This window comes from Peromyscus eremicus, chromosome 16_21 (genome assembly GCF_949786415.1).
Source record: "Peromyscus eremicus chromosome 16_21, PerEre_H2_v1, whole genome shotgun sequence".
Lineage (NCBI taxonomy): Eukaryota > Metazoa > Chordata > Mammalia > Rodentia > Cricetidae > Peromyscus > Peromyscus eremicus.
This window is the reverse complement of record NC_081432.1, coordinates 48,346,395-48,490,573: the sequence shown is the minus strand read 5'-3', so window position 1 is coordinate 48,490,573 and position 144,179 is coordinate 48,346,395. Positions and strand designations below refer to the sequence as shown.

The 144,179-nt window shown below is 40.5% G+C and overlaps 1 protein-coding gene and 1 pseudogene across 1 annotated transcript; one reads left to right on the top strand and one right to left on the bottom strand.

Moving 5' to 3' along the window:
- Nucleotides 1–602: 602 nt before the first annotated feature.
- LOC131926136 (V-type proton ATPase subunit F-like) lies at nt 603–3,830 on the bottom strand (annotated as a pseudogene).
- A 43,713-nt stretch (nt 3,831–47,543) lies between these two features.
- On the top strand, nt 47,544–133,220 carry Col9a1 (collagen type IX alpha 1 chain). Its single transcript, XM_059282248.1, has 38 exons — nt 47,544–47,590; nt 48,039–48,112; nt 48,879–48,950; nt 49,063–49,195; nt 56,063–56,459; nt 66,269–66,352; nt 67,155–67,175; nt 68,678–68,752; nt 69,082–69,117; nt 69,231–69,293; nt 75,808–75,861; nt 76,070–76,105; nt 78,076–78,099; nt 78,457–78,510; nt 79,670–79,723; nt 80,513–80,545; nt 81,315–81,371; nt 82,787–82,840; nt 87,514–87,567; nt 90,103–90,156; nt 93,059–93,112; nt 95,130–95,183; nt 95,319–95,372; nt 95,498–95,551; nt 95,971–96,024; nt 96,985–97,029; nt 98,015–98,068; nt 98,161–98,214; nt 107,366–107,419; nt 108,018–108,089; nt 108,578–108,613; nt 109,283–109,327; nt 110,665–110,697; nt 114,449–114,595; nt 114,776–114,830; nt 116,553–116,741; nt 123,241–123,318; nt 132,566–133,220. Exons 1-38 carry the CDS (start codon nt 47,577–47,579, stop codon nt 132,748–132,750), a joined length of 2,760 nt encoding a protein of 919 aa, XP_059138231.1. The 5' UTR covers nt 47,544–47,576; the 3' UTR covers nt 132,751–133,220.
- Nucleotides 133,221–144,179: the final 10,959 nt, after the last annotated feature.

Sequence of the window (144,179 nt, the reverse complement as noted above, 5' to 3'; positions counted from 1 at the left end):
AAAATGACACGTGGTCACGGTCTTACAACCTGCTCTATGTATGAAATCTTTGAATTGTGCAGTTTCAGTAGTTGAATAGTACATGTGAGTTTTTTTCCTCGATAAAACTGTTACTAAAATGGCAGTGAAAATTAGTATGGTGATTTATAATTAATTAACTAAATTTAGAGACATTTTAATTGTTTAATAGTTGCTCTTCTTTTTTTTTTTTTATTGGTATTTTGAGACAGGGTTTCTCTTTGTAGTTTTGGTACCTGTCCTGGATCTGGCTCTGTAGACCAGGCTGGCCTCGAACTCACAGAGGTCAGCCTGGCTCTGCCTCCCGAGTGCTGGGATTAAAGGCGTGTACCACCACTGCCCTCATATATTTTCTTTCTATCTTTTTTCTTTTTTTTTCTGGAGAGAAGACTATTCCTTTAATATCAAATAATGACACTGCCCAACAGCCCAGGGAAGAGTGGTGAGGGAAGATGGTTGAGCTTTCTTTCCCCAACCAGTCACAACCTGAACAGCAGATCCCCAACAGCTTCAGAGTCTTTCAGTGAAGAGGAAGGGGAGGGGCCAGAAACCAAGGCTTGGAACTTAAAGAGAGGATGGCAAACTCAGAGAGGCCTCATAGTGAGAGAGGTGTTGAGGGCAGAAGAGCCATAGCGGAGTTCTTCGGCAGTGAACATGCCCTTGGTACTGGGTAGAATGGAGTCTTTTTCTGAGTTATAGAGATGCTCCTTGGAGAGGATCTACAGATCCGCTGGAACGGAGTGCTGGTGGGTACCAAGGGCATGTAGAAACCCTCTCTGCGATGTACAGGTTGATGAGAATGATGCCAGTGTCATCCCGGTTTAGAAACTGCCTGAAAATGTTCTCAATCTCATTGATGGTGGTATCTTTCTCCACCAACAGGAAATTAGGGTGGCGGTTCTTAGGTTCTCGTTAAACTCCCTTATGACGCCTAGCAGGCAGCCAGTCACTGGGTCCCTTCCATTGTCTCTAATCACTGAGATTAGCTTACCCCTGCCTGCCACTCTGTAGGCCACGCAGGGTGCTCCCTAAGCACCTCATCCACATGTTTTCAATTTATATCTAACTAACTCGTAACTGTGTGCTCCCAAGAGTTGCCTGTGTATGTAATTTATACATACGTATATAGAATTTGAAAGGGTACCACGGGTTAGTTTTTATAGTTCTTCCCATTGCTATTCTGTTGTAATATTTATTACAGTGAAAATAGATAAATTTAACAGAAAACATTGTATTTTTACCACTACTTTTCTTCCTTATCCCCATACGTGCTAATTTATAAAATTCTACTATCCTAAATTTTCATGTGGGAAAGCTAAATCTGATATAAGGAAAATGCCTTATTAATTCTTCTTTTTTTCTTTGACTCAAGGTATTATAAAGTTTTTGATGTCCCCTACACCCACAGGATTTTGTGTCTTATTTAACATTACTTTTTACATTTTTTCTTTTTTGTTTTAATTACAATAAAATTGCATTTTATTTCTCCCTCTCTTTCCTCCCCTAAAACCCTCCTATATACCTCTCCTTGCTCATTTTCAAATTCATGGTCTCTTTATTCATTAATTGTTACATACATACATGTCTATTTATATTCATATATATTCCTACATACATAAACACAACTTGCTCACTCTATATAATGTTACTTGCACATATGTGTTTCAGGGCTGACTATTTGGTATTGGATAACCAGTCAGTGTGCCCTTCCCTGGGAATGCTTATTTCTCTCACTCTCAGCCTTCCTTAGTTGCCTGTAGTTCTTTGTGTGTGATGAAGGAGGCCTCCTGAGCTTTAAGATTGAACATACTTTTAGGTGGCTGAGTATCCAAGTCTATGCCATCTAGTGGTAACACTGGAGAATTCCTGATTCCCTGCGGAGAGTTAGTGCACAGATGACTAAGAAATGTTAAGAATCATCAATAAGTTAATGATTAAACTTTGTGTTTATTCTTGAATTCAAAGCACAGAACTATGTGCTTAAATAAAATTTTTATGAATTTCTCAGTCATTTGTTTTTTTATGTTGGCTGCCCGAAACACAGGGAAAAAAATGGGGGAATGCAAGACACATTGATTTATTACTAGTTCCAAACAGCTTACAATTGTGACAGTTGATTTTTAAAAAAATATTCATGTTTCTAATATTGACAGAAGACAACTCAAGAATCTGGTAATTTTTTTAGTAATAATAACAATAGTCAATTTTAAGTTGGTACATATACATAAAAAATGGTGGTTATAGTCACTGTTTTTTGTTTGTTTGTTTTTTTGTTTGTTTGTTTGTTCGAGTATAGCTTTGGAGCCTGTTCTAGAACTCCCTCTGTAGACCAGGCTGGCCTCAAACTCACAGAGATCCAACTGACTCTGCCTCCCAAGTGCTGGATTTAAAGGCGTGCACAAGCACCATCACCACCCAGCTATAGTCACTGTTTTAAATTAAACTTTAACAAATTGGAGACAGTTTTGAGTAGTGATGGGTCTCTGTACCATGTTCTTGTTTATATGATTGATGAAATTCTGCCTGTCACATTCAAAGTCAAGAATAGCCCATCTCCTTTCTTAGGATATGTAAAGCCCAATGTTATTAATGTCTTCATCTCCTGGCAACATTCTAATGACGCTATTTTAAAATTGTGTTATAAGTAAGAATGTTATATTTCATAACACGCTACACGGACTTCAGAATAATCTACTTCGATAAAACTGGCAACATAAAATTTGATCCAATCAGCTGGTTTAATTCAGTGACAGAAAAAAATGCTTTATTAAAATTAGAAAACTAATATAATTTACAGTTTCTCCTTTTCCTCCTTCAGGTAACACCGACATAGATGATAACGGAAGGAACAGATCACTGTGTGGTGTGAAAGCTTGTGTTCTCTGGACGCATCAGCTCCTGGGACATCTGGGTTCTTGTCTTTGGGCTTCCCTCTATGTTTTCTATGACAAGCATGATGGGAAATTCCCTGATCCTTTTGACCCCAGCTTCAGACCTTCACTTACATCCTCCCATGTACTTTCTGTTGGCATATTAATAGACTAAAAGGATATTAAGAAAAGTCATGAAGGTCCATTTTTATTCTAACATTAAAGCCAAACTGAAGGCTAATGGATCTATAAAAAAGTGATGAGCACCATTTAATACTGAGGAACGACGAACTTTAAAATAAAAGTGAAATATCGCTTCCAAAAAAAAGTGGAAAATGTCCAAGGTCAATTTAAAGTGTAAAATAAGATACAGTTGTTTAAAAGAGAGAGATGAGGGGATTTTTTTTTATTGTGGACTCATTTTAGCTCACTTCTCAGTAAAAGTACATTTACGTTTAGAAAAGTCATGTTAGAGATGTAGGTAACCTCTTCAGTGATAACTCAGGTAAGGATTTTAATAAACCAACCCCCAGATATACTCAGTTGCTGAATTTATATTCAAATGCACCAAAATGTTATTACTATGGATGAGTTTAGAACACGTAAGCTTAAATATTAACCCTGAATAGATCATGTGGTTGGTAAGGGACAATGAAGCTTTCTGTCCCTGTAGAAAATAGATGGCCGTGTGTGTTTATAAGCCGTTTGGTTGTTTATTGTTAAGTAGGGCTGTATGGTGGTGATGATGGAGGGTGAACACAGGATGAAATTCTACCATGTTTACCAAAGAGAGTCAACAAGTTTGTTGTTGGGGCAATGGCATTCTGAAGGGAAAGATCTGGGTTTTCTGTTGTTGTTGTTTTGTTTTCTTAGCAAATTTCAACTCACCATCATATGATCTAGGGTGGAGGCTACTATAGAAAACTCCTTGCCAATGTCCATACCTGTATATACATATATGTCTACTTTCACTAGTATCTCAGTTTGTGTGCATAGTTTCCTGTTCTTTAGATGTGATTAAATACAATTTTTCCAGTTTTGATGAATCTCCATCAATGTATTTCTGGACATGTACATGGAAAATAATAGTTTGCCCTTCTTAAGACAGCGTACATGATTTACCCCATAGAAGTTTGAGTCGCATGATCTAGTCAGTTGAATACCAGGGTCAGATAAGGCAGGAGGTTAACTTTAGCCCAGAGATGTACATACACAGGTCTTGGAAAGAAAAACAGAACAAATTAGGACTTCCATGGAAGTGAAATGCTATAACTTGCAATGGGAATAGACAGCTTCCATCGAGACTTGAGAGTTTGTAAGGGTATGGTTCTCTCATAAAAATTCATCAGATCAGAAAAGGAGGCAGATTTCTCGAGTTGTCTCTTTGAATCTGTTCATTGTTTGTGAGATAAAGAAGAGATTCATGCTGGGCGGTGGTGCCGCACGTCTTTAATCCCAGCACTTGGGAGGCAGAGGCAGGAGGATCTTTGTGAGTTCGAGGCCAGCCTGGTCTACAGAGTGAGATCCAGGAAAGGCACCAAAGCTACACAGAGAAACCCTGTCTCGAAAAACAAACAAACAAACAAAAAAGAAGAGATTCATAACAATTCTCAAGTGTTGAGTCAGAAGTTATGAAGAAAATTTAGGGGAGCACGTTATTTCTGGAGCCAAACCAAAGTGCTCAGCATGAAGTATCCACATTTCAAAGAAACTCTCAGGCTAGAAGAGAAAGACCCAAGTCATGGGTTTTGATCAAGACTTATGACCAGGCTGCTATGGTAGTTATAGACTGATAACAGAAGGGGGCAGCAGAGAGCTGCCAGTGTGGATGGTTGAGAAAGGTCAAATTAGAACATAAAAATGCAGAGGAGAGGCTGGCAGGCAAGTCAGAAAGTCTCCCAGTGAGGGTTGTGAAGGCTCAGAGAGGCTAATTAAGTGGCTATGACCTTCAGGAGGCATGACTAGAGTTTCTAGTCCTAGGATGCTTGTCCTAAAAGATCATCCAAGTGAATGGCAGTGAATGGCCCAGGTCCTGAGAGAGACACCAGGCTTTCCTTTTTCTCCCCCTAACTTTTATACATATTCAACTAAATGAAGGGTACAATATTCTTAGCTGCACGCGTATTGATGAGCAAGCCTTTGTCTTTCCACTGGTTGTATGTGAACAGGGTTTCTACATAGTCTTCCAGGATTGTCTATTTGTAAAAGTCACACCTGTCGTTGATTTCTATGTGACCGCTTGTGGACTTCCATTTGATATTATATAGATTCAGAAGAACTGGATGATTTAAATCCTCTGAATGAAAGTTTCCTGTTGCTTCTGGCCAACGCTTTTGTCACACTTGTTCCTAGAAGTGTGGTGGGCAATAGCATAGACAGGTCCACACTAGTTGGCCAGTCTGTGAGCACCTGGGATCTGCTTGCCTGCTGGGGTCACAGGTGCTCATCAATACCTTCTCATTTGCACAGGTTCTGGATGTCCAAACCCAGGTCGTCCTGTTTGCACAGCAAACATTTGACTTTATCCATTGAGATGTCTCTCTGGTTCCAGCCCACATATTTTTTGTTTTGTTTTGTTTTCTTCCTCTTTTTTTTTTTTTTTTTTTTTTTGAGACAGTTCACCATGTTGGGACTGGAACTCACTAGGACAGCCATGAATTCACAGAGACGTACCTGCTTTTGCCTTCTAAGTGTTGGAATTAAAAGTGTACACCACCATGCCTGGCTTTGACTTCATCTCTTGAACGCTGGTCATTGAATCTTGATTTTACCTGGTAGATATATGTTTATAATTCTTTTTAGGGCTTCAAGAAGGATTTTGAAAACTGGATCTTGTTGCCAACAAAAAATGTGCATCATTTGAAAGATTGCACAGAATTTTAGTGCCTTTTAAAATGGTCTTGCAGCCTCTTATGAATACATATCCATAACCTATGTACATGATGGGGAGGCACCAAAGGTTTTAAAGACTTTAAACTTGGAGCTAACTTTATATAACAATGCAACACATGTTATATATAATGTTATAACTATATATATATATATATATATATATATATAGTTATAATGAAGCTAATATCTGAAAACATTATAATGAAGATAATACCTGAAAGGGACTTTATCATAGCCTATGATGGGAAGTCTGGAGAACTACCAGATCTAACAGTAGGGTAATGAGAAATTTAAATAGAATGTGATACTGTATGAATAAAGAAGTGGACAGATATAAACAAACTTTAAAGAAAGAACAGACGGGATTAAGTAGTTATCAAATGCATGGGGAACCAACTGACTGTTATTCAGTGTTCTTAAAGCAACACTTGAAGATGCTAAAGTCTAGCCAGTTGATGGGTCCACTGACACCAGAGCACTGCCTCTTTCTAAAGACCGATACTGTTGTATATAAAGTAAATTGGTATTTATAAGTCTCTATATTGATTAAAAATTTAAAAACAGTAAACTTGCATGTCTACACATCTTCTAATTTGGTAATTACAGTTTAAAAATTTAGTGAGAGAGTAAAAAGAGACAGGAGGGAAGAGATATTACAACTTTCCAAAATTTAGGAGCTGGTACATTTCTGCGTATTCTCTCCATCCATTTTCTATTTCTTTAATGCAAAGCAGAGAGAGAACACAGTTTTCTGTAAGTTATATCTTGCCAACGATTTCTCAGATTCTTTAGATTTTTTTTTTCCCTTCCATTTGATGGCTCGGCTCAAACAAATCACCTTTCTGTAAAACCTGTGACTAATGCTGTTGGATTTCTATTCAGTTCAGGTTGGGAAACTCTCGCAAACTTGTGCAGCTCCCAATCTGAGTTTGCAGTATTGCTAGTGTGCATGGAGCATGAATAACTGTGCCTAGAGTTGCATTAAAAGCATGTAAGATTTAGAAGATGTCAGGCTTACCATAAATTAAGAATAGGTATTATGTGTGGTCTGTGGAGGATAAAGCTGAATAAATTTAAGCGTGCAAGAAGATTAATAGAAACCCAGTCACTTGGAAATTCCTTTGATTACACCTCTGTCAGGAAATAAGCAAAATGGTCCATGTTTCTTAATTAAATAGGTTTTCTGCAATCCTTTTCATAATTTTTCTAACTAGTCTCTCAGGTTATTTCATTTGCTCTTGTCTCTGAGCAAGGATTCCTTCAAAAACATGTCTTTTCATTTCTATAATTAATCTCAACCTTTCATCTCCACATGAAACAGATCCACTTTCTCCTGTTCTTTCCGTCGCCCTTCCTCTTTCCTGGCTCCTTCTCACCTCTGTGTATGAAAGTTCGTATGAGTTCATTATACTTTCCCACAATCGGTCTATCCTCCTGTCCTCTGGCCAGAGGTTTCCAGTGTAGCCTGATTTCTGTCTGCTCTGTGTCAAGTCTCCCAAGCTTGTTGTGCAAACCAGGTTGGAATAGATTAAACTGTCCTAGCAAATAAATACTGGTCTCTTAGTAGCTTAGCAGAGGCTGCCACACTTTCATGTCGTTCATTTTATGCCCAGCAGTTGGCTGGCAGCTTTCTTGCACTGTTCCTTTTTAATGGCAACCCAGGGGGCCAATCTCCAGGACTGAATGTTCAGTGCTCCCATGCAGGAGATAAGCATTCTGTCTTTGGTCTGATAGCCATAGAGAGTGTGTAATGTGGAAGGTACACTTGATTTCATCTGCCCAGAACAGATCAGACAGAATAGACCAGACTAGACCTGTATTCTGCTCATACTCATTTGCTCAGGACTAATCTCTCTCCTCGATGGATACCTGAGGCCTTGAGAATGCATACAAGGACATGGATATTTGATGAGTACTTACCGTCTTGGTCTCCGTGTTAGCTACCACCTCGTATTTTCAATATAATACATTCACATAGCTTTGAAGGAGTGAAGGAGCAGCCACTTTGTCATGGGCACACTCCATGTCCTTCAGACTATGACTAGCTAGTGCTTTGCAAGATGAGGATGTGCATACAAAGTGGAACACAGGATCTGAAGTAGTAAACTGTCCTAGACTGGCCTGGCCTGTTTACATATTCAAAGTGACCAGAAAGCTATGAGAACTGCCTGGGATAGCTGGAAAGGAAAATTTAACAGTGTTTGAAAGGTATTGGAGAAAAAAAAATAATAAAATGATTTCTTTTTTCTTCTTTATTGTGTTCAGAAGTATTCAAATGAAATTCATTATTTTTGTATCTTTGGATATAAATAAAAGTACGTAACATTTTATAGTTTTTGAAATTTAAGCTACACAGAGGAAGAAGGATGGCCATTTTTGAATAAGCTTAAAATGTCTTTATTTCAGTTTATAAAATAGGAAAGGGAAACAAATGGACAAACAAGAAATCAATAAGACAAAAAATTCCAAAACAAAACAAAGTGGGAGACATTGGGGAGGACAATACGATCAAAATATGCTGTATAAAAATTTTTAATACAAATTAAAAAATGGGAAAGGGAATTTTATCACACTTGAAATTCAATTTGAAAGCAGAACTTCTGAAAAATAATTGAGGCTTGCCGATGTCTGCTAGGAGTTCTGTGAACATCATAATTAGATTAATATGTTTAGTCCCTTTGGAGTATTGCAGTGAGCAAGAATCAGCCTTCATAATAAAGTACATCACATACAAAGAAAGCAGCCTTTCATGCACCCTCAACTACCTCCCAAGCAGAGTGTTCAAATTCTTATAAGTTCTCCTCTGTACTTTCAAATCCTAGGGACTTGAGCATGAATTATGGTTCAAAGATAGAGTCTGCTGAATAATACATGCCCATGGATAATTAAAAAGTACTCTTCCTTATGGAAGAGATGCTTTAGATATGAAGAAAATGCTTCAGATACAGTTCAGAGGCTGGAGTGTGTCTGAGACTTCACCTCCACCCTCACCTCCTTTGATTCAATCCTCTGCTCATGAGAATCTGTTTTAATACAACCACTGGAGAAAACTCCAACATTTCACGGTTCAACCATCCTTCTGACCACAGTTAAGTCTGGGCAGCATTAATCATGCTGGACATCCTCATTTTACATTTCTCTGTTTTCTTGCCCCCCTTCTTATACATAAAACATCAATATGGCGAACATTATTTTGGTACCATGTAATTCTTTAACCTATGTCGACATAACAGAGTGTTTGAACTGGGTTAAACCTATTTATTGCTCATAATTTCTTTATGATACAAACACTCAAACCCCTTTCCAGCTGTGTCTGTTTTCATGCTAATATCATGCTATATTATTATTATTATTATTATTATTATTATTACATGTTATGGTTTGAGTGTAAAATTTTCTCCACGGCTTCATGTGTTTGGACACTTTGTCCCCAGATGGTGACACTGTTTTGGGAGGTTGTGGAACCTCTTGGACATGGGGCCTAGCTGGTGGACACAGGGCTATTGGTGTGGGCCTTGAGAATTTCAGTTGGCTTGTCTCTGGCCTAGCTCTTCGCTTCCTGGTCAGCACCGTGTAACGAACAGCTGGCTCACAATTCTGCCATCATTGGCCAAACATCTCTAGCAGCCATTCCTTCACCACCACTCAGAACTGTGAAGCAGAATGAACTCCGATTTGTTGCTGTCAAGTATCTGGTCACAGTGAAGAGGCAGGTGATTAATACAGAAAATTGGTGTCAAGAAATTGGATTGTTTTTTGTGAAGAAATCTGACTGTGTGGTTTGTAGCAGCTGGTTTGTGGAAGGAACGTGGAAAAGTCTGGACTGCAAAGTGGATGCTGTTAGAAGAGTTTCACAAGCCCCTCTGGTGGGAACGAAGACATTCAGAAATCCCCGAGAATGAAAGCCAGCCTCGCCAAATTTCATAGAGAGAGAACCAACACTGTCAGGGATTTGACTAGGGCCTGTTCATGTTACTACTCTGTAGACGAAATTCTAAATGGTCTTATTAAATAAGAAACACAGAGCCAAATACAGAGTTAAAAGCCCAAGAGATCAGAGCACTAGCCAATAGTCTTTAGCTTACCACTCGCTGCCATCCTTCCCCTGAGAAAGACCTTCTTCTGTGTGACCTGTGTTTTTATTGCCTTTCTGTTCTACCTTCTCATTGGCTCTAAACCCAACCACATGATTTCCTCATCACTGCCTGTCTATACAGACCTCCAGGTCTCTAAGGTTGGTACTGGGATTAAAGGTTCGGGTTGCTGCTTGGCTGTGTCCTTGACCACACAGAGACTCTGCTTACCATGTGATCGGATTAAGGGCGTGTGCCACCACCGCTGGACTTCTGCTAAATGGTTTGCTTTTAGCTCTGATCCCCAGGCAACTTTATTTACTAACATACAAATAAAATCACATTTCAGCACAAATAAAATATCACCGTACTATTCCTATTCTGGGAAACAATGTGTCTATGTCCTACCATATCCTGAAAATTTAAGTGAGGCTGAATTTTAAAATAATAGTGTAAGAAATTTCAAGACAATATAGCATTTAGACTGTGGCATGGCTATTATTCACTGATTACAACCAAGCTTATAGTGAGAATTCTGATCAAAAGGTGGAGCATAAAGATGTGAAAAATGTGCAGTTTGGTGAGAAAAAAACAAGGATGAGTTTAATGTTGTGGACAAGGTATGTGTGGGTAAAGTTGCTAAAATTGTCAAACAGATTAGCACCATTAAAGAGAAACTGGGGATTTTGTGTTAGATAATATAGAAGGTACCTTGAGGACAATACAATGCAAGCCTCTTTCGAGAATTTTTCATTGAAAAGGAGAGTGCCTGGCAAAAGAGTCCTTAAATAAACAATGGCCCTCTAGGGTACCCTGCCCCAGAAAGTTGCCTAAAGAAGGGTTTTCCATGGTTCAGCCATGCAGGCTCTTGGATGTTGCTACAATTGTAATCAAAGGGGGCAGGCTACATCTTGAGCTGACAGATGTGTTGATCATTGTCCATGCGGTAATAGATGTACAGATAGGCAGAGTGCAAGTATTAGGGGGGCATAATGGCTTGCACCTAGGTTCTGAAGAAAAGCTTAAAGTCCAGGAAATGTGTATCAGGTAAAATTCTACTGAGAGGCTGTGAGAATCTTATGTGGGAAACTGCGAAGATGGAACCTAAGTCACAAAGGTGATAGCAGGTTATGGGTGATGGCAGGTGTCTTTGTTAGGGTTTCTATTGCTGTGAAGAGATCCCATGATGGGGGAATGTCTTTCTGTACACTGTGAATATGTGTTGCTCTGATTGGTTGATAAATAAAATGCTGATTGGCCAGTAGCCAGGCAGGAAGTATAGAGGGGGGCAAGCAAAGAAGAGAATTTTGGAAAGTGGAAGGCTGAGTCAGGAGATGACAGCCCACCGTCCAGGGAGCAGCATGCAACGGCACACAGGTAAAGCCATGGAACACGTGGCAACATATAGATTAACAGAAATGGGCTGAGTTTAAATGTAAGAGCTAGTCAGTGGTAGGCCTGAGCTAATGGCCAAGCAGTTATAATTAATATAAGCCTCTGTGTGTTTACTTGGGGGACAGTGGGAGAGATTTGTTCCAACCGCAGGCAGGCCAGGACACAGGAGAGCTCCAACTACCATCCCATGACCATGGCAACTCTTATAAAGGAATACCTTTAATTGTGGTGGCTCACCTATAGTTCAGAGGTTTAGTCCATTATCGTCACGGCAGGAAGCAAATTAGTATGCAGGCAGACATGGTGCTAGAGAAGGAGCTGAGAGTTCTTACATTTTTGACTCACAGGCAACAGGAAGTAGTCTAAGACACTGGGCCTGGCTTGAGCACATATGAGACCTCAGAGCCTGCCTCCACAGTGACGCACTTCCTCCAACAAGGCCATACCTACTCCAACAAAGCCACACCTCCTAATAGTGCCACTCAAACCACCCTAACAGGGATGGAGAAAAATCTGCTGTGAAAAGTGTCAGGCAATGAGTGGAATCTGCCTAGCAGAGCCAACATGTGTTTCAGCTGGCAGAGGTGCAGGGGAAGGGCTACCCAAGCCCACTGGAGCCTAGATAATACCATCATGAGTTCCAGATGTTGGATGTGGAGCTGCTAGGTTTGGTGCTTGTCCTGACAAGTTTTGATCTATTTTCAGTTCAGTCTTCCCTTGCCGTTCTCCAATCCCTCACGTTTACAACAGGAATGTTTATTCTTCCATTTTACATTACAGCTTGTTTTTTTATTTTGCTGGGGTCCACAGCTAAGAGTTTGAGTGTTAGAAGAGACTTTGCATTTTTGAACAATTAAAACTTTGGGGATTTTAACAATTGGACTGAATGGATTTTACATTACAAGATTGCCATGAAGTCTTGGTGGCTGGTGGTAGACTATTATGATTTGAATATGAAATGCCTCCATGGAGTCATTTGTTTGAACACTGCGTCCTCAGCTAGTGTTACCATTTTGGGTGGTTACAGATCATTTTGACATGGAATCCAGCTGTCAGATATAGAGCATTAAGGGTGGACCTTGAAGGTTGTAGACTGGGCTGCTTCTGGTATAGTGTCTAGCTCCCTGCTTCCTGGTTGGTACCATGTAAGAAGGAGCTGTAAGATATTATTGTCTTCTTGTATTTATCAAGCTGGTGTATTAGTCACACCTTTCTTGCCATGATGGACTACTTCCTGTGAACTGTGAGCCAAAGCAAATCCTTCCTCCTTTACATTGCTTCAGTCATACATTTTGTCCCAATGTGTTGTTTAGTATCTGTCAACTTGACACAAATTAGAGTTACCTGGGAAGAGGGAGTCTCAACTGGGGAATTGCCTCCATCAGATCGGCCTGTAAGCGTGTCTGTGGGGGCGTTTTCTAGATTGTTAATTGGTTTAAAAGGACCTAGCCAATGGTGAGTGGTACTGTTCTTAGGCAGGTGGGCCTGGGCTGTTCAAGAAAGGAAGCTGAGCAAGGTAAAAGAAGGAAGTCAGTAAGCCGCCCCCTCCTGGGTCTCTGCTTTGCTCCTTGCCAATAAGCTTCTGCCCTGAGCTTTCTCTGGCTTCCCTTGAAGGTGGACTGTAACCTGTGAGCCAAATACACCCTTCAGCCAGGTGTGGTGTCACATGCCTTTAATCCCATAACCCAGGAGGCAGAAGCAGGCAGATCTCTGTTAGTTCAAGGCCAACCTGGTCTACATAGTGACTTCCAGGCCATATAGAGTCATAGAGTGAGGCCCTACCTCCAAAGAAATTCTTTTTTCCTTAAGTTGGTTTTGGTCTGCATTTCATCTGGAGACAGAAAACTAGCTAGAACACAGTGGTGACAAACGTAATTCATACCCTACTGCTTTTTAGTACATTTTGAAGCCAAGCCTTCTGCTTTGTTATTTTGCTCTAGACCTTTATGATCTGGAATTATTTTCATGGTTCTATATATAAACTTTAAATATTTTTCTAGCTAAATACAGATGATCTTTTAAAAATATGTATTCCGTGAAAATTTTAAACCACTGTGGGTTGTATCGATATTTTAATAAGATTTGTTCTTCTAATTCATTAATATGTGATGGCTGTCCACTTTTTGAATCCTCCTTGATTTTTCATCAGTATTTTATAATTTTCATTATAGAAAATTTTCATCTTTGATTAAATTAATTTCTTAATATTACTATTTTTCTATTTTTGAAATTATTACAACCATGGTTGCACTCTTGTTTTTTTTATTTCAGATAATTTGCTCTTAAAATATAGCTATGCTACTGAAGTTTTAAGGTTGATTTTGTGTCCTGAAAGTTTGTTGAAGTAATTCATCAGTTTAACTAATTTTGAGAATGAATTTTTCAGGTTTTCAATCTATGGAAATTCATGTCCTCTATAAATGATGGCAATTTGACATCTTCTCTTCCAACTTGGAAGCCCTTCTTTCTATTTTCTGCTCACCTTCACTAGGACTTAACTATGTTGAGTAAAACCGAGCATGATTCTCATCATGAACCTCCTATTTCTATGTCCTTGTTTAAATGTCCTACCTCCTAAAGGCATCTGCAAATTTCTTCTAAGCTACCTTGTACTGGTGATTTTGTTAGGGTAACTTGACTAGACTAACACACAGGCTGGCAAAACTATATGTACTGCCTAGTTTTATGCCAACGTGACATAAACTAGAGTCATCAGAGAGGAGGGATCCTCAACTGAGAAAATGTCTCCACAAGATTGGGCTGTAGGCAAGCCTACAGGGCATTTTCTTAATTAGTGATTGATGGAGGAGGGCCCAGCCCATTGTGGGTGGGGCCATCCCTGGGCTGGTGGTCCTGGGTTCTGTAAGAAAGCAGGTGAGCAAGCCATGGGAAGCTAGCCAGTAAGCAGCACTCCTTCATGGCCTCGGCATCAGTTCCTTCCTCCATGTTGCAGGCCTGCCTGAGTTCCTGTCCTGACCTCCTTCAGTGATGGACTGTTATCTGGAAGTGTAAGACTGATAAACCCTTTCCTTCCCAGCTTGCTTTTGATCATTATGTTTCATCATAGCAATCATACCAATAGTAAACCTGACTAAGACATTGTAGAACTACAAGGACCTGCTGCCTTTCACAAATAAAGAATTATGACTTACATGAGCCATCAAAGAGCACAGTGAAAAAGGCCATCATAGATTTTTGGACTTTGTCTGGCTGGCTTTCAAATTTTCTTGGGATCAACAGTTCTTTGTATAGTGCCATTGTTTGGAACTACGAAATCTGGAAGTATTATCCCATGCCTATCATTCCACTGTGTGCTTGGAGCCGATTACAAGTGCCATTACTTTCGCAAATCTGAACGTGGAGAGAATTTGGGCTCAGAAAGGATTGTACTCAGAGCCCCATCTATACCCAATTCAGATCTTTAAAACAGTTGTCTTCAGGACTTTGGAGTTTATAAAATACAGGTGATATTTTTTAATTTTAATTAAAGCTGAAATGGGATAAAACTTTGGGGGATTCTGGATGCTGTATATGCATTTTGTATAGTCTGGCCCTCGACTTAAGTCAACCATAGTTTGACTTTTTTATTTATTTATTTATTTATTTATTTATTTATTTATTTATTTATCTATTTATTTATTTATTTATTTTTGATGTTACAGTGGTCTGTAAGTAATACATGCTGAGTAGAAGCTGCACTTTGAATTTGATCTTCCCTAGTGATGTGCGGTGTGGTACCCTACTGGAATGCAGATATTGAACTGCAGCTCCCAATTAGGCATTCAACCATGATGGTAGAGACTAAGCAACCGATACTCTAACATACCATAGTACTGAGTTGCCATATTTGGTTAGAGGTATTAAATAAATGCCAACGTACTGTACATTATTTTCAACTTAAGACTTTTTTTTTGGCTTTTGCTGTATTAGCGATTGAATGTAGGCCTTGTGTATGCTGTGCAAGCACGCTGACATGGATATCTCCAGTCCTCCTTTAACTTTTGTATTTTGAGACCACATCTCACTATGTTGCCCAGGCTTCCCTCAAACTTGATTAATAGTCCAGGTAGTCCATAAACTGTGACACTCCTGCCTCAGTCTCCCAGCTGGCCTGCACTACTTGGCTTGGCTCAACATCAAATTCTGTGAAGCTATTTACTTAAAGAATTTCTTTTAGAGGATTAGACAAACTTTACCTGATTAGAGTAGAGCCATAAAAGCTACTGTCACTTATCACAGAAATATATAGTAATTTGAATAGAAATTTTCTTATAATAGAACCTTAGATCTGGATTAGATGAGTCACCCTCACTAACTAGGCAACTTGATTGCAGCAGCAGATGCATAAATGTAAATCATATTAAAATTAGTTATGATACTTAAATAAGAGCATTCTGGATCCCACAAGGGTATGTTGGAATCTTTATGAAGATACTATCATTTCCATCTGTAGTAATTTTAATCATACTGCCAGTGTGATATTTTAACTGCTTGTACTAGAAAATTAATCAAAGAACCCTGTTCGTTTCAGTTTGCTTTTCTGTGGTGTTGGCTCCTGAGCAGAGCAATGAGATGAGACACCATATTTAGCTTTGCACTTAATTCAAGGTTACAAGGCTCTTTTAAGTGTATATACTGACTGCCCTGTCTTAATGCTTTTTTCTTTGCCCTCGTGGCTTACTTCCTAAATGGGATCATTGCTAATTCTCCTCCATGAGGGGAACTGGAAGTATTTTGAGAATTCAAAACAAACCAGTGTTTAGAATTTAATGAGGAGGCTGCATTACATTTAAAAGTTGTATTTCAATTATGAAGAGATTGGCCTCAGGCCACAGTCATGTTTCTTTTCCCTTCCCTCCCCCTCTCCTCTTTCTTCCCTCTCTTTCCTCCCATCCATTTTTTACTTTGGGAATTGAAATATAGGTTGTGTTCAGCAGTTTTTCTGATTAATTTCTCCATAGGCTTTTCTTTATAAAGGCACATGTGTGTATCTGTGTTGGCCTCCTTTTTCTTACTACGTCTTCTCTACTCTCAGAATACTTAAGTGTGTATTCTGGGGCTTCTTGGAACATTGTATTTGACCTCTCCCCTAGAACATCATTCTGTCTTTCCTGGAGCTGACTTTCCTTCATCATGCCGTGGAACACGCCAGAGGAGTAGAAGAGTTACCTCTAGTTTTACCTAAATTTGTGGCCATTTAATTTTATTTGTTATCATTTCTAATGGCTGGTTGGTGTGCATATGTTACTATTTTTAATTTTTTATATTAAAATTTTAAATTTATATGTATACATGTGTGCCTGCTTGTCTGAATGTGCACCACATGCATGCAGTGGGAGGCCGGAAGAGTAGATTTCCTGCAGCCAGAGTTACAGGCTGTTGTGAATTTCTAATCTGGGTACTGGAAACTAAACTCTGGCCTTCTGCAAGAGCATCAAGTGTTCTTAACTGCCAAGTTATCTCTCTAGGCTCCCATTTCAATCATTAATTTTATTTTATTTTTAACATTCCTGTTTTATGCCACAACAGTCTGGGCCTATTCCAAGATGAAGATTTTAGGGCACAACTTCACAGGTTGAAGGTTCATGACTACTGTTTAGAACTCAGTGTGTGTCAAATGCTCTCACCTGGGTACACTCATTATCTGCCTCTTAGTCCATGGCAGGGGTCTTCCCTGTGGGTGTCCCCTAGTTACCTCAACCCCATAGGACCACCTCACCTTGTAGCAGGAACCAAAGACATTTATTTGGTTCATGATAGATTTTTGAAGATGTGGACTGATGTGACCTTTTCTCTAGTTATCCATTACCAATGAGACCTGTCAGTTCTACTTATTCCCTGTGAGTAGACATCATGTTTACACAGTGGAATAAAGATATGTTCCTAGATGCAGGGCACAAAAGCAGCAAGGGTGTTGAGATGATTAACTGAAAATCGACATAGCCCTAGGGTGGGTTTTGGACTTTCACGGATCAGGACAATTTTATCTAGTACTGATGGAGTGGGGTCCTTCCAGTTGCCATCTGGGTTATGCATAATAAAGTATGGTATAGACATGGTGAAAACGTTTACTATCAGACACTGGCGTGTCTTTAGGTGAAAGTTCAGATCAACAGCACAGCAGTATCATCTCTTACAAAAGGACTAAGCACAAATGCAGTCGGTCACTTTTGACAGACAGTTCTCCATACAGCCTAGCTGTGGTAGTTTGGGAAAATCTTCTTCCAGGTCCTCTTCCTGTTGTCTCTATATCAAATTCTAACCTTAGACCATTCCTTGCCTTCCTTCTTTTCCAAATGCTAAACTCTTCATGCATGTATTTGAAAAACACAAAGCCAAATCACATTCTCTGCTAGAGGTAGATTATTAAGTACAACTATCTGACTATTAAAGGAAGCTTTTGAAGCACACTGGGAGTTTAGTATAAAATATTTCAAAGAATTTTCACTGGACTCGTTGGGGAAAGAAAAACTAAAAGAAGAAATCTCAAAGTTGGATGGGAAGAGATGTAAGGGTTGAGGGTGGAGAGGGAGGCGTGAATATAATAAAAACACACTGTATGAAATTTTCAAGGAATTAATAAAAATATTGTTTACTTTTTTAAAGAAGGAATTTGCGCTGCAGACACCGGAGGTTTGTTGTTCCTTAGGATCTGTAAGCATTCAGCCCAGAGCAAGGCGCTTGCTAGCTTGTTTGCTTTTAGGCAACTGTCCAGTGGAACTGTTTTGAAGTATAAATGAGGTTCTGACTTCCAAAACGTTCATTGAAAGAAGAGCTTTTGCTGACCTATTTAGACTTTACCAAGCAGACACCACTGGAAAAATATGTCCTTGTCTGCTGTTAGGATGCCAGAAAAATGATGAGAAGAACACACCGGGTCCATTTATAAAATAAAAAACGTTTTAAGCCGGTACTGACAGCATTCCACCTAAGATGCTTCAGGTTTTATGGATTTCTGTAAATTTACAGAAATATTTTCTTCTCTGTTCAAAAGTTTCTTCTGATTTTTTTTTTCTGTTTTTGTTTTTGTTTTTGTTTTTGAAGACAGGGTTTCTCGGTGTAGCTTTGTGCCTTTCTTGGAACTCACTCTGTAGCCCAGGCTGGCCTGGAACTCATAGAGATCTGCCTGCCTCTGCCTCCCAAGTGCTGGGATTAAAGGCAAGTGCCACCACCATCTGGCTCTTCTGACTCTTGGAGTATAAAGTTTTACTGTTTGATATTGAATTTAAGAGGTAATAGATATGTAGGACTACTAGTTTATTTGAACATCATGTTAATCTTTTGAGGTGTATAAAATTATGGCTGTAAATGCATTGATTTTAGAGCTATGTATGTCACTGATGAACTGCACATCTTGAATTAATTGGAAATAGGATTTCCTGCACAGACATATTTGTTCTACGTAACTTTTTGTGCTACTATGTTTCCAAGACAAGGTCAATGCATATTCATGAAGATTACTTTTTGCTAATGAGATTGAAATTGAGAAAAAAGTTGATAGATTATGTTATAGTGAATACCATGTGTCTTATGAATGTTGGTGAAATCACTCTGAGTTTAAAATCTTAAACTTGTTTGTATGTGTATGTGTGCATGGCTGTGTGTGTGTGTGTGTGTGTGTGTGTGTGTGTGTGTGTGCATGTGTTTGCATGTGGAGAAGGATATGGAGTGTCTTCCTCTGTTGCCTTCTGCCTTATTGCCATAAGATAAGGTCTCTCACCGAACTGAAAGGTCATAATTTTGGCTAGGCTGTCTGTCTAGCCAGGTCTGGGAACCACCTGTGTTTGCCCTCTGGTACTGGGGTTACAGGCATGTACAGCTATGGCTTTTTACATGACTATTGGAGATTGGAAATCAGCTTTTTATGTTTGCAAATGAAGTGGTCTTGCTCAGCGTGCCTACTCCTCCACTCCTTAACTGGTGAACAATTTGGATTTGACTTGGTATCGTTGGCTCATGAAGTGTAAATTGTTACAAATTGGCTATATTTTCTACAAGCAACAATAATTTTTTATTAAAATATTTCTGTAATAATAATTAGTAACACCTAGCATTCACTGAGTACTTCCCTATGACGGGCACATGCTAAGCAATCAACACATTATATGTATCATTTGCTACCACCATCCAACACAGTGGTATCACTAGTAGATAAAATTCATCCTGTGAGGTTAGGTGACTTGATCACATAGCTGATGATCTGTGTAGCTGGGCTATACCAACAACTCTAAGATTTATATAGCAAATAATGTAACACACGGAGTCTTCCCATCAACCCAACAACATATAAGGATAATAGAATAAATAGTGAAATGCCCAAGAACTTCTTCTCAGTGGGACTCCAACTGCATAATTATTAACCTGTGAAATTTGTGGTCAAATATGGAAACCACTAACTACATGTCACAAGCTAATTAACATTTTTAAAAGTACAACTGTTCATTCATAAGCTACATTCAAGAACTCAATGGTCCTTTGTGGCTGGCGGGTACTATATTGGACAGCACAGATTACAGAACACTTCTGTCACCACAGAACACTAGTGTGAGCAAGGTTTCTCTCTCAGTCTCGTTCTTACCTTTCTCTGATAACATTTCTGTGAAACATATGAACTCCAGGGAGAGATTTGGGAGACATGTTTTATGGGCAAAACCTTAACAAATGATCGTTTGAGATGGATCTACTTTGCTGATGACTCACTTCATTTATTTTTAAAATTCTCTTTGTTATAAATTCTGAGAAGAAAAGCATTTCCAATATTGTCCTCAAATTATATGATCCTCATATCTTGGGGTCTGTGACTGACTTTGCATGGATTCCATAGCTGTTAATATCTTTATATTTGGGAATGTTAGGTGCTTAAAATACTTCCCAAGACAAGAGGTGTGAGAGTATTTAAAGGTTCTCCCAAATTTGGAATTCTTCCAATAAAGAGATTTTTCAGGTTTCTCCACTAAGGAGAATCGTGCTGTTTAAATGATCTGTTTCCTTCACACTGGATTCCCATCATTGTCTAGTCATTTGAAAAATGGCCTTGTCCTTTGGAGGTGGTGCATATTGTTCTATTTTAATGTTACTTCATGAATAAAACAAACAAGGGGGAGTGGCCTTTCCTTGAATATCTTCTTATTCTTACAGATTTGTAAGTAGGAGTCATCATTTTTCACTTCTTGACTTTAAAATGATTGAATAAAAGGAGAAAATGCAGCTTATCATCTGTATGCTGACATTATGGGTACCTGCTGGATTTATTCTAATTTGTGAAGGTGTGTAGAATGATAATTTCAGAATTGATGGGATGTATTCCAGATGGAAACCTGTTTCTATGGTAACATTGGGTGCAGCGTTAACTAAAATTGCATATGAACAAGATGATTCCCCTTCTCCAGAAAACTCATTAAAAAAAATAAAGTGAAAAGGGGGCAAACCCAATTCCACTTCCCCATAACGCTTATCTGTGTGGGTTGTGTTAAATATCCCTAGAAACAATCAGTTTCATAACCAATATGTGCTCTCCAAGGATCACCTTTCTAGGTCAGTGCCAGAGGACCTTGATAAAATAGGTGTCTTAGCATTTCTATTGCTGTGATAAAACACCAGGACCAAAAGCAACTTGGGGAGGAAAGGATTTATGTCAGCTTACAGCTTGTATTCTATCACAGAGGGAAGTCAGAACAGAAACTCAGAGTAGGATCCTGGAGGCAGGAACTTTAGCAGAAGCCATGGAGGAACTCTGCTTACTGGCCTGCTCCTCATGGCTTTTTTTTTTTTTTCAAGACAGGGTTTCTCTGTGTAGCTTTGCGCCTTTCCGGGAACTCACTTGGTAGCCCAGGCTGGCCTCGAACTCACAGAGATCCGCCTGGCTCTGCCTCCCGAGTGCTGGGATTAAAGGCGTGCGCCACCACCGCCCGGCTTTTCCTCATGGCTTTTTGATAGTACCCTGAGCCACCTGGCTAGGGGTGGTACTGCTAACAGTGAGCTAGGTCCTCCCACATCCATAGTCAATCCAGAAAATGCCCACAAGCTTGCCTACAGGCCAATCTGGTAGGGGCATTTTTCTCAGTTGAGGTTCCCTCTCCTCCAACGATGCTAGCTGGTGTCAAGTTGACATCAAACTAGCCAACCCAGTAGGTAAGGAGGCTCTCAGTGATAGGTTATGTGTGGGAGCATTTCTCTAGCGGGATTAAGACACAAGAAGCAAGAGTGAAGTGGGAGCCTGGGAATAAGCATTTCTAACCTGGGAACAAAAATTAGAGGAAGAGACTACAGTGGGGTGAGAGGAGAAAGTGGGGCAGTTGGAGATGGAATGGAGAATGTAAAGATTCAAAGAGAGCTGCGCTGTCTTAAGCTTCTTGGAAATTTTTAAAGAAACAGTCATGAGCTCCAGAGTGTATCATAGGGGGGAGTTTCATCACCTGGCCAGGACTGGGAGATAATTCCTGTTGGGTATTTTAAGTTGACGTTATGAACAGAGGTATAGACTGTCTGGGTTACAGGTTCTATTTTCAAAGATGCCTCTGTACTGAGCAGCTTTGGAAATACAGATAGGTCTTTAAATGGAGGAAAGTCAAATCTGATTACTCTACAATATGATAAATATAACTTCTTCCAGAGGAATGTCTGACAGGTTTCCTGCCTCCTGATAAACACTTGGGTTTCCAAAGCTGTTCAGCCTGCCCCACTACCTGTACAGATAGCATTTGATGCTGTGCTATTGGAAGCTCAGAATATTGATGCTTATACTCAGGCTGTAGCTAACACCATGAATTAGAAACTGTCCTTTATCTCTGACTCATGAATCTTGGGTCATCTGCCAGCATCTGTGAATATGTGGCAGCCCTCTATGAAACTGGCTCCTTTCCAGTTCTCACCAGTTACTCTGGCTTGGAAACGATTTCCCCCTCCATCTACTCAAGCCCCATAGCCTTTAAAAATGATTCAACAATCGGGTCCCTGTTTCGTGGAGCTCCTGGCAGGGTTAGAGGGCTGCTGCTCATGGATACAGTGGGTGATTCTTTTCATTAGATTCCTGGCAGTTCCTCTTACATGTTTCCCAATATCTGTAACTTAAAGGGCACAGAGAATTAAAATTTCACACATTCATTGGCTTATACCAGATTTTTTATTTAGTAGTACTGTCTAGTTTTAATATTTTGTGATGGAATTGTATAAAATTAGTACATGGTAAATTTGTTTAGTTGGCTTAATTTTTCATTAGTAGCTTATGATTCCCCAAATGAACATTGATACCTGCTTAGTGGGGTTGGAATTTCCTATTCTTCCTTAGTTTTTTTTTTTTTTTTTGGCTTTTAAAAAATTTCTTATTTTTTGAGACAGAGTATCTCTGTGTAGCTTTGGAGCCTGTCCTGGATCTCACTCTGTAGACCAGGCTGGCCTTGAACTCATAGAGTTCCTCCTGCTTCTGCCTCCCAAGTGCTGGGATTAACAAGCTTGAGCCACCACCGCCTGGCTCCTCCTTAGTTTTGGTTGCTGTAAACTGTTATTCACTTTCATTCTATGACTTGCCTGAATGTGACAATGTCTTAATAAGACCATCCTAGGAGAATTTGATGATATGCTAATATTCAAGACACAGAGAAGACATTTAAGTATCAATCAAGAAAGACTAAAAATTTAACTATAAAGGCAAAACTGCCTTCGGATACAAGAGAAAAAAAATTATTAGATTCTAATATTATTCCTGTTTTTCCATTGCAGAGAAACAAAACACACTTGATTTCCTAACAGCATAAAATTTCAACTTGTTCTCCATTGGTGAGAACGATATAGCATTTGCTCTAAGATTCTTCCAGCTCAACCTCCCCATTCCAGGCCACGACAGCTTCTAAATTCCTAAAAACAAAAACAGCAGCAGCAACAACAACAACAAAAACCAAAGGCTTATAAAAATTTCTGCAAACTGCAAATTGTAAAAGCAACTTTTCCACTAAACAGCTTGAGAGTTACGTCTTCCATTCTCTTCACTTGCAAGTTCCTGTGGGACAATGTGACCTTTGGAAAGACATACAAATTAGAATTTTAATTTGCAATTTTACTCACACTCTAGAAATATGGGAATTCTAATGCGTGGGCAATTAACTTGTCAATTTGTGCCCAATCTTGTCTTGCTAATGTGCAATGATTGGTGTGAAAAAGAAAAGAGCCTAGGTAAATAGGAAATATGACCTATAATTTATAATTATACACATGCATTGACTTGCATTGAAATTATATTTTAATACTGTGTAGCTTTTAACCCTTTGAACTAGGTTTTTGGGTAAACCCTGTATTTTATTTTGTTATTTCATTTTGGAGCTTTTTTTCCCCTGTTTATATGGCTTAATTTGTATCGCTAGTCAGAATGCCCATCTGTTCTTTATGGGTTCTGGGAATAAAGTGCAGATTGTACATTATTTTTTTTTTCATAGAGAACGAAGCAGAACACAGTTAAAGGAGGAACACATCTGCATATTTATGAGGCAAGTAAAAACAACACGACCATTAAAAAATTTCAGTTTACAGGTATTGCAATTACAAAAATTGGTTTGCTTTTCTTTTAGGTTATTTCTCTTTCAATTTTTCTCTCTGATAGTGCAGATGAGACAGTTATAGGAGGATTAGAAAATATTTGAAGACACTCAGGCTATGTTAATTCCAAAAATATCTAATTTAAAATAAAAGGAACTAAGTCTTGTCTCTCCTTATCTTTGAGTATTTTATGTTTGTCGTCAGCTGGCTGAGTGAAGAGTTCTCAGCTTTGACTGTTCATGCTCACAAACGTGTTGTGGGAGATCATTTAATTTACATACGAAGCTCGTAGGAACTCATCTTTGCCACTGGGAAAGACTACACACTTTTTTTTTTTTTTTGGTTTTTTCAAGACAGGATTTCTCCGTGTAGTTTTGGTGCCTGTCCTGGGTCTTGCTCTGTAGACCAGGCTGGCCTCGAACTCAGAGATCTGCCTGCCTCTGTCTCCCCGAGTGCAGGGATTAAAGGCGTGTGCCACCACCACCCAGCAAGACTACACACTTTTTGAGACTTCAACCCAAGGTGGTCAAATTTTATCCATCATATCTATCATGTCTGGGGGACAAATCTGCTGAGAAATATACACCTGGTCCATTCCTAGAAATACAATATTTCATTGGTCCCTTGTCTTTATACTCAGGTAAAGGGTATATGGAATTTCCTTAGAAAAAGACCTTTACCCAAATCTCTAAAATGTGCTGTGTCCAGATCTTCTCTCAGAAAATATTTTGCTGATAAAATGATTTCTCAGGTACATTTTCTTTTCACAGAAAATTTCCAGAGTTTAATAGTGTTTGATAGAATCACCATATTAAACTTTGGGTATAATGAAGAGCTAGCCATGTTAGAACTGGTTGCTGACTCCATCTCTTGTAAGTCTGATAGACAACCATTTCTGAGAATGTTTAACATTTATAAAATGCTGTCGAACAGCTTTAGGATGGAGTGAAGACCATATGTTAAAAAAAAAAATAATCCAAGGTCTGCCACAGCATCTGCTGCTCCACTGTGCTGCTGAGACATGCCTGGAGAGCCTGCCCTTAGCTGCCATTCGCTCCCCATTCACACTCACAGAGTCCATTCCTTTCACAGTGTGCTGGAGGGTAATGTGCTCTGGCTCACACCTTTCCAATGATTCATAAAAAGTAGCACTGACCAGGCCTAGTGTGTAGTAAGACATTGGTAGTATATAAGAACACCTTTGAAATTATGTTACTCCAGAAATATAAGCTGATTTAAATGTATAGGAAAGCAAGTCTGCATAGTTGGGATTTAAATCATAAACCAATAGTTTAATCACTCTTTCAGTAAGTTCTTACATAGTAACGATGTGATCCCATGTTATTTTTAATGCACGTTAGATAAGTAAAAAACAAAATATTTATATTAGGCATTATTTCTCATTCTGACTAGAAATACACATATGAATAGGAAATCTTTTTTTTAACTTACAATGATATTTTACTTGAATACTTGAAAGCTATCATAAAGAATCATATAAATTTTTTGACATTGAGCAGTTTTCAATCCATCAATTAACTGCTTATCTTATTTCTGCCCTATATTTGATTGAATTTATGTAGATATTATATTTCTATTCTTCCTCCTTTTTTCTTTAGCTCATATAATCTTCATGTAGGTTGATTGTGGTCGATGGACTTCAGAATGCAAGATGGAGACTATGAAGCAGACTGAGCACATTCTTTGGAGTTTGGTAGGATTGAACCTGAACCTCAGCTTGACTCTTTACCACCAGTTTGGTCTTAAGGAAATCCACCTTTCAGAGACCCAAGTTCCTTATTAACACTGGATCAGGAGCAGTTACTTTACACCATTGTTGGGCAGATTCTACAGAACACATTTGAAGCATGGAGGGGAACCACTCACATAATGTCTGGTGGTACCAATCTAGTCCTCTTTGGCATATATTATTTATAAATATCAGGGAAGAAAATCGGCCTCGAGACAGTGATTCATACTTTACATCAGACTGGATGCTGTCTCATTATTTCCAGGGTAACCAACTATCCTGTCAGCCTGGAATGAGGGTGAGAGGAGGTTCCCAGGATATGGACTTTTGACACTAAAGTTGAGGAAGTACTGGGAAATCTAGGAAGAGTTGATCACCTGAGATGTTTTACTATATACTATTGAAGATGAGGGTTGATGTTTTGAACAGATACTATGCTTGTGAATCAAAGTCAAAGGTTTGCAATGATGAAGGGCCGCTCACAATAAGAATTAGGATAATTAGGTTTTACTATTATTTTTTTCTTTTTTTCCAGAGCTGGGCACCAAACCCAGGGCCTTGCGCTTGCTAGGCAAGCGCTCTACCACTGAGCTAAATCCTCAACCCCAGGTTTTATTTTTATTTTATTTTATTTTATTTATTTTTTGTTTTTTCGAGACAGGGTTTCTCTGTGTAGCTTTGCGCCTTTCCTGGAACTCGCTTTGGAGACCAGGCTGGCCTCGAACACACAGAGATCCGCCTGGCTCTGCCTCCCAAGTCCTGGGATTAAAGGTGTGCGCCACCACTGCCCAGCTTAGGTTTTATTGTTTTGTGCATTGCAGAAACAAAGTGCCTGCCTCTTGAGGAGAGGGTCTTTTTTTTTTTTTTTTTTTTAAAAATTATTATTCTCTCATCCTAGCTGCAGATTGCCTTCCCCTCTCTCCAGATCCACTGCTCCTCTGTGTCCCTTCAGAAAAGAGCAGGTCTCCCAGGGATATCAACTGAACATGGCATAACAAAATACAATAAAGCCAGGCACAAATCCTCATATCAAGGCTGGGTGCGGCGACTCAGTGGAGGGAAAAGGGTCCCAAGAGCAGGTCAAAGAGTCAGAGATGCCCCCTTTACCCCCACCTTTCAATTCCCACTATTTGGAGTGCCACAAAACACCAAGGTAAACAACTATAACACATATGCAGAGGACCTAACACAGACCGATGTGATTGCCTTTTCAGTCAGTCTCTGTGAGTCCCTATGAGCCCTTAGTTGATTCTGTGGGCCGTGTTATACCGATGTCCTCAACCTCTCTGGCTCCTATAATTCTTCCTCCCCTTGATTGGGGTTCCCCCAGCTTCAAGGGGAGCGACCCAATGGAGACCTCCAACCTGGGCAGGCTCTCCCGCTAAGGTTTGTTTCTGGGTTTCTGCATCTGCTCTCATCAGCTGCTGGAGGAAGCCTCTCTGATGATGATTGGGCTAGGCACTGATCTACAAGCACAGCAGAATATCATTAGGAATCATTTCATTGATTTTGTTTTCCTACCCTAGGTCTCAGGGCTATCCAGCCTGAGATCCTGATAATTCCAGGCAGTGTTGGGCATGGGCTCCAGAAAGGGTTTTTCTTAATAGAGCTGGGTAGCCTGAAAACTGGAACTCATGGGAATGAAAGACAGCAAATGTAACCAAGTGATCTAACTGAGACCATGGCTTCAGCAAGCTAATAATTAACACAGAGTGTGAACTGTGCTGCTTTGTGACCTCTGATTTGGGGTTTTACTTTTTAGGCTTCAGTGATGATTGAAGGGAAGATGACTTTGGATCTCTTGGAGCTGAAGTTACAGACAGCTGTGAGCCACCCAACAGGGGTCTCTGGAGGATCAGCTAGTGTTCTTAATTGCTGAACTATCTCTCCAGCCCCAAGTTTTATTATTTTAGATATGAATATTCTTCCCTTTAACCTGAACATTGATCTATATATACTTGGAAGCTGGGAATTAAGTTAAGAGTGACATTTGCATCCCAGTGACTCCCTATATATACAGACATGCAAAGCCAAGGCTATATGAGCTTTTTGATGGTGTGGTTGTTTAAAAGTCCTAAGACCTTTTCCAATTACTTTGAGCAGTAATGCCCTTCTGTTGCTTCCTTGGCTGAGTCTTATTAACATACAGTTTTCTGTCTCAAATTACTTTGCTTCATTACTGATGCCACACACATCTGGTGTAAATGAGGTCAGGTTGCCCGGTTTGTCCTGAGAATAGCCTTGAGTGTGCTGTTTTAGTCTAATGTTTGTGTGCATGTTTGTAGAAAGCAGAGAGATAATTTGGCAAATAGCTTTGACTCTAGTTTAACCTCACATAAAATCATTATCTTAATTAAAAAGCAACTAGATTTAGAACGGACTCCCCTATCCATTGTGTGTCTGTCTGTGTTCAACCACATATAAAGTTCTTAGGTTTTTGTATTGTCTCTGAATCAATGGATTTTGAGTGAGCTGTTTCTTAGAATGACTAGGATCAGAGTTAAGGATGGGGGTGGAGTATTTAAGAAGTGCTTGTGCCTACGGCCCACCTCAGGCCAAATAAATCTGTATTTCTGGGGGTGGATCCATGTATTTGAATTCTTTTAAAAGATATCTTGTATTTTTTTGTTTGTTTGTTTGTTTTGAGACAGGGTTTCTCTGTGTAGCCCTGGCTGCCCCAGAACTCACTCTGTAGACTAGGCTGGCCTTGAACTCAGAGATTTGCCTGCCTCTGCTTTCCGAGTGCTGGTATTACAGGCGAGCGCCACCACTGCCTGGCTAATACCATGTAATTTTAACGTGATCTTCTCAATAGCTTTAATGTTGGCAATGGGTCAAAAAATGAGGATGGCAAACCGTTCCCAGATATCAGACAATGTGTAGCAGATTTACTGTAGTTAGATGGAGAGAAGAACATACATTCTGTTTTGAAGACGTTCTCCCTTTCATTCTCTGGGGAGCTCTCCAGCTCTCATGGCTCAAGGGAGAAATGAGAAGCTGTGCAGAGTAAATGATGTCCTCCTTTCTGATGGGTGTGCTGGGTGCAGGTCAATGCAGGGGCCAGCATCTGGAGAGAGAAAGATGCCGTACCTGCCTGCTCTCTCAGGCAGCCCTTCTAGACCTGTGTTGGAATTAGGAAGGAAGTGGCTCTTAGGGATGGAACCCGCGAAGCAGATTTTCTTTTCTTTCTTTTTGTTTTTTTTTTTAAATTGGTTCTTTATTCTGTATTATCATTTTACATGTATTGCATAATTGTGATCGTACCAGTCATGTAATGTATGTTTTCCATAATTTCATACTACTAGAATATGAATTCACTTTATTTTTTTTTATTTTTTTAAATATACAATTTATTCTTGGTTATACACAAGCCTGTGGTTAAGACACTTTGAATTTTTAAAGAGGTAATTGGATTTTTTTTTGAGTTCATTTTTTTTAAATTTTATTTTACAATACAATTCAGTTCTACATATCAGCCACGGATTCCCTTGTTCTCCCCCCTCCCGCCCCCCTCACCTTCCCCCCAGCACACCCCCCATTCCCACCTCCTCCAGGGCAAAGCCTCCCCCGCAGACTGAGATCAACCTGGTGGACTCAGTCCAGGCAGGTCCAGTCCCCTCCTCCCAGGCCGAGCCAAGCGACCCTGCATAGGCCCCAGGTTTCAAACTGAACGTGCCTCATCTCGTCTGATCTAGGAAGCTAAGCAGGTTCGAGATTTTCTTTTCTTGAGCTCTGAATGTACACTCTGGATGAACCGCAGGTGAATGAATTTCAGGGATGAGTCCACTAAGCGGGAAGGAGGGGAAGGGGGATGTGTCCACTTGCAGAAATTAATAATAAAGGGGCCATTTTGCTTTATCCTCCCCTAAATAACCACCAGCAACCAACAACCGATCAACTAATTGAGATAATCGTTAGATCGGAAGAAATCTAAACTCTTCTGAGATTGAGTGTGAAAGACTGAAATTCAGTTCATAACTTACACTAGCCTAGGAACACGACAAAGAAACCGAATGGTGATATCCTTGAATGACCACTTGGCTATCCATCTCATCCCTTGAATCTCCACCTCGAGGAAACAAGAACAAATCATCCAACTGGCCCCAAAGGGAGGCTCTGTTTCCTAAGGTCCAGGAACAGAGCCGGCAGGAAAAGCAGTAGTGGAAGGAGGGGTAAATGGGGAAACTGAGAGCAGATTCTAAAAATACTTGAGGACAGCAATACAGGGTCATTTAGTATACTGAAAGCTAAGGCTGGGGCAATACTACCAAGAGGCTGGGTTTTGTTGGACCTAATGGTTTTCCTTTAAGTTTATAAACACACACACACACACACACACACACACACACACACACACACACACGCCTCCACCCCAGCACATACCAGCGGCTGGATGATGGGGATAAGGAAAATTAAGACTCTGTGCTCAAAGTTCTTTTTTTTTTTTTTTGAGACCTTTTGCTGTAACATGAATTGCTAACCAGTCTTATTAATAGAAAACTGGGAGCCAGATTGGGTAAAAGCTGAAAGATCAGAGAAGCAGAGCAAGCCAACCATGTTCTTTCTTTCTTTTTTTTTTTTAATAAAAAAAATTCCACGGATTCCCTTGTTCTCCCCTCTCCCGGTCCCCCTACCCCCCCCCCCCAGCCCACACCTCCATTCCCATCTCCTCCAGGGCAAAGACTCCCCTGGGGATTGAGTTCAACCTGGTAGATTCAGTCCAGGCAGGTCCAGTCCCCTCCTTCCAGGCTGAGCCAAGTGTCCCTGCATAAGCCCCAGGTTCCAAAGAGCCAGCTCATGCACTGAGGACAGGTCCCAGTCCCAGTCCCAGTGCCTGGATGCCCCCCAAACAGATCAAGCTAATCAACTGTCTCACTTATCTAGAGGGCTTGATCCAGTTGGGGTCTCCTCAACTATTGGTTCATAGTTCATGTGTTTCCATTCGTTTGGCTAATTGTCCCTGTGCTTTTTCCAATCTTGGTCTCAACAATTCTCGCTCATACAAACTCTCCTCTTTCTCGCCAATTGGACTCCTGGAGCTCCACCTGGGGCCTGGCCATGGATCTCTGCATCCGCTTCCATCAGTCATTGGATGCGAGTTCTAGCACGACAGTTAGGGTGTTTGGCCATCCTATCACCAGAGTAGATCAGTTCCAGCTTTCTCTTGACCATTGCCAGTAGTCTATTGTGGAGGTATCTTTATGGATTTCTGGGGACCTCTCTAGCACTTTGACACAGGGATCACCCAATGACAGGGAAATGGATGAGATCTACATGAACAACCTGGACGTGAGTGGAGGTAATGAAGGGCAAAGGTCGAGGGAAAGAGAGCTTAGGGGAGCAGGAGATCCCAGCTGGATCAAGAACAGAGAGGGAGAACAAGGAATAAGAGACCATGATAAATGAAGACCACATGAGAATAGGAAGAAGCCAACCATATTCTTACTGCTACGAAATCCTCAGCCTCAAGAGAGGGAGTTCCTGTTTCCTCACTCATGCCTTATATACCTTTCAGTGTCCTGCCATATTATTTCCTGGGATTGAAAGTGTGTGTCATCACTGCCTGGTTCTGTTTCTCTCATGTAGCCCAGTGTGGCCTTGAACTTACAGAGATCCAGACTAATCTCTGCCTCCTAAGTGATAGGATTAAAGGTGTGTGACACCACTGTCTGGCCTCTATGTCTAATTTAGAGGCTGGCTCTGTCCTCTGATCCCCAGGTAAGCTTTATTGGGATACACAATGTATCACCACATTTTGCTTCTTTATTCATGTATTATTTTTACTTGATAAATTTCAGAATTACTTGATTTTTGAGGATTTCAGATGTGAAACAAGGAGCTATATTATCAGAAAGTGTTTTTGCTGGTTGTGTGTGTGTGTGTGTGTGTGTGTGTGTGTGTGTGTGTGTGTGCATGTGCACATATATATGTGGGTGTGCATATACATAGAGGCCAGAGGTTGATGTTGAATGTCTTCCTCAATCTCTCTCCACCTTATGTTCAGGTTTTTTTTTTACATGGCCTCCCACTGAGCCTGGCCCTAAACAAATTGACTACACTGACTGAGAAGCCAGCTCTAGGGACCCACCTATCTCTGCCTCCCTAGTGTTGAGATTACAGGGATGTGTCACCACAGCAATAGAAAAGGGTTTTGCACAGAAGAAGTGTAGCATAATTTGAAGGCATCAACGTTTTTGAGACAGGGTCTTATGTATCTTAGGCAGGCCTGGAAGCTGCTAAGCAGCCAGGGAGGATCTTGCAACCGCCCCTTCGGCCTCTGCCTCTGAAGTGCTGTGATTCCAGGCCTGTGCCACCACGGTGAGCTTATTCTCTCATTTCTACACTATTTAGTGTTCTGATTATAAAGTGTCTATTCTAGAGAAGTTAGGAGTCTAATAGAAATATAGAGAGACATATTACGACAATCCTATATACCTTACTTCCTGTTCTTCCTCTTGTCGTCTTTCTGTCTGTCTTTCTCTCTGTACTGGATTCTTTTCCTCAGATGACAAATCCAGTCAGTTTTCTCTCTGCTCTCAGCTTCATCATCATTACAGTGTGGGAATACCACATCCCTGACTCAGAGTTCTTATGCAAAATAAATTAACATAGATAGAATGTTTGGAAGAGTCCAGCATGTGGTTATTTTATTATCATTAACACCAATGAACAAGCAACAACATCAGAAAATCCTTTTCTAGATACTATTCTCTCAACTTATCCCCCCCCACACACACACTAGCTCCTGGCTTCTGCTGACACAATTCTTTCTCATTTTCTTATCTGAAACGTCGTCCCCCCACAGTCTCTGCACTCCTGGGGCTCCACCTGGTGGCACTGCTTTGCGTTGTTGTGAAACTTTCGGTATAAAGATTTAGCTGGGACATAGGCCACTGGGAGTGTGTCTTAAGGGTGATAGGACAAACCTGCTTCCTACCTGAGCTCTTTCTGTTTCCTGATGTGCCAAGAAGTGACCGAGTCACAACTGTGAGCCTCCATCTCTGTACAGGCCCCCCCCCCCCCCCCCCCCCCCCCCCCCCCGGCACAACACCTTCCCCAGCACCACAGACTTCCTCTGAACTGTGTGCTAACATAAACTTTGCTGCTTTAGGTTGGTTTCTGTCAGGGGGTTTGGACACAGGAGATAAGAATTTCTTATCTTACACATAGCATGTGATTAGGTGTCAGCTGTGGCCTGGGATAAGTTGCTAACCTTCACTGTTACCCTTAGTAAGCTGTTTTCCCCAGCTCAGCTGAACCTTTACCATCCTTTCCATTGATGTGTCTATTTGCTTATAGGCTGGTCCATTCCAGTGTCAGAGATCCGGGTCTTTCCACCTCATCTGCAAGTGAAAATCCAGGGCTTTAGAAACAAATCCCAAACTCTGACTCCTCCCAGTGGTTTCTGATCATCTAGACCAAGCTTTCCCTGTGTATTTTTTTCTGTCAGACTGGGGTAGTTGCAATATGCACTTTCTCTCCTAGAGTTTACACTTACCTGTACATGTTGTCATCGCTGTGTGTCTGTCCTCCCTGGACAGATTGACAGTGACCACCTTGTTTTCCTTTAATACTTCAAGAGCCAGTTTCATGAAGATTAGCCAACAGACCCAATGTCCCGGGGGATATTTTTAATGGTGATCACTATTTGCAGTCTTGTATTTCAATTACTAACACATACATCCTTATTCTTCTCCAATATATGTAAGGTCTTGACATTTGGGAAATTGCCTTCTTCGGGTTTGATTGCTTTTGGATGTGTCAAATCTGTATCCTGCATATAAAAAGTAATAGGTCTTTACTAAACATTGCTGAAATAATATTTGCCTTTGCAGAGTAGAATGCTTTACACCTTATAAAGCTCCCATACAAGGGAATAACTCACTGAGTCTCATAATGACTTTATGGGAAGTCCTCACTTTGCAGGGGTATTATAACATCAATAAGGGGAGCACACCAATGGAATAAGAGCTCAGATCCAGAGTTCTCTGACTTTAGATGCCCCTGCAGCTTTCTTTTATACTTGGCTGTCTCTGAGAGGAAATGAAGCATCATTTCATCCAGGTGAGCACACAGAAGGACGAACACAGGGCTGGAGGTGCCAGGTCACCGTTATGTATGGTAATTCTCTTGGAATTCTTGTAAGCCTTTTTATGGGACAGAGTGATGTTGGGGAATATTATTTTAAGGCATGTTATTTCTGTTTATGTCACATTTGTTTAACTCTGTGAAGCTGTGTTACCTTTGCCTGTCTAAAACACCTGATGTCTAATAAAGAGCTGCCAAGAGTGAGGCAAGAGAAAGGATAGGCGGGGCTGGCTGGCAGAGAGAATATATAAAAGAGGAAATCTGGGTGGGGGGGGGAGAAGGAAATAGCTAGGGAAGGAGGAGGGCCTCAGGGGCTAGCCACCCAAGCCTACACAACCAGCAATTGGAGTAAGAAAGAAAGGTATACAGAAATAGAGAAAGGTAAAAGCCCACAGGCAAAAGACAGGTCAATTTAAGTTAAGGGAAGCTGGCAAGCATCAAGCCAAGCTATGCCGAGCATTTATAATAAAATAAACTTCCATGTGTGATTTATTTGGGAGCTGGGTAGTGGTCCTCCAAAAAAGTCAAAAGAGTGAAAGAGAAAAAGCAACAAGAAGGTGGGTCTTGTTAAGAAGGGATGGGGAGGTACTGGGCTTGTGGTCTGATAAGAGGGGGTGGGAGGTAGCCAGGCTTGTGATCTGATAGAAAGAGACATTTTGGAAAATAGCCCATAACGAGACAGATCTTGTACTAAATTTAGTTTTAATGTTTCCCATTTGAGAAAACAGCAGTGCTCTGATTTGTCAGAAAGTGCTTAATTTTAAGGCAAAACTATGAATTGCTACTGCACCATTTCCAGTTGATTCTGCAGTTAGGATAACTCTGGACACCGTAATAGAAATGAATACAGCCGGTGCTGTAGGCAACGCTACCAAACCCTGAGGCTTTAAAAAGTATTTCAATTTTCTTTTAAAACACTGCTTTTTTAAAATGATGATTTACAATGTAGCCAGAGCCAACTCATTTTTCTTTCAAAATAGCCACTCACAATAACATACCTAAGAGGGCCTATCATTTAGCTCCTGAACATAATGTGAAAGCTTTTTTCTCATCTTTATTGTGCTATTTTTTTTCTCATCTTATTGGAAATATTTATGGGCAAATTTATTATGGTGCAAATCTGTAGCCAAATGCCGTTCCCTAATACTGCACCAAGAGACAGATATTTCCTGGTTCCTCCTGTAATTCTTGCACGTAATTTTACACGTTTAAACAATGTCCTGTCAGATAACGAAGCTAACGGGAACAGCTACTGTGATGAAAACCTTGTGTGGCTGCGATTTTTCTCCATCTGCTTCTGAGCCAATTCTATGTAGCAGGTTATGCTCAGCAAGGCCAATAATCCTGGGTCATTTTTTTCTTTTATTGCTTCTTTGCTACTTTGTTCTACTCCACTGCAGAAGTTTTGGGGAGTACACCATGGGCATGCTGATTTCCTTTTGAGGGCGTCCATTTCCACTCTGCTTTTCTCCTTGTCTCCCCTTTGAGCTCTGCCAGAGAGCCCATTTCGCCAGGCAGGGCAACCTCTATTTCAGATCTTTTCCCTGCACATCTCCTACTCTTGACACTATGCCTTCATCCTTGCAGCCTGAAGCCATCACTGAGTCTGTATACAGGATTCTATTGGATCTCTGTTTTCTTAAAGTAATCTATATCTCTATTTACCCTTGAGTTTTCTCCTAAGGACATAAAAGCTTTCCAATCTGTGCCATTGGCTCCTCCTAGTACCCAACTTTAGGGAGGTTTAGAAGCCTATAAATGGGGGGGGGGAATGATAATTTAAGCAATGGCAAATAATTTATCTTATTACCAGGAAGACATCTTCTTCTGTCTTTCCCCTTGACGTTGCTATGAGGGCACTTGGTGTTCCTTATGTCCTGATCTGATGGAATTTCCAAACTAAGAATACTTTGTAGACAACAATAATGCCCTCCCCAAACTGTCAGTCAGTAACTAAAGACTTTTTATTCAGGCTTTTCATTGTAGCAAATGGTTTGATTTTCAATGACAAGATTTTAAAGGTAGCGATGTAATATCAGAAAAATCATAAACGTTGGCATATTTGTTATTTACCAAAGACAGTTCAATAATATTTGCTAAATCTGTAAATGAAGAATGACACACAACTAGTATTTTTTCTTTTTGTTTTTTTTCAAGACAAAGTTTCTCTGTGTTGTTTTGGTGCCTGTCCTGGATCTCACTTTGTAGGCCAGGCTGGCCTCAAACTCACCGAGATCTTCCTAGCTCTGCCTCCTGAGTGCTGGAATCAAAGGCATGCACCACTGCCACCTAGCTCCAACTAATATTTTCAAAAGCTAAGTCACACTTTATCCTAAATTAAATGCTGTTCATTATTGTGCAAATTATTACAACTCTCTGCCCACTCCCCACACTCATATGATTCATTTCTTAGCATTAAGCTAAAGTGTCATAATTTCTGTGACAAGTTTTGAATCTTTCTGGATGGTACCAGCCACTTTTACTAAAGTAGCTGAGATACTTTGCCAGTGGCTTGGTTCTACTTGTTTCTTTGAGTATGTTCAGGTGAGTCAAGATGTATTTCACCTTTGAGGTATATATACATACATATATATTCATCCTTGAGGACAGAGAAGGCATTGTCTGTGCTTAATATGGTCTTGGTCAAAGTTTTGATGGCTTAGGAAAACATAATGATTGACTGCAGTCCATAACAAATGATGTATGCATGATATTATAAACGATCAAGGTTCCTAAATTGTGAGACATTAAAATCCAATACAAAATGTGATGTGGATAGAACTACAGAGCAAGATAGAAAATTACATTCTAGAAAAAAAGTTATAGAAAAAATTTTCAGAATTTTCTGTAGTGTATTTGTGCACATTCAATTCAAATTTTCCCAGGTTCATTCTCACTTCCCTACTCACTCAATTTTGCATTCTAAAAACAAACAAACAAACAAACAAACAAAGACCAAGTCTGATTTGTACTGCTCAAATACTCTAGAATGTGTTGTCTCCTCCCACTGAAGCATGCTCGACTTACTAGGAGCCAAACTCTTAGAGGAAACTGACAAGAAAGTTAAACAAATGCTACTGATAAACCAAGTCAATAATAAAGAATTTAGAGTAGGAACCCAGAAACAGTGATGGTCACAATCCATCTGACATTTTGCATGAAGCATGTTTATGACTCCTGTTTTGGTATTTTTGCCAAAGCACTGCTGTGGTAAACCCTTGAACATACCTCCATCAGAGCACTGATTTGGTCACCAGTAAAAGGGACACATTTTTACCAACATTTGAAATCCTTTCATGTAGGAGTTAATGGGGGGAAGGAAAGTAAATTTGCATGGGCATGTGCTCGCGAGCATAGTCATAAGTAGGCAAAGCCTCTTGTCAGAGAAACCTGAGGCTGGTATGGCTTGCTATGTGACATTTCCCTTAGCAACTTATTTAATGCTTTGAGCCTCATTTTGTCACTTGTAAAATGGCAATGCTGATGAGTTTATGTACATGAAAAGAGAAAACTTTTAAAAGTTTGGGCATAGTTTCTGGCAGTGAGGACGGGTACCTCCTTCTACCATTCTAGAAGGAATTCTAGGGGAAGTTCTTAGCCAGCATAGACTGAGATAACACCAGTCTGCTCCTTCCCTCCACTGTCACCAGCCTCATAAGTCCTGTATATCCTGATGTCTCCACAGGTACTCTCTGAGCTGGCCACCTCCTGGAATCACTGTGCTGAGGCTGGTATCCAGGCATTTCTCCACAGCTATAAGCTCTGTCGTTAAGAACAAAGGCTCTTTATCACCTGTCCAGGTGCCAGTGGTCATGACTATTCCTGGCATCAGTCATGGTTTCAGAGAGATTTGAAGTGAAAGACGTTAGAAGGAAGGACTCCTGTGGGTGCCCTTAGGAACCACTGGAATGTCTTTGCATGCCTTTGCGGCGTTCTGGTTAGCTGCTTGCCTGTGAGCCTACAATCCACATGGCTCTGGGTGAGAAAAAGGATCTTTTAAAAACCATGGGCTGCTGGCAGTCTTCCCCAGTTACTCAAATGTCTCTTTCTGTATAGTGGTTTTCTCTCTCAAGGTTGTAGCAGTTTAAATTAAAAGCTGCGATTTTGACCTGAAGTCAGAATTTTGACTCTTGGAATTTGCTATTTTGTGAGGCATGTGCTCTGTGACTGAGTGACATCTCCATCGAGAATTCCATATGTCATATGTGACATAGGATTACATTTAGGCTTTGTGAAAGCAGATGCATAAGTTCTTTAAGTGATGTGCGTTTTAAAGAGGTAGTGGAGTTTTGTGTGATGTCCACTCTGTCCACAGCTGTGTACAAAGGGAACTCAAGAAAACTTGCTAAAATGTTGTAAGAGTGAGTCATCCCGAGGTAGAAAAACTACCAGTGATTGTTTTATTTCCTATTGCTGTATTTTCTAAAATATTTGTATATTTCAGTTCCAAAGCAAAGAAGCTGTGTGTATGCATAAGAATGCATATTCACATATATACATATATAGACATACATATATGTATAAAACAAAGTTACTTAATTAAAGGTACTCAGGGCATTGGTCATCATGAATGAAAGTGTCTTTCAGGCACCTGTTACTGGCTCTGCAGTGATTGTTAGTGGCCTTTTTGGGATCTATTCACAATTCAGTCAGTAGACTAAGGTGTTTTCTTCATCACTAACTTCAGATGTCTTCAACTTAGTTTCTTTGCCAAGAAAGTGGGATGGCTGCATCTATTTTGTTGGATTTTTTTTTGAACATAAAAACAGGTTATAATTCAAAAGTCCAGGGTTTATTTGAAACTGGAAAATATTTTCTCTGTAGAAAATAGTAAAAATGATAACATTTCCCAATAGGCCCTTTTAAGCCAAATAATTGCTGATTTATACATATAAATATTGATTAGATTCTGGGATACTGAAGAAACCTATCTTCATCTGTGCAGGGGGGACCCTAGGATGACTGCGACTTATAATAAGTTTTGATTTTGCCCAAATCAAAACTGGGCAAGCTTTAGTGAAACATTTCACTATTAGGATAAAAATTTGTATTGTATCAAGCTGATAAAAGAAAATGCTGGCCATACTTTCAGGAGGGGAGGCTAAAATCTTTTTAGATTATGGATTAGCCTATAGAAAAACGTCTGCCGTAAATCAAACAGTGAAGGGGAAGATGCATAGGAATCTCACTTCCACAACTTAGGTAAAACATAGCTCTCCTTGCTGGATTGTTATAAAGTACGAAAGAGATTATGCCGAGAAACATTCTTGAAAAAAATCATAAAATATTTCGGCCAGGAAGGTATTGACGGTGAGGTGAGCTGGAAGGACAAGCTTTTTTTTTTTTTTTTCCCAAGACAAGGTTTCTCTGTGTAGTTTTGGTGCCTGTCCTGGATCTCGCGCTCTAGACCAGGCTAGCCTCAAACTCACAGAGATCCGCCTGGCTCTGCCTCTCGAGTGCTGGGATTAAAGGCATGCACCACTGCCGCCAGGCTCGAAAGACAAGTTTACAGCAGTTTCGCGGGAAGAGAAATAGAAGTGTAGAGAAAGCTGAAACCACGCAATGGAAGGAAGGAGGCTATCGGTTGGTTTATCTTGATGGCTCTAGGTGGATTTATACATCTATTTTTATTGATTCTTTGGGAATTTCACATCATACACCCCGTCACTTTCATTTCCCCGTCCTTCCATGTCAGCCCCCCACCCTTATGACATCCCCTCCCCCAAAATTAAAATAAAAAGAAAACAAAAGAAACGGGTCCAATTTGTGTTATGTATATACTCATTGGTGAAACTGGTGAAACTCGTGCTCCTTAAACAGAACTGAGTCGTTCCCCACATCCCCACCAGAGGCCATCAGTTGTGGAGAGCTAACTTTAGCATCCTTTATCACTCTTTTAAAAAGTTCCCTTGAATGGCTTCCTGTTTAAGCTGTTCCTTTTTTTTTGGTGGTGGTGGTGGAGTGTCGGGGTGGAGGTGGGGGTTGTTACAGAAGCCTTCCATGTTCCCTCTATTTCAATTGCGTGTTTGCAATCGTCGGTATCGGTATCAGTGCAAAAGTAGTTTGCTCTTTACAGTCGGCTGGAGCACAGGTCGTGGGCTTCCACATGTTTCCTGGCGACAGCACAGACCACGTAATCCCCCCCCCCACCCCCCCCCGCCCCATGGTGCGGTAGGGCCACGGACCCAGAGCCAAGGTCCTTGGAGACAGCCTGAACCATGGACATCAGGTGGCTGCACAGACCACCCACATCAATATGGCCCCCATAGGTAGCAGAGCCTGCAGACATCAACAAAGCTTCAGGCTGCAGCTCAGACCATAGACATCCTCATGGCCTTTGGTGTAACCGGCCACAGACATCAACCCAGACCCTGGCTGCAGTAGGACCACAGATCCAGATACGGCCCCTGGTGGCAGCTGAGACCCGGACATCATCATGGGCTCAGATGACAGTGCAGGCCACTCACATCAGCCTGCTCCTTCCCGCCTTGGTGTGTCCAGTTCTATCTCTCTCCATAGCACCCCCACTGCTCTGCTTCTCTTTCTCTCCACCACGTACTTGCTCATCGAAGTGGCGCCCCCTCGAGGCAGGGTGAGACGAGGCAAAGCAGCGTCTCTAGGTGGATGTTTTGTGTAGCTGTGTATATTGTCAAGGTATATTTTTAGCATGTAGCCACACTTTCTCCGGAGGTCTAAATGAACCACTACTTACTGAAGCAGAGTGAAAGTTGAGTGAGGAATAAAAGCAAAGGGGATTGAGTTACAAAGCAGAATAAATCAAGCTAATTTTTTTGTGTGTGTGCTGGGTTCTGTATTAAGTTTTAATTTAATTCTTAAAGTACATCCACAAAGAGAGTGCTTTTATTATTTGGTGTTTATAAATAAATAAACTGAGTCAGAGAGATTAATTTTTCTTGCAGCTAAAAAGTAAAATTTCTAGAAAGCCAAATTTTAAACCTCAGCTGCATGGCTTCCAAGCTCACTCCTCAGGGTTGGCTTTGTTAACCAGACGGCTCAGCTTGCTGGTGGTTACTGAAGAGAATGTCCATGGCTAATCTAAGGCAGAGCTGATTTTAGTTGTTCATTTTGTCTTTCTTTAACAGGCTTTGGTGAACAGAGTGCCTTGTATTCCTGTATTTATCTTGAGAGCAGTCCTAAAATGGAATCAGTTATAACACTTCACCTTATGCATGTGGAAAATAACAAAGAATCGAGTATTTGCATAAAAATCAGTTTTTTGTTTTTTGGTTTTTTTTTTTTTTTTTTTTTTTTTTTTTTTTTTTTTTTTTTTTTGCTCAATAATGGGAAATCAAAATTCTTTGATTCCACAGCTCAGGTTTCAAATTTCAGGATTACACTGCCACCTAGTGCAGAAAGACCATCTTCCCACCAAGCAGAAAGTAGTGAATGGGTCTAAGATGCCATTGAATGCAACATAAAGAATATATGTTTAAGCTTTCTCCTAAAAAAAGAAAAGAATTTCAGGATTAATGGTCTTTCTATGTTTTATTAACAGAAGTTAGCATGTAATTCAGGAGCTCAATTTTATTATTAGTGTTATTGAGTTAATGAATGATGATAGTACAAAAGAGGAGACATAGGTGTCTGTACTTATCCTGCCAGGCATATTTTTTAAAATAGATGTCTAGTAAGGAATGTATTGCATGTGTTTTTTTCATGAGCTCTAGAGGTCTCAGGAAGTTGTATGGAGAATTCTAATTGATCTTAAAAATAAAAACCCAGAGTCAGATATAGGGGTAAATGCTGAAAGATCAGACAGACAAAGGAGCAAGCCACAGCCACAGCCACTTCTTACCTCACCAACTCCTCAGCCTGAAAGGGGGCCCAGCTTCTGTCTCCGCCCAGCCATATCACTTCCTGTCTCCACCTCCCAAGTACTGGGATCAAAGGCATGAGATCCCAAGTGCTGGGATTAAAGGTGTGTGCCACCACTGCCTGGCTTCCATGGTTAACTAGTGGCTAGCTTCACACTCTGATCTCCAGGCAAGCTTTATTTGTTAGAGCACAAACAAAATATCACCACAGGAAGTCTTATGGGTTAAACTGATAATTATTCAAAAAATCTTATTTAGCAAAATAATTATCATACATTTGCAGCCTACAAGTCAATACCTGTGACAACACAGGGGAGGGGCTTAAAGGAGTTGAAAACATGGCTTGAATAGGCAGAAGTTCTCAGTGGACCATTAGCAGCAGCAGCAGCAGCAGCAGCAGCAGCAGCAGCAGCAGCAGCAGCAGCAGCAGCATTTTGGAGCCTGTTAGAACGCAAATTCTTGGACCTGCCTGACATCTTGTGAATCAGTAATCTGCTTTAAGCACCCTGGTGGTTGATTCTAATGTAGCTTTTGGCTCCACCGTGAGAAAGGAAGGCTTGCCAGTACACAGAGAAACATGCGGACGGGCCAGCGCGCATGGTTTGGAGGAAGCGAAGGAGGCTTAGGACACGAACTAGCTGCTGTAAATGTGGAGACCCACGGGCAGCAAATACAGCAACAGCTCCCTGAAGCACGGGCGCTATGGGAGTGGGAGGGTGGGGAATTGATTTTTCTCTTCCTCGGGGAACTGGAAATGATTGTATTTTAGAGGAAGCAAAAAATAATACTCTGAAAAGCTTTGGGGTAGGCAAGGTTAACGCTGCCATTTTTTTTTTCTTCTTGTATTATTCTTCCAAAGTGAGAGCACATTTATTTGTGAGTGATTGCACAAAGAAATAACTGTATCACGGGGGCTCTGTTTGCTTGCTCTGAGTCTAGATGATTAGGCTACAATTACAGGCCTGGAACCAAAATAAGCAGATTTAAAATGGAGCTTTGATCATGGTGGAATTTCTTTACGGTACAACATAGCCCAGTGCAGGACAGCGGGCGTCTCAGTTTTAGCAACTCTCTGGTTGTTAATCAGGGTCTCAGCCAGAGATCTCGGTGACAAATTTCAGGCTCTAGCTGTTCCTAATTTGCAGCACCCTGACACAACTTACGCGTGCTACCAGGCACTTTGGATCTTTTAAAACAAAGGGAGATTAATAAAGCTTAAACCTAGATTCCATTAGGAAGCTAGCTAAAACACTCCTCTTCGTTTAAACCTATAAAGTAATTAAATACAGCAATCACGACACCTTTAATTATTGCCATCCGCTTATCATCACTTCATGCAAAATCACATTTAAAAGGAAAACAGACAGTCGTGTGGAAACCAAGGAACTTGCCCTACTATTCTGTGAGTATCAGGAAGTGTGAGGCATTTTAAGAGGCCACTGTGTTCCAATCCAGTGTAACCATGAGTTGCAACCCATTACTGGTTCTGTAATCAAAATATTGAGTTGATCATCTTTCCTAAAAAGGGACCTAGAAAACAAATCAGAAAATAGAGTATAGTGTATTTGTAATATTCTGATCCCGCCCCTTGGCGCCACCCTCTGTCCTGATGTAAAAGTCTCTTTTTAAGGAAGAAGTCTGCCCATTTCTCTTTCTCTCTCTCCCTCTCTCTCTCTCTCTCTCTCTCTCTCTCTCTCTCTCTCTCTCTCTCTCTCTCCCTCCCCATGTCCCTCTCCCCCTCTCTCTCTCTCCTGCTTCACTTCCATGAGATGTGTACCCTCGACCCCTTCTCTCCCTTTGTCTCTCTCTCTGTCTTCCTCTTTCTGTCTCTCTGCGTCTTTATCTCTCTATTATAATAAACTCTCCATGTGGATGCATCTTCTGGACTGTGTATCACTGGCCGCCGCCATGCACTGCATGGTGTGCATCTGCCCAGCCTGTTTCCTTGCATGAGCAGGATACCCTCGGAGTCCCCACACATAATAATAAATCATAACAATATTCACATGCATAAGTGTTATTTTCTGAAACTTTTGTTTGGTTTTGTGTATAAGTTGTTCAAATTGGTTTAACCTATCCTTCAAGCAACATCAGAATCCCTTTCAAAGACACACCTAAAAGTGCCATTCTCAAAGACTTCTTGTAGTTTCCATAACAACCAGAACAAAGTCTCAACTCCTCAGTGCCATTCAAGATCTCTCATCAAGTTCCTCCTATTCAATATTTCACAAAATTTCCCATCTATTGAGTTTTCAAGCTCAAAACCAGAAACATATATTTTTTGTGCCCCAATCTTTCCTTTTCCAATCTGTTTCATTAATCTTATCTCATCATTCTCATTCAGTCTTTTTTTTTTTTTTTTTTTTTAACATTGATCACCCTAGAGCAGTCTTCCCTGGCTCCTCTATCTAGATCATTCTCTACACCTCTCTCTAGCACATCATTTCCTCAGAGTTTTCATTTGAATTCCGACTGAAACTGTCTTATAAAGGTGTTTAGTGTCTCTCTCCCCATCCACATGCAAGCTCTGTGGGGCAGAGCCCTGGTCATTCTGTGCTGTAACTCTAGGGCTGAGTTCAAGGTTTGATGTAGGCGGGGCACATCTGCCTAATTATGAAAGTCTCTCTGAGCTGAGTTTGTTATTCCTCCTGTGTTTTTACCCTCCCCCCTTTCTCCCATGATATATTCTGTTTTCTCACCTAAGATGTATTGGTCTTCCTTATTCTGTTGGTAGGCTTCTTTTTATTCATTCTTTCAGATTTCATCTCCTGGATGAAAGATTTCCCTATGCCCTTGGACTGAGTTCATACTTGACAGTCATTTTTATTATCAGTAGTGTAGTCATTTTTCATTCCCTGCTACGTTGTGAGCTTCCTCGGGGCAAGCATGTGCTTATTCGTGCTTTTTTTGGTCACCTCAATTCCTAGTATGTATTTGGCACATACAGTTATTCAATAAATATTTATTGAATGGCTGGACAAGCAAATGAAATGAACTAGATAATCAAGAAAGATGATTGTCTGTGACAGAGCTCCCTAATTTAAGTTACAAGTAATGAGTCATTTTGATTTATGGAAAAGGAAAGAGAGTGTGTGTATACACACTATAGGGTATTTGTGTATAGGGTGGAGAGTTAAGGAAGGTACAAATTAGTTATTCAATATAAAACTCATCACTTAAAATGTCATATTTTCTTACTGAATTTATGATCTGTGGTGAATGACCGGTTTTCCTTTCCAGGTGGCTTTTCGGGGAAGAATCATTAAGTAAAACAAAGGGGAACAGTGTTAATGATGAAAAAGATGGACCTGGAGAGATGGCTCAGTGGTTAAGAGTACTTACTGCTCTTGTAGAGGATCTGAGTTCAGTTCCTAGCGCCTGCGTTTGTTGGGCCACAGCTGCCTGAAACTCCAGCTCCAGGGGATCCAATGCTCTCTTCTGGCCTCCACAGGCAACTTCAGTCATGTGCAAAATCCTCCACACATACACATACACATAATTTAAAAAAGGGAAAATATGGAAAAGCGTAAGGGCCTTTGACTTCAGGGTACAGCTTGATCCCGACCAGGATCGATCCTGCTTTCTGTGATTCCTTAATGTCACAATAGAAAATATAATTAATGGCGGATAAGATAGATGGAGCAGACAAAAATATCTTTAAAGGTGATATATAGCTTTGTTTCCTCAGGTTTACATTTTTGTTTTAATAAAGCTGTTACCTTGTTCTTCACTATTTAAAATAAACAGCCAGCCTGGAAAGAAGCCTTGTCACTCATGAGCTGGCTTAGTTTTTCTCTTGTGTCTTTTATTTAAAGCCTTGTTCACTTGCTTCCTTATTTCAGTTGTAGGGATTTCTTCAAAGTGGGCTGGGGAGGGGCAAACACAAAGGTGAGTCTCTAAAACCCTTTGAAGGATTTCTGAAACACTTACATGTATAGGGAAATCGGCCTCTCTCTCTTTTTTTTCTCACAGATCAAAAATACAGAGCTTCGATAGAAATTTCTTTTGGGAAATGCCTTTCTCTCTGCAGATCTAAGGCTGGCTTGTTTCCCATAATTTCAGGCCATTAGGAAGCTCCCCAGAGGTACACTCCTCTTTTTTTTTTTAACCTTAACTTCAACTAGCTTAAACAAATAAGCAGGACTCAGACCATTCATAGCTCTGTTCTAAGCCAGGGTAGGTGCTTTAGGGATTGGGGATTTTTGACAGAGAGCAGGCCTTGTGGATACAACCACACAACAAGAAGAAATGGGAGGGGGAGGAACCGCCAATGAGTGGCCAGAGAAAAAAAGCTATAGAAAGAGAGCGTGGACACTAGTAGCATTTGCTTGGTCCAGGTCCAACCAGAGGCTCTCCAGCAAGCAGGGCGAGGTTGACGTAGAAAAGACCTTATGGAAACCACGAACAAGCAAGGGTTGGGGACCTGGCTCAGTGGGTGATGTTCGTGCAGCACAAATCTGCGGAGCAGAGGGTGGCTCCTGGAACTCCTGTAATGGAGAGGAGCTGCCTATAATCTCAACACTAGGGGAAGACCCCAGCACAAGCAGGCTGGCTAGATTGTCTGGAATTGGTGAGCTCCCCGTTCACTGAGAGACTGTGCCTCCTTACATAAAGTGGAGAGTTATAGAAGAAAACAGTCAATGCCAGTTTTATGCCTCTGCAGGGTCATATATGTGTACTCCATCCCCCACCACATGTAAATACACACACACACACACACACACACACACACACACACACACACACACACACCCCAAAATAAAATAAAAATACTATTATTACTTGTTCTATAATTAAATAAAAATTTAGTGAGTTAAAAACATGAAAATGATTCTAAGAAGCAAAACCACCTCAAAACTATTAGATATTAGACACCACAACTTATGGAGATGACTGGTCCACCTGACTCTGAGTGCCTGTGTTCATCTGACACATCCTTAGAGATGGAGCCAGAAGCAGGTCATCCTGTGCTTGGGGAACTGGGCCATGGGGCTTGCTGTTCCTTCTCCAGAGGTGCTCAGGTTCAGGAAGAGACCAGTGCCTGTGTGACACTGGGGTGGGTAATCATCTCTCTAGGTCTGTGATCCTAGTGATTCGCTGTCTGGTTGTTTATGAAAAATAATGTGTTGTGTACTCTCTGGCATATTCAATTCAACACGAATAACGTCAGAGATTGAGAGCAAACAAGTAAAAGGCCTGAAGTCCCATCGTATGAAAATTTCCAGTGGTGCTTTAGAGAGTTGACATGTGATGAAGCGCAGCAGTGATGCTTGGGAGAGGCGCCTGGGGCTGTATCCTAGTCCTCCCATCTAGTGAACAATGATGTGGTTAGTCTAACTGCATGTGTGGTTGTGAGAACCATGTGCTACTAGGCTGCAGGCACGCACAAGAGAGGGAAACACACAACGAGTTGTTATCAGGATAATAAGGATGCCGAGGAATGAGTTTGGTGTGAGGTCCTTTATCTTTGCCAATCTCATTTGGTTCCCCCAGTAACTGTTACAGAATCATTTTCATCCTGTTTTATAGACAAGATAGTTAAATATAGGGAGGTTAACTACCTTGCTCAGGTTCATATAACTGGTAAACACAGGAAAAGTGGGTCTAAATCTAGGTTGACAAGGCAGCAAGGCTCTAGTGCATTCCCACACCTCTGCCTCCTAACAGGAGCACTAAAAGCCTCCTCTGTGCCCTTAAAACAGTTCTAAAAGCCTCCACTGTGCCCCTATAGCTGTTCTAAAAGCTCCCACTGTATTCCTATAGCAGCTTGCTGCATTTTTCTGCTGAAACTCCCCACATCCTGATTTTTTTTCTTTTCAGCAAAATTTTTCCCATTCAATCCCTCCTTCAGTGTAACCTTGCTAGCTTTGAGGGCACGCCCCTGCCTGGTCTGGGCGTACAAGCTGCCTCTCCCCACCCCTTTCCTTTCCCTCAGTTTAAAGAGTTATTAGACATCCCTGATCCACTCTCTTTGCTTTTAGCCCTGTGAGGGGCAGGAAAGGTCCGAGACTGGGACCAAAACTCAGAGTCCCAGAAAGACAGAGAAGGGGTCTTGGGGGAGCAGGGACTCCCCTTCAACCCCTTCTTCTTAGGGACTGTGATAAACCAAAGAGAACCTACCGGAAAAATGAAGAACTGCTGGTAAGCCCACAACTCCGGAGGGAGCTGGGTGAGGAGTTTTGCAGTAGTAGTAGCATAACGGGGAGAGATGATGAGAACCAAGGGAATGTCGGAGGTAGAGACAGATGAGAAAGTATAGCAAGGGAGCAAGCGTTTGAGATAGAAAAAGGAGAGGCAGCTGTAGAGAGAGGCAGAAAACAAAGATAATGGTAAGCAGAGACAAGAGTAGTGTAGAAAGTGAGATAGTGAGATACTGAGAACGTGTGACCCGGATGGCAGGAGCCAGAAACACGTTTATCGCAAAATTTCTCGGTGAGCTTTCAAAATGGAACTGAAGGCAATAGCATGCCTTGGGATTTGGTTGCCTCCATCAGTCAGGTTTGGCAAGTTTAAAATATGAAATTAGTTCCCATCGGAGGGGATTCCTATGTGGGTCATTTTTTTTTTTTTTTTGTTCTCTCCTCTTCAGGAAAATTCCAGTTTTCTTCTTTGCATGCAGTTTTCTGGGACCCTGGGTATCTGCAACTCCTAAGCGTCGTCCAAGTAAGAGCCACGGTTTATGGAGTTTGATGTATCTCTTGCTACTGGAAGCAAGCAGCGCTGTGACGAGGCAGGGTTGTGGTTGAGTGAAGGCTGATTATGCTTGCAAGGGTCCTTCACACTTCCCCTCCTCTCCTACATTGAGGAGATGGTTGGTTGATTCTGTGCTCAATGTTGAGCCTGGAGAGGGAGTCCCCACTTTGAGCACAGTAGGCAGGAATGATGGCTGTGCCTTTTCTAGGGTTTAACATGATGCCTCTTTCAGATGGTGAATGTTAAATACTGAGTAAATGTATGGATGTATGGATGGGTAGATGGATGGATTTCCCCAAAACACTGGGGTCAGGATGGTAAGTAGAAAATATTTGATGTACTTTGCTGGGTAAGCCAAACTTTCATTATTGTTGTTGTGTGTGTGTGTTTGTGTGTGAAGTCTAAGAAATCTATTACTAGGTGAGTCTTATCAATGCAGGAGGGGGCATGGCAGTTATAAAAACTCATCTTTGGTGGTGATGATTCTCCAGGAACTGCACTTGTCTAGAGCCCCATTGAGCTGTCTCAGGGCTGACTCTGTAATGCCATTGTATGTTTAGAATTGGTGGTGTTTAAGGACTATTTCTAGCCCACGAGAAGTTTTCCAAACAGGCTTCTGACCCATGCCATCCAGGACACTGTGCAGCTCTGGCTCTAAATGGAAAAAAACCCCAACTTCTCCAGGCAGGAACATCTTGTAGTGGGTGGAATGGATGACATGGTACTGCTTTTTCAGGGTTTCCTGCCAGTCCCAATGGTGGAAGTGAACTGTGTCCCAAGATCAGGATTGGTCAAGATGACTTGCCAGGCAAGTGGCACTGTGTTGTACAGTCAATGCAAGCTTTCCAATTGTAATTTATTTGGGGAGGAGATAGAACCAGTCTTACTTCCAACTTTCTTTTTATATTCCCTTTCTGTAGGGTTTGACCTGATTTCTCAGTTCCAGATTGAGAGAGCTGCATCTCGGAGAACAGTCCAGAGGGTGGTGGGCTCCACTACATTGCAAGTGGCTTATAAGTTGGGGAGTGATGTAGACTTCAGGATTCCGACAAGGTAACCTATCAAAAAGAGCCTAATTATCTTCCTTTAAGTGCGTTTAGAAATGTTTACAGCAATTCAATGTTACAGATTTTTTTTTTACTGTTTGGTATTTCTTGGATTATTTTATTTTAAGATGAAGGACTTGGTTACAGCTCAGTGGCAGAGCACTTACCTAGTATGCATTAGCCAATGGATTAAGTTGCCAGAACTTCTAAAAAGGAAAAAAAAGAAAAAGAAAAGAAAAGAAAGAAAGCCAAAGGAATGTGTTCCCCTATCAATCATTAGCACCTGAATACCGCTCTTCATGTTAAGTTTATAATTTACTTTCCATTCCAGGAATAAAAACATCACTGAGACTATTATACATCAATTCAGGACATGTTCTTAGTAGTTTGCTTTCTGGTTTTCTGTAATTTGTCTGGTTTTGACTGAAAGGACCCTCTGTGGAAAGCACCAGGAGTGAGGCATAAATTTAACCAGCAGCCGCAGTGTGGTTTGAAGGCTCACTGTGGAGCTGTTCAAGTGTTCTGGTGCTGAAGTAAAACCACACATGCAGTCTTAGGTCCTAGACGACACCAAACAGAAACAAAATGGAAACAATTATAACAGAAACACTAGCAGGGATATACATAAAGCTTTTATGTGATGGCTGTCCATTTCTGGAATCAATCTGTAAATTCTTTATCACTGAGGTTCTTTGGTATATGTGGGTTGAATGAGACACGTCATTCTCTGATCTAGGTTTTGTATCATCAACATACCTTGTGATCACTATGATTACTATAGGTTTTTGGAGTTTGTATTATTTGTACATGTTCATTATACAAACTAATGGTTTCACCACGAAATTTTCATGCATGTGTATCATGTACTCTGCTGGGATCCAGCTCTGATTCCCTCTTATTCCTCCTCCTGAAATAGTCCTCATATGCTTTCATGTCATATATGTATGTTTATTGCTATTACATATGAAGTGTTTTAATGCATTGTAAAAATAGAACTAAAGATTCCTTTGGTAGATAAAAAATTAGGATTTTGATGGACATTAAGTTGTATAGGAAAATAGTGATTTAACTACAATAATGAAAGGATATTCTAGAAAATTTGTGCATAAAGTTCAAATGTCTTTCAAGTTAGAAGAATCTGATATAAAATGAAAGAGGGTAGAAATTCACATTTTAAGCAATTTGTGTAATACAGGAACGGTCCATGGTATTTACTAATATTACTCTCAACTACTTTATAACATGGTGGCAAAAGGACACTATCCCTGTTGTTTAATGTCGGAGGAAACTGAGTCCTCAAAGTTTAGTTGACTCACACAAGTAAGTTAAAGGTTTGGTGCTCATTGGGAGGGCTGAAATCCAGGCAGCATGATTTCGGAGCTGGTGCTTCTAACAACTACTTCGCACTGATCCTGGACACTCATTCACACGTGGAAAGCTTAAAGGTACTGTTCTAGTTTTGTTTCTGCTGTCATGATAAAACACTGCGACCAAAAGCCACTTATGGGAGGAAAGCATATATTTGGCTTGCACTTCCGGGTAACAGTCCATCGTTGAAGAAAATTAGGACAGGAACTGAAGCAGGAACTCCAAGCAGAAACCATGGAGGAATGCTGCTCCCTGGCTCACAGGCTCATGTGTAGTGAGCTTTCTTATATAGCTCAGGACCACCTGCCCAAGGAATGGTGCTGCCCAAGGTGGGCAGGCTTTCCTGCATCAATTAACAAGACAATTCCCAATAGACATTGCCCACAGACTAATCTGATCTGGGTTGAGGTTCCCTTCTCAAAGACTCTAGGCTGTATCAAGTTGACAGTTAAAGCTAACTAGGGTAGGTATGATAGCGGCAACTCTGGCTTTATGTGTTCATTTATTCCATTGCCTAGATGGTATTTTCATCTAACAAAATACTAGCTGGATTCCAAAATAAACCATAGAATTGTTGTTCCTCTTATAATAAAATAATGACATGACACAAAACCCTGACCTACTTTTCCCTTCCATGACTTGAAGCACAATGTGGTCTGAAATTAACCTCAGTTTAGAGACTGATGGACTTGGGATCGTACAGTTCTCTACATCCCGCTCATCTTTTCTATTGTTTTTCTCTAAGTGCTGAGAGCCTTCAATAAGTAATGTTCACAGGTCATGGTCATAACTAAAGTCTCACAATCACTAGACTTACTAGGAGATGATAGAGAAAAGAAGGAAACAGGAGGGATGAAATACAAAGGTAGATGAGGCAGAGTGCTGGGTGATGTGCGGTTCTAGGTACATAATAAAATCTCTCTTTTTTTCTATTTTCTCTGAGGAAGATTTATTTTTATCTTGTTATTATTTTTAGGTTATCTCACATTTTATTATGAGATCCCATACATGTTTTTATACACTATTCTCAATTATTCCCCTCTTCCATTGCCTTCCCCATGTCCCTTGTCCCCAACCCTAGTTGGTTTGGAGCAAGTGATTTAAGTCTCGGTTTATCAGTTAAAAATTAGAGCTAGAAGGAAAAATGATGCCATAGGGTTACTATATAGAGCAAATATTAATTCCTCTAGAGTGCTTGGACACTCTTAGCAGAGAGCTGGAGTGTACCAGAAGAGGAAATTGCATGTAGGGTAAGCCTTCTCTTTAATAGATTCTTTCTTTTTATTTATTTAAAAATTTTTATTTATTTTTGAAGAGAACTTTATATGAGTATTGGATTTTCACCATTTTCCTCTCCTCCCACCAATTCATCCTGTGTCTCCTCTGCTCTCTCTCAAATTCCTGGCCTCTTATTCTTTCATTGTTATGTAGACGGACAGACACACAGACACACACACACACACACACACACACACACACACACAAACACACACCCTAAATGTATAAATACAACCAGCTGAGTCCATTTAATGTTGCTTGTATATACATATTTTTTAGGGCTTGCCAATTGATACAAGATAGCCAGTTAGGGGACTCATCCTTGGAAAATATTGGTTCTTCCTCTCTCATAGTCATTGTCTGTAGCTTGTCATCTAGCATGAGGCCTTGTGAAATTTTCTCTATTCATGTTGACATGTCAGTTGGTATTGTCACTATCCTGGTTTTGTTTAGGCAACCATATTGCTGAGATTTCATGGGTGCAGCTGTCTTGCTCATGTATAGAAGACACAATCTCTCAGCAGTTATCCTGGTCCTCTGACTCTTAAAATCTTCCCAGCCCCTCTTCTGTGGTGATTCTGAATCTTCCATGTAGGAGTTGTGTTGTGGATGTATCACTTTGTGTACTCACAGTTAGTTCTTTACATTTTGACTAGTTGAGAATTTCTGTAACGGTCTCTGCTTCAAAAAAGAAGCTTCTTGGATGAGGAAAGAGAGCTACACTTATGTGGATAGAAGGACATGTATTTTGAATGCAGTTAGAAACTGTACTGGTTTAGGGAAGTGTCAATAGTAAGTTCTTCTATAGCGTCCATGACCTCACCAGCCGCAGATGGTAGGCTAGGTTTACAGTACCAGGCATGAATTCCCTCATATTAAGTAGGTCATAAAGCCAATTAGATGATAATTGGTTGCCCCCAAGACATAGTGCCATGGTTGCGCTTCTGAAATATTTTGCCATGCTGGTCACTGTTGTGGTCTGTAGGCATGACAGCTATGAAGGACTATTGATTGCTTTTCTCCCTTGGCAGCTTGCATAGGACATTGGAATATGGCAAGAGCTATTCCTCAGGGAGATGGGTTTCAGGTCAGACCCAGTTCAAGTCCTCCAGGCTCTGGGTCTAAAGTGTGTGGTATCTTCAGCAATAAGGACTTGCCTTCAGATTCCTGGAGGAAACCAAGAGCAGTGGCTACACATATTATTTAGAGAGTCTCTTGACTCCACTGGTCAATGACTTAAAAGGAGGCTTCTCATGCCTGGGAGGAGGCTTTTTGTTAAATAGTCTGTGACTCTTAGGGGGATCATTATCACCCACATGGCGTAACTTTATTCAGACTACATAGATATGTGTATTTATGTATGTATATTATATGTATTTTTAAGCAAAAAGAGTACAATGTGATTCTCTATGGCTTTTTCAAATATCATTAGTGTTATTTAGCCTTTCCCACTGTATTCTCTTTCCATTCTTCTCCCAAGCAATCCCTTCTGTTTCTTGCAGTTCCCCTTTCATATCACCTGTATTATGCTATTTTCCTCTCTCAAGAGATCCTTCTCACTCCTCCACTACTGCAGTCCCTTCTTACTCTTCTGATTCCTGTTGTTACTGGAGGTTATATACTCACATGTAGAGATCCAGAGCCGGGAACAGCAAAGAAGAGATCATGAGGCACTAGTTTTTCTGGGTCTAGGTCACCTCAATCACAATATTTTCTACTTTCACAATTTACCTGAAAATTTCACTTTCTCTCAAAAAACTCAAAAAAACATCTATCCTTGACCCAGATGTTCCACTCCTCAGTATATGTCTGAAGGACAGATACTTGCTCAACAGTGCCCATTGTCACTTTATTCACAATAGAAGCTTTCATTTGTTTGAGAATGTCCTTCAACTGACGAATGGAAAATGTGGTACATACACACTATGGAATTTCATACGTTGTTTTTAAATTACTCATACAAAAGCTAGATAACAAAGAAGGAAGGGATTGGAATTATTCTCAGGGAACAGAAATGCTTGGTTTTTAATGATACTTTTTGTCCTGGAGAATACAGGTTCTGAGACGGTGAAAAAACATTCATAGGATGTTTCTTCATGGGAGAGAAATGTGCCACACAAAGCAGTGCTAGACAGTCACAATTTTTACTTATTTATCTTCGTAATTGCTGAAGAACTAAGAGACATGATTCTGCTTCTTTTTATTATTTATATTTTAGGCATAATAGCTTTCCATTCTTAACTACCACTTACAAACATGTTATGCATATTTCCTTTTGCAACAAAGACCTAGGCTGTCTTAGTATTAAGGTAATAAACAAATATTTCAAAGTTCAAAGACTTTTGAATCTTTTATTCGAACCCATATGGTTCTCCATTTAAAGTACTTCATGAAGACTGGAATACAATAAATCATTTATAGACACAACTTCTTTTAAATTATGTATGCTGTCAGGTTTGCTTATTGATAGGCATAGCATATTTTCAAGAACAGAATCTTGGGTGTTTAAAAATACATTAGGTCACCAGTTCTGTATATTAGGTTTCAGAGACATTTAACCATCTTTGGTACACACAAATATGTATATATTACTCATATGAATAATGAGGTAAATTTTATTTTTTACCCTCTTAACATACTAGTATGCTCTAAAAGATTATTAACACATTAGTCATAGTTGCATTTGTATACATATTCATATGACCTTCATATGTGTGGAGAGAGATACATACACAGTGTATCAGTGCATCTAAGAATGAGGTATTCTGTGAGTATTCCAAATGAGTATATCTATAAATGAAGACCTTTGGTTTCTTTTTAAGAGATTATTTTGGAATTGGTATAGTGTGACAAACCAATTGAGAAAAATTATATTTAAAACAAGTATCTGGAGTGATGTGGTGGTTAGTTCTATTTTGGAAAAAAGAGGACTTTACATAGTTCTTTTTGTATTTCTCTTCTGCATTCTAAAGTGTTTTTTTAAGCACATGCTAAAAACTTCTGTATACTTTTACAAAAGTGTGTGTGTGTGTGTGTGCATGAGCGTGCAATGTGTGTACATGTGTGCATGTTATGTTTCAATTCACTAAATGTCATATATATGAAATCAATACCCATTGTGATATTTATTCTTGCCTTCCCTTCCTTCATTCTTCGTCAGAAGAGAGCTAAATACAAAATTTTGACCTAAAGGAAGGTTGGAACTCTGGGTCTTATGCCTAATTATTTTCAATTTTCTTATCAGCAAACACATTTTATTGACATTTAGTTTTCCTATCATTTCTTGTTGAGGAATATTCTTATACTTAGAAGTATAATGAAATAACTTTGAAGACTTGGAGAGCTGACATTAGCATTTAAAACCCCCAAAGAACTCGCTTGAACAGAAGATCTATAGAGAAGGGTAGATAGATAACGTGGTCATCTGTGGATAAGGATTGTCTTAGGGACACTGCTGGTGTTTAGCTTCCATTTAAAGCACCGAAGAAAGAAGTGTTGTAAACCTTAGTTGGTAGACTGAAGAATGATGAGGATGAAGTGGAGAAGGAAGTGTTGGTCATCAATCACTCATTACACATCCCATAACAAACAACCAACTACTACTTCACTATCATACTTTGAAATCCCTGAAAACCCTTAGTGTGAAGTAGCCTTTAATGCTACTGTACAGTAGCATTAAATATACTGTATAGATGGCTACTAAATCTCAAAGTGTTTATGTGGGTCTAGAACATATTTTTTTGAGACTAGCTCAGCAATTATAAAAATACCAAATAATTTTAATATATGTAAAAATTAAAACTGACTCTAATTAAGTGATTTGTATAAGCTAGTGCAGTCAATTTTTACTTTCCCCCCTTCTCTCACTTTTGAAAGAACTGTTGCCCCAAACATGAACATTGCAAGAATGTGTTTTTGAGTGGGATGGCATGGCTGAATGGTGGCCCTTTGGGTAGAATAAATACTAATATTGTTGAGAGCCTTCACTCGCTGTGAGGGAAGGGTTTTTAAAAGTGTGTATTTTAAGGTGGAGTGTTGATGTGCATGAATGATTGGACTGTGAAGGTCTGTATAAGACGCCATCAAAGAACAAATACTACCTAGTTTCCCCACACTGTGGCCTTTCTGAAGGACTAGAATTTAAAAATAACATAAAACACCAGGAACGGTAAATATGTATAAGCACAGAAAACAAGGTTTATATTTATTATTTTCAAATTTCACGCAGGCGTTTGTATCCCAGTGGACTGCCTGAAGAATATTCCTTTTTAACCACTTTTCGGATGACCGGAGGCACACTGGAAAAGAACTGGAACATTTGGCAGATCCAGGATTCCTCAGGGAAGGAGCAGGTTGGCGTGAAGATAAACGGGCAAACCAAGTCTGTTGCATTTTCTTACAAAGGACTGGACGGAAGCCTCCAGTCGGCAGGATTTTCAAATGTGCCATCCCTGTTCGACTCCCGGTGGCATAAGGTCATGATTGGTGTGGAAAGAACCAGTGCCACTCTTTTCATTGACTGCGTCAGGATGGAATCCTTACCTATAAAGCCAAGAGGCCGCATTGATACCGATGGCTTCACTGTGCTGGGAAAACTTGCAGACAATCCTCGGGTTTCTGTTCCTGTAAGTATAAAACCACAAAGCACCACCCCAACTGTAGTGGAAGACAATCCCAAATGGGCAAAGCGCAGCACCCCAGACGTCTTGGATCATTGACTATAGTGCATATAACGAATAGCTATTCACTCCGTAGAGTTTATTAAATACACGACACCACTCATTCAAAAAGCCTTCACTGCCAGTTTTGATGCCATATGGAATACAAGCTTTTAGTTAAGCAGATAATCTTAAAGGAGGTTAAGGTCTACTTGGACTTAAGGTGTTATACACTGACCTGGAGCAGTAGGCTTTTGGGACAACTTACAGGGAGGCCCACACTAGTGTAACACATATCACACACACACACACACACACACACACACACACACGTATATATAAAATGAATCAGAATTTTTCAAATAAGGTTAGAGACAAATCATGAATCCAGTTAATCTAGGAGGCCACCATTTTTGGAAACAATAAATTTTGAAAGGGAAGGACTTGAACTGGCAAAAGAAGGGAAGACAATATAAAAGACAATTGAGGGAAAATAATTCAGGAATAACTAGGATGCATTCAAAATCTAGAGACTAGTGGATCTGAGTAATACGTACGCATGTAAATGGTGTGTTTGTGGGAGGTGGGTGAAGGCTAGTAAACGCAGATGGTAAGATGTAAAGCTGGGAAGTCATGTGGTGTTTGATAAAGAAGAATGAAAATTTTATAGGTGGTGTGATATGTATTCATTTAGAGTTAGGCTTTGTGTGATAGTGTACAAGAAAATAATTTAAAAATGATTTTTATTTTTAGTATGTGTCTGTGCACATGGGTGCAGTGTCCTTGGACATCAGAGAGGGCATTGGATTCCCTGGTGCTAGACATGATTACATATGATTGTGAGTAACCTGATATGGGTGCTGGGAGTTGAATTCTGGTCCTCAGCCAAAGCAGTACAGGTTTTTAACCACGGAACCATTGCTATTATTGGAAGTAAAGAATTTTAAAGCTCTGTTCATCATTTTACTGTACGAATCCATTGTTATGAAAGTAAGAAAGTGACATTACAGTTGTATCAACTAGTACCTTCTAGCTCTATCATTTTGAACACCGAGTAGCAGTTCTTTGGAATATTTTGTAGCATTTTGACAGTAATTTAAAAATACAACCTTAGAGGACAAGGATTCTTTTGGGGAAGCAGAAGAGAAAACTCAACATAGATAAACTGTTGGTGTGAATCTGTCTCTTCTACTGTACAGAACGACTGTATTCCAGTCACAAAGTCTGTGTCACAGAGGGTGGCAAGGGTGACAGTGTGGTTTTGAATTGCTTCTGTGCACTTCTCTGGGAAAAAGAGGTTATCGGGGATCTCCAAATGGAACTGTTCAAGTAACTTGTTTTTACAGGAAGAGTTGTGATTAGTGTGAAAGTTGGTGTGAAATTTCTATATTCTGTGATAGACAGGAAGCAATTTGTAGCTGCCACATTACTGCTCTGGCTTGAAGACCCTTGAGAAAGTATTGCTTTGTCTAATGAGTCATCACACTTCAAGAGGCTGGGTTAGAAAGCTGATGTGGCCACTGTTGTGAGACGCTCAAATTCTGTGCAGCAGGAATTTTGAAACGACCCTAGAGTGTTTTTTAAGACAATACAGCCTCTCCCAGTGCCATTTCTGGACAAGGGCAAGGGAGTGAAGGTCTTAACACCTTCTCAAGGTACTGAGTGTCAGTTGTTTAAAAACGCATTTGTTGACCTTAAAAACACTCCAAGATCATATAATTCTGCTTTCTTCTATTGAAGATGCATTTAAATTATTTTATTTCCAGAGTGGCAAAGTCTCTATATTATTTTATTATACTATATATGCCTTAGTCAGTTGTAGATTTTCTGATAAATCTAGTCTCATGCCGCATTGCAGAGAAGTGTATGTTGTTATCTTCTGTTTTCTTCTCCTCATGTAGGAATGTTGCTAATAATCTAGTATCTGGTTCTACATGGTGCTTCTGGTATAGTAAGGAGCTTTTCTAAGTCATTATGCTGTCATCAGTGCTAAAATGATTTGGTATAGACACATGCAATTTTTTCTTTTCAGAATGAATTCTAGACCTTTGATTTCTTCCTGGAGACAAAAGAGATCTGATCCTAAATCCCCACTAAAGATCAATATTGGGTGTTGTTGTTGATGGTGTTGTTGTTGATGGTGGTGGTGGTGGTGGTGGTGGTGGTGGTAGTGATGGTGGTGGTGATGATGGTGGTGATGATGGTGGTGATGATGGTGGTGGTGGTGATGGTGGTGGTGATGGTAATGGTGGTGATGGTGGTGGTGATGATGGTGGTGATGGTGGTGGTGATGGTGGTGATGGTAGTGGTGATGGTGGTGATGATGGTGGTGATGATGGTGGTGATGGTGGTGATGGTAGTGGTGATGGTGGTGATGATGGTGGTATGGTAACACTGATAATTAGATGGAAACTATAGGCCAAAAAAAAATCCTGCCTCTATTAAGGACATCAAAATGACAAGCTCCAACTCAAATTCTTCCCTAAAGTAGCCTTCTTCACCTTCCTCCAGCTCCTCATCTGCTTCCATCTCAGCTGACTCTTCCTCCTCCTTTTCTCCTCCTCTTCCTCCTTAGCAGAAAAGCATAAAAGAGAAGTCCACTCATCCTTCAAAAAATCCCCTAGTGTTTTAAATTAACAATTAGAAGTCTTCAAAATCCTGGTTTTTCTAATTTCCTGATCTTTAGAACAATTTTGTAAGATAACCCATACAGATAGGGCCATTTCCACTTATTCAGTTAAATAAACCATCTCAAGTAAGTTTACTGGCTTGTAAGAAACAGAATTCATTATTAAATTTCTAATTTACTTTATTTTCTTTCATTTCAACCAGCTTTCTTTTGGGGGAAAAAGTACATTTTATGGGTGTTATGGCTCACTTGGAAGGCAGAGGCAAGTGGATCTCTATGGGTTTGAGACTAGCCTTATCTGTATAGGGAGTTCCAGGCCAGCCATGGCTACCCGGTAAGACTCTGTCCCAAAAGGAAAAAAAAAAAAAAAAAAAAAAAAGGAAAGGAAAGGAAGGAAGGAAGACACAAAAATGTGTCCTTAAACATTAATTCTGTTTCCTTATTCATCTAGTAAAGTTTCATAGAGTGCTTATGTGTTAGGTGTACAGAGTCAAGCAGGTCACAGATGTTGCCTCTGCCAGGCTACGGAGGATGAGGTAGCTGTATAAGCTAGCAATGATAGGAAACATGAACAGCACCATGGTATTGAAATGTGCCATGCAAAGAGCTGGGCAAGCACCTCTGTCAGGTCAGCATAGAAGGGTTAGGAAGGAAGTTCAGTGGGCCTTCCTAAAGGTGTCCAAGAGGAATCGTGGAGATGAGAAACAATGGTATTTGAGATAGATGGATTCTCATTAGGAAATTCATATATAGCAACTCATACCTTTCCAAACTGCTAAAGACTTCTTGTACTATCCCTCATGGTTTAAAACTAAGGCATTTAAGCATAAGTCTTCCAAGTCCAATTGCCCATGTATTGCCCTAGACCCCTGTTTTTACCTCAAAGTCTGTCATCTTAGGCTTTTCATCAACTTGTATAAAATCTGAAGTTACTGGGAATTATTGAAGACCACCGCCAACTAGATGTTTCCTTGAAGGTCTTGAAGGGTGATGGCTAGTGATATGCATATGTCTTGAGAGGCAGAAAACCCATACTAATGGGTCATCTGTCTCTCAGTTTGGAGATAGCAAACATTCAGTGTTACTTTCTAAGAATTTTTAAGTTAAAAAAAAACCACGAAATAGTTTGAAAGCAGAAAGGCATGCACATGTTTTAGTATTTTCTGAATACGATTGGATTGTTTCTAATCTTCAACACTTTCTGTTGGTTGAATATTTGTTTCAGTGTCAATACTTGCATTTCTTTAGTAAATAAAACAAAAGCAAAATATCCTTTCCACAAGCATTATCAGCTGTCAAAGGTAGGTATAAGAACTGCCTAATAAAAATGAAATCTGGGTGTTTGATGGATCACTAATGCTAAAAGACTTACTTATATGGTAGCTGTTTGTGACTTTCCCCATCCATCCTACCTCATGTCCCTTCTCTTTTTCTAAATTGGAAAAAGAAAACAATTCCAGGAAGCTTTCATGAACACTCATGCGGTCTACAATTCAAACACCATCTCATCATTTATAGTTATTTAGTGGGCTCGGAGCACTTTATATTTTTCCCTATGCATATCTGTAAGTTTGTTATTTTTGATTTTAAAGCAATAAATTCCTCATCTCCTATTTTCCCCTGTGCCTGTATTTTAGGATGGTGCCATTTATCCCACCACAAAGCTTGGTTTCCTGGCAGCTTACCATGAAAACGTGTTACTTTATGACAGGTTCTTTATTGTTTGTTGCCAACATGATTGCCTAGGGGAGTTATGTGGTACAGCTCTATTAGAAAACAACATTAGCCCTTCTCCCCTTTCAGGGGTGTATTCATTGGGAGTTTGCTCTCGTTTGAGGGAGGATAAAAGTTTATGTGGATTTCCCCATATATAACTCAAATCATTCTTCTCTTTACCTATGCATATTCCCAATAAATCAACGTAGAACATGACAGATTTGATGCTATGTGGAGTGTGTCTCTGATGCCTTGCTATAATTTTTTTTCCCCTTCAGATTCAGAGAAAAATGCCAGAGCTGGCAAAATGGTTGAGGGCAGAGCTATCCCTCTTCTTCTTCTTCTTTACTCTGTAGCACTGGATCACACTACCTACAACAACAACAGTGCAAGTCTCATGAACAATAACCTGGGAAAATACGTTTTGATGTCATGATCAGCATTTCTGGTATTCGAGAAATGCTGTAGAAAGTTACGGTTTTAGTGATTTAAGCAATGTACAATCTTTGCGTTCTGTTATTGATATTCAACAACAGTTTTTAAAGTACTAAGCTACAGGAATACTTTAGGTGACTAAGAAACATAAAAGTTAATGCCTAAATGGAGCTTACATTCTGGGGAGAGTCACAAGGAGGAACTGAATAGTTCATAGTATACCAGGATATCATAAATGTTATTGGGGAAAAGGAAATGGAGAGTTGAAGTGGGACTCATTCAGAAGCAAACATTTTTGAGGTAGCTTTGAAGGATCTGAGGTAATACCCTGTAGATATCTTAGAGAGGAAGATTCCGGGAAGAGAGAACATGAGTGACGAGGGACAAGTATTGGTGTGACCTGATATTTGAGCGTTACTTGCAAAGCAGGGTGACTAGAAGAGGAAATGAGAAACAGCCAGTGGGGTCGCAGAGGCCACAACATAAAGCATCTGAGGTAAGATGCTGAGCAGGCAGTTAGCTGTGAGCTTTTGGAGGTTGAGAGGCGGCATCAGATGGGAACTGAACTCTGGGAGTTGGGAACATTTATGTATCATGAAAGCCATAAAGCCAAGTCATAAGTGTAATGCTGAGGACTTACTTCTGGGTAGCCAGGATTATTGCCACAATGAGGAAGATTGAATGAAAAGGAAAGAGGCTGCCATTAGGGGAGTGAAATGGATTGTTGTACCTCAAAAATTGAGGAAAAAGACTGATTGAAGGCGAATGACCCAAGAATTGTTTCAAGTGCTGGACAGGTCATGTAAGATGAAGACTGATAGTGGACTGTTGGTTTTAGAGGCCAGTGAGAGTGATTGGATGAAAGATCTGCTGACCTGGTGGGAATGGAAATGAAGTTGGAAAGGACTCAAGAGAAAAGGAGGAGACGCTTTGGAGACTGAGGATAGACTGTTTTGAGTTTTGTAGAAGGCGGTGTAGAAGACAGAACAGCAGCTGGACAGGTTGTGGAGTGGGGAGAGGGAATTGTTTTCACTTTGCAGTTATCTTAGGATGTCATAGCTCAGTATGTAGACCTTCTTGAAGCCTACTATAATAGGTTCCTGCCTAAAGCATCAGACATGCAGGGTCAACCTATTCTTCATGAAATGCCCTTCTAAATCCACCCACTTCTTACTATATTTATCCACTGAAGAAAAACCTCTGACTATAACACCCCAAATATTGAAATTCCTTAGCTTAGAATTCACAGTATGGAAAGTCCTGCTGTGTGCTCTGCCCCAGCTAATCAGGGTCCTCCTCTATAAACTTTGTCCTGCCCCAGGGCTTCATCCTCTCTTCAAAACCCTCTCATCTCCTCATGTGAAAATCTCGATTGTTGTTCGGAACCATTCACATATTGTGTATTACATGATGGCTTTAACCAGAAAAACATCTTACCATTTCAAGTGCTTTAGTAGTTATTGCAAAAAATATTTTAAGCACATATATGGCTTTACATAATATCTTTGCGTCCTCCATGATATTTACATCCAAGCACACAATTTAATAAATGAAGATATTCTCAGTGTGCTAACTCCATGTTGGCGGCCGAGTTCTCCTTTTACTATTCTGCTTCAGCCTTTGGTATAATCTGCCCATATTTAATTATATTTCCAGCACTATGTGTGAACTGCATGACTCATTTTACACAGAGTTGGGGAAACTGTTGATTCTGAGGTAGTTCAGAGCTTCCCGCTCAGTTCCTAGGAAGTGTCATCTGGAGAGATTTCTTGGTGATGGGAGAAGGCAACATCTCATCAAAAGCGGCAAATCGGGATAAGATCTGAACCCTCAGCATCTTAAAAATACATTTTTGTCCTTGACTGGACAGCTTAATGAAGGTTCTATCTTGTTAGCAAAAATTAGCTTAGGTGCTTAGTACTAGCTAACTGTAAAAATAATTCTGTTTATAAAAATCAAAACTTGTGCTCTCCTCAGTAATCTGGAGTTGAGTTCGAATACTTAATCTTTCTCAACATCCTAGCAAAATTAATGGCAGTGGTTGTAACCCTATCAAAAAGACTAGAGTGTTGGCATCTCGGCCCCAACAATGATGTCATTAACTGAGCACTACGCTAGCTTCACAAATGAAATTATCTCAAGGTGTTTTAGAAATGGAATATTTGGATAATGCCAAATCTGGACAGGTGTAAGAATTCCCACTCACATCACCCCATTTTCTTTGAGAGAAGAAGAAACATTTTCTCTTGAAAACAATGATGTTTCCTAAGGTACATTATATTCTTCTTAATAGATTTTTAGAAGCTTCTGTTTCTCTAGTCAAATTTTTTTGAGGAGACTATCTGGCTTTCATAAGCATTCCCTCAGTGCTTGGTTTATCCTGGGATTTAAGAAATGTTGACTGAAAGCCTAAATTAAAATATTTGTCACGTATATTTTGTCAGTGAGTATTCAAAGAGCAAAAGGATCCAGGTATGAAAATGAGAAATCAGCATTTTAGCTGTATAATGAAAGCGACTTTTACAAAAGCGCTCTGCCAATCTTCCTTCAAAATAATTAGCATGCAAATCGAAGTTCATATTGCATGCCAAAAAATGGTTGTTGTATAGCTGATTATTAGTGCGTAGGAGGTGTTTATGTGCATACGCAGATGTGTTCAGAAACCCTTGATCACTTCGAACAGCCCAGCTTGTATTCACAGATGAGATACATTCCATTTTCCCATTTTTTTTTGTGCCACAATTGCATTTTCTGCATATTTAAGCAGGTGCACCAATTTATCCAGAGAGTATCATAATTTTGGGATGACAGCTTAAAGAATTATTTCACATTTGTAATAAGTAACTTTGACGAACTATCTAAACAAAGGATTTAGGTTCCCTGGATAGCCATATAATTCATGTTTATCAGGGTGATCACTTTTCAAAACTAAAATTTCATGTACCTACAGTGCATACCTAGTTTGAACGACCAACTCACATAAGACTTAATGAATAAAACTGGGTGGAGTAGTCTTTTATTTTGAGGATTGGGGATGAGGAATATATCTTTTCCTGTTCTGGTTAAATGTTCATGTAGTCCGTTGGGGGAAAAGAATGATAGTTCTCTTTTCCATGTGCTATTTTGTCATGCATATGAAAACGCAACTGCATATAGACACAGCTGTTGACTTTTAGAGAATGTTTCTGGGTGGGTTTCTATAATAAGCACATAAAATGGGGAAAGTTTGGAATCTTTATGAAAGTTTCTTAGTTCAGCTCTGGAGATTCTAGGAGATGAGCGTATACAGTTTTAATTTTTAGTTCTCGCTTCTATCCCTCTTTAATATAGATGCTCAGCTGACAAATACATTGGCTATCTCTTTCAAAAATATGACATATTATGGAGATAGTGTGCATTATTCAGAAATGTCGGGAAGTGTAGTAGAAAAATTATTAATTTAATGTTCAGAAAATTTAGAAATCCTCTGCCCTTTCCTAGCTCTATGAGCTGCTACAAATGAGTTGACTTCCTTGTCCTACTTGGTCTGTGCCCAGCCTCAGGTGACATGCATTCCACTGACATTAAGGAAAAATTGACTCCAGCTCTATTTTTAAAACTTCTACTGCAGTTTAAAGTAAAACTCAAATAATTTTTTTCCCAGTCAACAAGACTAGTCTGATAAAGATAGTGTTGGGCTGAAGAGGTTTCTTTAACTCTAAGAGGCTGTGTAGCTTGGCAAATTTTTTTGAGGAATGTCTTCATTCTATTGTTCAGTCAGCACAACTTGGTGCTCATGCCAATTTGAAGATAATTTTCCATCTTAAAATGTGTCCTGCTGGCTGCTCAGGGTTTTTATTTCACTTGACTCTTGTTTTCTCCCCCCTCTTTAGAAAAGGAAGGCTTACCCTCAGCTTGTCTCTCCCTACCTTTCTTGGAAAGGAAGAACTTCCCTTTGCTTTGTCTCAGGTTCCTGTTCGACCCGTTTTTCTACATCCAAATCCCAATTCTGGGTGTGTCTGCAGCAGTGGGGAAAATGTATCCCATATCTTTCTAGAGCTGGGAGTTTTAGAATCCATTTGGTAGGTTGGAAAGAATAGGAATCATGATGATCTGAAAAGGAAGCACAGTATTTAGATTGGAGTCCTGATTACTTAACCAGCTGCCTAGGGCCAGGAGAATTTACTGACCAAGAAAGAAGGAACTGATTTCAATTGCACAGCAAGGAACCTGCCTCCCTAGAACCCTGCTTCTGGAGGGATTTGCAGGGTTTCTTGCCTTGTCATTTAAGGCTTTCTTCAGATTTAGACCTGGCCACTCTTGGCTTCCTCTATGTCTTCCTCGTTTTAGTCTTTCTCCCCTAACAGCCTACTGAGAGTATTAGAAATTGTCAGGACTAGATTACAAGTCTTTAGAAAGTTTATCTCTCTTCAAACAATGAATAATAGTATACAGAACTGAAATATTTTGAACACTCCTCCACATCACCAAGTTCTAGATTTTTCCACTACTCCATGGAGGATGTTTTCTTCAGGACTAAATTTTCCTTCTTCTCTTTGTTCTTTCTGTAGTCACCTCCTGCTATCTCTGTCTCTAATCTCCCAGGTGAAGTTTTACCATGTATTTCCTGTGGAGGCCATAGTCCTGGTTCCTAAGGCACGCTTTGGGCACTTTCTTGTTCTCTGTGAATCACATTTTAATAGCATTGACTTCTGAAGGTTGTGGCGAGAACACAAATGGGAAGTCGGTGCCGAAGGTCTGCTTCCAGGCTAGGGCTACACTGGAGTGAATCAGAGCTAAGGACGTCTCCTGCCAGTAAGCAGAGGAATTTGGAAAAGCTTCCAGACATCTGCACTAGAAACTGTGTTCAGGAAAAAGCAAGAGCTGTGTATGCTTTACTGAGCTTAGAAGTTCAGATGGCTGCTATTCTCCTAAGGATTATAGATCATGTTAACAACAACAACAACAACAACAACAAAATGCTTCTCTTTGACCTGTTCTCTCTTTCTCCCACCAGTTCGAACTCCAGTGGATGCTGATCCATTGTGACCCACTGAGACCCAGGAGAGAAACCTGCCATGAGCTGCCTGTCAGAAGCACAGTGAGTTCTTGAATCACCTGCGAAAGCCACTTCCTCCCATCTCACTCTCTCCTCATCAGCACCAGTCTCTCTATGTCCCTCCTCCTCCTCCTCCTCCTCCTCCTCCTCCTCCTCCTCCTCCTCCTCCTCCTCCTCCTCCTCTCTCTTTCCTTAGAGTCTGCCTGGCTGTACTGACTAGCTTGGAATTAAAGAAACACAGGTCCTCCTTGCAACCTGGCTATAGAAACAATCACCGAGCAGGCCGGTGTCTGATCCATTTGGCGGCTCATTATTGCCAGAGGCACTTGAGGTCTTCTCCTCTGTAGGGCACAGACCCTTGGCAGGCTCCTGGCCCAGCCAGAGACTACGCTGAAGAGGATAGGGTGGGGGAAGGCTGTGCATTGAGGTCTTGGTGCAGCTGCCAGGAAAGAGTTAAAGGGGACTGCTGTCATTCTATCCCTCCTCCCAGGCCTGTTAGCTCTCCTCCAATCCCCAGGACCCTCTCCAGGGCCATTCATAAACAGAAGGAACCTAGGTCCCCCTGGCCAGGCACTTTTGCAACTACTACTGCTCTGGGTGCATTTGGAGGTCCAAGTGCCACTTTATGCACTCCGCTGGGTCTAGACATCTAGAGGGCAACAGGCATCAGAGCCTAGCCGGAGGATTGGTGGAGAGCAGCAGGGATGGCCTGGACTGCCTGGGGTCCCAGAGCTCTTGGGCTTCGGCTGCTGCTGTCAGGGCTCTGCTTATGTGCTGCTCAAGTAAGTTGTGTGTGAGTTTGCCGGGGCACCTTGTCACCTTCTCTCCATCTTTTTATTGACAGCCCAGCCAGACCACCGATGAGGTAAGCTGGGGACCAAAAAAAAAAAAAAAAAAAAAAAAAAAGTTAATTTACTGCAGTTTCCAAGTGTGTAACAGGAAAGGTAGCTGGTAGTGAAGATGTCCTGGTGAGAAGGCACAGAGAACCCTCAGGACTCCCAGGCCAGCTACCCTGCAGCCTGGAGCATCTCCAGCACTTAGAGTCTGAGCCTCAGATGACCCATTGATGTGGGAAAAACGGGCTATTTCTCCCACTCTGACACCGACGTCAAAGGCACAGTACTGGAGATGACGGATGATTCCACAGGGCTTCCGTGTTAGCTTGCGTCTGTTTTGTCTGTTCTATTCTTTGTTGTTGCTCACTCACCCTTCCCCTCAACCCGGGTCCTACCCAAGGGCCGGTCTTGATGGTTAACAACGGCAGAAACTCAGGCAAACTTTCTCCTGCCTCTGTGGGAAGCCACTAAACTTGGAGATCCAGCTAGCAGTGCAGGATTGAAGTCTGGCAGTTTTGGATCCCCTCAGAACTCCAGCAACTTCTCTGCAGTCTTTCCCCCATCGGGCCCCTGGCAAGGGAGAGTGCTCCAGTCAGGCCGGGAGGCCAGGGGAGGTTTGAGGTTTCACTTACAGAGACCCCATTGTAACCTGTCTGGTCCTTGGAGTTTAGGAAAACAAAGTCTTCCTTCATGAAAGTAGCCTTCTCTCTTCCTGTCCCCCACCTTCCCCTCTCACCGTCCCCCCTCCCTCTAGAAGGAGAGAGAGAGAGAGAGAGAGAGAGAGAGAGAGAGAGAGAGAGAGAGAGAGAGAGAGAGAGAGAGAACACGTTCCCTAAAGCAACAAGTTCATACTGTTTCAGGCACCCCTGTTGTTCCCTGTAGACAGTTGTCTCCAAGTGATACACAGGGCTCACACACCAAGAATCTGTCTGAAATTTGTGTAGCTTTTGAAGCAAGGTGCAGAGACTTACTGTCAGAGAGTGTCCCATGAATTGAGATCAGGCTCCGGAATTCAGGGCTCTTCTGCCCCATCCCTCCCAAACCTAAAAATGTCCCCCCACTCCTACTCCCTACCCCCACACGCAGCCTTCTCCCAGTCTACTGGACAAAGAAAGGTTTGCAGCGGTAAAGTAACTGTTTGTCCTGGGGCTGCTCCAGTCTCTCCTACCCCATCTGAGACAGAAGACTGGTCTGCAGTGGAGGTATCAATGTCCCCCATAGTCATTTCTTAATTGCTTTTTAGGGAAAGTGGACATTAGATACCCCCTTCTTCGCAATTCCCTTCTTTTTAGTGCATTCTGAGAAGGTGGGGCCAAGTGGACTCCCCTTCCATTAGCCTGCATCCATTCTGCTGCGCCCTGGACAGTTTCCTCGCAGGAGGTGGAAATACACTATATTTTGGTTCAAAAACTTGCCCTCCATAGAGAGACATTCTTGTTGGTGTGTCTGGGGGGAGGGTTCGGGGAGACCTTGCATAGTTGCTCTGGGTGCACATTATTCTCCATTAACCCCTGTGCATTGTTTTTGGCAGAGAGGTCCTCCGGGTGAGCAGGGGCCTCCAGGACCTCCTGGGCCTCCTGGAGTTCCGGGCATAGACGGCATTGATGTAAGTTTGCATCTATCTACTTTGTTCTGCAGGACGGAACTTTCTCATACTTCTTTGGCTTTGGATGAGATTTTAGAAAGCACTGGTTGGTCCCTTCCTATCACTCCCAAGAATAAATTCAAGCGAAAGTTCTGGGTTGGATACTATAGCCTGGGGATTCTTAGACAGGAGACCTAGTCCTGTTGCCCCATGGGACATGAACTTCCGTCTTTAGGCCCTCACCCTGGCTTCGGCCCCTATCTTTGTGGTGTGCATGCTCGAGACTGTCCCGTGGGACCCCAGCTACTCTTGCTAATGTATTGCCTTTATCTTTTTTTCTCTGTCTCCAGGGTGACCGAGGACCGAAGGGTCCCACAGGCCCTCCGGTAAGTTGATTGGTGCTGTGGCACCTCACTTCCTCTCTTAAGACGTGTTTTGTAGCCATGTGTGTTTGAAGAGTCTAAAATTTCTTTTCCTGCCTCCTCTTCTTCCTGCTTAGGGTCCTCCCGGAGAACCAGGCAAGCCGGGAGCACCGGGCAAGCCGGGCACACCAGGAGCTGATGTGAGTAGGGAGTGTGTGTGTGTGTGTGTGTGTGTGTGTGTGTGTGTGTGTGTGTGTGTGAGAGAGAGAGAGAGAGAGAGAGAGAGAGAGAGAGAGAGAGAGAGAGAGAGAGAGAGAGAGAGAAGAGAACACGCTGCTGTGGTACCCTGCAAAATGTCACAGCAAGGTTCCACAGCACAGAGCTTTAACATCTCAGCAAAGTCACGACTTTATGGGTTTCCGTCTCTAACAGTCACTCCCTATTCACCCTATAACCTCTCACCTCCACTGCCTGCTTCGGGAGGAAGGTGTAGCATGTGGATGCTGGTGGGTGGGTGGTTAGGTCTCACAGTAGATGAGTTTTGCTTTCCTCTGGCACTCCCTGGATTAACGGGAAAAGATGGAGTTGGAGTGAGGGCTCAGTGGCTAAGAACATTGGCACGGTTCATCCAGAGGACCAGGGTTCTATTCCCAGCACCCACATGGCAGCTCATAACCATCCCAGGGACTCTGAGGCTCTCCTCTGGTCTGAGAACACAGCACCAACATGGTACAGAGGTACACATATAGGCAAAACACCTAAAATACACAAAATAATGAAATAATTTAAAAAATTAGAAAGAAAAAGCTGAAATCAGGGTGGGTGTAGGAAAGGACAGGAAGTATTTCAGTTCCCAGTAATATAAAAAGTGAAAATTTGTTTAAAGTGAGTGGAGTATGTATGGATATAGTTGGGACAGGAAATGGTCAGCACAGGTAAACAAGAACTTAAAAATCAGCTTGGGAAACAGGAAGCTAAGAATCAGTTGAGAAGACATTCAGATGCCCAGGTACATGGTACGTACTACTTCTCCAGAGTCAAGTAGCTCCCACATTCTCAGCAGCCTCTTTCCTGTGCATACTACTTGTAGCTGATTTGGTCCTTCATCAGGACTTGATTTTTTGTCTCTGGGTTGCAAAGAGATGGCATTTGTTTTCTAGGACTCTCAAGTTCAACCTCCCAATCAACTATTATTTTCTTGTTTGGCGAAACCTAAAAGCTTTTCTGAAGAAAGCAAGCACCTCAAGCCTATACCTGCTATTTCCAAGAATTTTTGCTAGTGCTGAAGAAAGCTCCATTGTTCTGAGAGAACAAACCCACTGGATTTTAGCTCTTACTCAGACATGTGTCTTTTGTTGTGATTAACTTGGTGTGGGTGTATATTTCTGCATTATTTACTGTTTCAGGAGACACCCTTTGTTTTACAATTCAAAGTTTCTAGTCTGATTTCTTTTTCTTTTTTTGTGTATTTCAAATGGCATTGCATGAGCTCCTGTGGATTACTGTGTGGATAATATCAACTCATGTTTGGTTACTACACATGAGATCACATAACTTGTTGGCTATCAAGACCTTTGAAGTTGAATTATTTGAAATTGTCAGATCCCAGTAAGAATGTTTCTTAAATGCCAGGACACTAGGTAAGCTACTAGTATAGTATAAGTTAATTTCCTCTCTACATTTTTTTGAAACTTCAACCAGCTGTTCATTTGGGAGGAAGAGAAAATTTCAGATTACATTTAAAATAATATGGTTGAAGCACAAACAGTTCATCCAAAATCTTATCTTCCTGTTGAACTTTAACTTAAATTCAGTCAGAATGCTGGACTTCAGTGTCTCCCAGTCTGTCTGTCTGTTTATGTATATCAGATCTTGCAGTAGCTCAGCCTGGCCTGGAGCTCACAATCCTTCCTCAAAAGTGCTAGAATTATAGGCATGTACCACTGTACCTGCAGTAACCCAGATAGTTCCTCAGTGTAGTGGTACTTTTGAAACTTTCTCAACAGTTTCGCTTTGTTTTTCAATCTCAAATTGTAAGCAATCTTTTTCTTTTCTTTTTAGAAGTTATGTTCCCATGTGGACAAGTGAAAGCACTCTGACTTTTGTAGTAGTAGAACAGGAAAACAATTACAGGATTTTTTTTATTTGATGTCTATATTTCTAAACAAAAGTGTGAAGAAGATACCCAGAGTGTGAAAAAGAGAACATTTTCACTATCAGAAGCAGTAAGAGCGTCTTAGATGATCGATCACCTTTGTCCCTGAAGTAGTCTGTAAGAAAAAACTCAGGACAGAAGAAGAAAGCAGAAGACAGAGAGGAAGGGAGGTGGGAAAAGGGAGAAAATCCACGCATGTGCTGGTGTTTTAGGCATTCCTTAGATATGAGGGAAATAAATTAGCTGTGGAATTTTCATATGCTTGGAGTGTTTTCCTCAAGTACGGCCACAAATATCACTCCCTTCAGCTTTACCGTAGCCTAGAAAGTAGATTATTCTAATGTTATTTTCCCATAAAAAGGAAAATGAAAAAAAATATATAAGGACAAATAATTTCCTCAGAGACCCAGAGTTATGCAGCTGCTAAGACAACAAAGACTTTTATATATTTATTGAATTCATTTTAGGCAACTCAGTTCTACCTCAAGCTGACCCCAATGAGGTTCTTAGTATATGGGCAATCATACCACCCTGAATGTGCTGAGTATCATCTTAATAGATGAGTGATGGAAAGAGTAGAGGAAAAGAGTGATAGTGGATTTTTGGTACCTAAGTTACAAGCTAAGAAGAATGCTATGTAACACAGTAAGTGTGGAAAATTGTTTGCAATTGACATCCAGTGATTGCTTCAAAGTAATTTAATGGTTGATATCCTTCCACCTTTGAATCAAAGCCATTCAGGACTTCTGGGACGGGGAAGTTTTCTTACTGCACTTTCATTGAGTTGATATTAAAGCCTTTTACTGTAATTGAGAAAGGACATTTTGAGAACAGTGAGCAGTCACCCCCTCAGGGTGTACCATCACCTCTGCCTAGCCACTGGGGAATAAAACACATAGGACAGTTCTGAAAGAACTGTTTTGACAGTGATCTCAGGGACCTTGATGTCCAATCTCTTTGTTTTTCACTCTTTGTTTCACAGTGAAACTTATTTTTTTGGTGATGTTTTAAAAAAATGATTATTGTATGATGCTTGTCCGAATCTGAAAGAGGCACTGCATTTCCCATGTGCAGTGGCCTTTTGATAGATTTGTCGTTACAGCTAAGCTTCTAGTAGTAGTACGCTTTGTTGTCACCAGCTGAGCTGCTGGGATGCTGGAAGTCAAGAAGCAGGATGCTGAGGACAGGTATTCCCTGACAAATGGCGATGTGAAGGCTCAGAGCACAGCTCCAATATTGTTCTGTATGGAGCTCTGTCTGCATAAACACCCATACAAAGGCAATTCCCCCTGCCATTGGAGAGACGTTCCTCTGTAATTTCTTTCAAATTAGATTTAGAGAGTTTTATTGCAAATTGGATTTTGAAAATTGTGCATGCTGTGTGTGTTCACGTATTTCCAGTCTCTCTCCCCACCTGTGGAAGTTGACTCTTCTTTTCTTTTGTCGTTATATAGAATAGAGATGCCAGAGCCTGCTTATAACCTTTCACCCAAAGGACAACTATGTTATTCTTATGGATAATAATCAATAGAGAGATTATTGCAGGTGTTGTTTGTTGCAGAATACCCAGAGAGCTCTGTAAACAGTATTTTATTCTTACAAGAACCACACGAGACAGGGAGAAGTGCAGTTATGTATAAAAATTGTAGTTAAATTATGTGATGTCATACAGGCATGATGTTAAATGCTCTTTTCTCTTTGAATGGGCATGACCGACACCCCTGAGAAATGTTTCACAACAGGAGTCGTTGGTTAAGACATTATTCTGAAAGGTTGGGGTTCATGAAAATGGTTAGACATTGAAGAAACCTGAGGGGGCAAAGAAGTGTCATACTGTGGTTAGCATCCAGATTTGGTTTGTTTGTGGTGACCGTTCTGAATGAGGAATAGCATTAGAGCGCTGTGCAGTTAAGCAGCATGCACAGACTTGCAGCAGTAGGTAGGGTCAGGGTCTGGTCCACATAATCAAAGAGGATCCAGAAGGACCCATCTACACGAAAGGTAAACCTAAGGTTAACATGTTCACTCATCATGGATTGAGTGTGGTAGATGCCATGGGCAATGGGCCAGGACTATTGAGTATGGAGTCCTTTCTCCTCCTTTTCCTTTTGTCTCCTCCCCTCCCCTCTCTTTTCCTCTTTTCTCCCTCCGTTTCTCCCTCCCTTCTCACCTTCTCCCACCTCTTTCATTTTTTGCCAAGACATGGTCTTGTTTTATAGCAGTCAAACAACTTGAATGTAGCCCTAACCAGCTTGGAACTAGTAGCTCTCTCACCTCATCCTCCTGGGTGCTGATGTTACAGTCATGAACCACTGCACCAGGCAGGCTACAACTTTTGTACATAGTGATTTCATAACAGACTTCACTGTAACAGTCAACACCAAATCCTCTTTCAACTTAATTCAAAGAACTTTCCAACAATAGACATAATTACTAAGATCCTATGAAAGGTATTATGAGTGTGAGTGGCTTAGAACAGCCCCCCAGGTTATCTAACACTTACTTGATTATGCTTTGTATATGAAAATTGACTAGGATTTGTCTTTGAAGATGTATACATGACATGGGACTTAGAGGATCCACTAAGCATGTCCCAAGGGTTTAAAAGTGTGTACAAAACATACACCAAGAGAATACTCCTGAATGTGTGGTTTCTTTGCTAAATCTGGGAAAGCAAACAGTTTATTACTATTAGCATTCTGCAATTGATAATATCATAGCTCTTGCTCATACCTCATAGTCTTCTAATTTGTCTAGGAAAAATGAAAACTGACCTCTTAAAAATGGTGTATGCTTAATATTTTGTTGTTGGTAAATTTACAGTAACTAACATTTTCTATTTTTTTCCTCTAATTTCTTTTGTTCACGTTATAGAATTGCTTAGAGGACTTGCTAAGAAAAAAATGTAAAAATGTCAGGGCTAGGGAGATGGCTCAGCAGTTAAAACTGATGGTTTCTGCAGAGGACCAGAGTTCAGTTCCCAGCATTCATGTTGGACAGCTCACAACCACTTGTGTCTCTAGCTCCATAGGATCTGTGGTCCTCCTCCATTCTCCTCAGGGATCTGCACTCACATGTTCACACACATGCGCACGCGCGTGCGCGTGCGCGCGCGCGCGCGCACGCGCACGCACACACACACACACACACAATTAAAAATAAAGTGTAAAAAATGATAGACCACAAGTTTTATATAAATGGCCTAAAAGCATCTATTTGATATTTATGACATGAATTTCAGCAATCTGGTTTAGACAGAGTTTCTATAGTTTGAAGAGGCCTCTCTCTTGGTGAATATTTTTCAAATATTGATAATATAGATTTTATGAGATATTTGTATGCATGTATACACAAATATATACACATATATGCACAATATATATCTTTATGGAAGTAGGATTTCCAGATTACATTACAAAGACAATATCTGAAAATGTCTAATTACAAAAAAATTGTGAAAAACTGAAATTCACCTGTCGAATGTAGAAAATGTGTTCTGCATGCAGTCTTATCATGGTTCCATATCTACTTTTTAATTGAAGATGATGATTACGTAAGTATTAATAGAAACAATAAAAATAGATAGAAAATACATTTAATACATCTTGGAAAGGGATATAATGGCTAGACATATATAGTAAGCTTATTCTATACATAGCAAGTAACATACATTGTTACATGTTTTTACTAAGAAAAAATGCATGCTTTCAATTTTTTTTTAACTTAAAAGTTAATATTCTTCACTAAGCTATAGCTAGAAGACGGCTAGAGGGTTTAAGGTGGCTCTAAGTGATAATAAAATAATATAATATACAATAAATATTGTATTATTTATTATAACCTAATTGTAATATTATAATACTATATATAATATTTATTATATTATAATATATTAATATAAGATTATATAATCATAATAAAATTATTTGTCTTTAATTTATATTAAGAAAATATTGCATTTGCTTTCAAGACATTATTAACCCACATCTAGGAAGACATCTGGTATTTTTATTTTGTAGGTGAAGTAAAGTAGATACATAAACCCTGCAAAGGGACAGAGTCAAAGCCCAACAGACTAGAGAAAACTGTAATAGTTACATTGTATTTTCTCAAAGCAGGGATTTAAATATCCCTCTAAATTATTGAGCTTGTGGACGGTGCACTTACCAAATTGTAAAATTTTCTTTCTTTCTTTTTTTTTTTTTTTTTTTGGTTTTTTGAGACAGGGTTTCTCTGTGTAGCTTTGCGCCTTTCCTGGAACTCACTCTGTAGCCCAGTCTGGTCTTGAACTCCCAGAGATCCGCCTGAGTGCTGGGATTAAAGGTGTGCACCACCACCGCCTGGCCCAAATTGTAAAATTTTCAGCAAATGAGAAGTCAAAAGCAGATCCCATGTTAAATGTTTTAAATAAGGATATATCGGAAAGTGTTACTTAATAAATACTTGCGTTATCCATGTGTTAACCAACCCATAGATAATTAGTAAAATAAAAACTTTCTGCCCAATGTTTTTTATAGGGCTGTTATAATAGTGCTGACATCATCTTCTTGCTTCATTAGGGATTAACAGGACCTGATGGATCCCCTGGCTCCATTGGACCAAGGGGACAAAAAGTAAGTTAGCCACTTAGTGTTAATTATATATATAGTATCCTCAAATGCCAACAAATCACCACAAGAGAAAGTTTGCAAATCAACTGGAACACTGAACATCAGGTCAACTGCATTAATGATTTTGGTATCTATCAATTTGCATATATCCATATTAATACTACAAAGAGATAAGTCCAGTGAAGCTGTTTTATTTATTTATTTATTTTAGGGAGAACCTGGTGTGCCTGGATCTCGTGGATTTCCAGTAAGTGTTAGTAGCGATAAAGCAACAAAGCTGAAAATATATCTTTAGATGAAATTCCTCCAGTGTGAAGAAAAATGTAATGCAGTGTTCTACATAATACACATGACCTAGGGCATATGACCCATCTGGTATGGTAGGTATACCTATTGTGAGAAGAAAAGTTAGAAGGGTATGGGATAAAGTACACATTCATATCAGGTGGGATTTCTTAATGTAATTATATTTTGAGACAGAAAGCGTCTTACCATGTAGCCCAGCCTGGCCTGGAGCTTATCGTGTAGCCCAGGCTGGCTTTAATCTCACAATGATCCTTCTTAGGTGTGAGCCACAATGCCTAGCTGGAGCTGGTGTCTCTGTCTCAATGCTAGGGGACGTTGAGCAATCGTAGCAAGGATCCAAGTGTGGTCTAATTGAAGTCTCAGCCATGCATCCTGCTCCTCACAGCTGTGTATCTGATCGGATCTCAGCCGATGAGCTATCACCCGCCTCGGTCCTGTGCTGCTCACCAGAGGAGCACAGTGTTGTGTGTAGAAGGATTAGGCTTGCTTGCTCTTTGCTGTCTTTGCTATTGCAAAGTCTGTGTCCTCTCTCCATTTGACCCGCTCTCTTTGCTTCCTTTTATCACCCCTTCTCTTTTTATTGGCTGCCTTGGTTCCCTGTGACAGTTTTACTTCTACTTTTACATCATATATTCAGACATTATTTCACGTAGTTATCACATTGTCATATATTATTATATTATAAAATTATTATAATATAAATGCTATTTATATAAGTCTCTATAAAATCTAGGATTCACAACTTTTAAAAAAAAGTGATGCTTGTCTTTCCGAGACTGACTTAATTTGCTCACGGTGATCATCTCCATCTGCACCTGTTTTCTGGCTTGCTGTAGTTTGTTGTCTGCCATTCTCTGTACTGGGAATCAGGATGGGGAGGATAAGTAAGATGTGGCTTCAGCCTGGCATTGTGTATAGTCTGGTGTGCATAAAGGGATATGAAGGACAGAGGAAAGGGAGGTAAAATGGTGATCTTTACAACCAAATAGCACATTCCACAAAGATCCCATTATAAGTTATTTCACGAGTGATATCAATTTAAATGTCTGTTAGAGTTAGTGTGTGGAAATATAGTCATACCTGTTAAAAGGGGGATACATTTATTTTAAAAATTTATTTTTTATTTACGCATGTGTGTGAGCCTGCATGAGTTTATATGTGCCATACACATGCGCGTCCCTTGGAAGCCAGAAGGTACTGGATTCCCTGGAGTTGGAATTGAAGGTGATGTGAGTTGCCTGATGTCAGTGCTGGGAGCAGAGCTCAGGTCCTCTGTAAGAGCAGTGGCACTCTTAATCACGGAGCCATCTCCCCAGTCCCAAAGGAAATACATTTCTGAAAAAAAGTTTCCTCTCCTCTGCCTCTCTGTGCCTACAGCATGTTTATGGGAATGTGTGAATATCATTTATTACAACCCACACATCTGTGCTGCCTTTAGTACAGATTTCTTATATAGATGAAGAAAATCTTTGAACTCTCTGATGTGGCTCTGTGAGTGGGGCCAAGCATAAATGGCTTCTTTACTAATGTGAGTGAGGATGAGCATAAACGGCTTCTCCTGTGAGTGAGGGCAAGTGGAAAATGGCTTCTCTACTGACTTTCTTTTAAAAATCCTTAGCAAAACAGTTCTGGTCAGCATAGACTCAAAGGAAGCCTTGAGGGACAGAAACAAACTTCTGGCTTCATCTGAGGCAGAGTGACATTGCTTCCACTATCCAGGGCTTTCTTGCAGTGAGCATCGCTTGTCTGTTTACTCAGTGTAGAGTTTCCAGGGCTTTCTTCCAGTGAGCATCACTTGTCTGTTTACTCAGTGTTAGAGTTTCAGCCTGTTGTGAACTGAGCCATGACTATGACAATGTTTATACGACATTTAAACCACAAGCCATAAATATTTTTGTTTTGATCTTTTAGGGCCGTGGTATTCCAGGACCCCCTGTACGTATCATTTCATTATTTATTTTTAAAAATATTCTAGAAAATATTCTATTTCTAAAAGCCTGACTTGACCCTGTACCTACTACTCTAACCAGTGGGACTTAATAGACTTTTCTATATGATGTTGTATAGCTCCTAATGACAGTATCACTATTCTGCAAAACAAAAATACCAATTAAGAGAATGACCACTTTATGGAATTTCTGCTCCCTGTTAGATAATTAAAGTTTTGTTAAATGAATTATTGTCTCACTGAAAGCCAACAGAAGCAAAGATTCTAAGTCTGTTCTTTATCATCTTTGATAGCCTGTAAGCATTATTATAAATCAGTTTGTCCCTTTGATTTGTTGACTTCAGGGTCCTCCTGGGACCACAGGACTTCCTGGAGAACTTGGGCGTGTAGGACCTATTGTAAGTACCATGATGAATTTTGATTGACATTTGATAAGTTGAAAGAAGATGCTACTGATGAAGGTAGATCACCGCACTGTGCACCTCCCCTGAAATTCCGGAAACTGTAGATGAATTTTATTCCAGTTGAGCATCTCTTCCTTACTTGAAGATTGAGTTTCAAATTAGGGAGTATCATCTCATTGTCATACTCTCATCTAGAATTGGGATCTAGTGGCTTTTGTGTTAAACTATCCATATGAAATTGAACAATAGCACTCAGTTATCACCATGTATATTCATAGTAGAAGCATTAAATTATAACCAGAATTTAATTCTAATTGAACAGAAAGAAACTGAGCTTGATTGAGAAAGTTGTTGAAAAAGTGTTTCATGTGATAGTCTAAAAACATTAAAGAATGTTGAAACATTGCTATTATGAGAAGGTAGGAAATTATAATCTCGTTGAGGGAAGGAGTCAGGTGGTTTGTGTCTTTCTTGCTCTGTACATGTGTTTCCTGTTTGCAAAGTTACTTACATATATGTTACAAATAAATGAATGATACAAGTGATTGTGTATTTAAAATAATTATGATGCTTCTGACTTTTTATGTGGAATGTTGAAAGAAAATGTGCCAATAGTAAAAATAGGATGTTCAGAGTAGTCTGTATCTACTTTCACCTGAATGGCTTATTTTAATTCAGCAATCTTTGCTTCACTGTCCATTACAAGAGTTCAGTGACAGATCAGGCCAGGGGACAGCAGAAGTAAGACATGGGTTTGCAGAGATGGATCCTCCACTCTCAGATTCCAGCTGGGTACACACTTTCTTTTGCTTTAATTATCTGACAGTAGTAATACTGGCTACACTGGTTTATAAACCAGCTGGAACGATACATGGAATTTCTGGTTTGTGTTTCAAGTGGAGAGAGTGATCATCCTATAGACAACTGGCTTTAGGTCCACCCCACCCCTGTGTCTTTCTTTGCTGTATTTTCTACCTTGATAAGACCAGTATTTTTTTATTTGCCTGGTCTAATTGGGTTTTGGTGGTAAGTCTATGCCTGCCTGAGTTCTGATAGACTTTCTAATAATACTATTCTCTCATGACTCCTTGGTTTTATGTACTGTGTTCCGAATCTTGTATAACTACTGTGTCTCTATTTTGAAATGACCTAGGGTGACCCTGGGAAAAGAGGACTGCCTGGCCCCCCTGGACCCCCAGGACCCAGTGTAAGTAATTTCCAGTTTAAATCTGAGAGTGAGAACTGGGTGAAGAAATCTCAGAAACAAACGTGGAAATGTCTATAATCAAGTCATTGTTCTGCACTTCCAAAATGGCTACTGTGTTTTTCTTTTCCTTCCTTCCTTCCTTCCTTCCTTCCTTCCTTCCTTCCTTCCTTCCTTCCTTCCTCTTTTCCTTCCTCCTTTTCTCCCTCCTTCCCTCCCTCCTTCTCTCTCTCTCTCTCTCTCTCTCTCTCTTTCTTTCTTCACTCAGAGCCTGGTTCATTTTAGAACCAGGAAAGTAGAGGAACCACAATAATCTAAAAGACGGTTTCCTAGAGAACTCTTGTTGGCTGCCTTTTGATAGTTGTGATTTCTTAAGAGCTTAAAACTTTGACAAGCAGAAGAAGCATTCTCAAACAAATTAGTTCTTGCTAAGTTTTTCATAGTGGAAATAAAAAAAAAAGTTTAAGTACGTGATACTCTGTTTTCATTCCTGTGCCAGAGTTCCCTACTCATATTGGGAACTTGTCTATATTGTGAGTCATTTAATCTCCACAATGAGGTAACCAATTACAGTTTAGGGATCTTTGAAGGTATCATCCATCAATAAGTCTTCAAATATTAACACACATTTCTATTTTTCCTTTGTATTTCATAAAATCAATACCCTTATTATATTTTGCACCCTTATTATATATTGCAAAATACATATTTATATTTTGAAATTTCTATTACTCATAAATTAGAGTAAATCATCTAGTTTTATTCTTAACTTTTGTATTTTACTTACTTTAGGGAACAATTGGATTTCATGATGGAGACCCATTGGTAAGATTTTTCCTTTGAATAAAATATGGTTTGTAATTCTTTATATTAGCATATATTAATATAAAGCAATGAGTTTAATCATGGTGTTTTATACATGTGTACCATGTAGTACCATGTAGTAGTTTTAATGTAAAGGCCATGTAGTCTTCAGATGAGCTGCTTTTAAGATGATCTGACTGGAATATACAAGACTTCCATGTTTTACTTTAACCCAGACCGCAGAGCTGTGTGGGCTGATGGCTCATGTGTTCTCAGGCTATCCAAGTTTTTTCACTGGAGAGGGATCACTGTTTCTTTTTAAGCCTTTGGTTTTATGGCTGAGGTGTGATTTCTCATGGGAGTACTCCAATTTTGGGAGAGCTTTATGTTCAGATGAGCAGTCTAAGGACAGTGGTCAACTGCACTGGTGTAATTTTGGCCCTAAGGTGAAAGGCTGGGACCTCAGGATAGGGCTGTTTCAATGGAGAAGGTAGAGCCCAGACAAGGCCCTGCTGCCACCTACTCTCTTAAGAATTTCATTTCTTTTATTAGATCTGAAACAAATATGATTAAATACTAATGCCTAACATGTGGAAGATGAGTATGTGGCAGGATATCTGTTGGATTCTCTGTGTTTTTCTATATTTAAAAGGAAAACACAGGAAAAGGATACTCGGAGTTGTTTAATTGTTATAATTGCTTTGGGGTTCTATTGCTGGACTCTGAAAAAAAACTCAACCTTGTCACAAATTGGGTTCTCTAGTTTACTTCTCCCCTCTCTCTTTGCCAGTGCCCCAATTCCTGCCCACCGGGTCGCTCTGGATACCCAGGCCTCCCAGGCATGCGGGTAAGAAGAATTCCATTATTTCATCTTCAAGAGCATACTATGTGGAGAAAGAGGGGGGCATTTAACCACTGGCCTTGGATGGATTAGTCCAGTCTGCCTCTGCTCTTTCTGTCTGTGGTACAAATTTAGCCTGGAGATTCTACCCAGTGCCCCTGATGGGCCCCTTCTGAGGTATAGAATGTCTGGAGTTCAGGGAGGAAATGCCCATCGCATGCTCTGGGCCGGGAAACTAGAACATGAAATCCAGGGTCTGGGAAACTAGAACATAAAATCCAGGGTCTAGGAAACTAGAACATGAAATCCAGGGTCCGATGTTTGCATTCTATAGTGGAAGATGGTGGTAGGCATGTGGAGGGAGACTGTTTATATGCAAATTTGAGAATGTTCTGGTAAAAAAAAAACAGTAATAATTGGGAAAACTGTGCAGAATAAATTTTCCTGAAGGTGTTTTTCTCCACTTTCCCATCATAATGCTTCAAAATAGTCTATTTCAGAAAAAAAAAAAGAATGCTGGGGATAAATTGCTTTCCCCTCTAGTCTCTGAGTCTAAAGTGATTCTGAGAAAGTCCAGACCGTGCTCTGCTATGATCTGGAAGGCCCTGAGGTCAGAGCCATGGGTTTTCCAAAGGTTTTTTGCTAATTGCAGTTGGGTTGGTTCTCCAGCTGGGGAAGGCTTAGGCCTATATGGGGGTCTTATTTTTCTAAAAGACCAGAGAGAGGCGAAAGTTCCAGCGGACCTAATTTGGGAACTTGATCTCACAGTTTGTTGGGCGTGACTGCTCACGGCCCACGTGTGATTGGCACAGAAGGGACCTCCCCCTCCTCCTCTGGGGTGCCCCTTTGATTTCCGCCCCTGGCTCCTTCCTGTTTGCGCTTCCCACTGTGGAAGGAAGAGACTGTGCACCTGAGAAGTCTACTCTCGTGCCAGCCCTTCCCCTACCTCCAGGAAGGAGTTGGCCATAGAGGAGGAAGGGGAGACTTCAAAGTCGTCACCAGAGAGCAAGGGGTAGCTGGGTCAGCTTCTGAAAAGGTTAAGTTTCTTGTGGTGGAAAGGACTGAAGGCTCTCAACCTGACCTTGGTGCTGGAAATGGGGAAACCGGAAGAGAAGGTAGTACCAACACATTGTGTTGCTGAACTGGGTAGCAGGGCAGTTGTTAGTCTAGAGGAGTGTGTTTTCCTTTGAATTAAAGCTGATGCTCATGACGTAAATGACGCACATAGTGTACACGGTGCCATTAAAGCCTCCAAGGCAGTGTTGTGCTTTGTGACATCATCGTTTTTCCACAGTATTTTAACGCAGACTTAGGGAGGCAGAACAATTTTCTGAGCCTTCTGGTCACTTTGGGCCTCAAGCCCAATGCAGCTTCATTTATTTGCAGTTATCTACTTTTTTTTTTTTTTTAATGTTCGCTAGGGTCATAAAGGGGCGAAGGGAGAAATCGGTGAACCAGGAAGACAAGGACACAAGGTAAGGGAAATGACTATTTAGAGGGTCAACTGTGATTAGGAGGTAGTGATCATTTTTACAACAAGGAATTATAAGGAATAGTAAAGCGTGATATTTTATTTCTTGGGCAAGTAAATGCTTGGTGTATTCTAGGTACACTATTCTAAGCTGTTCAGTTATTGAAACGACAAAGAGAACCCCAGAATTTTTCCCATTTGCTCCCGCATTGACGGCATTTTCTTTCTGTTTCAAACATATCATATTTAGATTTTTTTACTCAAAGCTGATGACAGTCAAACATTATGTCACCAGTTGTTCTCCCTCCCCAATGATTATGATGGCTGTAAAATTGTACAAGTGTTTTGAAAGTAGGAAACACAGGATTTAATCGGTAATTGGCTTAAAAGTCCTCTCCTCAAAATCTGAACTAATTTGTCTGTTGTGTGTTTCTCATCTCCTTTCACCATAACTCGGGTTTGAAGTTGCTGGAAGTTAGTGGTAGCATGTTATTAACACGTTATCTGGATAGAAATATGGAATCTGGGTTGCATTGGGGTTGACATACCCTTCCAAACAAGGCTGTAAAGTACTTTAAAGCAAGGCGACTTGGTTGCCATTTCTTCATCTTACAAGTATCCAACAACTTTACTTCCTGCACAGTGGACTCTTCGTCCTAGTAAATTTCATAATGTTTTACAAAGTCATACCACTCTTATTAGTGCAGGACTGCTGAATTTCGTTGATTGTGTCTGTCCATATCATTACTAGGTTATAGTAAAAGATTAGCCTTTTTCTTCGGCAGTAATGAGCAGGAGAGGCAATTTATCTCTTGAGTAAAATATCTTTGAGTATTAACATCCTTGAACTCCTCAGCCCAAATCAGTCTGTTCAATAACCTCACTTGCATAATCAGGATAAATAGGCCAATTCTCTGTGCCCTGTTACAGTTTGCAAATTACTTTCAGCCATTTATTACAAAGGCTGTGAATAGTTAGGGTACTTTATTTATCTGGAATGAAAGAGCTGCGTTTCCAATGTCAAACTTGAGTAAAACAGAAAAGGTGAACGCCCTGTTTCTCCGCCTGCCCATTCCTCCCCTGAACTTTAAGTTTTATAAGTTTGAAAATTCAACCAATATTTATCACCTACCTGCTATGTGCCATGGTTTATTCAAAGTTCTGAAAGTTCAGAAGTGAATGAAAGTGACACCCAGTCACAGGGGATTGACTAAACTGAACATGACGTATTAGTATATGAGAACAGTAGCTAACCCCTACACCAGGCGAGCAAGAACGTTCCGCTGTTTGTGAGGCAGGTGAGGTAAAGCAGACAGTAGACTTCAGTCGTTCCAATGCTTTCATCCATTCCCCGTTCCTCCTTGTGCCGTTGACCTCCTTCCTTTGGCGAGCCCTCTCTCCCTCATCCCACAGGACGTAGAGCTGGTAATCAGGATGTTTCTCCCTTATGCCCACCAAACTACTATTTTGGTGCCCACAGATTAGCTACATGGAACCTAAAATTTGTTTTTGGTCTTCCAGTAGGAAACTGGCTTTTTTTTTTTTTTTTTCATATTAGGCAATTGGATCAATGTCCACTTTGATGTTGAAGATTCCTTTAGTTCATTTGATATTTTTTTGTGCAACGCTAAACTTTAAGTGGTGACTTCCAAAGTTGGTACAGGAAGGTGGGATGGCAGCAGGGCCATTGAAGATCAAGTCCTGGAAGGACTGAGCCTGAACTGTTAGCAGAGGGGCCTGGAGGTCTGCCGTTCACACGCAGGTCACAGTCTGGCTTTAAATGGATCCTGCAGTTCAGTCTGCATCCATTCCGAATTCCTCCAGCAAAATGATGATAAATAATGTCTCCTAAACTTGCCATTTAAAATTTGTGATTATTGATTAGGTGTGTGCTTTTTATCTGCAGGAGAAATGTTTAATTCAAACATATTACTCCAAGTTTTACGGGAAATCTATAAGAAATATGCCATACCCTGAGAAGAAAATTTGCAGGGGACCATCAATCACTGTTGTCTGTGCAGCAGTTCGACAGCTCTGCAGGAGAAACAAGTAGCATTTAGTTACATTCATGAGGTGCTGGAGAGATGGCTCAGCAGTTAAGAACACTTGGTGCTCTTGCAGAGAGGACCCTGGTTCAGTTCCCAGCATCCACATGGCAGTTCAATCCAATTCCTGGGGATCTCATGCCCTCTTCTGGCCTCTGCAGGCACTGCATTCACATATGTACATACATACAGGCAAAACATCATACACATAAAGTGAAAATAAATCTCTGATAGTATTCACATAATGATTAGCCGCTCCATGAACTAGCACATTTCAGTAGCTTTTAACTTGGGGCTGCCTCTTTCCACTGTCAATCGTAAGTTCTAGTGGAATACAATCTGAATTTAATTATTATACTAAAACCAGTAAGATATTCATAATTCACTTAAAAATTCAGTTCCAGGGCTCATGAGGTGGCCCAGTGGGTAAATGTTCTTACTGTCAAGCCTACCTTAGTTTGAGCCCCAGAATCATGTGCTGATAAGAAAAAACCAAATCCCGTAAGTTGTTCTGTGACCTCCACAGACTCGTGTGGTACATGCATGACTCCTCCAAATAAATAAATGCAAAAAATTATGTGTAACTCATTAAAACATAATCTAGTTTTTTGTATTAAATGCTTAAATGTTATCTATAATATTAATATCCCTATTAAATATTAGCATTAAATTTTATGGGTGTACTTGGTTTTTAGTGTGTGTGAAAAAAATCTGTAAATATAAGGCATAACCTATGGAAATTATAATGTATTATAATTATACTATATTTTTATAAATAGTATCTATTAATCTATTATATATAAATATAATGTAAAATTATATGCAAGAAAATGAGACAATAAAATATGTATATTAATAATTGAATGACAGATTGATTTTAATATGTTACATAAATAAGGAGTTTTCCTCATGAATAACCTCACAATTAAAGATACTTATTATCACTAAAATGTAAAGTGATATGTTTAGTATTTTCTCAATCTATAGAGTTGCCTTTCTGTAAGAGAGAAATCAGATCTCTGTCTCTCTCTGTCTCTGTCTCTGTCTCTGTCTCTGTCTCTGTCTCTCTCTCTCTCTCCTATGATGCTGGAGATTTGAACTCAGGGCTTTGGCATGCTCAGTGCTCTGCCATTGAGTTATATCCATAGCCCAGGAAGCAGACTTCTTTATAGAATAGTCTAACATTTTAAAGTATAACAGAATTCATAAAATAGCAAAAAGTCCAAATAGCAATTAGATACTATGAAAGAAGGATCCAATGATAATAAAAATGCAAAGGCAGATTGCTTTGAACAAACTGCAGCATTTATTCAAGCTTAATATAAAGAAAATGGCATAGCTTTAGTCATTAAAAAAAATTTACTAAGTAGACTGACTTCTAGGATGAAGCAGAGTAATGTAGTTTAATACAAAACAAATGGTGTTTTTTGTGAAGATACTCCCAATGATTTTGTTTCTAAATTTTTTTTTGTGTGTGTATGTGTGTGTGTGTGTGTGTGTGTGTGTGTGTGTGTGTGTGTGTATGGTGTGCATGTGTGTCTTCTGAGCATGTGCACAGTCCAGCACATTGGGTGTTGTTTCTTCAGTCTCCGCTTATTCCCCTGAGACAAGTCTCTCAGTGAACCTGGAGCTGAGCTAGCAGCCAGCAAGCATCAAAGACTTTTCTGTCCCTGCCCCACCCCTGTACCACTTGGGTGATAGGAACGTGTGCAAGCCATAAGCAGCTTTTTTATGTAGGTTCTCGGAGTTCAAACTCAGGTTCTCAGGTTAGCATAGCCAGCATTCTTACCCACTACACTATCTGTCCGCTTCTGACCAATGATTCAAGTTCATCTGGAAGAGTAAACATTTAGGCAAATATGAAAAAAGAAGAGTCCCTATAAGTAAAACATATAGAGAAATTCTTCCTACTGGAGATGAAAATGTATTATAAAAATTCAGTAAGTAAAAGTTTTGTAGCAGTGACATCACATAGCAGATCAACAGAGTATCAGAGCTCTCCAGCTCACACTTCCTGACTACATGGAAAATATTTGTTAGTCAATACATGATATTGAAATAAGTGTTTGGTCACTACAGCAAAGATATATTTTAACCAAAAAATAAATTATTAATAAATATTTTTGCATATTTTGGAATGACTCAAAGGACATATAAATGAATACTCATATTCTTAGTGGTGAAAATGGCCTGTTAGTGACAACATAAGTATAATCTATGAAATAACTTATTTGAATGCACTAACATTGTGTATGGTATAAAATTATGATAAAAAACTGACATGTAAATTATAACAAAATATCTTACAGGAAAAGATTTCATAATGTGGTTGTATTTTCCTAGTATCACTTGCAACCTAAGTACATACCCTCTCTCTCCCTTCCTCTCTTTCTCCCTCTCTTTAGAAAATTTTGAAAGAACAGCTTCTAAGTGGGATTTCCTTGGGTGACTCTCTATGTACTTATCTACATTGCCTGAATACCATGCAATTAACACAGACTACCTGTGCAATTTAACAAGACCCAATAGAACCATCCAGAGGATGTCAAATGCACTTAACATATACTGTCCAAGACCTGCCTATTCATTTATTAGTTAATATTCACTGTGATTTTTCTCTGCTGTTTTTTAGGGTGAAGAAGGTGACCAGGGAGAACTTGGAGAAGTCGGAGCTCAAGGACCCCCAGTAAAGTATTTTTTAATGTTTGCCTAGGATAAGCAAATCTTTTTAATAACTTAGTATTATCTTCTCTTTAGTACGCTGATTAATAGTTTATGGTGTATGAACTCGATATTCTCTATGCTTCCAGCCAGCCAGCACCAGGCAACCACTACTTTTTCAAAGTAAGAAAGAGTCCACATTGCACCTTCGAGAAATTTTTAAGAGAAAAGTTGTATTTAAAATTGTATGTAGCCTCCGAGACTTCATAAACTGAAAGCAAATGCTGAGCATAAGAGGACAATACACTTCAATTTCTGCAGTGCTCTGGCATGACAGAGAACATCTTGTATACCTTGAACACGAAGTGGGTTTATAACCCATGGGATTCCTGTAGTTGATTCCAGAAAGTGATCACGAATTACAATGTTCTTAGTGGCTCATAACCACGTCTTTTACTGCAGTCCCACAACTGCTGTGATGTTATGTAAGACAGTTGGACATAAACATACTTCAGATTTAAGATGTTTGTTAGATTGGAATTCACGTTAATTTTGTACCATATGGAAGCACAATTGTTACTCTTTGTCCTAGTCTCCATTATAGAAAAAATAACTGTTGAGGATTCCTTGAACATTTGAAGGTTGCTGAAGAATAGCCGATGTAAAAGACTACCACCAAAGAGCCAGAGAAGACAAACTAAATCCCCTTTCTTGAATTGCTCTTCCCCTCAGCACTAGTCTCTTGTAAAACAGATTTTCTTTATTTATTTTACATGTATGAGTGTTCTGCATTCATGTATGTATTACACCATGTGCATACAATGCCTACGAATGCCAGAAGATTCCTTAGAACTTGAGTTATAGGCAATTATGAGCTGCCATGTGTGGATGCTGAAAACTGGCCCCAGGTCCTCTGCAAGAGAAGCCAGTGCTATTAACTGCTGAGCCATCACTTCAGTCTCTAAAAGCGGTTAGAGGGACTGTGCAGAACAATGTTTACTTAGAGGTTAAGGCTAAAAAAAAAAAATGGTTATGAGTATCTAAGAAATGGTTTCTTTTCTGGGCCACACGAGACCTTCAAGAGGACGTTGTGGAAGAGTCCAGACATTTTCTCCAGAAGTTTGCCTTCCCTACGCCTTTACTAGGAGGCGTTAAGGAACCTGACTCTCATTTCCTGGGGGATAGTGCCAGGTAGTATAGTTTGTTTGATTTTGCTTTTTGGATCTAATGAAAATTAGGTGTGGGTTTATATAGTTTCAAAAGAATCCATCCTCAAAGATTATGGAATTATGTTATGTAGCTCAAGGGATCCACTGGGAATTACTGTCAGTATCTGCTGACCTCCTGGTGTTTGAGAGGAAGTATGTTCAAATGTTTCTGGAGAATTTACAGATTTTTTTACTTCATAATATATAAGCACACTCATAAAGCCACGCATATATTTATAAAAGGAACATTTCTATGGTGTATTTGTATAAGGAGTAGTCATTTTGAGTGCTTATTTTTTGGGTTCCTGTATCACAACTACTTTTTAAATTTTTTTTATGTACAGGAATTGTCCACAGAGTCAGTAAATGAGCTACATAAGTTAGAATGCTTAACCTGATATGGCCACATTTCAGTTGAAAACCTAAATTGTTAATCCAGCCTGGCTCATGCTGTACTTGGGAACTTCAGACAATCTCTGACTGACATACAGAGAATTTTGTGACTGAACTAGATGAAGGAAGGCTGGTCCTGGGACTGTCCATCTTTCCCCAGATGAAGAGGAAGACAATAGCACCCTAAAGAACCTTTTTCTTAAGCCAGTGTGGAAAGTCGGCAGATGTCAAAAGTAGCTAACTTCTAATGGAGTATGCACTCCCAGCTGTGCCCCAGGGAGCACCCAGGCTCACCCTTTCTTTACCACAGGTTTATGGAAGAATCCTTTGCTGTGGGACTAGCAGCATTTCGGTACTGAAAGACAGCCTGAAAAACCTCTCCACTCCCTCATGTTTAGGGTTATTCACTCGTGTGCCTGTGATTTCTTACTATGCCACCCTGGAGTTCAGAACACCCCTTTATTGTAGGAGCAGCATAATAAGTACTGGTGACAAGTGGTTGGTGGGCAGTCCAGCTCTGTTTCTGGTAGTATGTTTTTATGGGTTCGACTGCAACTGCCTCACTTTGATTGCATGGATTTGTAGGTGGCTATTATTTTAGGAGTTAAAATAGTGTTACCCCTAATAGACCACAAAAGAGGTGGACCTGGGAGTGTGGGTTAAAAGATGTCAGAAACACTGTCACAGTTGCGTGTATTCATTTTCTAAAGGCCGTCAATCATTGCATCAACTCAATTTGCATAGAGTTACATAAGCCTTTAGGATTTTACCGAAGAGTTTTAAGCATTGGCATTTCACTTGGACTTTTCTTTCTAAACTGGAAATGTTTGCCTATGTCTGCCGTCACATACTTAGTGTCCTCTGTCATTATGCTAACGTGCTTTTTCTGGATCAGCATCTGCAAAGAGTATGTGCTTTGACTGAAATCATTTACCACCCTCCTCCCTTTGCTTTTCCAGGGAGCTCAAGGCCTGAGAGGGATCACTGGAGTAGCTGGAGACAAAGGAGAAAAAGTGAGATATCGATGACAAAGGCATCGTATAAGAGTGACTTTGCCTCCAGTAGCATCACTTTTTAGTTTATCTTTTATGTGTTTATGTGTTTTTTATAATACCTAATACCATGCATATTTCGTAAGCATCTACCATGACAAGAAACCCATGTGCACTTGTTAAGTATAGAGTCATTTCCCCCCCAGATATTTTTGGTGGGATTCATGGCATAGAACCCATGGGCATGGGGGAATACTATCTTAGGTAAATTAGAGTAAGTGGGGGTGTAATGTTCTAGCTTTGGCATTATTTGTAGCCAGTGCTCACAGTACTGACACAATACTGGGAGTGTTTCTGGTCCTGCAAGGCAAAGACAAGGGAGGATAGAGAGGGAGAGGTAGGATCCTGAGACAATGTTAGCTGCTCTGCCTTAAACAGTTGTGGCCACAAGTCACCAGCCTGTCCTTTGCCGGTTTCAGAAGTCAGGTTTTCCTGGCTCTTCCCCCACAAGGCACCTGCAAGCTCCAAGGACAGTTTGAAGGACAGGCTCACATTAAGTGTCTTACTTTTTTGGAGAGGCAGAGAAGTAGATAAGCAATTATGGTGCAGTTTGGGAAAGAAGCAAATCTGAAATCAGGTGGTGCAAGGAAGGTGCAGCAAAGCAGTGGCTTAATCTTGGTGTGGCATCTGGGAGGGTGGGCCCATGCCAAAGCTGACTTCAGATGGGGGGAGGAGGAGGTGTGGTGGACGGTGAAGGATGAAGACACACGGCGCTTGGTGGAGTGACTGTCCTAAGGAAAGACCATGGGAACGATTCACAGTATCCTCAGCAATATCGCTTTGGGGGCATGAGTGGGTGGGATTGTATCTAGTGTTTGGGACCAAACCAGTTGCCATTTCTCAGAAAGTTTATTCTGAAAGCCAGTTTGTGGACTACAGAATGTTTAAAAATTTTTGCCCATCAACATTTTTGGACCCTGGTTTGGCGCTCTTCAGAGCCATTTTTGCTAATTTGTATCAGTTCCACACAGCACAGGGATTTTTATTTATGATTAAGTAACAGTAAGATTTCATCGTTGATACACAATAGACCAAATTCAACCCTGTTTAGAAGAGCCACAGCTCCTGTGAATTACAGGCCTGGCTCGTCTACCACATTTTCCTTAATCTCTCTTTTCACACTAGAGCTTTTCTAGATATTTCTCTGCCTGTTTTCCTTTCTCCATCTCTTCTAAGGTATTTCTTTAAAAAAACACACACAGTACTGAAGTCTTGTATATTTGTACATCCACACTACTTTAAGTAACCTTCTATGTGCATCTCTTGGTTATTAAGTAATAAAGTCCATCTATTTTGATCAGCCAACACCCAGGCTATCATTCTTTCCCCGCCCCAGATTTAACTCACTCCACAAAATAGGTGACCTCTCTTTGAAACCAATTACTGTTCTTGATTTGAGGTATTTCTCTATTTGATATTTTTCAAAAATTTTCATTTCTCTTCATTTCTGTCAAATTGCTTAAAAAAAGACGGCTCCCCTTGGGAACACAGATGTGGAATGGTTACCTAGTAACAGCACTTCGGGTCTGAGCTCATGCTGAACTGCAATAAGGTAGAGAGAGGGAGAGGGTGCATCAAAGCCATTTCTATAATGCAAAAGCTGGGGTGTGCTCTCATAATGCAAGGTGAATGGTGAATTCAAGGTCCTTTTCAGGTGTTGCTAATCCTTTCTTTTCTGCTGAGTGGAGAAAGGCTCTGTTCTGTTGTAGTTTTTAGTGATCAAAGAATTTCAGGGCTCTGTGGTACCTCTGCTTCCATAGTGTTTTTGTTTTTTTTTTCTCTTTGAGTCCACCTGTGTGTGAACTTCCTATCAAATGCTTTCTAGTTTTTCGTTCTTACCACGTCCACCTGGTTTTGCTGGCCTGACATCTATCCAATGCTCTTTGACTGTTTTCCACTTCTTTTTATGCCCTCCTCATTTCATCTACTTCATTAGGACACTGTCCATCTGTCCGTCTGCTCCACTCATCCTTCCACTTTTCCTCATTCACTTTGTAGATGGGAGGAACATCTCCAGATGGAGCATGTATTTTGCCAAGGAGAATGTGTAGTGAGCACAAAACCCACCGTAGTTTTGTTTTTAAAAGAAAACCACCTTCCGATTCTAATGAAGAAAACAAAGATGGTATCTAGTCTGAAGCCAGGTCCAAGGTCCTTTCCAGCAGACTAGACTTGAAAAATGGAGACACTTCCTCTGTCATCATGTTATAGGGTGGACCTATCTGGAGAAAATAGGTTGATTACTATATATAAAGTGAATATCAGTCCAGGAGTAGGGATGTCTTGATTCCTCTAAGAGTTGAACAGTCGCCTCTTCTGAATCACATAGGCATGTGATTTACTTATATTCTAGATCAGGGATGGGGTGGTGGTTTCTAGAGTCTTTGAAGTCTTTCTTACATCTATGGCACTGCAGAGTCCACTGTAGATACCCCCAAATTCACACTCACCTTGAGACTCTAAGACCTCCAGTGTTTGTTAGTGAATTCCCATAGATACTCAGAGCCTTTTGAGGCTGACTGCTAAATCTTGTTCAGTAGGTATGCTAAGTTCTCTGAATGAGAACCAGTTTTCAGTTCATGTCAGCAGTTGAGTATAGAGCCACCGTTAACTTAAAATGTCCGGAGTGGTATCCAAGATTGTCCCAAATGCTGTTGGCATGATGAGCAGTCCACACGAGTGGTACCATGTCAAGCGTCTTATGAGTTACTCCTCAGCGTTCATTCACAAATATAGTACACACTAAAAACATAAAGCCTCCTGTTACTCTGGCTTGTATACTTCTTTAGAAAGATGCTGCTGCTGCTGATGCCCTTTAACATGCGTGATTGATCTGAATTTTATTTCTTTGTCTTGTTTTCAGGGTGCCCGAGGATTTGATGGAGAGCCTGGGCCTCAGGGCATTCCAGGTCCAGCTGTAAGTAGTTTTTCTTTCACAAAAAAACAGCGACAAATTTTTTTTTAATGCAATGATACTCTCCCCTCGTTTCCCCTCTCTTACTGCCCCCTCTTCTCTCCTTCCCTCCCTTTCCCTCTCCTTTATTCTGATATATCATCTTGCTATGTAGCCCTGGCTGGCCTTAGGCTAGCAATGATCCTCTGGTCTCAACCTCCCAAATGCTGAGGTTACAAATGAACACTATCACATTCAACCAAAACACATTTCTAATTTACCCCACTTTTTTTCTTTCTTTTTCCCTTTTTCTTTTTGTTATCCATAGGGATATATACAAATAGCTTATACATGTAAATAATTAAAATGGAAAAATAGAAGCCAGGTCTGGTCGTGCAGGCCTGTAATTGCAGTTACTCGGGAGACAGAGGTAGAGGAACCCCAAATTCAAGGCATGGTCGGACTACAGAGTGAGTTCAAGGCTAGTCTGCCCAACTTAGTGAGACCCTGCCATAAAATAGAAAGAGGGCTGGAGACATAGTTCAGTGGCAGAGTGCTTTCCCAACATGTGAAAGGCTCTAGGCTCAATCCCCAGTGCCAATAAATAAATAGAAAAATGGGCAAAGGCTTTCATATTTATTTAAAAATGACAGTCTTTCTTCTGGGTGCAGAGAACTAGTTCCCTGGTTTTCTTAGGGGGTATGCCTTGTGGCTTCCTGTTTCTGTGATTGTACCTTCCTTTTGCTTTGGTGGTTAGGGTACTTTGATTGACAGCGGCGACCATGTTCCTGGGTCCTAGACAGCTCTACCTTTTCCTCTTTGATGGTTTTCGGATCTCACTGTTCCACACTTTGAGGACCATACACTCATATATCATTGTTTAGACTTCCTCACACCTTTCTGAAGATGTCACAGATAAAAAAAAATCATTATTACTCATTTATACCACAAAAAGGTAGACATTACACAAGTCAAACAAAATTTCTCACTATTAACGTACAGTGGGGAGGACAGAATGTGGCTTGCTGATGAGCTAAAAGATCCAGTACTTGACCTGGGACAGAGACAATTCATGAGAAGAAGATTGCTCTGGAAAGCCCTTCTGGGAAAGGAAGCAAAGTGCAGGGAGTGCTGTGGTAATGTGGCTTGTGTTATCACAGGGCTCCTGATGCCTAGATGAAAGGTGTGTGTTGAGAAGATGAGCCTGAACAGATCAAGTAGAAATGCATTATAGGCGATGTCTAAGCAAATAGAAATGTATTGTAGGTAATGCCTAATACCAAGCTGAGCAGTCTGAGCTGAGAAATGGCAACAGAGAGCCAGGTTAAGCTTGGAGTTGTTAAACAATTAAAAAAAACCCTGTATTTTGAGAAAGACATCTCATCTATTACTACATATAGCATGCATCATTCGATGGACATTCTTTGCATAAACTATTATTTTTGAAGTGGGAACTAAATGGCAAAGAAAATATAGGTGTCTAATCCATCCCTCAGCCTACTATAACAAGCAATGAGATTAGCTTCTATGTAGAAATAGTGAACAATGTTGTTGCTTTTAAGGTGCAATTCAATCTGTTTCACATGGACATCCAGAGCACAGAACAATTATGCACCTAAAACAAAAATAAAAGGCATACAACCTCAGTTATCCCTATGGCAATATCAATGATCAAGACTATAATTTTTACAAGATTTTTTTTTTTTGAACTGAGCATTTGCGATAGATCAGAGTCATTTTGGACAAAGAGCAACAGTTACTCAGTAGCAGCTGGAGTGATGATTTAGTGGTTTAGAACACTGGTTCATTTCCCGGCTCCCACATGGCAGCTCAAAACCATCTATAACTCACTTCTAGGGGATCTGATACCAGCTTCTGGCCTCCTCAGACATCAGGCATACAGGTAGTGCACAGATATACACACAGGCAAAACATACTTAAAAAAAAAAAGTAGTCTTCAATGTGGACGATGTTTCCTAACCTTGAAACACCCCCAAGTAAGTAATCTTTGTTTACATTGGGAACTCCTGTGTTTATACAGGGTGATCAAGGACAGCGAGGACCTCCAGGAGAAGCAGGTCCTAAGGGAGACAGGGTGAGTACAGATGAGTCCTCATCACCACAACAGAGCCTGAGTTTCTGAATAATCTGTCAGTTTGGTGTATTTGCATGACCTGTGCATTGCACTCATTGAAGATGCCTTCTTTCCTCTTTCTCTTCTGCCCAACAGGGTGCTCAAGGTTTGCGAGGAATTCCTGGATCCCCTGGGCCAAAAGGAGACACGGTATGCACTGAGTTGTGGGTGTCAAATACAGTTCCTAAGGTTACCGACTTGCAGTGGAACTCCAGGAAATAAGAAGAAGAATGTTATTGTTTCTAAGACACAGTGTGTTCTTTGTGTGTCCTTAGGGCTTGCCAGGTGTAGATGGTCGAGAAGGAATACCTGGAATTCCGGGATCAAAGGTAGCTGTGTGGCCGAGTCCTGTGTGAATGGGGAGATCTCTGCCCTGGACAGCTAAGCCCAGCATTTCCATGATGCCATTACCAGGAAGTCTGCTTAAACAGCTCTGTCATTTTTTCCCCTCCCTTCTTTCCATTTCAAAATTGCCAACTGCAAAATTCTTATTAAAGTAGTACACTTATTTGCTTGTGTTAGGAACTCTGTAAAATAGACCCATTGATAGAAGTAGACTGCAGGAAACTCTCTTTGAATGTGTGTCCTGTGTCCTACCCATCACCTCTCCTGAGCTAAGTAATTTAAAAGTGCGTCTAAGGTTAGCTGTTGGAAAAATATTTTTACCTGAAACAGCTGCACTCCTCTTTCTTAGAAAAACACATCAGTTCATAAAGGTATAATTGTGTGATTAAGAACTTGCTTTCAGGGTGAAGCAGGGAAGCCTGGACCTCCTGGTGATGTGGGATTGCAGGGGCTGCCGGTACGTGCTCATTTTTGGTTGCTTACACGGTCATGTTTTATGAATTCGGAGGGATGGATACGTTATGCATTTTGTTGAGTTCTGAGGGAAAAAGGATGCTCTATTTTTTTTTTTTCTTGTGTTTACATCATCAGCTGGTCATTTGCCCAAGAAGCATAAAAAGAATAGTACATTCTGTTTATACACTATTTAGTTTTATGGTTTTGGTCTGCCTTCTCTATTCTCTTCCTTAAATAGTTTGGGCAGTGGGTACTGCTCTGTCTCTTACTTTACTTTTAGCCAGTCTTGGAGTTCTTGTTAGCAGGCTGAGACATGAGGAGATAGAAAGAATTCTCAGGAATAGTCTGAGGAAGGTTACAAGTCTTGGGTTCGGTGATACCTTGAAACATTGAAATTGGCATTTCCCTACATTAGTATGGCTGAAAATTCCTATGAAATACATTGTTTGTATTTTTGAGTCTTTGAAGGCAAATCTTTCAAGTTAACAAAGGATATTTGGTAGTATCAAGAACTGACTCCCAATCTGTTACGGCATCTGGCACTTTGTAAGCTGCCAGGGGATATAAGGACTCCCAGTACCCAAGTGAGCAAAATGAGGATTTTATTATTCTGTTCAAGAAGCAGTGTTATGTCCCTATAGCATCTGTCCTGCCCGAAAGATTGTCTGTTGATGTGAGGGCAGGGCTGAATTCTAGCTTGAAAGGTCATTCTGAAAAATAACTTTAGCTTGGAGGTTTTCTTTAAGGTTCAGCCTTAACAAGCCGGGCACGGCAAAGCAGAGCACTGCCCACCATGTGTAGCCCCATTACTGACTGGTGTGGGAATGAGGCAGCATGCCCAGCCCAACGCTGCCTTTGAGGTTGCCATGGTCCCTTCCACCTCTTCTCAGATGGTGGGTTTGGGGTCTGATGGCTTCTCCGATGAGATAGTTAAACCCAGAATCTGTGTGTATTCTTTTAGGGTGTACCTGGGATTCCTGGTGCCAAAGGTGTCGCTGGTGAAAAGGTAAAAACAAACAAACAAACAAAAAACCCCTTTCAGTTAATATTTGCTTCGTGCCTTTATGTGTTTATTTTGTGTATAATTTTTTTTGTTGTTGTTTTTTTGTTTTTCGAGACAGGGTTTCTCTGTGTAGCTTTGCGCCTTTCCTGGAACTCACTTGGTAGTCCAGGCTGGCCTCCAACTCACAGAGATCCGCCTGGCTCTGCCTTTTTCATACACCCAGCCTGGATTGTACTTTAGATTTAACTCCAGGGAGAACTCAGAAAGTGAAACCTTTGGTGGGTCACGTGCTAACTCTCTTTCCCAGCTGCAGAAATCTGCTGATGAGGCTTTCTTCGTGAGAATGTCATCCTTTGCTAGTTTTTAAAATAAGGACTCTATTATGAAGCTATATAGAATGTGTGTCAGATTATGTTCTACAGGGAATTAAAGAACCAGTAGTTGAAAGCAAGAAAACAAAGTGGTAAGACCACTTTTCTTTAGAATCAAGTAGGTAAAACACGACAAAGGAGAGCTTGCGGCTGGCGAGGTGGTGCAGCTTGTGAAGAGCTTGCCTGAGTTTGATTCCCTAGAACCGCTGTAAAAGGCCGTCCGTGTATGTGACCACAGTCCGGGAATGATGCCTGCAGCTTGGTGAACAGCCAGCTTAGCCTACATGATGAGTGCCAGGCCAATGCGAGACTCCGTCTCAACAAAAACAGGTGGACGGTACCTGAGGAATGACACAAAGATGTACTCTGGCCTTCACATACACACAGGTGCACTCACATCCACAAGCCTACATACACATGCACACACATGTGACCATGAGATCGTCTGTGCATAGAAACACACACATAAGATGGAGATTCTGTATCCTCCCAGAGTCTCAATGTGAAACCAGGAGATCAATGCTATTTAAATATAAGCAATGTCCAGTGCGGGTAAGGCAGGCTGATGACTCTATTTGCAGTCTGAATTACCCTAAATGTTGCATTTTTGTCTCTAGGGTAACACAGGTGCTCCAGGGAAGCCTGGCCAGTTGGGAAGTTCAGGAAAACCAGTAAGACTGCAGTTAAACTTTCTGTCAATTGTGATCGATAGTTACCAGGAAGTAGTCGTTAACTGCCTCTCTCTCTGCTTTCCTTTTCACAGGGCCGCCAAGGGCCGCCAGGAGAGGTGGGACCTCGAGGACCCAGGGGGCTTCCTGTGAGTACTCTTCTCCCATGCCTTCCCCCTGACAACTTTGCTGAGTGTCCCTTACTTACAGCTGTGTGAATGTTGGAGCAGATCGACGACAAAATGGGAATGCTAATCTATATCTACAGTATATCTCCTTTTCAAAAAAATAATACCAAAGATGTGTTTAAAAGAAGCATAAGGGGCTTTTGTCCCCCTACCCAAGACAGGGTTTCTCTGTGTAATAGCCCTGGCTGTGCTAGAACTCACTTTGTAGACCAGGCTGGCCTCGAACTCATAGAGATATCCCTGCCTCTGCCTCCTGAGTGCTGGGATTCAAGGCATGCACAACCCTCAGCTAGAGCTTTTTATTTTCATCTCATGTTGGAAGTGTTTTTAGTGTGGCTAAAAACCTTTATTAAGATATAGTTCGCATGCTATACAAATTACCCACTTAATATACATGACATTCATTTTTAGTATACTCACAAAATTATGCAGCCATCAGCACAATCAATTTCAGAATATTTTCATCACCCACTGAAGAAACTCTGTTCTCGCTTTTAGGCACTGAGTTCCACTCCCTTCAGCTCTGCACCACCCCAGTTCCACTTTCTGTCCCTGTGGCTTTGCTGATTCTGAAGGTGTTCTATGAATGGATCCCTACAATGTGCCTTGTGAGTCACTTGGTATAGTGTCTCAACATTCATGCATTCTGTAGCGTGTTCCAGCACTCCAATCCTATTTGTGGCTACATAACAGTTAACTGCCCGTACTAATTACACAGATACATCACGTCCTTTTCACCTATTCATCAGCTACAGGCATTTGGGTCTCCACTTTTGGCTGTTAAGAATATGCCACCACGAGCATTTGTGGTCACACTTTTCTGTGGATGCTTTTAATTCCTTTGAGTATGTACTTAGGAGTGACTCTTCATTTAAACTTGAAAAGCTTCCCTATTTCTTAAGTGTAAATATGTCAACTTGTATATAAGGATGAACTTGTCTACTTGTTTTACAGATAACATAACAATGTATATTTTCCTGCTAGAAGATACGTTTTACTCTTTAGAAAGAAACTCACCAAAATTTTCACGTTGGGGCTAAAAGAGATGGTTCCTTAGTTAAGAACACTGGCTGTTCCTCTAAAGGACCTGGGTTCTATTCCCAGCTCACCACTGTCTGTAACTTCTGTCCAACAGCATCTGTTGCCCTTTTCTGGCATTCTTGGGTACTGCATAATATAGTTAAAAACATCCATACACATAAAATAAAAGAATTTTTAAAATTCACATTATGTGCTAAAATCTGACTCCACAAAACTCTCTGGCCTTCATTTTCAATTCTTAGTTTCAGCCTCCTGGATAATAAAAACAAGGCAGTAAACAAACATTCTAAGTGAGAGCATGTGAACAGATCCAAATATACTTCTCTTAAAGCTTCTGTTGAGTGTGTGGAAAGAGGGTTTTCATGTTTGAGAAAGTGAGAGTTGCCAGCTGTTGTGCGGCAGGAGAGTGGCACTTTGTGCTTCTAACAGGTGCCTATAACTGACCTGTATCGGGCGGTTTCCTAGGGTTTCTTAGCAGCCAAGGAAACCAGTGCCTGTTTCTAGCCATGCTCTTTGCTCACTCATTATTTCCTTCCTTTGGGTTTGAAGCCTGTGAATTGCTAACTAAGATACTTGCCAGGAGTGACTGTCAAGGCACTGAGGTTAAAGCCAGATCACATCTCTTAAGCAGTAAAAATGCTGTATGTCTGACTCCGGGAGATGTAAGATGTAGAAGTGTTGGGGAATTAGTATTTTGAGATTGTTTACTGTTAAATCCACTTTTTTTTTTTTTTTTTTAGCAGAAAGCTGTGTGTGGTTGAATGAACATTGACTGTGCACCTATTGTATACCAGGAAAATGCACTGAACACACACACACACACACACACACACACACACACAAACACACACACACACACACACACACAAACACACACAAACACACACACACCCCACATAGGGGATGCTCATTATTGCCAGTTAAGTGAAAGGAACATAAAGTAATAAGTATCCAGAGATGGAGCATCAAAAGGACATAGGAACAGTCGATTCTCTTAGGTGTGGTGAGCTGGATTAGAAGAAGTTAACTGGTGGAGGCTTTGGGGTTTTGTTTTTCACATTTCTCTGAGTCCTTTGTTCCTGCCACTGAGGCTCACAGCATCACCTTTCTACTGTCACATTTTCTCTCTCTAACAGGGTAATCGATTCTGTCTTCTCTCAGCTCCTCTCTATTGACTTTCTTCTCAGCTTCTGTTTCTTCTACCCAGGCTTGACTCAGCACCCACTCGGGTAACTGCAGTATCTTCTGATCTGCTCCCTCAGCTCCACTCCTGACTTCCTCCACCAAGTTGTCTCAGTAGGACACCACTGATATCCGGTGCTTTCTAGTACTCTTGCATGTCACATGATATCATCACATCCATGGCCACCACCCAAGAATACTATGGGAGCGTCCATAATCACTGGGACAAATGAAATTGTCAAACACAGTTCCAAAGGCCCTAAGACACGGTAGTACCTCCAGTCTGCACACGTCAGAGTATTGGTCTTTCTAAAGTATAGTTTCCTTGCTAACTTCTCCTCCCATTGAAAAATCTTTCATGGCTAAGCATGGTGGCTTTTAATCCTGGTACTCAGGAGCCAGAGTCGGGTGCATCTCTGTGAGTTCAGGCCCAGTCAACTTGACACAGCACATTTTGGGCAAACCAAGGCTATAGAATGAGACCTTATATTAAACAACAGCAAAACCATAAAAGCAAAACAAAAATAGTTACAGATTTACACTGGCAAGAGAAAGTCTAAACTCTGAAACTATTTGATAACTTCCTAGTTACACATCTCTCTCCTCCCTCCCTCCCTCCCTCCCTTCCTCCTTCCCTTCCTTCCTTCCTTCCTTCCTCCCTCCCTCCCTCCCTTCCTTCCTTTCTGTCTCTGTCTCTGTCTCTGTCTCTCTCTGTCTCTGTATCTCTGTCTCCCCCCCTCTCATGTGCATGTGTATATATGTATATGGTGTTCCCATGTGTGTGGACACATGTGCCAAGATGGACCACAGAAATCCTTCTCAACTGTGCTTCACCTTATCCACGGAGTAGGAGTCCCTCAGTTAAATCTAGAGCTTGCTGATAGGCTAGTCTGGTGAGCCGGCTTGTTCCAGAGGTCCTCTGTCTTCATCTGTCTAGTGCTGGAATTACAGGCTGCTGTTTTTGTGGGCTTTGGAGATCTGAAGTCCATTCCTCACACCTGTGACAACTGCTTTAGCCAAGGAGCGATCACCCCAGAAGTTTACTTCTCACTTTCATCCGTGCTGAGGTCACACTTAGTTCTGTGCAGCTCACTAATGCTCTGACACTTCTTACCCCCCTTGATTCCCCCGTGTCTCACTCTGCATTTATTTAGCTGGATCTCAGCTCCTTTCTATGAGTCATCATTCCCTGCCGAGTTGTTCTGAAGTTCATAACCCTTGGCCTCTCCGACTCCCCTGCTGTGACTGGAAAGGAGGCAGAGGGATGCCCTATTCATCTCCGTGCCTCCTACATCTCTTTACTTAGGGCCTGCCATAAGGCAGTACTCAATATTTTTTTGGAATAAGTTGACTTGGAAGCATAATAAATCCTGCCATGCCACTTTCATTGGTAATAACTGACTTCTCACCTGCAATATTTTTTTTTTCAGAAAAGAAAGTGCCATTATGTTCTGAATATAATATCTCTGGTGCAAAGTTTTAACACCAAATCGCTCTCCTGGAGGGTGCATTTGCTCTTTCATTTACATCAACGAATTCTGTTTTGTAGACAGATTCACATGTTTCCATGTACGGTTGGCAAATTTGATCAGATTTTCCTGTAAATCTCAAACCAAACTCAGTAGAAGGGATAGAACATATGTCTAATGTATCCTAGATACACGTCTTTGCATTTAATTTTTGTTGATTTGATTGCAAGAAGGATTAGTTTTTTAATTTTTTTTTATTTTGACCCTCTGGTCCAGTGGTTCTCAACCTTCTTGATGGTGTAACCCTTTAATACAGTTCCTCATGGTGTGGGGACCCCCAATCATAAAATTATTGTCACTGATACTTCATAACTGTAATTTTGCTACTGTTATGAATCATGATGTAAATATCTGTATTTTCTCATGGTCTTAGGCTACCCCGGTGAAAGGGTCGTTCAACCCCTGAGGAGGTCATGGCCCTTAGGTTGAGAACCACTGCTCTAGTTATTCCATGGAAACCAAAGCCATACACATGTGTAGGCTTTCTCTGTTACGCTTTCTCTGCTCGGTTTATAATTGGTCTGAGTGGCTCTTGATTCAGAGCAGGCAAATAGACTGGCCTTTGATGTGGTGCTACATTTTAGTGGCTGCTAGCCAATCACTCTCCAGGCTTCTTTGAACTTGCCAGGTTTTTGGATGAGTGGGTTATGTTTGCTCTGCTCTCTTGGTTCTACTGGGGATAGCACCCTGCTGACTTACCTCCTTCTGAACATCGTATGTTCCTATTGTACTTTTCCTGGAGACCCCCACTCCACCCCAACACAACAGCCTCAAGCAGAGAGGTCTCCATATGGGGACCAGATGGTGTGTTGTTGAATATTCTAAGCTGCACCCCATTCTGCCCAGCCCTGGGCAGTGGTGTGTGAAGCTGATATGTTTGATGGAAGCATTCAGACAGATTTTTCTCTGCCTATGTATAAAGGAATATTTAAATCCATGCAAGATAAATACAACCATATCATATCATAAAATTGAATCCTTTAAAACATCCTTGCAACAGACTGAAAGTTATTCCCTGAGGTAGAACTCATGTGATTTTCCAATTTAATAGGAAAACAAATTGATAAAAGGAACAGTCTAGAGAAATCAGGATTGATCTTTTGGGTTAAATCAACATCCTCCTTTTTGTTGTTGCCAGAGAGAGACACTTAGTATACAGAACAGGCTGAATATGATGATGTATAATTTCTCACTTCTAAAATTTAGCTAGCATACACCAAAGATAGTATTTATTCTTCAGCTAGTTAGCATTCAGGGTAATTTTGGAAACTAGGAAATATGAGAGCCATGACAAATTAAAGTCATGGAACAGAGACAATTCTTATGGAAAACAGTTCTGGTAACATTAAGTCACACTAAGTTTTCAGATTTCGTTGTAATCTTTTATAAATGTCTAATCATTCCTTCATGAGGGAAGAAGTATCAACTTGAATTACTTGGTGTCTGTGTCTCTGTGGTCTCATGCCGTCACCACCATAGCATGGTTTTCAGTTGGTATTTGTTTGCCAAATTCTGCTGCTGTAAGACATTTAGCTACTTTTAAAGTTAGGATTTATGAGACTTTCAGTCTTAACCTTTTATCAGAAGTTTAAGTAAAGTTGGTAAAGATGAATACACAAACCCAAACTGATTGCTGGGTGTTTGTTATGCCAGACGCACAGAATTAGAATCAGAGGTGAAGAGGGCTGAGTGAAAATAGGGAATATGGAGCAAAGTGCTGGAAAACTCCAGGGCAGCCCAGATCTGAAGGGCTTGGAGGAGTCGTTCGTAGGCACAGAGGGGACAGAGGCTCCACATCTTCTCTAGAGCCTTGGGTGGCTCTTAGGGATGCATTGGCAGGTAGGTCTGAAGTTTTCAGGGATGCCCGTGGAAGCATGGGAACCCTGAGAGAGACAAGGAGCCTGTAAGTACAATCTCACATATTAACCGGCAGAAGAACTCTGCCTTGATTCTGACTCCTGCTGATTCTCTTGTTATAAATGGAAACTGTTATTGTCATGAGGTGTGTAAATATCAGCCACTGGGAAGAGCATTTCTCTACCAGCCTCCACTGCCCACCCCTGAGAGTGTGGTGACCACATGCTGTTGGGGCATAAGGCTTTATCATTTATGTGCCTTGCCTAGTTACTGTTGGAATGTATTCAATCTACATTTCTAGAGTGGCTATTTATATCTTGACTATTCATTGTTTTCTTCTCACATTAAAAAAAAACCCCAGAATTTATGTAAGTATATGCAGTGTGTGTGTGTGTGTGTGTGTGTGTGTGTGTGTGTGTGTGTGTGTTTGTGTGTGTGTGTATTGTACAGAAACTACAAAAATGACTATCATAGAACTTTGTCCTTTAAGTAACTTGGCTGTAAGTAACTGTTTGGATACTGTTATGAAAATGAACATTTCCGACTTTCCCAGTGAGGTGATCTCTATAGAAACTGCTACACTTAGAATAGCCTGGCGTGTGTGACAAGGGAGTGAAGATGGACAAAAGACCCACCTGTTTGTGCAGAAGAGCACACATCCACATGTCCCGGGCCTTTCTCCTGGTCCTACATATACAGCGACATCTGGGTACATCCATCCAGCCGTGCAGGCTGTCCGTAGTGGGGCTCCGAGCCATCCATGAGTACTTGCCGCAGGCTTGCCAGTGGCTGGGAAGGACATGGGAAAAAACAGCAAGAAGTTATGAAAGATGGGAGAAAGTAAGATTTCAGCAGAGAGAATCCTTGTTTTTGACTCATAAGATAGTTAATCCTCCCAAGAGTAAACCAAAGGTTGTATAGCCCTAATACTTGGTTTTTGAGAAAGAACTATACTAATCATCCTTAATTTTGATACAGTAGCATGTCTCTTTTATTTAGAAGTGAATACTTGAGACTCTGATGGAGACTAAGCTTTCTGCTTTCCTCTGATATCTGTTTTTCATCATCAGTGACTGTTAGTTTTTAAGATTAAAGTCATGTTAAACCAGTAACATTGGGGATCTGCATCACAATGTGGCGGAGAATTATTTAAAAACACCAATGGTATATGCATATATAAGAGAAGCCATCTTGAACTTGGAAGGTCTAGGCCAAATTAACTGGAACAGAAGCCAATCTTCTCTTTTGTTGCAATTTTTTAAAAATTAAACTTATTCTTTGGCAATGTCATACATATATTTAAAGTATTATGGCCACTCTTTCCCGACACATGCCTTGCTCTCTTACCCACTCCTCCATACAAGCCCCTCTCACTTTTATTGTCTTTATTTAGCAATTCAATGAGTTTACTCAGGGTTATCTCTGTGAGCATAGGTGTAACGTAGTCCCCTGGAGCATGGGGGACTTGCCAGAGCCTACGCTACTGAGAACAATGATTCTCCTTCCTCCAGAATTCATCCTTAGTCAGTAATTTTCTAGGGAAGAGTGGGCCCATGTGCCTTTCCTGTGCTAGGTGTCCAGAAGGAGGACAAGAGATAACCTTTATAGATAGATTGAAAAAAAATCTGTTCCAGTGGTCACCTTTCATCTAGATTTAAATCCTTCCAGCTTCCACCCTCAGGGGAACTGCCTCAGGCTTCCAAGATGCTCATGGGATTAAGGACCAATGTATTATTCCAAATGCTTATACCTGACAGGTTAATATAAAAAATATTGAAAAGCACTTAAGAGCATTGAGTTTCAATCACTTATAAATCATATGAAATGACTACAATGAACTTCTAGCCCACAGCCAGAGGCTGTTGTAATGTGGTAACCTTTAGGGAAATCAAAAATTCAGAAGGTTTATGGATCTTAACACCTTGTTCAACCTAAAGATGAATGGATAACATATAGGCCAGAATAAAATAATCTTACCAGAGGCATTTCAAAGTATTAATTATTAAAATGGAGGGGATATATCATTTTAAAGGAAAACTAACTCAAATGATTCCTTCCAGTTTTATGATAGATCTCAAAGGAAATGTGGTTGATTATCTACTAGTGTTCTACTCAGCCGGGCACAACGCTAGGTATACAGCAGGCTTTAGGTAGATCGTAGGAAACTGTGTTGAGTTCTTAGGAACAGAAGTAAAAGTCTCACACCTCCTTTTCTCAAAGGTTCCTTTTCTTTAAAGTTTATGGTTTCAAGTAGAATAGAAATTTGAGGTCTTTGATTTCAAATAAAAAACTTGAAATTGGCCCACAAAATAAAATTAGCATTGCTGTTCACAGATCTTCATAGTGAGTCACACTTTCCAAAGTCTGTAATCCTTGAAGACATATTTAGACCTAGCATGAGTGAAACAAGAAATCTTCTCTCAGAAAGTTTATAAATGTCTACCATCTGTGTCTTTTTGAGGCTGTGGTAGTGATTTACAGGCGAGCATCTCTGTCTTGTGTTTTCCTTTTTATGCCTTCGTTGAGGTAAGCAATCACTTGCTAGCTGCTCCTTTCAGACATGGCTTACTCTGTATCACAGACATGGCACCATGCCAAATGAGTGGGTATGGAATAGCCCAAGAACACATCCAAGTGAGGGCATAAAATGTGTATATATGAATATCCATAATGTAAGCTAGAATGTGACTTACATGCTGAATGTTACTAATCATAATTGCATGTACAGGAAGTGGATATGTCCAATGGACCAATGCCCTAGCATCCATTGAACAGCATGAGCAGGTTCCATGAGCAGGGTGCACAGAGGAAAATTAGATTCTGGTAGGATGCCCTGCATTGTGGTGGTATTGTGTTCCCCAAAATATTGTGCACCCTAATAAACTTATCTGGGGTCAGAGAACAGAACAGCCACTAGATACAGAGGCCAGAAAATGGTGGCACACATGCCTTTAATCCTATCACTTGGGAGGCAGAGATCCATCTGGATCTCTGTGAGTTTAAAGCCACACTAGAAAGAGCCAGGCATGGAGACTCATGCCTTTAATCCCAGGAAGTGAGCCTTTAATCCCAGGAAGTGATGGCAGAAAGCAGAAAGGTATATAAGGCTTGAAGACCAGAAACTAGAAGCTTTTGGCCTGGTTAAGCTTTCAGGCTTTTGAGTAGCAGTTTAGCTGAGATCCATTTGGATGAGGACTCAGAGGCTTCCAGTCTGAGGAAACAGGATCAGCTGAGGAATTGGCAAGGTGAGGTAGCTGTGGCTTGTTCTGCTTCTCTGATCTTCCAGTATTCACCTCATACCTGGCTCCGGGTTTGTTTTTATTAATAAGACCTTTTAAGATTCGTGCTACACTGCATCTTCAGTTGACGTGAAGGGAGAAGATTTTGTCAACTCCTATGTTGTAGCAAAAACCTGTTTGGAGTGGCTTTTTTTTTCATGTAATAATTCAGCATTGGACTCTGGCCTGAATGTCCAGCTGATGACAACATGTATGTTTTCACAGGGCAGTAGAGGAGAAGTTGGACCAGAAGGGTCCCTGGGCATACCAGGAAAACTGGTAAGTGATGTTTCCCATCTCTATGTGTTTGCTTCCTACAAAGCAGATACCGTTTTTAAAACAGGAAAGGAGAGGAAAACCAATTTGCATAAGGTAATCTAATCAACCACCCATTTTTTGTTGTTATATAAATATGTGAAACTGTAAATATGGAATTTCAAATTGTATCTATGATATCCTCCAAGAGTATTTTAGTCAGTGTGGTTTGAATGCATTCGAAAACCCAGGAAGGCACGAAGTGCTACATTTGGCGTCTGCCTTTTCTTGGAATGGAGGAGAACCGTGGATGAAGGCTGGCTTTTGTTTCTAGTGTAGCTCCTGTTTACACAGCGGGAGAAGCGACCGTGTACCGCCAGACCCTGACTGAAAACGTCCACTGTTGCTGAGCTGTGCAGAGGGCATTCAGAGGCGGGGTGGAAGGTGGGGGGCCACCGGCCCCCTCTCCTGGGTTACAAGAGGGAGCCAAATGGAAGAGGCAGCGCTAAACCAACCACACATTGATTTTCGACATGAATTGATACCCCAGGGCCCTGTCTGGCTTGTCAACATTGAGCATTGTGGGCGCAGTGACTTGGGAGATTTTCTGTTTGTTTTCCAGGGACCTCTTGGTAGCCCTGGCCTTCCTGGCCTGCCTGGACCCCCTGGACTTCCTGGAATGAAAGGTGACAGGGTAAGATAGCCAGCACTCTACAGGCTTTTTTTTTTTTTTTTTTAAATCTGGAATGATGAATCCTTCTTTTCGAGAAATCAAGCTTGTTTTGCCCAGTGAAGACTTTCTCTAGTGATTATGGTAAAGTTATTCAGAGTTGACATTGAAAAGAAAGAAACAAACCAAAACATTTACTTCCTGGAAGGAAGAGAAACAAAGGCAGAGAGGCGTGAAGTATCAGTTGTAGTTGCAGTTTTTTTTTTTTATTTAGTTTATATTCCTATCAGTGAAAGTTCATTCACATGCATATGATCAGAGAATGGTGCCCTGTTACCAGAGATTTGGGGAACAGTTGTCCATAAGAACAGATCTCTTCTGGTCCTCATTAAGTGGTGAGAAATGGGGAACTCTCATCCACCCCACCATCCATCATCTCATTCGAGGATGTTGGCTCACCTGAAATTATACACACAACTCAACATACTGAAAAAGTGTTTTATCCATTTCAGGGTGTATTTGGCGAACCGGGTCCCAAGGGTGAACAGGTAAGCTGTGTGTGTGGTTCATGGTATAGGATATATGCTACTTCACGAGGGCAGGGCTGGCTGGTTTGTGGGCATGATGATGATGGCGGCTCATAGCCTTTCTCAGTGTACTGTACAGTGAGTGAAACTATAACGGAGTTAGGTATGCAACCGAACAGTTTTCATACGCAGAAGCTAGTGGCTGTTTCCTGTACTGTACAGTGCTCTTCCTTTGGAGAGTATGGCCCTGTCTCTCTGGCACGCTGAATTTTATTCAGATGACACAGACTTTCGAAGTCACAAGATAACACTTTAAGTATTGTTTGAACAAGACCTCAGCAAATAAAATGTGCAAATAGAGTCAGCCCTGAGTGTGGATTCCCATTCCTACTGTAGAAAGCTGCTTTCAAGGGTTATTGAGTTTAAAATTGCTAGATATCACTGTTAGTTTAATTAAATGAAATAAACTCGATCAGTAGCTGAAACCTGGTCTCACCTCTATCCTGTCTGTCTCATCTATTCTTTTTTTGGGGTGGGTAGGATTAGTTTGCTGTCATGGAATCGAGAGCTCCTACACAATTCTTAGGGCATTTGGGCACTTATAAATGCTTGTCAACATTGACTAGTTAAAGTTGACCTATGAATGGAGGACATTTTATCCTGATGTGACATTTTATCTTAATTTTTTAGGGTGCCTCTGGTGAAGAAGGTGAAGCAGGGGCGAGGGGTGATCTTGTAAGATTCTTTTTTTTTAATTGGTTGATTTAAAACTTTTGAAAATTTGAAAAAATATGATTTTTCTTTCTGATGCTGTTCTCATTATCTTAAAGGCTAAGTGGGTTTTTCCTCTGCTTTGACTAGTGATTCCCAATACCGAAGGCCAGGCCCAGGCCTGCTAATGCAGATTGGTAGACTTGGCTTTAAACTTCTGCAGAATTCCCTTAGGGATGATGAATTATTCTGTGGTCTCACATCGAGACATTCAAGTTATTTATATAGCACTACAGAATGCATAGGGATAGAACCTAGCTAGGAAATAATGTCTTTACAGCCAGGGAGCTGTGGCTCACAAGTACCACTGAGGGCATTCTGTCTACCCTGAAATCATCGGAAGGAATGACCTCCGTCTCCATAGGGTGAGACAACCTCCACAGGGTGAGACACCCGAGCCTCCAGGAAAGGACGAGAACAGAGCACATATCTGTATGCAGAGCTGCTGGGTCTGCTGCCTCCTCATGACAGTTTGGGCAGGAACGATCAGACCTAATGTAGAAACGTATGTTTGAGTCCTTCTCCAGTCAGTAAGGTCTTTCTTGTGAAGGAGCCTTCCAGCTCTTTAAGAGCAGAGAAATGATCCGCCAATATTTATTCAGACTTGCAGGTCCTAGAATAAATAGAAATGAAATGTCTGGACTGGGCAAAGTTTCTGGACTTTTTCTAAAGCAAATTTCTGAGATTATTGCATTTTAGTTTCTGTAGTGGCCATTCATTTTATGTGTTTAGGGAATGTTTTAAAAGTTAAATCATTCTATCTTGTAGTGGAGATTTGCTAACACTTGAACAGAACTCATCTAAAATTAACAATGGGAAGATGGCCTAGGATTATTTATTTTTTTAAAGCTTGAAAGCATGGATTTTTTTTTGTTTGATAGATTTGAGGGAAATGATTTTAAAAACATAGAAAAATAAAAATAAAATTTCAGTGGATAGTTTTAAATGTCTATCGTGTTTGGTAAAAAAAGCTATTGTAATTCATTTTATTACCTGCACATTTTTGTTCTTGTTGCTGAGCACTGTAGATCTGGATGAACCTCACAGAACTCTGATTGCAGCCTGTTAGTCAACAGATCGGTTAGCCAAGGGCTGGGAGGTGGCCTCATTCACACAGAGTTGGGTAGCTGAACTGGAATGACAGCCCACATTTTGAGTCAAACATATTTTTTACAATTCGGGGCTCCATCTGCACATGGTTTTTCTATATGTTAGCAGTACAAATAGCATTGGAAAAATGTTTTAGGAAACTATGTAAAGTGAATAAATTGTACTAATACAATTTTCTTCTGCTGGTTTAGGGAGATATGGGATTACCTGGCCCAAAGGGATCTGTAAGTATGATGAACAATAATGGTACAAAATTAAAAACATCAATAAAACTGTAGAAAATGTAATACTCTGCTTCATGAAATGATTGTATAAATTCCTTGAAGGACTTCAAGGAAATACATGTCAAAATTTGCTCTGTAAATAATGGTCTCAACCAGTAGGAAGAAGTTCTCAGCTGTGTAAATGGATCTAGCTTTTGAACTCACTGCTCTAAAGAAGGTTTTTGTTTTGATATTAGAAATGGCTGAATGAATGTTACATTATAATGCTCTGATATCCTCCCCACATGGGCTGTTCCGAGAGCGGGCACATGCTCTGCAGTGAGGCGAACAACTGGATCTTAGTGGCAGTTACACTTCTGCAAAATATTTCAATAACTTTCTTGATCTCCCTTGTTTCCTAGTCGAGGGACCTGAGAGAGAAGCAGAGCACACAACAAAATATAACAGAGAATCATCAGAACCATAAAATGATTAGCTTCTTCAATTTCGTTATTTTATAGAAACTAAACGTATATCCTCAGAGTAGATGAATTCAAAATTATAGATCTAATTCATAGGAAACCTGAGGCATCTTGCTAATGTGCACACCAACACCATTAGGAACTTAGAATCTACAGAGAAAAGGTGAAGTTCAGATGGTAATCTCAAAGGCCATTCCCACTAGCTTCCAGTGAATTCTTAAATTCTCTCTACTTCTGGAATATTCCCTATTTCTGTCTTTATCCAACACATTATCTCCTCAGCAGCTAATTTAGCCCTACTAAAAAGAACTCACTATATATCATTTTTTTCCCTCTGAATCCTAAAGAATAACTTAAAAAAAAAAGAACTGTTGTAGAATAAAATCAGACTCCCAGCAAAGTAGACCAAACTTGTCTGAAGAGTTCTTGGTTTATCCATTTTGTCTCCTGGGTATCTGGAACTTTGTCTGTTTCCAATGCTTTTACACACTATGTTGTTTAGCCCTTTCTAGTGTGAACTGGCTTTCTCCTTCTTGAGAATGACTACTTCCTATTTATGCATCCTGATCCATCCTCTACCTTACATTCTCCGGGGGCACCCACCCAAACCTGGTTTCAGCATCCAGATGCAGGCTGTCTGTGGGCTGTTTACTCACCAACATACAGATGAGATCACATTGTATTAACTCCCCAGCCTTTAAACATCAAGTTTCAAACAATGTTCGTGCATAAGAACACTTGATCAGGTGGTGGTGGTGCATTCCTTTCATCTCATCACTCGGGAGGCAGAGGCAGGTGGATCTCTGTGAGTTCGAGGCCAGCCTGGTCTACAGAGTAAGTTCTAGGACAGGCAGAGCTGTTACACAGGGAAATCTTGTCTCAAAAAACAAACAAACAAACAAAAGAATACTTGAAAGGAATGGTTTAAAGATATAAAGAGTAAACCCTGATGTGTTTGGTGAGAGAAATCTTATGTCATTATCTAGAATAATTCAGTGTTTTGTTCAAGGGAAAAATGCAAACGATAAAAGAAAAATTTGTCCTAATGCAGTGACCAACACTTCCTGCATTCTAATTTGGATATATTAGGAATGAGCTGTTAATTCATCACTTCTCCTCTCCCTACTTCTTATATGACACTGCTCAAATAATGCTGAAGGAATTGAACTGTACTGTCCCAGAGGCAAGAAAATTATTTACTTCCATAGGAGCTTTCATTGTCCACTCTGGTGTTCCCACAGTTGAAAAGCCGATGTCTGCTCCAATGCACAGAATCTCTCGATTGAAGAACTCTTTCCGAGAGATCCAGGGTCCTTATGGCACCCTGATCTTTACATCCCAGAGTCCCTGTGATTGATTCAATAGCAGTTTTATCCACTGCCATCAAGAGAGTATAATTCAGTGTGGCCAGTTCTTGTGTGCATCTCAGTTCACTTGGGCATCTCTTTGGTTTGCTTTAGAAGTTGTTAGAGTTTTTCACCTGGGCACCTGACAATTTTGCATCCTTGTGTGGTATAACTTTAGCTCTCTTTGCTGATGTTGCTTTCCAGGAAGTCTTTCAAGTTGTCATTTCCTTATAGAAGCAATCTTGTCAAGCTGACTTAGATGAATATCTTTTTTTTTTCTTTTTTTACATCATAAAGCAAGATTGAAAAAGCTTGCGGAACCTTGTTTGGATGTGTGTGGTGAAATGTTGTTTTACTTCTTCCCTTGGGCTGAAAACATTTGAATATTGGAAACAGTTAGATGCTGCACAGGAAAAAGAGGCAGGATGAGATGGCCCTATGGACATTCCTACCTTCAAGATTAGCATCCCCTGACTTCCTCTTGTCCTTGTACCTTTTCTTTCTTATTCTGCACAACAGTTTGCCTTACTGCTTTGCTACAAATTGTAACAAATTTTAGTCTCACAAAAGAGTGAATTAATGAAGTCTCCTTTTAAAAGCAGTTATTATACATGAAGACTTTAAAAATGCTCTTAATGGTCTGCTTTCTGGAAAAGAAAACAATTTACCTTTTATATATGCCTTCATGCTGAGGAGGCAAGGTTTGTTGGTTGACTTCTTTAATATTTAGGTTTTAATTTTCTTATTACTTAAAACTATAAAGTTGCCTCCCTTTTTAAATGCTTTACTTTCAAGGTCGTATTTTGATATTTTGAGGATACTGGCTTAGTCTATGTTAGGTTTTTGTAATTCTTGCTTATTACTAGTGTCTTCAAGTTCACCAAAAGCATCTTATAAAAGCCAAATAACTCATATTCTTAGATTGTTGAATTGTTATACCCAAATAGTATATCTTGGAGGAAACCTTTTACTTGGAAGGGAGTCTTTTTATTCCCAGAAATTGTTACCAGTCCTTATTTAAAAACTAAATGACAGGTTGGAGAGACAACTTGGTGGGTAAAAGGACTTGGCATGCAAACTTCATGATTTCAGTTTAGAACTCCAAAAGTCATTTCAGAGCTGGTCACAGTAGCGCAAGGGTCTGTAATGCTAGCATGCCAGTGGGAAATGGGAGGCAGAAAATGGAGACTCTCCAGAAACTCACAGGCCGGATAACTTGGCTTAGGAAGCAGCAAAAAGACCCTGTCTCAAACCAGATGAAAATGTGAGGACTAACTCCTAAAGGTCATCCTTTGACCGATGTGTCCCTGATCCCCCGTACCCCCCCAACACACACACACCAGAACAAACAATCAACTTGCTTGGACTGGACTGTATTCCGGTGGTAGACCATGTGCTCAGCATGTGCAAGGAGCTGGATTCCATCCTCAGCACCAAAATCAGAAAGAGAAAACCTAAAATCACTGACTTGTTCTTAGGAAGTGGCTTCAGGTATGGCAAATGAGTCCTTAAATATAATTTTCTCAGTGGAGTTTTTTTTTTTTTTTTTTTTTTTGGTTTTTCGAGACAGGGTTTCTCTGTGTAGCTTTGCGCCTTTTCCTGGAACTCACTTGGTAGCCCAGGCTGGCCTCGAACTCACAGAGATCCGCCTGGCTCTGCCTCCCGAGTGCTGGGATTAAAGGCGTGCGCCACCACCACCCGGCCTCAGTGGAGATTTTGAAATAATAATAAAAAACATTTGTAAGTTTACTTAAATTGGAATTCTAAGTGGCTGGTGAGTGGTTGAACGGTATTCTGTGTCTACATTGAGGTAACTTCTGGACAGACACCACTGAGGGACATAAATAGTGGAAAACCTAAAATTCCACCTAAATATTTATATTGAGGCTAAGCAGAACATTGGTGATGTCTAGCACCAGTTTCACAGTGCACTGTTTGTTCTAGGTGGGTAACCCTGGGGAACCTGGCCTGAGGGGCCCTGAAGGAGTCAGAGGGCTTCCTGGAGTGGAAGGACCAAGAGGACCACCTGGACCCCGGGGCGTGCAGGGAGAACAGGGTGCCACTGGGCTGCCTGGTATCCAGGGCCCTCCGGTGAGTGGTGGACACATCCCACGGTTTCCTATTTCCATCAGTCTCAACCAAGCTCTTCAGCAGCAAGTCTTCTCATCAGTTCAACTACCCGGTTCCATGTGATGTCCGTCCTTAGAGATTAACATTGTTCTCTTTATAGCTGCAAGTGTATGTAACCTGCGTCTTTCTTTCTCGTCCCAGGGCAGAGCACCAACAGATCAGCACATCAAGCAGGTCTGCATGAGAGTTATGCAAGGTAAACAAAGGGCAGGACCCTAAACATTTCCACTTCATGCTCTTGCTTCTGAAGTTTTTATGTTTGTAGGTGTGCAAGGGTAAGTAACTAGCTTTGAAGGTGGGAGATGTGGAGTAATGTTAGTATCAGGTCTGTTTTCCCCAAGAGTTGAAATATAATAAAAAGTAAAATAAAATATTACTTTCTGTCTTAGCCTTCTCTCCACTCCCCATCCAGGCTCCATCTCTGTGTGTCTCCCCCACCCTTTTCCAGAAGAGAGGGAGGTAACATACAGGAACAAATGCATATATACAGGTCATTTTTTTCCCATTTGCAACATAAATTCTTAGGCATCCTCCCTCCTTAAGATGCTGCCATTTAGTGTGTATCTGGTATGGTCTTAGGATCTCCCTAGATTACGTGAGAACTAAGTGAGAGGCCCAGTGCCCACGGGGAGCATAAGGACATTATTTATACCCACGTAGTACATATGTTTAAAAAGTAACAACTAGTAGTTTTCCAAAAAAGATGAGGTATTTCCTCATTTGTTAATCTTTATCTGAATTTATCTACAGCTATGGAAATCATTATTCATTTTAGAGTCTGACTAGTTATAAAACCACACAGAAAATGAATATGTATAAAAATACCCCCAAACTGAGGAGACACTGGAATCCTGGCACTCTCTACAGAAAACTCTCTCACCGTGGTAGAAGTGTGTCTTCAAGAAATGCTTGTCTTTTATGTGCCGATGGACATTCCACTTTGTCTAGTAGACGTGTAGAATTTTCTAGCACCAGATGAGAATGAAATGAATGCTTTTATATTTGGAAACCAATATAAATTTTTTTCACTGCACACATTTTTATTTTGGCTCCCCATTTGAGCTGTAAGCATTACTAACCTAGCTGGAAATTATAATTTTAGGTTTATTATATTAAATTCAAAATAGTCATATTTAAATAATTTTAAACTGTTGGGTAGAAATTTGTTTCCACTTCCTGTTCTTTTTTATACCCTACAGCTTTAAAAACAATATTGCACTAGAATACTTGCCTCAGAGCATTTTAATGGGGTGGATTTTCTCGCCTTTCGTGGCTTTAGCGGCTGACTCTGAATGTATGTAAGAATCCCATGGAGTTATTAATTTTTAAGACGAACTGTGACCATTCCCAAGGAAGGTTATTTTTAATGATTGTTATCTATTCCAAGCATGAAAATAAACTGGAGGGAAAGGATTTATTAGAAGCCATGAATTCTCATGGTATTTCAGGTTATAGAATTGCTTTGAACTAAGAAGGCTTTTAGTTTTGATGCCTGGTCTCAAAGAGTGTTGGAATCCTAATTTTGAGCGATGCTTTGGATTTTTAAAAGTTCCACGACAACATTTCCACCCATGCTAAGAAACTCATTTTCTTTGCATCCTGAGGTTTCACGTAGTACCAGATAGGATTCAGGTGGCACTCTTAAGGTTCTGGACCACCACCCATCTCAAAGCCCTGAAGTTCAACCCTCACCCCACTTTGTCTCAAAACAGCTGGGCCAGATAGATCCTGGGCAAGCTCAGGAACGGGGCACCAGTGGCGCTTCCTGACGGGAAACTTGTGGGAAAATACACAACTCGGTTTCTTTCTTGGTGCCACATGTAGATAAAGGTCACTGGGGATGCCATTCTCTTCCTCTTAGCTGCTGTTGTGTTTGTGACTGGCTGGTTTTTGTTTGTGTGTGTTTACTGTCTTTCAGAGCATTTTGCTGAGATGGCTGCTAGCCTCAAGAGACCAGATGCAGGAGCTTCCGGTCTTCCTGGGAGGCCTGGTCCCCCTGGGCCTCCGGGTCCCCCTGGAGAGAATGGTTTCCCGGGTCAGATGGGAATTCGTGGCCTCCCAGGCATGAAGGGTCCCCCTGGGGCTCTTGGCTTAAGAGGACCTAAAGGTAAGGGTTTTTTTTTTAAGTTTTATTTTACTTTTAATTATGTGTACGTGTCTGTGCATATGGGGGTGTCCATGAAAGCCAGAGATGGCATCGGACCCCCGGAGCTGGAGTTGCCGGTTAAGCTTATGAGGTGCCCAGTGTGGGCGACGGAAACGAAACTCTGGTTTTTTCCAAGAGCCATATACTCTTTAACCACGCAAGCATCTCTGCAGCCCCAAGGTGAGATATTGTGCGCAGGTGCAAGGCACACTTCTTGCTTATTTTCTTGAGATGTGCGATCTGCACCCAAGCCCGTAGACTCACAATTTCAAGACTCTGAAGTCATTGTAGGGCTTTTCTTAACGTGGCATCTAGTCTAAGGATGTTGGTGTCTGTTAAACTAACAAAAAGGTGCAGGACATGTGACTGCTCTTTATGTCTGGGCTTAGCGCTGCCCTCCTCCTCTTTCCAAAGTCAGCCTCATACCTTTACTTTTGGTGGACTTTTATCTTGAACCCCAGGGTGCGATCTAATTTGATTCCTTCCTTAGTTTAAAGCAAGCCAAGTGCTTATATCCAGGAAGTGTTGCAAACAAAACAGAACAAAACAGAACACACAGGTTTGTGAGCGGGTAAGACATTCTGCAGAACGGACACTCTACCTCAGATGGTGTTTGCTAGTTGAGGTGAGCATGTCAGCCGAGGTGTGTGCACCCTGGATAATTTATGGAGAATTAAAGTGAGGAGTTTTTCTGTTGTGACGAGTTACTGACAGCTCTCCAGGGAACTTCAGGAGGATGTGACATAAAAAAACAAGAGCCCCCTCCCCCCCCACCCCACCCCACCCCCGTTATTTTAAACGGTGTGGTGCTGCAATTAGGGACAAATATTGTGGTGTGATGGTCAGAGGGCAAGCCAGCTGCCTCTTCCGATCTATAAATGAGTTGCTGATGTGGCTGGCTAACTACACCCTCAGTTGGAACAATTTGCTTAATTACATTTTTTTGGCATGTGCAGAGCTGCATGTTGAAAATGGGCTCTAATTGGGACTCTTGTACGTCTGGAGAGATGAAAAGGAGAGGGAAGGGAAATCCATCTCACAGAGCACTGGGTTTTCCTCAGGAAGTGTCGTGTGTTTATTCATCCTTGCCCCTGTTAGCTTCTAGTTCAGGACTCAGTGGGAGACAATCGTATGGGTAGTCCCATCCACCCTGAGGACCACGCCAGAAAATCCATTGGCTTGGGTGGTTGTTGAGTTGGTTGGACCTGTTGTGCCCCTACCACAGGCATCCATACAACCTTCCCCAAGTGGCTCCTGAGCCCTACTGAAGGTCTCCAGCTCCCTGCCCCACCCTACACACACTGAATCAGAAACTCAGGGTGGAGGCTAGTACTTGGGTTCAAGAGATTCGCAGGGGACCTGGATGTGGTCAAACATTGGTGTGCCATTCAAGTTCCTTAGGGAGTCTATGGAAATTAATTACATGTATTAATCACATAAGCACATAAGTTATGGGGACCCACAGAGACTTGACTTTCATCTTGACTCAAGGTCATAGAGTCCGAGCACGTTTTCCCTTGCAAGGCTGCATAATAGGATGCTTTGGCCAAAGGAGTGGTTACCTGGTGTCTTGTACTCCAAGGCCTATTTATAGGATGCTTTGCCGTAAGGCGTGGTCACCAGATATCTTGAGTACTAAGGAGGTGTTTACACTTGACTGTAATTTGTATCTTGAATCATGATGTCCTTGGGGGGGGGAGTCTCCCCCCCCCACTTGCTTTGGGTATTTAAAGGCTGTGAGTAATAAGCTCAAGCAGCTGTGGTATGGACCTAGACAGAGTCCTCTCAAAGCTATCCTGTGTCTCTGTCTTTTTCTTCATCTACATCTGTATTTTGTAGCTCTCATTTCCCATTTCCATACCCTACCCCCTTCAGAACTGCTCGGGACTCGACAATAAGTCACATCCCTTTTCTCTTTGGTAAATCAGTGATTGGGTTCTGACCTTGACTTTGTGCTAGTAACTAAACTCCCCTCCAAGCAGCCTGTGGGGCCGTCTCCTCCAGCCTTGACTGCACACGGAATTACCTAGGGAATTTTATGAGCAGTCCAGGTCTGGGCCCCACTTCCAGAGTTTCAGAATCAGTTGGTCTGGGCTTTGGGGGCTTACAGTGTCCCCGAGGTGGTTTTAACTGTAGCCAGGATTGCTGGAGTGCTTGTTGGAGGAGCCTTGGGCTGCACGGGACTGTGGCGTGTTGAACAGATTTGGGTCTAGCAGGAGAGTCTCATTTGAAAGGAAGGAAAGTGTATTTCTGTATTTGGAACCCAAGAGAGACCTTGAGCGTGAGGCTCATTTATCAGTCCCCACTGGATGGCCAAGGGGCCTTCCTTCTTCAGTATCCACAGCAGTCTGTCATCCATCTAGACACAGCCCTTCACCCCCAGCCCTCCAGCCCTTCCTCACTTGATTCCTTTAAATTAGCACTTTCTAAGGTTTTGCTTCTGAAATCTGGGGTGGAGGCAGGCAGGGTAATTGGATTTTCTTTCTCAATTAACACTATAACTAATTCAGAAATACACAATTCCAGGTAACTGACCTTGGCTTTATCCTACCACATACAGGATAGTAATATTTAATAAAAACATATTTTATTCTACTATTCAGAAGTTTGCAGCTTAAAATTTCTCCAAGGGAATGCATTCTACTATGTTGAAATTTAAATCTTGAGTCATTAGAGATGCAGTCCCATATGGCTGTGCCTTCCCCCGACTGTTGCCTAACAAAAGTAGATGACATGAGACTCACTCTAATGTTTAGTCCCTTTGGGTCTTTTTATAGAGAAATAAGGAGCTACAGTTGTTACTAAGGCTTTTGATAGGCCAGGCTATGTCTTAGTCATTATTTTTCTCTTGACATTGCTCTGAGAAACAGTGGAACATTAGGGTAAGAGTGTGCTGCCCTCTCCAAGTGCCCCTCCCCCACCAATGTAGAGTGACATCTTAGTCCATGTGGTTAGTTCTCCCTGACACCTTATGTGTAATCGCACACATGCCGGACCAGTGTCTACACATTGAGCACCCCCTGTATGCATGGCAGGGCAGAACCCACGAGGGTGACAATGGAGTCGCCATATGTTCAGTTTACTTGGTGTTTTATTCGTCTTTCAGGCCATAAATCTTATTTTTAATGTTCATGGTTAGGATTAATTTTAAGTTCCTTTGAACAAGGCTGTGCATTTTTAGACATTTTAGTGTGAGTCAAACAGATGTGACGGTATGGAAATGAAGGTGTGAGAAAATACATGTTATAACTGTGACTCACACTTTTTTTCTGTGTTAATCTGCTCTTGGAATGGGGAGGGGCACAGAACATCAGTTATAGCTTGTGAATAATAAAAGTGAAATAAACAACATCCAGAGAGCTGTGAGAACACCCAGCCTTCTGATTTCTTCTCAGCCTGGCTCTTACTTCATACCTGACTTAAGGCTTTTTCCATTTGTATATATATATATATATATATAGATACATATAGATAGATATAGATATTTTATTTACATGTAAGAACATTTTGTGACTTTGCAGTTACTGAGGCCCCAACTTCAACCAAATGTCTCATAAATGCCTTGTGCACATTTGGTTGCTATCCACAGAATACTCCCAGTCAACTCTGAGTCAGAAGTGAGAGACACTTGTGATAGCACACTTTCATTTCTAAAATGAGTTTGTTTCTGACAATATTACATTTACACTGCTCAAAAAGTTAAATGTGAGAAAGACATTTAGTAAAGAATTTCTCCCAAAAGTTTCCTCTATGCTTAGTTTCCTTTGCCATTCTTATGATAAATAAAACCGTTGGTTTCCTACAGACCCCTACAAGCAATGCTATAGAAACCTGGGTACACATGCTTTCTCTGCCTCCTTATGTATAGTCGGAAGGTTTCTCTGGTCCTGCCCAGCCCTGTGGTCCTGCAGCAGCTTATAAAACAATCACTCAGAAGCTTATATTATAACTACTTGGCCATTAGCTGAGGCTTATTACTGACTTGTTCTTACACTTAAATTAACCCATAATTCTTATCTATGTTTAGCCACGTGGCTTGGTACCTTTTCTCAGTTCTGCCTTATCATCTTACTTCCTCTGTGTCTGGCTGGTGACTCCTGACTCAGTCTTCCTCTTCCCAGCATTCTCCTCATCTGCTTGCCCTGCCTATACTTCCTGCCTGGATACTGGCCAATCAGCATTTTATTTATCAACCAATCAGAGCAACACATATTTACAGCATACAGAGCGACATCCCACAGCACCGTGTGAACAGAGCCACACTGTCCTTTAGTAAGCAAGCTGGACCTCATTTGTTTCTCGTTTAACACTATGTCCAGGAGACCATTCTAAAGAGCTTCCTGTGATGTCCCCCAGCTGTGTCTAGTCTGTGGCAGGGGCTCTGTGTTTACCTTCGATGATCTGTTTGATTGTTTCTAGTCTTCCAGTGCTACAGCACACAGCAGTGTACATATTTCATCTTGGTACAAAGTATCAACACAGACTTCATTCCCGCCTCTCATTCCATCTCCATGCCAAAATATTTTACCACTCTGAGAGTACATTTCTGGAAGTAGAATTCCTGGGCAACATGGAGCTTTCCCTTATAATTTGAATGTTATTGTTATATCCCCTCCAATGAGGTTATACCAATTTGTGCTTTCCTCAACGATGTGGGGTTCTGTGTTTTTCTATAGCCTTGCTATGTTTAATATAACTTGGAACTTTTGCTAATTTTATAGGCTAAACATCTTTGTCACTTTTTAACTTTGTGTTTATTTGTGAAAGCGAATCCAGGGGTGTGCTCGTCTACGTAACTAACAGCCATTTTTGTTTTCTTTTCATGACTGCCTAATCACAGAGTTTGCTCATTCTTTTAGAATTTCTTTTTATTGTTTGTGTGTGTGTGTGTGTGTGTGTGTGTGTGTGTGTGTGTGTGTGCACCCGATTGTGTATATGTGCACCATGTATATGAAGGTGCCTGTGGGGGCCACAGAAAGTTCTGGATCTCCTGGGAATGGAGGTTACAGGTGAGGTGCCTGATGTGGTTCTGGGAACTGAACCTGAGTCCCCTGCAAGAACACAGAGTGCTCTTAACCACTGAGCCATGTCCCCAGCTCTATGTTTTCTCGTGATTCTTTTATATTTGATCTATTTGTAATCATGTGATAGAGGTTTTTTTTTTTTCCCTAGTGGGCTACTCACTTTTTCTAAACATTTGATGACTTGCTAAATGTTTTCCACTTAAGATGCCACCTTTGTGGCTGGAGAGATGGCTCAGAAGTTAAGAGCCCTTGCATGCTGTTCTTAAAGAGGACCAAAGCTCAGTTCCAAGCACCCACATAAGGACACTCACATGAATCTTTAACTACAGTTCTAGGGGACTCTATGCCTTCTTCTGGTGTTTGCAAGCAACCCACACATATGTGCACGTGCACACACACAGAAACAGACATAAAACATGATAAAAAGAAATATTAAAATAGAAGATATCATCTTTGTTATAAATCAATTTCTTGTGCATATTTGGACTTATTAAGGCATTGTGTATCAAGGGTAGGTACTACACCATTATAATTGGTTTAATAACTGGTAGCATTATTTCCTTCAAGCTGCTTTCCTTGGATGAGGTTTCTGGCTAATCCAGCTTCTGGGGTTTTTAAAATACAAACCAGAATTATTTTCTCTGGTTGAAGCATACTTTCAAAAAATGGGATGGTCATCAATATTCACTTTATGAACGACAAGAGAAATGACAACCATTGATTGGGCTGTCATTCCACTGCACAACAACGTTTCAAGCCTTTTCGTATCCATTAGAAATGCTCAATTTCCTTCATGTTTTACTTGAACATTTCCATTAGGTCCATGCCTAGTTGTTGTGTATTTTAATTGCTACTATAAAGAGCACTTCTTTGCCGTTTCTCATAACTGGTGGCTCTTTGTATATGTGAAAACGATTGATTTCTGTATATTAATTTTGCATCCTGTTAGATGACTGAATTTACTTATTATTTGTAACAGTTTTTGAATTGATTCTCATCTTTAAAATATGTGTTCCTCTTACCTAAAAATAGAAATGGTTTTAATTCCTCAAACCCAATGATGTACAATTGCAGCAAGAGAACATTCTTGCTCTTCTGGTGTCAGGGCCCCTGTCAAGAGTCATGCTTCCAAGGTGGAGACAGATATGGTCATATCAAGGAAGGATCCATTGACTCTTACCTTATCATGTGCTTTACTGAAAATGCACATCCAGTTTTGTGAAATGTCATTTGTCAAATGACAAATCAATCATTTGAATTTTCTTTTTCTTCTTCTTGGGTCTGTTGATAGGATTTTGGCCTTGCTGCATGTCTATTACAACATGCCTTCTGGGCACGTCATGATTTTTGCTATATGAGTTTGTGTTTGCTTAAAGTTTAAAATAAAGAAATGTATTGACACACAGAAGCATTAACATTTCTTTAATGAAACGCAGGTGACTTGGGAGAAAAAGGAGAACGTGGGCCTCCAGGACGAGGTCCTAAGGGTTTGCCTGGAGCTACAGGTCTCCCAGGTAAGTGAGTTCTGCAGTAGACTGAAGGGGTGGAAGTCTGGGTCAATGTAGAACAAGGGCTGAGCAGCATTTTAAAGGAAGCACTGCTCAGCCACTTAAGCTTATCAGGCGAGCATGATGGAGGGCATAAGGGCACGGAGTTTCACAATTGGCTTTAATGAAGAATTCAATGATGTGCAAATCAGGTCTTCATTCCTTGTGAGCAGACAGATGTCAAGGCTTGAACTATTCATTTCTTAAAGATATGCTTTAAGGAAAATAGTATCAAGGTCCATTCATACTCTATTTGCTATGAAAATTGCAATGTGTGAAACTGTATCCACGTCTGCCCCAGGTGAGCATTTCTTGTGATTTTATTGCAATTATTAACCATTATTATTAGTTTGTGGTGCTGGGGATCAAGCTCAGGGCCTGTCACACACTACTAGGCAAGTGTTCCACCATCAAGCTGTAACCCTGGCCCTGACATTTTACAAAATCCAGAGCAGTTGTAAAAGGAATCCATGTCCTCAGCTATTCATGTGATACAAGGAGTAACTGAAATTTCATTTTAAAAGCTCTCCTTTCGAATACCCAGGCCCTCCAGAAATCCATGCTGCCCAAAACAAACATTGAGAGAATTTCGTCTTAGGGCTGCAAAGAGCTCCCTCCACACAGGCTGATGCAGATCACAGCCCTGTCTGTGGCCCAAGGTGACAGAGAGGTTTTTGTAAGGAGCAGGATCCTCTCACTGGGCATTCAGTGTTCTCTTTAGACACTGACTGTTCTGTTGCTGGGGTCTGGCCTGAAATGTACTCATCGCCTGGGGAAATGACTTGTAAACCCAACCACTGTGGACCTGAAGGCTGGCTCAGCTCAGGTGTGGGTAGCATGTGCAAGCGGGCCCCGCGTGGTGGCTGAGGCATTGCTGGGGGAGGTTTGCCGAATCTAGTTCATTGTAACAGGGGGAAGTGAAGGACAGAGAGGCGGCAGGGAAGGAAAAGAAGGTAGATGTTGCCTGTTTTAGTCACGGATTTGGAAAATGTAGTTTAGGGAAATTTCGGAGAAGAAATTACCATTTTGTAATTCTGCCAGAGGTTACATATTTAATCATGACTATAATTATATAATTATAGCAAAAAAAAATCCTTGCTTTCCAATTATCTATTTCATTGCTCTCAGGGATTGCTTTCTTATTAAAATATAGGAGGGGGATTGCCATTTGGAGAGAGCTCAAATGCCAACCTAAAACTGTGATTCATGGGCCTGTCCAGATGTTTTTATAAGTTAATATTTTTTTTATAGCTGGAAAAAGGAAAATCTAATTGGACTTCAAAGAAGACTTTAGCATGCAGTAAAGTTTGGGTTTGTTGATGGATGTTTAGAAGAGAGGGAAACAGTTCTCACCATGAGTCCTGCCCCTTTAACAGTGGGCATCGAGGGGCTTAAAGCTAGACTCACTCTCAAGATCTGCTCTCTTTCCGCCCTTTAATCGGCCTGCTCTCCCAACCAGTGCTGCCTTGCTGTCTGTCTACTCCTTCTTTTACACAGGCCATCTCTCCTTTTCTTCCATCTTCTCCATCTCCGCCTACCTGCATCTCAGCTTTCCTTGGGGGAGGGCGTGGTTCCTTTGATGGGGCAGTGACATCATCTGGTGAATTCTGAGCTTCAGATTCCTTTTTCAATAATATAGGCGAAACTTCCAAATTACAGCCCCTGGAGAGGGGCGTTCTGCTGCTGGATGGCTCTCTGCGTGTTTCAGTAGACTACAGGGTCTGCATTGATCACTCCCCAGGGTGCCCGTTCAGGCCTGTGTTGTTCAGCCCGGCCCACATTCTCTTCCCTGCCCTGTGAATATATTTGGCTAATTGAATCAGACAAGTCCCTGACAAGGGATTTCCTGCCTGCAAGCATAGGCCCCACAATCCGGAAACCCTGGGTTCAAATCAGGCCACTGTCATTTCTTAACCTCACGGCCGGCCGGCACTGGGCCCATTAGTTTCTCTCTGTGCCCCGCTTTCCTTACTTACAAAATACCAGGCAGGGACGTCATTCTGATAGTGTAAATTGGAGAATTACAAACAAGCAGTCCCATGAAGTGCTCAGGACGGCTTCTGACTGTAACAGTGGTCCAGGAATGTCTTTCATTAGTTCGGTTTTGCTTCTGACATTGACGAGGGGAGCTAAGGGCAAAGCGGAAACTTAGTGAAGGCCTTGCAGCCTTTTCTCCCGCTGTCCTTAGTGGGCAGGAGCAGGGGAACTTGCTCTCACTTAGCCCGACCCCTGAGACGCCGCCGGCCCTCCTTTCGTGATACTGTGCTTCAATTCTGGGCCACTCCTGTGGAGAGTCGGTCACTACGGCCATTTCACTGGTTAATTGTCCACCAAGAGGGTGAAATTTTAAAAAAAACAAATCTTCTAATAGAACTTAGTATGTGGTTTTTCTGGTACTTTCCAAATATAACGCCAGTAAAACTTTGTGATCTGGAGGAAACCTCAACAGAATTCTGCACAGGAACCTGTCTGGAATCTTCTAGGTCAGTACACATTTTACCTGAAGGAAATATTGCTATCCCCTCTTGAAAGCTTTACTTTTTTATTTTTTAAAATTTTAATGCATTTTAATTAAAAATATAGTTAATATTGCTCTCTCCCTTTCATTTAAGCCTTAATTTTTTTTTTTTCTGAGACAGGGTTTTTCTGTGTAGTTTTGGTACCTGTCCTGGATCTCGCTCTGTAGACCAGGCTGGCCTCGAACTCAGAGATCCGCCTGGCTCTGCCTCCTGAGTGTTGGGATTAAAGGCATGCGCCACCACCACCACCCAGCCTTAATTTTTACATTTCATTTTTAAAGTATGTTTTCAACTGAATTAGAATTATATCGTTTTTTTCCCCTTCCTTTCCTCCGTCCAACCTCCCCAGGTTCTCTTCGTGTAATCCCTCTCATATCTACTGTGACTATCATTGATAGCCTCTGTTTTTGTGATTATAATTGTTATACACACTCACATACACATGGATACCTATGCACATGTTAATACAATCTGCTGAGTCTGTCGGTGATATATATATATATATATATATATATATATATATATATATATATATATATATACATATATGGTTTAAGGGCTAACTAGTCTGCATTGGACAACCTATAAGGGTCTCCTCAGAGGGAGAGAGTAATTCCCAGCAGTCATTAGTTGCCTATAGTTCTTTGTCTAGGTGTGGGACCCGGAGAAAATTCCTCCTTCCACACTAACATGTCCATTGGTACTGTCATCGTTACAGTCTTGTTTATGGAACCATCTCCAGGAGACAGTTTCACAGACGACTTCCTGGTGTTCTGGCCCTCACTGTCTTTCCACACTCTCTTCCTCCATGTTCCCTGAACCATAGATCCAGGAGCTGTAATGTAGACATATCCATTTGTGGCTGGGGCCCCCATGATCGGTTAATCTGTGCATTGTGTTCAGTTGTGGGTTTCTGGGATGGTCTTCATTAAAGAACCCTTCTTGGGTGTCACTATTGGAGGGTCTGGGATTTAAAGCCTACTGAGTGGAAAAAGATCATTTCATCATTATTTGTGCAAACATACCTAGTATTTAAAAACTGTACTAAGTACCTTCGACATCTATCGGTTGTTCGAGTCCCTGTCTTCTCTCTGTTTCCCTTCACAGCAGAGTCTCTCAGTTTGTTCAGTGTTAAGCATTACACGTTCTGTGTGACATTGCATAATAGAGGCCATGTGTCATTATTGTCACGTTGATGATGATTTTGGCTATAGTGCCTTGTTATTTAAAGGCAGACGTATGCTATATAGTTTGTTATAGTTGAACTAGAAGGGACACATATTTAAAGGCTATAGCCCTGAGTGCAGGCTCCTAGGACTTGTGGGCCCTACTCTTGTTTCCAGTGACCTCTGCTCTCCATTCCTTCTTATGGACAGGAGCCAGAACCATCCTCCCTTATGGGCTCATCTAGGAGAAAATCCGCACATGCAGATACATGTAAAGCGCACAGAGCAGGGCCTTGCTAAGCCCCACACTACAGACTGGCCCAGGTCACACACCCTGGCAAAGGTATCTCCAGTTGTAAGTGGTAGAGGGAAATATTTGTGCTTCCTGAGTCTAGGTTCATGTAAAAGACAAAATGACAGGTTTTTCCAATGTGATTAGTTCTCTTTGTCACCATAGTTACCTGATGCGAGTGTGTCCCCAACCTCGTATTTTCCTGCCTTTCTCCCAGAGCTGTGCAGATCTCAAAAATGAGCCCTGGGCCTTTAATCTCCTCTTCTTCATTCTCTCAGCAGAGCCAGCTAGGGCTGTTGCTGAGTTAGGTCATCTCATTAAGGGACATCCCTGCCTGCCTGCTGCCACTGAACTGCCCATGTGTGACCAGTAGCTCAGCACTCAGAGCATTTCAAGGAAAAATATTTAATAATAAATCCTGACTTCTCTGTGCATTCAAACTCACTAGGGAAAGAAATAAATGAAGAATCTTGTGAAATACCACAGAAATAAGCTCAGCATAAAAAAACAAAACAAAACAAAAAAATGTAACTTCGGGGTAAATCCCCCAAAGATTAAATAGCCGTCCCATTCATCATCAGATTGTCCATTTAATTGACAATCACTTGCATGTCTTTCCCTTCGTTTGTGTGTACACACTTTCATTTTTGTAAAGCGTTGGGGAAAAGGCTCCTCCTCCATCCGTGTAACATGCCTGCCCTCTAGTGTCTGCACAGAGAATGACCTACACATTTAATAGATTTCTTTTTAAAATCATGAAAACTTTTGTCAGTGTGGCCATTGATTTTTCAGAGAGCCAAGTAGTCACTAGGTAGTTGGTGGAGTCAACAGACCCACAGGCTGGGCAAGGCATTTGTCGAGGGGTGAGGGAGTCTTCAGACCCTGGTTGTCTCTTCTTAGCCCACATAGGGCTTCAGATGGACACTACCGTAGCTGCTGAACCAAGCATTGGTGTCCACTTTGTGAGCAGTTACAGTGCATCATCTCCAACTGTAATATAATGTCACCTCTCCACAAGTCTAGAGCATCCTGGAGGGTGTAACTGTGGAGTTAAGGCTCCCAAGAAACTGATGAGCTTAATTATGGTAAGGCTGTTACCCGACCCGAAGCATGAACACAGGGCAAAACCCATAAAATATTGTAGTTTCTTATAATAGAGACCTAAAACCAAAAATCAATCCTAAATTTTTGTTATTGGGTCTCTTTTTTATTTCCTAGTCAATTCAGACCCAAAACATTCACCACCAGCATCACCACCACCACACACATAACCTCAGGAGAGTTGATCAATCATTATTGATGGGAGGTTAGTTCAGCTAGAGTACTGGTAACGGGTCCTTATCGCTAACCACAGTGTTTTCTAGCTCTGTGATCTGGAGACTAGCCTTCTTAACTCTGTTTCCATAGAAGGGAAATGAGGTCAACAATGAACGTAGCGTATGCAATGTGAGGGGAGGTCACTGTAGCGTGCTGGCGATGCTGGTGATGATGACATCATCCAGAGCTACCAAGGGTGTAGTGTACATTGTTGGTGCCCTTGCTGAAGGCTGACTAGGGTTAACTCTGCATCTCCTAAGGTGAGTCAAGGATAGAAAGGACAGTGTCACCAACTCTACCCTCAAAGGTCAAGAAGAAATTTGAATAAACTCAGCAAGTCAAAACAAACCAAAATAAAATGCCCATGTCCCTTAAGATGTGTTGGATCAGAGCCAGGCCTGGTAGCTCCTGCCTGGAATCCTAGCGCTTGGGAGGCAGAGGTGGAAGGTTGAGGCCAGCCTGGGCTACGTAGTGAGTGAGGCCAACCTAATCCACAGAGTAAAGATCTTCACACCACTCCCAGTGTGTTAGCTGGGAAACTATGTGTGAAAATGTAAGTAAGAATCTCTCTGGTTTTGTTATTGTTTGTTTGTTTGAGGCAGGGTCTTACTCTGCATTCCTGACTGGCCTTGAACTCTCTATGTTGAGCATGCTGCTCAAATTCATAGAGATCCACCTGCCTCTGCCTCCCACATGCTTGGATTAAAGGCATGGGCCATCGCATCTGGCTGAACAAATTCCCTTTAACGTCTCAGGGAGGGGACTATTTTACTAACTTGAAGTAAAAATTTGAAACAGTTGCTTACACCAAAAATGGGAAGGTCTGATTTGAATCACTGGCTGGTGTTCCCTGTGGTAGCTGCTAGCAGGAGCGGTGCTGGGGGCATCCATCCTCCAGTGACCACTCAGTCACTCCCCTCTGGTGTGCCCCCAAATGGGCACAGAACACTAGTCCTTTTCATTACGCTCCTATTATTTATTTTCTTTTAGTAAAGACAGTGGGACATTTCCTAATCTAGGCCTGTCGGTTGATGACATTTGTTGCCAAGAATTCTTCTCTCTACAGGGTTACAGTTCTTGGCTTTGAGTGTGGGGGTCTCTGTGACAGCCACTCAGCCATGGCTTTGTCTTCCAAAAACAACCACAGATAATATGTAAACTAATGAGCATGCCTATGTGCTGATACAGCCATTTTTACAAATAAGATTTGGCCTGCCTAGAGGTGGCCTAATCTACACTACCTGCCTAGAGGTGGCCTAATCTACACTACCTGCCTAGAGGTTGGCCTAATCTACCCTACCTGCCTAGAGGTTGGCCTTATCTACGCTACCTGTCTAGAGGTTGGCCTTATCTACCCTACCTGCCTGGAGGTTGGCCTAATCTACCCTACCTGCCTAGAGGTTGGCCTAATCTACCCTACCTGCCTAGAGGTTGGCCTAATCTACCTTACCTGCCTAGAGGTTGGCCTAATCTACCCTACCTGCCTAGAGATTGGCCTAATCTACCCTATCTGCCTAGAGGTTGGCCTTATCTACCCTACCTGCCTAGAGGTTGGCCTAATCTACCCTACCTGCCTAGAGGTTGGCCTAATCTACCCTACCTGCCTAGAGATTGGCCTAATCTACCCTACCTGCCTAGAGGTTGGCCTAATCTACTCTACCTGCCTAGAGGTTGGCCTAATCTACCCTACCTGCCTAGAGGTTGGCCTAATCTACCCTACCTGCCTAGAGGTTGGCCTAATCTACCCTACCTGCCTAGAGGTTGGCCTAATCTACCCTACCTGCCTAGAGGTTGGCCTTATCTATGCTACCTGCCTAGCCACCCCATTGTCTTTGGACTTTGACTTCTTCTGTGAGCACGGTCATTTTCTCCTGGTTTTGATGGACAGATTTGACGTATTTCAGTGGGCCATTGCTATTGATAAGGTCCACGAAAATCATCTTTTATATGTAGTTAGACGAGGCCTATTTTTTAAACTAAAAAAATAATCAACTTAACCTCTAACTGTCTCTAATGTCAGGGGATGGAGAGGTCTCTGCTGCAGGAGCGGTAGTGACAGCCTTATCTACAGATGCTGTAGATGAGGAAAAGCCTTTCTGCCATTAGAGGAAATGCATAATCACCTGCTTCATCTCAACTTATAGTTGGATAAAAGCCTATGAGATAATTTATTGGAAATAACACATTTCTGCTTAACTACAGCCTCGAGATGCATAATTCGAAGATAATTATTCTCCCTTAAATCTTGCTAATGGTTTGCCCTCTAACACTGCTTTGTGCAGGGCTTGATGTAAAACACACAGGAGAATAAGATGTGTGTACAACAGGGTCTCCCACCCACCTTTACTTCAAACTATGTGAGATATGTAATAATAGTACCATTAAATATGACTAGGTCATTCCAGTAAGATGTATGTAATTAGACCACTAAAATAGGAAAAAAAAAAAAAAGACTGAAGACCCTGGAAAAAGCAGGAGAGTAATTGGATGTGAAGATTTGGCTTTCAGCTTCTCCACAGAGTGAGTGCCTAAGATAAGGGAGCTGAGATGGATAAGGATCCCTATAACAAGAATGTCCTAGCAGATGCAGCTGCTTCTACACAGCTTTCTTACGATCGCTTTTGTGGTAACAGGATGAAAGCATTACTGAGGCAAAGGGGGACACATTCAATAGAAAGTCCTCTTGGTTGTGGGCACTGTGTCTCAGATTATGTGCCCTACTGGGCAAACATGACAAAAGAAATGTCCACAAGGAACTCTCTGTGGTGAAACTCATGTCAGGGTAAGATTATAGAATTTTTTTTTGTAGGCAGCATGGTGTGGTCCTCTAAAGGACATTAATAAATAATATTTAATAACTGAGACAGTCCCCATTTAACTGATGCTGTCACTCACAGAAATTAACGATAACAAACACATCATCCCATTTTGTGGATGATGACATCAGAGATTTATTTTTTTTTTTTTTGCGGATTCTAATGGTTCTAAAATGGCAGAGTTAAAACTTAAAACCATTTGTCCTAAAAGTCCGTGTGTATTTAATTTCTTATTTATGCTTATCTTTGTCTGGGTATGGATCACTACTAGAAATTAATACTGCCCATGAGAAAGACAATGTGAGCCATAAGTCAGCACAGCACGTGTGATTTTGAATCTTCCAGTAGCCAAGGTGCAGAGTCAAGTGAAATTAACTTTAATAATACAGCTAGTCCCTGACGTAAGATGATTAGCCTCAGATTTTTCCACTTTGTGATGACATGAAGGGAGACAAATTTTGTAGAAACTTCACTTAAAGTTTCTGAATTTTGATCTTTTTATGGAATTAGTGATACATGCTATGATATTCTACCTTGATGCCAGGAGGCACAAAGTTGGCTATGCATTCACTAATGAAAAGACCTGCTACCCTGCAGTGTGCTGGGTTGCTAAGTCGTGATGTTTGGAAGGTTGGGTGCATTTTTTACTTAACTATGTTCTCAACATAACCACATTATAAATTGAGAGAATCCTGTGGCATTTATTTAGCCCACTAGGTTCAAAATATTATTGTAGCAGGTAGTAAGTCTAAAATTTGTTAATAAAATATTTTATGCCTTTTCCATGGTAAACCTTCAGATTTCAGCTTTATTTTATGCCTGTGGTTCACCTAAGTTTGGGCCAGCCACATTTCAGTACTCAGTAGACATATTTAGCTAGAGGCCACCATGATGGAAATGTGAGAGACATACATGGAAATCCCTTTCTGCCTTTGATTTCCGTGAATCCCACATCCACCAGTGGGGTTCCCCATCTCATCATCATGCGGGATCTCCAAGGGCATTTGCTAAGCATCTTGTTGCACACTGCTAGGCTGTTCGGTCTAGTATCTCCTGCTAATCAACAGCTTGATCACATGTATGGGTTTTTTTTATCTGTTTCAGGTGATCCAGGCCCTGCCAGCTATGGGAAGAATGGCCGAGATGGAGAGCAAGGGCCCCCAGGAGTGGCAGGAATTCCTGGTGTGCCTGGACCCCCAGGTCCTCCAGGCCCTCCTGGTTTCTGTGAGCCAGCCTCTTGCACCCTGCAGGCTGGTCAACGAGCATTTAGCAAAGGGCCTGAGAAGTGAAACCCTTAGCATTACAGGCCCTCTACTCTGTACCTGGTAGAGGAGCATGGAGGAGAAATAACATCCAAAGCCGGGCTAAGACTAAAAGGTTTCATCTTCAATGTGATTCCACAAGTCCTACTTGACAATCAGATTTAGAACAACGGTGCTATTCAGTGAGTCTTGTTCCTTATCCATGAGAGGAAGACAGAGGAGTCATCAGACAAAAATCAAATTCCCTCTAGCCAAATTTATGCTCTTCTTCCCAGGATCTTGAACTTTAGTGTGTTATAAATAAGTATGTGATTTATTGTGGGCCACTGTGCCAACAAACAAAAACAACTGTCCAGTTTACCTCGGTTGCTGTAGTTATCTTCATTTCAATCTAGATACTGCTCTTGGATTATTAATTCAGTTATATCAAGTATTACTAGGAGAGTAAGGAAGAAACCCCACTACGTTCAATAAAATTGGTGCTTAAAATCTCCATCCGGGATTTGTCACAGACGTGATCTCTTTCCATCATACAGTGGTTTCCATCTTTATTCTGAATTTGTGACTTGTATGTACTGTATCCCAAACCCATTCATATTTTAAGATCTCCTATGTGAAAGCAAAGAAGTAATTTTAATACCCTGGCATGCATACATTTTATTGCTGACATTATTTATTTTAAAAGTTTGAGGTAACATCTCTGATTGTACCAAAGAACAAATAAACATGGTTTCACAATCTTTTGTATGTTTCTAAAGAAATAGTCATGTTAAATGTGGTTAAGTGTTAACTGAACTTGTTTATATACATTAAAATTTTGATGTATTGCTACTTCTAAAAATGTATTTATATTATTGGTTTATTCCAACCAGAGAAATCTGAAACATTCCTACTGGTCCATAGGGTTATCCTGTGACAGATTGTGTGTGTGTGTGTGTGTGTGTGTGTGTGTGTGTGTGTGCTGAGAGACTTAATGGATTTCTTTGAAATTCTAATGAAAACTATAAATTCACTTCCCTTAGAAGAATGTGCGTGCACTTTGTACAGTATTTCAGAGAGTTCACAGAGCTCTATAAATCTAGCTTTGGTTTCTAAGTTAGGACCACACCTTCATTTCAGAAGTTGCTAGCTCCCTTTTGGAGCCTCATTGATACAAAAATGACTTACCACTTTTTATTAGTTTTACAAAGCAAGTTACCTAAGGCACCACATACTTTTAAAAATTTAGATAGTTTAGGGTTACATTATGATAATTAAATACGTGTGTACAATGTATAATAATTAAATCAGGGCAATACTCCATTTTCATTTCTTCAATTATTATGGTCTATGTGTTGGGAATTGTGTGCTTTAGTCATTTTGAAATTCATCATAGATGACTTCACCTGGTAGTTACCCTGATATGTTAAAGATGAACTCTAATTCCTCCAGTCTGGGTTTCAATGCCCTGTATGAAACTCCTTCCCATTCTATCTCCGTTCTTCACACTCCAGTCTCCAGGGACCACAATTCCATTCTAGTTTCCACAGAACGGCAAGAACGTGTGCCATTTGTTTTTCCATGTCACTACATCCATTCATATTCCTGTCAGTAAGACACCATTGTTTTTGTGCCCGAACATACAAAGACACATTTCTTTGTTAATTCAGCCACTGAAGGGCACAGATGTTGGTTCCATAGTTTGGCTATTGCATAGTGCTGCTGCAGTAGACATGGAGTGTTTGTTACTAATGGACAGGAGTTTGTTGTTAAAATGATTTAATCTTCTTTTATATATATATATATTAAATAGACACACAATATATATATATAATATATATATAATATATATAAATATATATAAATATATATACATAGACACACGGTGGTTGAATTTTATGTTATTTGTACTTGTATTGTTTTTTATATTTTTGAATCTCCACACTGTTTTTCATAATGACTCTATTACAATCTCACTACTAGTTTTTAGGACTTCTCTTTTCTCTACCTACTTGCTACCATTTGTTAGTTTGTCTTTTATGATAGCCATCGAAGTACAGTTGGATTGTGGCTTGTTTCACATTCTCTACTGATCCCTGAGGTTTGTTTCATGCACTTGCTGGTTATTTATATGACTTGACTTCTTTTGAGAAGTATCTGTATTCTTTGGCAATTTTAAAATTGGATATTTGTCTTGTTCAGTTTAGTTTCCTACATATTCTGGATCTCACTCATTTATTGGAGAAGCAATTTGCACAAACAAATAGAAAAGGAAGGAATAAAATTATCCCTATTTGTAGATGATATGATTTTATGTATAATAAACTCAAGAGCCCACCAGAAAACCCTTAGAATCAGCAAACCTTCAGTGAAGTAGCAGGATTCAAAGTAAGGAACTTTCTAACATACTGATAATGAACACACAGAGAAAAAAAAAGTCAGGAAAACAATCTTTCACTATAGTGCAAAAAATAAATAGGAATGACCCTAACTAAGGGTGTGACAGCCCTCTACAAGGAAAATATCAAGACACTAGAGAAAGAATAAGAACACTAGAATGTGGGAAACCTTTCCATGCTTACAGATTGGTAAAAGTAATATAGTGAAAATGGCTATATTACCAAAAGTGAGTTCTAGATCCAGTGTGATCCTTCAAAAATTTCAGTAACATTCTTCACAGAACCTGGAAAAAGTCCTAAAATTTATATAGATTCATGAAGGACTACAGACAGCCAAAGTAATTGCAAGCAAGAAGATTATTGTGGCAGGCACCACACTAGCCGATTGTGACTTACACTACCGAACAACAGCAACCAAGTCAGCATGGGTCTGCCGCACAGCAGCACATGTATCGGTGGAATACAACAAGGGCACAGAATTAAACCGAGACACTCAGGGTTTTTTGTTTTTATTTTATTTTTATGACAAAGATGCCAAAAAATACATTGGAGAAAAGATGGCCTTTTTAGTAAATAGTAGTGGGAAAAGTGTCTAGCATGTGTAGGAGAATGAAATGAGGTCCTTCACAAATGTGCAAAAATCAATCTAGGATATATAAAATACTTTAAGGCCTGAAAATTTGAAACTATTTAAATAAAATATAGTGAAGAGACTCCAACAGACAGGAGTACACAAGGACTTTCTGAAAAGAACGGCAATAGCTCAAGAAATAAAGTCAAGACTTGACAAAATGAATTACATGAAATTAAAAAAGCTTTTGAGGGCTGGAGAGATGGCTCAGAGGTTAAGGGCACTGGCAGCTCTTCCAGAGGTCTTGAGTTCAATTCCCAGCACCCACATGGTAGCTCACAACCATCTATAATGAAATCTGGTGCCCTCTTCTGGCCTGCAGGGACATATGCAGGCAGAACACTGTATACATAATAAATAAATCTTTAAAAAAAAAAAAGCTTTTGAACAGCAAAGGCGACGATCATTTGGGTAATTAGATAGCCCAAAGCATAGGGGAAATCTTTGCTAGCTACATAACTGACAGAGGATTAATTTCTAGAATATATAAAGAACTCAAAGAACTAAATGCCAACCCCCCCCAACCATTCGATCAGCCAGCCAATCAATGTTCTGATGAAATGAATTGACAGTTTTCAAAAGGTATTTTTAGATAGTAATAAAAATAGAAAAACAACATGTTTATGTAAACCATGCTGACATACTCGAGGGGCCAGGAACTATCCAATCCCCAAAGATGGCCATAAACACTAGGGGACCATTGCAGGAGAGAGGGAGAAGTATTTTAAGAGTCTGAAGCGGTGGCTGACTCGAATGGAATACTTGTCTGGACAGAACGGAGCATCTGCACATATGAACTCGGCAGCTGTGATGGAATATACAAGACCCGCTCAAGCTCAGTCTAGAGAAAACTCCCAGTATGGAGAAGGGATGTGGGCACAAAATCCCACCTCTAGCTGAAGAGCTATGAGAAAGGGAGAGTCAGTTTTCTTTGAGGGAGTGGTCCTTGAAGGTAGGTAGACCATGTTCCAGTGGATGGCCACAAACCCAAGAGTATACAGTTGGCACAAATTGGATTTGACGTGTTTTTTTAAAAATGAGGACACAAAGTTGGGTAGGTAGGTAGGGTTTGGGGGAGGGGAGGTGAATATGTCGAAAATGCATGGTACACTATTCCCCTCCAAATTTTAAGAGATATGAAAAATATTCAACAACTTTTGCAATCAAGGAAATGAAAATTAACTACATGAAGATTCCATCTCCTCCCAGTCACTCTTAACGAAAAGAAAAAATTAAAACAAAACAACCTAGCAGCAAATGCTAGGGAGGATGTGGGGAAGGATGAATTCTTATACACTGCTGATCCAAATGTAAATTAGCTTAGCCACTGTGGAATTCAGTATAGCAGTGTCTTTAAAACCTACGCGTAGAGCAACCATGTGACCCAGGTTTAATACTTCTGGGTGTACCAGTCAACATACCACAGAGATGGTATGTAAGAAACAACTACAGATCCCTGTTTGTTAAGCAACAGTATTCACAATAACCAAATTGGAGAATCTGTCTAGGTGTCTGCCAACAGGGGAACAGATAAAAAAAATGTGAAATGTGAAGTATATATAGAATGTAGTTTTATTGAGTCATAAAGAAAAAGTTAATGATGTCATTTTCTGGAAAATGGATATAGCTGGAGATCATATTAAGTAATGTAAATGAGATGTAGAAATAAAAATATCCTGTTTTCTCTCTTGTGGGTCCTAGGACTTTTTATAGGTCCATAAAATCATCTTTATATATATGTATGTATATATATATTTATATACATTTATATGTATGTATACATATGATGTGAAAGCAAGAGGGAGAGGAGGGGAGGGCCGTCCATGAGCTGGGGAAGTGAAGAGAAGGACTAAAGGGCAGAAACGGTGAGGGGTGGATATGTCATCCTACACTGGACAAGATTATCTACATAAAACCAAACACAAAGCACAGTGAATATGCTTTAAATATAAAAACTAAACAATGTCTTTTCTCCTACCACTGGTTGGAATGTTCTGTAAGTGTCTGTTGAGTCTAGTATGATTCGGTTTAGATAGTTTTCTTTTGCAAACTGTCTGAATGATCTGCCCATTGCGGAAAATGAGGTTAACACCCCCAATATTAGTGTATTAGAGCCCACCTCTCCCTTTTAAAAAGTTTATATTCTTAACAATCGGTATTTCCTGACCATTCAAGTGCTTTATCACTGTTTACATGAACACATTGGCTTGCTATTCCATCAACATGTACTGGAACTACCAACCAGAGCTAATGTATTTACTGTGTCACACTGCATCTTTGAGACTTGTCCCATACAGAGACAATAGGTCCACGGTCAGTTTCCTCAGTTAGTTTATGAAACTCAGATCAAAGAAGAGTAGGTTCCTATGGTATTTTTATGTCAAATGTGTCTCATGTGGATTTTTTATATATGAGTTGTTTGGTTAAAGCAAACATGAAATCTGTATTATGGGATTTCTTTACATTGTTTCTAGCATGTAGTTCTGTGCATCTATTATGAATCCTTCTTTTTTTTTGAAATTTTATGTGCATTGGTGTTTGGCCTGCATGTATGTCTGTGTGAGGGCTTTGGGTCTTCTGGAACTGGAGTTACAGACAAGTGTGAGCTGCCATATGGGTACTGGGAATTGAACTCCGGTTCTCTGAAAGACTAGCCAGTGCTCTTAACTGCTGAGCCATCTCTCCAGCCCCGTGAGTCCCTCTTAAAGAGAAAAGTTACAATTTGGTTACATAGACTAGATTATCCTTCCTCCTCTTTGGAAGATAGTTTTTAGAAGTGGAGGCATCTGTTACAGTTCTCTATGGCATATTATGTAAAAATGGTATGTACTTTCTAGAGCTATGACACAAACAGGCAAAGAAATGATCTTTCCATCAAAGTGCTTTTATTTTAATTGGAGTGACATAATCAAATACAGGGAAAGAAAAATGAAGCAATTAAACATGTTCTTCAATCCTATAACATCATATTCATAAGAAATAAAAATAATAAAATTTCAAATATCAGTTCACCCAACTGTTACACAAACCTGATACATATCCAGGCTGTACAACAAGATCCACAAGATACAATAAATAATGTTGGGGACAGCCACTTACAGATAGCTTATGCAAACTAGCACATCCCAAATGGCAGGAACAACCAACCCATTGTCTATTTCAGTTAAATAAAACGTTTACAGAAGCACTAATATTTGACGAAAAACCTGCAAAGAAAAGTGCCTAGTGAATGCTCTCCATGAAAGACAGCTGCTAAACCCAGGCAGACCTGGGATGCATCCCCAGCAGAACAGAGATCTCCACATCTCCTTCGATGTGGTTTTAAAAGTTGGGTAGTGTCCATCAGAGAACGTGTCAAGAGGGGAATGTGTAGGTAATTGAAGTTGCTCAGAAACGGGCACATTAGTCAAGAGCAAATGATTTCTGGTTTATTTCTACTCAGGGCTCCCGTGGCAGTATGATTTGATGTTTACTCCAGATAGCGAACAGGTTAGTTAAGAAGTATGAAAATCATTTTCCAGTCTGAGCACATAAATTTGCTGATGGATTTTGGGTAATTATCTTCTGTATGTCAGAAAAGTATGAATGAGTGGTCATATCGTTTGGTGACCGACGTGAAATACTTTATATTTCAAGCTGGTTGAACCAATATTGCTATCCTTAAACATTATTAGATCTGACCCCAAATGTGCTTAATTTTAATCCCTGCTTTGGAGATCACTTGCGATTGAATTATTTAATTTTGCAGATATCATAATGTTTCTGAGGTATAAAATCTCCAGGTTTAAAGTGAACCAATATTGGTGGAAAATATCTCATGACACAAATAATCCCAAATATCAAGAGAATTACTTTTAAACATGTTGGTAACCCTGGGAAAGGGAGTATAAAAACAGCACTAAAAACGAAATGTTAGTGAGTTACTTATTTTGGAAATGGAAAATGGCCATATACAATCTTAAAACTGTAAGATAATATTTGTGCTTAAGACTTATAGGTTATCGTTTAAGTACATACTTTTAAGTTATGTACTTAAGTTGTTTTAGTGAACTTGTGATGCCAAACATTAAGTACCAATGTCTCAGCAAATATTAAATACAAATTGGCTGGTTATAATACTGTATATTAATACACGTGCTCAAATGGTACTTAGAAGGTTATCCAAAGAACTGTAACATGCTTGGCAGATCTGGTTATTCGAAAAAAAGATGCTGTCTGATAGATATTTGTAGTCTTAACGAGTGGCAATTCATGTTAACTCTCTGTTTCCCATGCTTCTGTGTGCTGCCTTTCATGCTACCTTAGTAACAGAAGAGAACAAATGGGGAAATTGACTCCAAGAAACTTTTTGGGATTTGTGCCTTCTTTTCAAGTTTATTTTGGCATGTTTTTACTTGGTCTCCAAGTTCACAGTTGCATATGAGAAGGCAACAATATTATTTAGAGAGCACCCACTTAATTTATCATAAGGGAATATGAAGGTAAGATTAGTTAAGAACTCTTGAAGTCATTAGCTAGTCCATCTAGACACTTAAAGCCACTGGCATATTTTAATCAATTTCTGTTAGAAAACACATTGTGTATTTAAATAGTTATTGCCACTCTAAGGAACTTATTATATGAGGAACATTAATCATGATGCTTCTTAACTTTCTAAGAGTTCTCTCTAGCAGAGTCTAACTCGAATTTAATCTCTGTTAGAAGAGAGCATCATTGTGGGCTCACTCTGACTTTTGTTTCTGTTTGTAATTCTCATCTGAAATCAATATACCAGGCTTTTCACAGGCTCCCAGGGAGGCAGATTATAAAACTCAAACTGTGAGCACCAGCGTGGTAGAAATATTAGCGTCATAGTAGACCAGTCTCAGGCTCCCTGGAGGCTGTGGAGCTTGCTCTAGGTTTGAGAGTGATTGTGAAGCCTCAGAGTGGCCAAGACCTAACAGAATAGAATTGGAGTGGACCTTCAGCTACTGAGAAGGGCTAAAGTGTAGACACAGTGTTAAGAATTGCACCTTAAGAGTTCCCTGATTTAGAGTCAATTCCTTTATTGCTGAAAGAGGCAAGACATTCATGACGCATAATGAAGCTAGAGGAACCAAGGTCTGCAAGCCTATATTCACTGGAATTTATAATAAAGTGAGCAGCATTTCACTTAATGCGAGTGTAATAAAATAAACCTTAAATAGCTGATGAGGTAAGATAGTGAACAAACAAAATGGAGGAAAATACATCCCAAACGTTATTTTAAAAACAAATAGTTATAAAATATTCCATAACACAATCTGAATGCAGATTCACCACAAGTATTTAGCCTCTAAATACACCGTAAGTACCACAGCAAAATAAAAAGTTGTAAAATTGCATCTTTATGCTCGTAAGCTTATTATGGTCAAGCAACACTAGCCTTGTGTTAAAATTTCAGTAGTTAGCCCTAAGTTTAGTGATGCCTACGTTACTAGCATTCATTTTGGACAAATTTATGAAGCAAGTAGCCGACTTCTTGAGTCACACCATCTATCACTACCGGAATTGAACTTGAAAATTTTTCCATGGAGCTGTTCCTTGCTAGACTAAGTTTCACCTTGTCTTTTGGAGAATTATTTCCTTGCTGGTCTACTTGTCTGAATTAGTGTTCTCTGTGTCTGCCTGGAGCTTCATTCCCTCCGACCAAACTGATGCTGTTTTCTACATGGTTTTGTTCAGTGGAATGTTGACATGATAGCTCCAGCTACATCAGTAAATAAAAACAGAAACCACCTCTTTTCCTGTTTCCTGTAACTCCCACTCATTGAACAAATTTAATGTAACAAATGCTACTTTACACACTGACGGATGAAGAAATATAAGTCAACGGGCTACACTATGACCTGATGCTCACGACTTAAAGGGTACCATTTAAACTCTCCTGAATCTCCTCATAGGGGTCTGTTTAATCTCCGAGAGGAATGGAATAAAAAGGAAGTGTATGCTGTATTCCAAAGCCAGGAGAGAAAACCCTGTGTGTCTTCACACAGTAGATATGTCCAGACAAGTGCAGAAAATAATTTAAGAACAAGGGCAAATGTTAGCTTTTCCCTACGTCATTCAAATAACATAATTATCACTGCACCTGCTTCCAGTATTACCAACGTTAGAAAAAAGATGGCATTTAAAAAAAAAGATGGCATTTTGAAAATCAGTTTTCTTACTTTTTTTTGGTAAATAGTGACATATTTCTAGAAAAATAGACATTGTACAAATTTAATTGCAAAATTTGTCTTGAGCAATAAGGAGTTTAGACATTGTGTAATGTATAACTTGTCTACTTCTTGTGGAAAGCTAAATGTGTTTCGTTGTCAAAAGAATATCTGCCCTGTCTGCAGGGGAGGATGCATACTTAGGTGTGTGCACATTAGTCATTAAAATACAAGAGTAGCATAAGACAACCTTATAGCAAATTTGCATGTCACATGTGGGTATACACATAATAAATAAATAAAAATGAAACAACCCACAAGCCAAATGCTACAGTGCCTGCCTCACGAAGATACTGAAAATTCTGAAAAAAAAACCCACAAATTAATTAAATAAAATATAGTTTACAAAGACTATTTACAAAACAAAGAAAGTGCCAAGGCCAATGTCTGATTTAATCGTCCACCAAACTTTTCTAAATTTTAGACTTCTGTGAGTCTGTTCCGTTCTGAACAAATTGCCTCGGACACCATCTTGTGGACAAAAGGAGGTATTATAATAAGTTTCTCAGAAATGAGAGAGGCTGCAGAAGAGCTTAGCCGGAGAGCTCAACCATATTTAAAGTCTAAGACATAGCCGTAGAGATTACTTTATAAACTCAACACCGGATGGTAACGTGTCCAGGCAGTATATCATGAAATAATTCTTTAAGCTCCATAAACAGGCAAAATTTTAATTTCCAACTATATCATGAAAGACAGAAAAAAGCACATGAGGTTAAAGTCATTCAACGGCTCTCTGATCAAGGTAAGAAGATGAAAAACTCAAGACTGACTGTGCTTCTGTTGTGGTAAGAAGTACTGGTCAGTGCTTTCAGTTGGCAAGAACAGTGGACGCATGCCCAGGTCACTCTCTTTCTTTTGACTCCAAAAGCCAGAAAAATGAACTGAGAATAGACCTTCTCTGCAGAGGAATATTTCTACCTAAAATTGCTAACTCAACTGGCATAAAATTTAGAACTTGAATTCTAAAATTCTTGTTTATGAAAAAAAAAAAAACAACCAGTTTTAATACTGTCATCATGACCTGTAATTATTTTGTATTTAAAACATATCTGAGTACAAATGAGAGAAAATTAATAATTCTTCTCCTTTGCTAAAGATAACACCTGAAGTAAACAGCTTTTTTTTTTTTTTTAATGAAACAAATGGTTATTTAGAGGAACATTTCCTATCCTACTTTGGGGACCGAATTATCTTGTTTATTTTTATTGAAGAGTTGAGTACCTGCCAATCTCTTTGTTATATTAGCTAGACCTTGTAGCCCTTTGTTATGAACAGAACTGAGACAGAAAAAAACAGCTTTCAAGATAAATAACAGTGGGTTGAGTGTTTGTGCTATGGAAGCATAGTCCCAGCTCTCTAGTCATGTCAGACTTAGTCACATGTCCCAGTTTTTAAAAAATGAACTTGAATTACGGTGACAGGCCACTTCTCAATATGCATCATGTAACATATTTATCCCCTACACTCTTCAAGTCATGTGATCAAATCTAAATCCTTGAAACAGGAATAAGCCAGTCATACATTCACAGAAATTGGAAAAAAGAATAATAAAGGAAGAATTCTATACAATTTGTAAGAAAGCTTTCTGTTCTGTGGACCTGAAGTGAATGTAAATGACGCAATTTACCAAGCAAGAAAATGAACTGCATCTTTTTATACATATGAACTGATCAACTAAAAAAACCCCAAATGCATTGATCACCAGGCAAATGTTCATGAAAATATTAAAACTATAAAATAAATAGTTTTTGAGTAAGCCAAAAGGCAAAAGGATAAATAACCAGTCAATTAATATGAAAAATAATCTTTGAAAACATATAAAAGTCTTAGCTCTACAGCAAATTCAAGTAAATTAATATGTGCCAGGTAAGTTGTAAGTTTTCAGAAAATTTAACAAATCGAAAGCTCAAAATATACATATAGCACCATCTTTTCACCTTATGTACACTTTAGGGGGTAGATTATCATTGGATTATGGAGATACATATGCAAATGTTTGCATATTCCAATTTTGTGAGTTTAAAACACAGCACCATTGCAAGTATTGCGTAAGAAAGAAAATAAAGGAATAAGCAATATAATGCTTAAAACATGAAGAATAAATAAAGTAGACTTGGAAAATAAATAAACTTGGATGGAAATATACAGCCAAACTCAATATTAAATACCCAAAAAGCTATATTACGCACAGCCATGTTGACAGTACCT

Excerpts from the sequence above, each read along its gene's own strand:
- Col9a1 (XM_059282248.1), top strand. Across the intron at positions 48,113-48,878 it reads AACTCCTAAGCGTCGTCCAA|GGTTTCCTGCCAGTCCCAAT; the intron begins GTAAGAGCCACG and ends CTGCTTTTTCAG. Across the intron at positions 97,030-98,014 it reads AAGGTGTCGCTGGTGAAAAG|GGTAACACAGGTGCTCCAGG; the intron begins GTAAAAACAAAC and ends TTTTGTCTCTAG.